This window comes from Macaca mulatta, chromosome X (assembly GCF_049350105.2).
Source record: "Macaca mulatta isolate MMU2019108-1 chromosome X, T2T-MMU8v2.0, whole genome shotgun sequence".
Lineage (NCBI taxonomy): Eukaryota > Metazoa > Chordata > Mammalia > Primates > Cercopithecidae > Macaca > Macaca mulatta.
In genome coordinates this window covers 2,629,067-2,773,245 of record NC_133426.1, presented here as the reverse complement: position 1 = coordinate 2,773,245, position 144,179 = coordinate 2,629,067, and the positions used below count along the sequence as shown (strand labels likewise).

Genomic DNA, 144,179 nt, shown 5'->3' with positions numbered 1-144,179 from the left:
AGTATTCTATGGTGTATATGTGCCACATTTTCTTAATCCAGTCTATCACTGATGGACATTTGGGTTGGTTCCAAGTCTTTGCTACTGTGAATAGTGCCGCAGTAAACATATTTGTGCATGTGTCTTTATAGCAGTAGAATTTATAATCCTTTGGGTATATACCCAGTAATGGGATGGCTGGGTCAAATGGTATTTCTTGTTCTAGATCCTTGAGGAATCACCACACTGTCTTCCACAATAGTTGAACTAGTTTACAGTCCCACCAACAGTGTAAAAGTGTTCCTATTTCTCCACATCCTCTCCAGCACCTGTTGTTTCCTGACTTTTTAATGATTGCCATTCTAACTGGGGTGAAATGGTATCTCATTGTGGTTTTAATTTGCATTTTTCTGATGGCCAGTGATGATGAGCGTTTTTTCATGTGTCTGTTGGCTGCATAAATGTCTTCTTTTGAGAAGGGTCTGTTCATATCCTTTGCTCACTTTTTTATGGGGTTGTTTGAGTTTTTCTTGTACATTTGTTTCAGTTCTTTGTAGATTCTGGATATTAGCCGTTTGTCAGATGGGTAGATTGCAAAAATTCCTCCTATTCTGTAGGTTGCCTGTTCACTCTGATGGTAGTTTCTTTTGCTGTGCAGAAGCTCTTTCGTTTAATTAGATCCCATTTGTCAATTTTGGCTTTTGTTGCCATTGCTTTTGGTGTTTTAGACATGAAGTCCTTGCCCATGCCTATGTCCTGAATGGTATTGCCTAGGTTTTCTTTTAGGGTTTTCATGGTTTTAGGTCTAACATTTAAGTCTTTAATCCATCTTGAATTAATTTTTGTATAAGGTGTAAGGAAGGTATCTGGTTTCAGCTTTCTACATATGGCTGGCCAGTTTTCCCAGAACCATTTATTAAATAGGGAATCCTTTCCCCATTTCTTGTTTAGGTCAGGTTTGTCAAAGATCAGATGGCTGTAGATGTGTGGTATTATTTCTGAGGGTTCTGTTCTGTTCCATTGGTCTGTATCTCTGTTTTGGTACCAGTACCATGCTGTTTTGGTTACTGTAGCCTTATTGTGTAGTTTGAAGTGAGGTAGTGTGATGCCTCCAGCTTTGTTCTTTTGGCTTAGGATTGTCTTACTGTCTTGGCAATGCGGGGTCTTTTTTGGTTCCATATGAACTTTAAAGTACCTTTTTCCAATTCTGTGAAGAAAGTCATTGGTAGCTTGATGGGGATGGCATTGAATCTATAAATTACCTTGGGCAGTATGGCCATTTTCACAATATTGATTCTTCCTATCCATGAGCATGGAATGTTCTTCCATTTGGTTGTGTCCTCTTTTATTTCCTTGAGCAGTTTTTCGTAGTTCTCCTTGAAGAGGTCCTTCACATCCCTTGTAAGTTGGATTCCTAGGTATTTTATTCTCTTTGAAGCAATTGTGAATGGGAGCTCACTCATGATTTGGCTCTCTGTTTGTCTGTTATTGGTGTATAGGAATGCTTGTGATTTTTGCACATTGATTTTGTATCTTGAGACTTTTCTGAAGTTGCTTATCAGCTTAAGGAGATTTTGGGCTGAGACAATGGGGTTTTCTAAATATACAATCATGCCATCTGCAAACGGACAATTTGACTTCCTCTTTTCCTAACTGAGTACCCTTTATTTCTTTCTCATGCCTGATTACCCTGGCCAGAATTTCCAGCACTATGTTGAATAGGAGTGGTGAGAGAGGGCATCCCTGTCTTGTGCCAGTTTTCAAAGGGAATGCTTCCAGTTTTTGCCCATTCAGTATGACACTGGCTGTGGGTTTGTCATAAATCGCTCTTATTATTTTGAGCTACGTCCCATCAATACCTAGTTTATTGAGAGTTTTTAGCATGAAGGGCTGTTGAATTTTGTCGAAGGCCTCTTCTGCATCTATTGAGATAATCATTTGGTTTTTGTCTTTGGTTCTGTTTATATGCTGGATTATGTTTATTGATTTGCATATGTTGAACCAGCCTTGCATCCCAGGGATGAAGCCCACTTGATCATGGTGGATAAGCTTTTTGATGTGCTGCTGGATTCGGTTTGCCAGTATTTTATTGAGGATTTTTGCATCGATATTCATCAGGGGTATTGGCCTAAAATTCTCTTTTTATGTTGTGTCTCTGCCAGGCTTTGGTATCAGGATGATGCTGGCCTCATAAAATGAGTTAGGGAGGATTCCCTCTTTTTCTATTGATTGGAATAGTTTCAGAAGGAATGTTACCAGCTCCTCTTTGTACCTTTGGTAGAATTTGGCTGTGAATCCGTCTGGTCCTGGACTTTTTCTGGTTGGTAGGCTATTAATTATTGCCTCAATTTCAGAGCCTGTTATTGGTCTATTCAGGGATTCAACTTCTTCCTGGTTTCATCTTGTGAGGGTGTATGTGTCCAGGAATTTATCCATTTCTTCTAGATTTTCTAGTTCATTTGCATAGAGGTGTTTATAGTATTCTCTGATGGTAGTTTGTATTTCTGTGGGATTGGTGGTGATATCCCCTTTATTATTTTTTATTGCATCTATTTGATTCTTATTTATTTTCTTCTTTATTAGTTTTGCTAGTGGTCTATCAATTTTGTTGATCTTCTCAAAAAACCAGCTCCTGCATTCATTGATTTTTGAAGGGTTTTTTGTGTCTCCATCTCCTTCAGTTCTGCTCTGATCTTAGTTATTTCTTGCCTTCTGCTAGCTTTTGAATGTGTTTGCTCTTGCTTCTCTAGTTCTTTTAATTGTGATGTTAGGGTGTTGATTTTAGATCTTTCTTCCTTTCTCTTGTGGGCATTTAGTGCTATAAATTTCCCTCTACACACTGCTTTAAATGTGTCCCAGAGATTCTGGTATGTTGTGTCTTTTTTCTCATTTGTTTCAAAGAACATCTTTATTTCTGCCTTCATTTTGTTATGTACCCAGTAGTCAATCAGGAGCAGGTTGTTCAGTTTCCATATAGTTGAGAACGGTTTTGAGTCAGTTTCTTAATCCTGAGTTCTAGTTTGATTGCACCACGGTCTGAGAGACAGTTTGTTATAATTTCTGTTCTTTTACATCTGCTGAGGAGTGCTTTACTTCCAACTATGTGGTCAGTTTTGGAGTAAGTGCGATGTGGTGCTGAGAAGAATGTATATTCTGTTGATTTGGGGTGGAGAGTTCTCTAGATATCTATTAGGTCCACTTGGTGCAGATCTGAGTTCAAGTCCTGGATATCCTTGTTAACTTTTTGTCTCATTGATCTGTGTAATGTTGACAGTGGGGTGTTAAAGTCTCCCATTACTATTGTGTGGGAGTCTTAGTCTCTTTGTAAGTCTCTAAGGACTTGCTTTATGAATCTGGGTGCTCCTGTATTGGGTGCATATATATTTAGGATAGTTAGTTTTTCTTGTTGAGTTGATCCCTTTACTATTATGTAATGGCCTTCTTTGTCTCTTCTGATCTTTGTTGGTTTAAAGTCTGTTTTATCAGAGACTAGGATTGCAACCCCTGCTTTTTTTGTTTGTTTGTTTTCCATTTGCTTGGTAGATCTTCCTCTATCCCTTTATTTTGAGCCTGTGTGTGTCTCTGCATGTGAGATGGGTCTCCTGAATACAGCACACTGATGGGTCTTGACTCTTTATCCAATTTGCCAATCTGTGTCTTTTAATTGGAGCATTTAGCCCATTTACATTTAAGGTTAATATTGTTATGTGTGAATTTGATCCTGTCATTATGATGTTAGCTGGTTATTTTGCTCATTAGTTGATGCAGTTTCTTCCTAGCATTGATAGACTTTACAATTTGGCATGTTTTTGCAATAGCTGGTACTGGTTGTTCCTTTCCATGTTTAGTGCTTCCTTCAGGGTCTCTTGTAGGGCAGGCCTGGTGGTGACAAAATCTCTCGGTATTTGCTTGTCTGTAAAGGATTTCATTTCTCCACTTATGAAGCTTAGTTTGGCTGGATATGAAATTCTGGATTGAAAATTCTTTTCTTTAAGAATGCTGAGTATTGGGCCCCACTCTCTTCTGGCTTGTAGAGTTTCTGCCAAGAGATCCGCTGTTAGTCTGATGGGCTTCCCTTTGTGGGTAACCTGACCTTTCTCTCTGGCTGCTCTTAACATTTTTTCCTTCATTTCAACTTTGGTGAATCTGACAATCATGTGTCTTGGAGTTGCTCTTCTCAAGGAGTATCTTTGTGGCATTCTCTGTATTTCCTGAATTTGAATGTTGGCCACACCTTGCTAGGTTGGGGAAGTTCTGGATAATATCCTGAAGAGTGTTTTCCAATTTGGTTCCATTCTCCCCATCACTTTCATTTACACCAATCAGACGTAGATTTGGTCTTTTCACGTAGTCCCATATTTCTTGGAGACTTTGTTCATCTCTCTTTTTTTTTTTTTTTTTTTTTTTGAGACGGAGTCTTGCTCTGTCTCTCAAGCTGGAGTGCAGTGGCATGATCTCGGCTCACTGCAAGCTCCATTGCCTCCCAGGTTCACACCATTCTCCTGCCTCAGCCTCCCAAGAAGCTGGGACTACAGGCGCCCGCCACCACGCCTGGCTAATTTTTTTGTATTTTTAGTGGAGACGGGGTTTCACCGTGTTTGCCAGGATGGTCTCGATCTCCTGACCTCGTGATCTGCCCGCCTCAGCCTCCCAAAGTGCTGGGATTACAGGCGTGAGCCACCACGCCCGGCCTGTTCATTTCTTTTTATTCTTTTTTCTCTAGACTTCTCTTCTCACTTCATTTCAATCACTTGATCTTCAATCACTGATACCCTTTCTTCCACTGCACTGAAGTTTGTGCATGTGTCACATAGTTCTCGTGCCATGGTTTTCAGCTCCATCGGGTCATTTAAGGTCTTCTCTATGCTGTTTATTCTAGTTAGCCATTCATCTAATCTTTTTTCAAGGTTTTTAGCTTCTTTGCGATGGGTTTGAACATCCTCCTTTAGCTCACAGAAGTTTGTTATTACCAACAGTCTGAAGCCTTCTTCTCTCAACTCGTCAGTCATTCTCCATCCAGCTTTGTCCCATTGCTGGCGAGGAGCTGCGTTCCTTTGGAGGAGAAGAGGTGCTGTGATTTTTAGAATTTTCAGCTTTTCTGCTCTCGTTTCTCCCCACTTTTTTGGTTTTATCTGCTTTTGGTCTTTGATGATGGTGACATACAGATGAGGTTTTGCTGTGGATGTCCTTTCTGTTTGTTAGTTTTCCTTCTAACAGTCAGGACCCCCAGCTGCAGGTCTGTTGGAGTTTGCTGGAGATCCACTCCAGACCCTCTTCACCTGGGTATCACCAGCAGAGGCTGCAGAACAGCAAATATTGCAGAATGGCAATTGTTGCTGCCTGATCGTTCCTCTGGAAGCTTTGTCTCAGAGGGGCACTTGGCCATATGAGGTGTCAGTTGGCCCCTACTGGGAGGTGCCCCCCAGTTAGGCTACTTGGGCGTCAGGGACCCACTTGAGGAGGCAGTCTGTCCATTCTCAGATCTCAAACTCCATGCTGGGAGAACCACTACTCTCTTTAAAGCTGTCAGACAGGGACGTTTAAGTCTGCAGAAGTTTCTGCTGCCTTTTGTTCAGCTATGCCCTGCCCCCAGAGGTGGAGTCTACAGAGGCAGGCAGGCCTCCTTGAGCTGCAGTGGGCTCCACCCAGTTCGAGCTTCCTGGGTGCTTTGTTTACCTCTGCAAGCCTCAGCAATGGCAGGCGCCCCTCCCCCAGCCTCGCTGCTGCCTTGCAGTTCGATCTCAGACTGCTGTGCTAGCAGGGAGCGAGGCTCTGTGGGCGTGGGACCCTCTGAGCCAGGCACAGAATGTAATCTCCTGGTGTGCCGTTTGCTAAGACCATTGGAAAAGCACAGTATTAGGGTGGGAGTGACCCGATTTTCTAGGTGCCGACTGTCACAGCTTCCCTTGGCTAGGAAAGGGAATTCCCTGACCCCTTGCACTTCCCGGGTGAGGCGATGCCTCATCCTGCTTCAGCTCATGCTCCATGGGCTGTACCCACTGTCCTACTCCCACTGTCTGACAAGCCCCAGTGAGATGAACCTGGTACCTTAGTTGGAAATGCAGAAGTCACCTGTCTTCTGCGTCGCTCGTGCTGGGCTGTAGACTGGAGCTGTTCCTGTTTGACCATCTTGAAACCTCACATTGTAGCTTCTTTAATAAATTCCTTTTTCTTTTTGCTTTCCATTTAGTCAAAAAACAATTCTGGGAAAACCAAACATGATCTCATTATGTGTTGGAGTTTCCTGTTCTTCAAAAAGTTTAATTAGTCAAGATTTGTTTGGTCTCACAGTGTCTGGCATTTTTTCCAGGGCAGGCAAGAGGTGGATGAGTTTCTAATTCATCGGATCTGATAATATGAATTGTAGAACTTAGGCATCCCCTATGGTAAAGAAGACATGAAATCATCATCAATTTCACTAATCAAGACCACTTTTCCTTCCTTATTCATCTTCATGGCCATCAATATTTCTTGCTCATGATCCTATAAATCAATGGTGTTGAGAAAATCTGTAAAAATTGCAGTAAGAAGATATGAGTAATTTGTGTGTGCATAGTAGTCCATGGTTTTCTTCTCATTTAATTCCTTGTGAAGAAGATATAGTCACTGTGGAGATGTGTTACAAAGGAGCATGCTCGTGTGTGGTGAGGGCATAGGTCTACTTTCAGGAATCTACTTTTATTTTCTACCCTGTTGTAAAATACCTCTACTGTTTTTTTCCCCAGAAAACAATATAACCGCCAAGCTTAAGGAGAAGTAAGTTATAAATCCTCCCTAACACAAGCCACTCTTTATTCAAATCTAACTATATTTTGAATTAATATTATTTTGGAGTACCAATAATTCTTGATCACCAATTACACACACACACTCTTAAAATCAACCATAGCCCCTAAATCCCCATTGCCAATGCTCTAATATCACCTCACATGTGTTCATTTGTATACTGTTTTTCTCCTTTTTCTAGGTCTGACTTCTACCTGAATTGGTCATATAATTGGCATATGTTGGCCAGCTCCAGACAAATTTATAAACTAAGTAAATTTCTCTCCCCCTCTCCAACCTCTGTTGCCTCTAAATTCAACCACTTTATGCTTTAAAATTCACCCTTGCCTCTCCCCTTCTCACAATGCAGGTCTTTGTTCTGTCACTCATGAGAAAAGTAACCTGAGATGCCAGTTCACAATGAGGTATTAAGGGCTTTGAGGCGTATAGAAAGCCTCCCCCAACACCCAGAGTCCCAAGCCTGTGGAAGAATAAAAACACATGCAATCGTGACACATGTTTTTCATCTAAAGGACTAAAATAATTCAAAGGAGGTCAGCATTTTAAAAATTAATTAGCGCTTTGCCTTTTGGTGAAAACCAAGGATTCGTCTGTTTTGCAGAAAACTGAGGTCATGATTTCTTTTTACTTCTTTCCTTTTCTTTTTCTTTTTCTTTTTTTTTCATTGAAGCAGATGGTTTGCATTAAAAAATGATCTTTGCTAAGGGAATTCCAGTCTTTGGGGAGAGTCCTCAAAATGAAGTTTCAGGAGGTGCCACTCCAATCTCAGCCAATTTGCAGAAAATAACCCTACACAGCAAGACACAAAGGCAGCTCACATTTCTGTCCTGCAAAATACTAGAAGGCAACGAGTCTCAAGGTCACCAAGAGGGGCAGCTTCTGTCTCTAGCCAGATCCTGGTAACTCCCCAGGAACTTACTAGGGAACTTGGACATGCAGTCTCTTTCTGGAGCCAGAATGGCCATCACGGATTCAGCTGATTCCCTCCATTTCCAGAGCCCAGAAAGCCTTCTGAGCTACCAAGAGTGCAAATCTTGGTCAGCCCTGTGCTTCCCCAAAAATGCATACTCTCTGGGAGCAGTTCTCTAGATAGGCCACGCACCCAGTTACCTCATCACTTGCCTCTGATAGTCTATGCCCCTAGTCCCACCCACAATCCCCAAGTCCGTTCTGCTCTGTGCTGTCTCTGCCTCTGAGGCAATTCTTTAGAGGGCATAACATTCCTCGGGTCTCCTCCGCAGTCTTGTTGCATGGTTTATAAACTCCCTAACTCCTGCACATTGTAGGAGAGAAAAAGTAAGATCTTTTCCTCACCCGTCACAAGGTTAATGGCTGAGACCCTGATAAGAAAAGACAGATTAGCCAGATAAAAGAAAGCATACATATTTATTTAGTATAAATTGTATATGATACAGGAGCTTTTAGGATAAAAACCTAAAGACCCAGGGAAAACTATATATAGAGAAATAGTGTCAGGCTGGAGTGCAGTGGTGCAATCTTGGCTCACTGCAACCTCTGCCTCCTGGGATCAAATCATCCCCCCACGTCAGCCTCCCAAGTAGTGGAGACTACAGGAATGCACCACCTCACCCAGCTAATATATATATATATATATATATATATATATATAGTAGAGACAGAGTTTCGCCATGTTGCCCAGGCTGGTCTCGAACTCCTGAACTCAGGCAATCCACCCTGCCTCAGCCTCCCAAAGTGTTGGGATTACAGGCGTGAGCCACCATGACCAGTCAGAAAACTATATTTTTGTGGGAGATCATACAGAGGTGTGATTGAGGGACAACAGGGTGTGATCTAAGGGGAATAAACTGGGGTGGGGGAACTTAGCAAGGGCTGCAGGTTAAGATTCTTCTCTGTGTCTGCGTCTTCAGAAATAAAGATGTTCTTTCTCTCTGGAGATAGAGAGGCCACTTCTTGAATGAAGGTCCTAGGACCTGCTTCAGGGAAAGGTTAGAGAACTCTTCCCAGGTTTCTTGACTTGCTTCAGGGAGCAAAGTGATTAGAGGAGGCGTCCTGATGCCTGTACATCTGCTGAACTCTTGCCGATGAGTGGCACGTGGAAAGGCTACCGTGAGCAAAAGAAGAAGGGAGTAGGGGTTCCGAGCAGGAAGGTGGGGTTTGAGACCAGCCTGGGCAACATGTTTCAGGAGAAAAGGCTGAGGGAAAGTAGGTTTTCTCCTTCTGCTTTTGTTTGTTTTTTTCAAATGCCTAAATGCTGTATTTTGGGGTAGTGTGTGCTGAACCCCATCAGAGTTTCCCCTTCTGCATGCCTAACATGTTGGACACACTGGCCTCCTAGTTCCATGATTAACTTCCCCAGCCATCCTGATTCCATAAGGCACTTCCAGAACCACTATCTGCCTGTCATTACTCGAGACGCACAACACAAGTGGCTCTTTCTGCAATTCCAGCTCTCAGTGATCCCCACGGCACCTGCCATCTGAACTCATGGAAGCGCCAGTCCTTGACTCTCCCACTTCCTCTCTGTGAATACACCCTCTTCAACTTTCGATTTAATTATTTTCTAAGTTGGAAAATTGTGTTTCCTGTTCAACAAGGCTATCTGACCATATGTGGAATTGGCATCTCCTCTGCACCTCTATTATTTATTTTGCTTTATTATTTATTTATTTATTTTTTTTGAGTCAGAATCTCACTCTGTCACCCAGGCTGGATTGAGATGGTGCGATCTTGGCTCACTGCAACCTTGAACTTCTGGGTTCAAGCCATCCTTCCACCTCAGCTAAAAATAATTCTCACACCAAAGTGGCATATTTGGAGATGACATACTCTGATGCCTTTCAGAGTATTTAGGGAGATATAACACACACACACACATACTTTATAAAATTTTATTTAAAAAATTATGCATTCGTACTTGTCATTATATTCACTGATGCAGGAACATAGCTGTTGAGACTTAAATAAGTAACCTAGAAAAGAAGTCATAAAATTTTGTCCCAAGAGCCAAATCTGGTCCACAGCCTGTTTGTGTAAAAAAAGTTTTATTTAAACACAGCCCCACCTATACATTTTTGTATTGTGCATGACCGCTTTTGCAGTACAACGATAGAGTTGTGTAGTTGCAACAGAGACTGAATGGCTCACAAAGCCAAAAACATTTACCATTTGGCCCTTTGCTGAAAGCATTTCCCAATCCCTGAACTAGAAGATTAAATGGAAGAAATATCTGAAACTCAGAGTAACAATACAGAAATAAAAACCATGGAGGAAAAGACAAAAAAACTTGAATGATACATTTGGAGAGCAGTGATGCGCTGATGTGTGTCTTTTGCACACATCAGTGTGCAAAAACATGGCACAGATGCAGGAGAAAGAATGACAAAACAAGTAATAGAATAAAAATTCCCTGAGGTCAAAACACTTAAATAACTATTGTTCCTAGCATATGTTCTCAAATCCTTATCATTGAGAGAAATAATACACAAATAGACGGTGACTAGACCATGTATAAAGACAGAGGTCTAACCTATAAGCTGCAGTAACTCATCCAGGAAGCCAACAGCAAGGCCTGTAGCAACCAGCCCAAAATGTCCAGAACTTGATCAATAACTATGGGCTTCCCTAATTTTTCCCCTACTTCCAACTCAGGACCAAGCAGAGAAGCCCAAATGTGCCCCCTAACCAGTCACAAAGGATGCCTCACTTCTAGTGAGCCACCAACTGCCTCCAATCAGAACACACCTTAGTTTTCCCTTTTTCCCCACTATAAAGATTCCCCCATGGCTCTGCCGGCCTTTGAATGTCGGCCAGATGTGAATGATGATGGCTGATTCCTTTGCTACAGCAAGCTCTGAATAAACACCTTGCTTGTTTTCATGTGGGTGACCTTCATTTATTTCCACACCTTCATCTCTAAATTCATCGTTACCTGACCACTGTTGCCTGCCTCTTCAGTACCTGCTGCACACCAGCCAATGCTAACCAATTTTAGTTCCCCAATATCTGCTATTTTTTGCCTATGAGCCAAGGCACTGGGGCATCTTCCTGCTAGAAATCTCAAGCAGAAACCCCACCTTCCTGCTAGGAACCCCTACTCCCTTCTTCTTTTGCTCAAGGTAGCCTTTCCACTTGTCACTCATCGGCAAGGGCTCAGAAGGTGCACAGGCATCAGGAAGCCTCCTGTGATCACTCCATTCCCACCTTAAGATTACATCTAAGTCGTCTATCCCCATGCAACCTGTACCGGGGTAGCCAATGCCCACTAACTTGTCAGTCCTTTCTTCTAGTAATGAAAGTTGATGAATCCATCTTGCTCTTCACTGGACTGACAATGACAAGTGCAGTGCCAAGAATATCTTGGCTTGTCAGAATGCACCTATAGATGAATTACTGTACAAATGTTCAAGGTTTCTTTTTGTTACCAAAGTGATGGTTCTGCCATGAATCTGTCTAACGTGGAGTTTCACAAAAGGGTTTGCACAAATAGGAGAGGCTACCTGTGATCTGCACACTTTCTGTTTATCCCTGTGCAGAGAGGAGCTTTGCGTATGTCAGTTGGATCTTTACTTCTGGACTAAAAATCCTTGATTTATGGGTTGGGATGATGTAGTCATCTTTGTCCATTTGTTTGTGTCTATTAAGGACAGAGGAGTAAGCTCACTTTGCTTGAAGCCAAAGTCTTTTTTTCTTGTCTTAGTCCATTGAGTCTGCTATAACAAAATACCTAAGATTGGATGGCTTATAAGTAACACATTGATCACGCACAGCTCTGGAGGCTGGAGATCCAAGATCAAGGCGTAGCAGATTCCATGTCTGGTCAGGACTCATTACCTAGTTCATAGACCGTACCTTCTCACTGTGTCCTCCCATGGTGGAAGGGCCGAGGGAGCCCTCTGGGGTCTCTTTTACAAGGGCACTCATCCCATTCATTAGGCTCCATCCTCACGACCTCATCACCTCCCAAAGGCCCCAGCTCGTAACACCATCACCTTGAAGGGAGGATTTCAACACATGCATTTTGTGAAGACACAGACATTCAGTCTGTAACACACACCTCGTGGAAGTTTTTTTCCTTTTACATCTCAAAGAGGAATTGAATAGCTATCTACTGTAAACTGATATACAAAGCATACAAACACACACACACAGTTATTTCATCATTTAAAAAATGGTATCATAGCACATATGTCTGATTGCCTGAAAACTATGTGTACATTGCTGGTTCTTCAGGCTTTTTATAAAATAGCAACAGACAGGACAGAAATGACAGACGCTATTCCCCAGTATTCCAAATACTATGTTTCTCTGTTTTCTTTTCTCACTATGTTTTAGATAAATGTGTTAAAAATGTTTACTATTTAAAGAATAGCTATGTGCAGTGGTGCACCTCTGTAATTCCAGCTACTCCAGAAGCTGAGGCTGGAGGATTGCTTGAGCCCAGGTGTTTGAATCCAGCTTGGGCAACATAGCAAGACCCGGTCTCTGTATAGATAGATAGATAGATTGATAGATAGATAGATAGATAAATGGAAAGATAAATAAATAAATAAAAATACAGACTACATGAAAGGGTAAGAACAAACATAAGCCTTTCCATCTCTTTATATTCCTATAACTTCGGTTACAGCAACATATACCATTTCACTGGGAAAAGGTTTAGTGCATCTATTAACATGTAATTTTAACATAAAAGACATTATATTACAGATACTCTTTGGAACTACTTTGCTACTCAACTCTCTATCATCTTTTCATTTGATAATGTAAATAAATACCTTGTCTTTTTCACAGCTATATAATATGCTGTTGTGTATATTTATTCTAGGTGATTTGTCCAATCTCTCACTGACATATATTCACATTGTTTTTCTTTACTATAACGTTATCAACATTACAAGAAATATAATTGCATCCACAGCTGAAAGTATTTGTTTAGATTACATTCCTAAATGTGCAATGTGCTTAGTCCAAAGTTGCACATACATAATGCTGGACTTAGTGTTGCCTGCAAGAGAACCCAATTTATACTATAGTGAGTGCCTGAAACCGCCTTAATTTTCATGTTCACATCAACATTGGTCATTGGGGAAACAGGATTGAGAGGCTTTGTAGGATTCTTGGACTGGTGATTCTTAGCCCTGCTTGACATTGTACTTTCCCTCCTCCCCATGTGTGTCTCAAATACACAGATACGTGGCTATAAATTAAATGAGCCCTACATTTTACAACTTAAGGTCTTCTACTCATTTTAAAGGTTGACCTTCCTAAGATGTTGAGTTTGAGACTGCCTTTAAAATTTTTTTTGAGCTGTAAAAACTTCTAAATAGACACCCAAAGTCTAGTATTTTATGAGTGGATATATCAGTGACTTCCCGAGGCATGAAAAAGAAGATGTAATTGCATATAATTGTGCCTCTCCATAGGGGAGGAAGACGTCTGGCTTCTCACTGACTTCTGACACACTATTAACTTCCCCTTCTTGAGCAATTACTGTTGAGTCCTATATAGCAGACTTCCCATCGAACGAGGATGTCTAACACATTGTAAATGGCTCCATAGGTAAAGCCATGTTAAAAAAAAAATGTAAGTAAAACAAAATTATTATTTAAACAAAACATAAGCATGAATAAGAAAGAATAATGATTTGTTTTTCCAAGTGTCTCATCCACTGAGATCCTACCTTCTTGGTGGTTAGAATAGCAAGGGGCTCCATACGCAGTCCCTATAAAGAGTGTAAATTGATAAGATTCTTCAGCTTTTTCCCACACAGTGAACCAGTGTTCAACTCACAGCTTTAAAATAAGGTCTATATGAGAAAATTAGAAAAAAAAAAAAAAAAGCAAAATAAATGTCTTTGATTCACAGAGAGGGTAACTGCAGCATGACTTTTTCTCTGAGACCTCCCCTGCCCAGGCCTTGGGAGCTCACCCCTTGCACTGGGTGCCCTGGATGGGAGATATGGAATCAAAAGAGATTATTTTGGAGCTTTAAGATTTGAATACTGCCTTGCTGAGTTTCAGACTTGCATGGGGCCTGTAGCTCCTTTCTTTTGGCAGATTTCTCCCTCTTGAAATGGGAGTATTTACCCAACGCCTATACTCCCACTGTATCTTGGAGGTCACTAACTTGTTTTTGATTTTACAAACTCATAGGCAGAAGGAACTTGCCTTCTTTCATATGAAACTATGGACTGTGGACTTTTGAGTTAATGCTGGAATGAGTTAAGACTTTGGGGAACTATTGGGAATACGTGATTGTATTTTGCAGTGTGAGAAGAACATGATATTTGGAGAGACCAGGGGTGGAATGACATGGTTTGATTCTGTGTCCCCACCCAAATCTCATGTTGAATTGTAACCCTCAATTTTGGAAGTGGGGCCTGGTGGGAGGTAATTGAATCATGGGGATGGTTTCCAACGGTTTAGCATCGTCCTTCTAGTGCTGTTCTCATGATAGAGTACTCATGAAATCTGATTGTTTAAAAGTGTGTGGCATCTCCCTGCCTCTCTCTTCCTCTTACTCCAGTCATGTAAGACACCTGCTTCCCCTTCTGCCATGATTGTAAGTTTTCTGAGGCCTCCCCAGAAGCAAAAGCTGCCATGCATCCTGTACACCCTGCAGAACCATAAGAAAGTTACACCTCTTTTTTCTATAAGTTACTCAGTCTCTGATATTTCTTTATAACAGTGTGAGAACGGACTAATACATTCCCCTTGGATAAAATCTCCAGGGCTAAAGCAGAAATACTTGGTTGTCTTCCCTTTCAGGACAGTATAAATTGGCTGGTTCATTTTGTTTTTCTTAGTTGGGTCCCCAGTCTTTTTATTTTACAGTGCAGTTAGAATAAATTAATTTTCCAAGGTAGAACCTTCCAATGTAAAGTATTGATTCAAGAGTTTAGACAGCAATGTACAAAATGAAAGATTTGATTATGCTGCACTTTAACAATCATTCCTTTTATGTTTCAATTGTCCTCCCTGTAATATTCAAGGACAAAACTACCTTCTGGACAAAGTGACAGAAAATGCCCCTGTCAAATGTGTCTTGCCTGAAGATAGTGCTTTTTGGGTTGTTTCATTCAGAAAGCTGTTTTTCCACAGAAACACTAGTAGGGAAATCATGTAATAGATTAGCATATTTGTGATCCTATGGACCATTTAATATGTACCAAAATGTCTTCTTTAATTTTTCCTTTTTTAAGAATATGGAATATTTCTTTATATTTTTTTAATTTCCCACTTTCATTTTAAGTTCAGGGGTACCTGTGCAGGATGTGCAGGTTTGTTACACAAGTAAACATGTGCCATGGTGGTTTGCTGCACAGATCATCCCATCACCCAGGTATTAGGCCCAGCATCTATTAGCTGTTCTTCCGGATCCTCTCCCTCCTCCCATCTCCCACCCTCTGACAGGCCCCAGTATGTACTGTTCCCCCCTCCATGTGTCAGTGTGTTCTCATCATTTACCTCCCACTTATAGGTGAGAACATGCAGTATTTGGTTTTCTGTTCCTGTATTAGTTTGCTAAGGATAATGGACTCTAGCTACATCCATGTCCCTGCAAAGGACATGATTGCATTCCTCTTAATGACTGCATAGTATTCCATGGTGTATATGGACCACATTTTCTTTATCCAATCTGTCATCGATGGGCATTTAGGTTGATTTTATGTCTTTGTTATTGTGAACAGTGCTGCAATGAACAAAAGAGAGCATGTGTCTTTATAATAGAATGATTTCTATTCCTTTGGGTATATACTCATAAGAAGAAAGAGCAGAGAGGAATTATTTTTTCATTTTTCTTATAGAGGTGAAATTCACAAAAGAAAAACTGAACATGTTAAGGAGAACAATTCAGTGACGTTTCGCACATTCACAGTGATATGCAACCATTACCTCTACCTAGTTCCAGAGCATTTTCATCACCACAAAAGAAATCCCATACCCATTAAGGAGACATTTCCATTCTCTCCTCCCCCAGCCCCTGACAACTACTAAGCTGAGTTTTATCTCTATGGATTTCCCTGTTCTATACATTTAATATAAATAGAGCCATACAATATGTGACCTTTTGTGTCTGGCATCTTTCACTAGGCCTCATGACTTCAAGATGTGTCCATGTTATAGTAGTGTGTAGCAGAGCTTCATTCATTTTTATGACTGAATGGTATTCAGCCAAACAGAACGTGGGCTGGATGGCCCACGTTCTGTTTATCCATGGAACCATTGATGGAATTTGGGGTGGTTTCCACCTTTCATGTCTTGGGCACAGAACTGCTTTCAACATGCACACACCAAGTTTTTGCTTCAGTGCTTGTTTTCAGTTCTCCTTAATATATACCTAGGAAATGGAGTGATTGGGTCATATGGTTTAACATGGTTTTAAAGACAAATTTTGGCGAGGCATAGTGGCTCATACTTGTAATCCCAGCACTTTGAGAGGCCTAGGTGGGAGGATTGCTTGAGCCCAGGAGTTTGAGACCAGCCTGGCCAACATGGTGAAACCCTGTCTCTACAAAAAATTCAAACGTTAGCCAGGTATGATGACGCAAGCCTGTGGTCCCAGCTACTCGGGAGGCTGAGGTGGTAGCATTGCTTGAGCCCAAGAGGTTGAGGCTGCAGTGAGCCAGGATCACACCATTGCATTCCAGCCTGGATGACAGAGTGAGATCTTGTCTCAAAAGAGAAAATGTTTGTTCTTCTAAGGTTTCTTGACTTGCTGAAGTCATCCTCAGACTGAATACTTCACAGATTGTGCTAAGAAATGTTGTTGCTCATACCAATAGCACTAAATGAGGATGTTGATAATCCTTTGAAAGAAGAGAGAAAAACACAACCATATTTGCAAAGGTAGACTCTCAAATTCATTGACTCTTTTGCTTAATCCCTCTTCACTAGTGCCACTTCCTCCATTTTGCAACACACCCAACTTAAATTCCATGGTCCAACACCTGAAGAATTCTCCACAATGTTTAATTATTTGCCCCATTGTCTATGCAAACATTTACCTGGAAAACTACCATAAAGATGGTAGCTCACTCAAAGGAGTGTGCCCAAATGCCAGAGATCCCCTTTCTACCCAGGGAGCTCATGTCCGCTAACAGTGCTGGTGCCATGGCACAGTTGGGTCCCTAATTGCAACCAGGTCTCCAAAGTGCCTTGTCATCCTACTCGTTGCCATTGACAAAATCAGTGTTTAACTCTCTGCTATCTTCTAACATTAGACCCTTCCACTGCCAATCCCACCAACCTCCCATCTCCCCAACACACAAACACACTCTTAATAGGTAACTGTAGGAGGGGAAAAAATAAAACCTTTGTTTTTTTTATTTCGTTACTGTGAACAGCAAATTAAACTGACAAAAGACAAGTTTACAGAAGAAATGGTTTATTTTGTATGCACGTGGAGAGACCCATGGAAAAGAAGTGAGAACCCCAAAGAGGTGCTTGGGCCTAGGGGATTACATACCATCTTAACACAGGGTGATAAAGTTTAGAGAAGGAACTAGAGAAAGGCAAATGGAATTTAAGCTTCTAGGATGGGGGTAAGTTTGTAGAAGGTGACTAGAAAATGCCTGGTAAGTATAGATTATTATATAGACTCAAGTCATCTCAGGTAATCTCTATCTCTGGAATCATCCACGAGAGGACACCTTTATAAATGAAATTTTTCTTTACAAATGAATTTTCTTTTCAAATGGAAAACATATGCCCTGCTTTTAAGCAGAAAGTGGGAGGGTAGAGAGCTTGTTCTGTGCCTGCTTTTATTCAGTAGTCTTTAGTTCAAAGTAATGCTTGCACCAAAATGTCATATTTTGGAGTGGCATATTCTGATCCCCTTCATAATCTTACCACATACTTCCTGGAAATGGAAAAGCCATCCATAGGGAATTCACTCCATTTCTCAACCTCAGCCCTACCAAACTTTTTGAGTATCTTTCCCTCCTCTGGTCACAGAAGATTACAGAAGGTGTGTCCTTGCACTTTTGCATGTTATAGTGAGCTAAGTAGTATTCTCCACTGATAATTCATAGTCTGTGCCCATCTGGAACTTCACAATGTGTCCTTATCTGGAAGTAGAATCTTTGCAAGTTAAGTAGGCCCTAAATTTAATGACTGGCACTCTTATAAGAAGAGGAGAGGAGGATTGAGTGTGGTGGCTCATGCCTGTAATCCAAGCACTTTGGGAGATGACGTAGCTGGATAGCTTGAGCCCAGGAGTTTAAGACCAGCTTGGGCAACATGGTGAAGCATTGTCTGTACAAAAAAACACAGAATACAAAAATTAGCCAGTCTCATAATCTGGTCTCGAAAAAATAAATAAACAGAAGAGGAGATGACACAGAGAGATATAAAGAAAAAGACCATGTGAAGATAGAGATGGAGATTGGAGTGATGCATCTACAAGTCAAAGAACGTCAAGAATGGCTGGCAACCACCAGAAGCAGGAGTGTCATAAACAGTGTTTCCTAGAGCATCCAGAAGGAACCCTTCCTACTGATCTCTTGATTTCAGATGCTTCTGGCCTCCAGAAGTCTGAGAGAATAAATCTCCATTAGTTTAAGCCACGCAGTGTGTGGTAATTGTGATGGCAGCCCTCCAGAAAACCAATGCACACGCCTTGCTGGGGTGATGTCATTCACATGCACCTTCTCCATCCTGGGTCCTGCTGTCTCTTTGGGTAGACCATGTCTTACTAATTATTCTATTTCTTGCAGCTTTAACCGCTTACTATTCATGTAGCCTTCCCTCAGCAACGCCACAAACTGGTGTTTGTCATCATAGAAATAAAACAAAACAAACAATAACAACAACAAACTTTTTTTTTCTACCTCAAGTAAAAGAGAGAATTTCTACTGATGAGAAGTAAAACACAATGGGCTAGTGCAAAGTAGATGTAGAAGCTTATTTTTTCTATTTGTATAAATTTTGGGATATAAGTGCAGTTACATGGATACATTGCATAGTGGTAAAGTCTAGGCTTTTACTGTATCTATCACCTGAATAGTATACATTGTTGCCATTAAATAATTTCTCATCCCTCACCCCCTCAGCCTCCTGCCCTTCTGAGTCTCCAATGTCTATTTTTCCACACTGGATGTCCATGGGGACACATTATTTATCTCCCACTTATTAGTGAGAGCATGCAGTATTTGATTTTCTGTTTCTGAGTTGTTTCACTTGAGATAATGGCCTCCAGTTCTAGCCATGTTGCTGCAAAATACATGATTTTATTTGTATGATTGTATAGTATTCCATTGTGTATATATACCACATTTTATTTTTCCAGTCATCCATCGATGGACACTGAGGTTGATTTCATATCTTTGCTATTGTGAATGGTGCTGTGATAAACACACTTGTGCAGGGATCTTTTTGATATAATGATATCTTTTCCTTTGGGCAAACACCCAGTAGTGAGGTTGCTGGATCATGTGATAATAGAGCTTTATGTACGATTTTGGTTCCCTGTTCCAAGGTGAAACATTGATACCTGTAAGACAGCCATGAAAACACAATAGTTCACAAAGGTAAAAATATGTGGAAAGTATTTCCCTCTCCCCTTCTAGATATGGCCAAATGGGAGGTCACAGAAATCCCTTTTGCCTTTTCAGTTTTTAATTTTGTTTTGTTTTGTTTTTGAGAAGGGGTTTCGCTCTCGTTACCCAGACTGGAGTGCAATGGTGCAATCTTGGCTCACTGCGACCTCCGTCTCCCGGGTTCAAGTGATTCTCCTGCCTCAGCCTCCTGAGTAGTTGAGATTACAGGCACTCGCCACCACGCCCGGTTAATTTTTTTGTATTTTTAATAGAGACGGGGTTTCACCATGTTGGCCAAGCTGGTCTCAAACTCCTGACCTCAGGTGATCCGCCCACCTCAGCCTCCCAAAGTGCTGGGATTACGGGTGTGAGCCACCACATCCAGGCAGTTTTTAATTCTTGAATGATACTCTCTGAAATTTTACACAAGATAGCTGTATTTATTTGCCAATCTATTTTAAGCAGGATGTTTTGACTTCCAGATCTGAAATATATGAAATTCATTTCCCATTCATCTCTCTCTTCATCTTTCTTCTCCAAATAGCTGTTAAATGTGTATCTTGTTTTAAATTCTTCTAGTCGCATCTACTGATTTTGAAAAAGGTACTTAAGCTTTTTTTCATGTTCCACAAGTTTTATACTGTTTTCAGCAGAACACCACTGAGAAGAATGGAAAATTTAAATAAATTTCAATCAAAGTGGAGTCTTTGGATACCAATAAGAATTTCATCAGCATAATCTCTCACCTGGCCAACAAATGTTTCATATTATATATTTTCCTTTACTGGGTCTCATTTTTAATTTTATTTTGTGAAGCACCAACATAATCTTAGCGTTTTAATGTCAAATGTCTTCAATTAGACTTCAAAGCTGGTTCCATTCAATCAAACCTGCTAATCACACCAAACGTCTGTTCCCTTCCTGATTTATTCAGTCTCTAACTCCACGAAACACTCACACAAACTTCACCCTTCCCAGAAAAAAACTATTTCTTTTAACTCTTTTCAGGAAAATAACAAAATAAAATAAAAACCTACACCCTAATACCACAGGTTTTCATCAAAACTTTAGTTCTTCAACTTTTATTTTATACCCTTCTACATCCACTTTGGAAGATTGAAGAAAAAGAAATGAATCAAATTTGCACCGTTCTCCATGCTTTGTTTCTGTTTTTTCAAGTGTTAACCTTATGGCTTTGAAGCCACTATTTCTGGTGGGAAAATAGAAGTAAAAAACAAGCAATAAAAAGCATAATAAAGCAGAAAAGTGTCTCTTGCAGAATAAAACATTGTTTGTGGTATGTGTGTGACTGTGTGTGTATATGTTTGTGCCTGTGTGACTGTGTGTGTGTGTGAGTCTATGTGTGTGTGTTTACCAGGATCCCAAGGTCTGTAACCCCCGTGAGAGATGAAAACAAAATTTCACCCACATCCTAATCCAGATGACAGTCTCCGAAGTTGCATTGGAAAGAGTAAAAAGTCCACTGTGTTCTTGCAAACTCACAGACTTATCTGTTCTTTTTTTATACCACAGTGACAAAAATGTTGAATTATGTTTCAATACGGTAAGGCTCCATCGGAGAAGGGAGCGGTGAATTATGGAGTACGTTTTTGGAAAATAAAATGGAGCTTTCAGAATGGAGCAGTAAGGGATGAAGACAGGTGCTCTTACTCTACCTACAGTCACTTCAGTCAATGCTGGCAACTATAGAGACTCACGAGGTCGTGACTCCCCTTGTTCATGCTTCATGAAAGTTTTTACAATTTGTGAACGCTCATCCTTAAAAAGAAGAAAAGACAGTTTCAAAAATTATAAGGGAAAAAGAGACATTCCTCCTACCTCACCACCCCACAGAAACCTGAAAAGGCATAGCAACAAAACTAAAATCCTGAGATAGCAAGTTTTTTCTTACTTGGAAATCCCATTAGAGCTTACACCATGAAAAGTCCTAACATGCATATTCCCATATGGTTGGGAGAAAACAGCCTCACCCCTCACAAGGTGGAAACCACTAGTGCTAAGGACAGAAACATAAGTCCTGGGAAAAGGGACCTGTGACAATTTGTGCCAGAGAAGAAAAGAGATTTCTTCTTAGAGCTTGTCCACAGGCTCTTAGAATTCTAGATATCCTTGCAAGGTGTGGTGGCTCATGCCTGTAGTCCCAGCACTTCGGAAGGCTGAGGCAGGAGGATCACTTAAGGCCAGGAGTTCAAGAACAGCCTGGGCAACATAGCAAGGTCTTATCTATACAAAAATACAAAAATTAGCTGGGCATAGTGGCATATGCCTGTAGTCCCAGCTACCTGGGAGGCTGAGGTGGGAGGATCGCTTGAGCCCAGGAGGTTGAAGCTCCAGTGAGCTGTGATTATCCAGCCTGGGTGACAGAGTGAGACCCTGTCTTAAGAAGAAGAAGGATGAAGAGGAGGAGGGAGAGGAGGCGGAGGAGAGAGAAGAGGAGGACGAGGAGGACAAGGAGGAGGAGGAGGAAGGGGAGGAGGAGGAGAAGGGAGATGAAGAAGGAGAAGGAGGAGGAGGAGGAGAGAGGAGGAGGAGGAGGAGAGGGAGGAAAAGGAGAGGGAGGAGAAGAGAAGAAGAAATGTGAACATTCCCATGCGTGGTGACCAAAAGCAGAAGAATCCTTGTTGTTGTTGTTTTTCTTTTTTTTTTCTTTTGTGGAAGACCAAATGTAATTCAGGAGACAGCAGAGGGAAAAGGCACAGAAGTGAAGTGAAGATGCGGGCAATTTCTGCTTAGAGCTGCTTTCCACTGTCCCCTCTTCAGAGACTCAACACCCTCTGCTCCCTTCCTCCCCCATGAATGCTCATGACACCTGGGGCTGGGGTTGAGAGTCCTTGTTTTCCTTCCCTCCTGCTGGCCTCAGACTATCACAGATGCTGGGAAACTTTGATCTGCTGAATCCTGTTCCTCCTAGGAAGCCACACTGGGGTCTGCATAAACACCCCTATGACCTCCGAAGCTCCTGTCCCACTGAGCTGTCCATGAGGCGTCCAGGGAGTCAGTGGGTCAGCTCCTTTGTGTGCGTGGCATGGAGGAGGGGGAACCAGAGGTCCCCTTCAATCCCTTTTAGCTCTTGGTGAGCTTTGTACACGCAACTAGAAACCAAGTTGATGCTAGGCAGGTTAACAAAGGAAAACATATAGATTTTGTTAATTTTTCATGGACCATGGGGATCTTCCTGAGCCTGATGTCCAAAGAGGTGACCAAACCAAGATGCTTTTATACTTTTTAAACAAACAAAGACAAATTTGAGAAGAAATGAAAAACAAAGGGGATCTGGCTAGGGGCAGTGAACTTCTGGGAAAGTCACAAGGAGATATATAGGAGGGGTTAAGCCAGTGGGAATTGCATTTGTTGAGGTCCACTGCAGGTCCCAAAGCCCAGTCTCTGGTGATGAGAACTATTTTCTCACCCTGGTATGGGGAGGAGTCCCCTCCCAGTGGAATCTTTATGGCTTGCTGCCTGCAGGAAGAAATAGGTCGGCTAGCACTTTCTGAAACTACAATTTCTCTAGTGTTTTCAACTCAAAATATGCAAGATACCAAACCGGCTTATTTTGGGAAGACACATCCTTCACTCCTTCAACAGCCCAAATAGGTAATCACATCCTAGGGTATATATGAGCCACCCTGGTGACGTCTAGAAATCTCAACGGCTAGAAGAAATGAGAACGCTTTGCAAACTTTAATGGAAAAGGAGAGGTGGGCGGGAGAGAGGAAGAGAGGGAGAGACAGAGAGAGAATAAGAAAAATGAGAGACAGAGAGAAGAGAGAGGGAAAAGAGGAGAAAGAGAAAGAGAGAGGAAGAGAAGAGAGAAGAAAAAGAGGAGAAAGAGAAGAAGATAAAAGGAGAAGAAAGGAGGAAGAGGAAGAGATGGGGAAGAAAAGGAGAAGGAGAAAGATAGGGCAAAGAAAGAGTAAGAAAGTCAGAAAGGAGAGAGAAAGTGGACAGAAAGACAAGAGAATATGAGAAACATGGAGACAGAGAAAGAAGAGAGAGGACAGGAAGGAGAGAGAGAGAGAGAGAGAGAGACCAGGGAGAAAAGAGAAGCAGAGAGAAAGAAGAAAGAAAGTAAGGAGAGACAATGGAGGAAGACAGGTAGAGAAAAGAGAGAGAAAAAGGAAGGGGGGGGAAGGAAAATGGGGGAAAGTGTATGAGAGAGAGGGAAAGAGAGAGAGAGAGAAAGAAAAGGAGAGAGAGAGAGAGCACGCAAAAACACCTGGGGCAGCTATACTAAAAAAGCCAACAGGCCCAGGACGAGAGAGAAAACAAATCCCTGTGTTCTATCAGATACAGGTTTTTTTCTCTCTTCCCAAAAACGTCATTATTTTTCTCACCCCTGACTCAAAGGAATGTCAATGAAAAGAGTCAAACTCTGTAAAATATTTGAAGAGATTTATTTTGAACAAACATTGGTACAGGAAAGGGGTCCAGGAAACAGACCCCAACAGAGAGAGTTCTTGAATCTGGCACAAGAAAGAATTCAGGGCAAGTCTATAGAGTAAAGTGAAAGCAAGTTTATCAGGAAAGTAAAGGAACAAAAGAATGGCTATTCCATAGACAGAGCAGCCCTGAGGGCTGCTGGATGCCCATTTTTATGGTTATTTCTTGATGATATGCTAAACAAGGGGTGGATTATTCCTGCCTCTTCTTTTTCGACCATATGGGGTAACTACCTGACGTTGCCGTGGCATTTGTAAAATGTCATGGGGCTGGTGGGAGTGTGGCAGTGAGGACGATCAGACATCACTCTACTCGCCATCTTGAGTATCTCAGTCCCATTCTCACCCAAGGCACTGTAGAAATTAGAAACTCTCCTCCCCAAGGCGAGTCCTAGAAACAAGACCCCCTTTTCCCCAAAGCCAAGCATAAAACCTAAAAATATAACTCTAATTCCCTCCACCTGCCTTTCCATGTAAAAACTGGCCATAAAGAAATGATCTGAGGGCCAGGAACAGTGACTTATGCCTGTAATTCCTGCACTTTGGGAGGCCAAGGCAGGAGGATCCCTTGAGTCCAGAAGTTCGAGACCAACATGGGCCACTATCTTTTTCTCCCCTGTAAGGGACAAACTTTCCGTTCCTCCCCAGTGCAAGACACACTTCCTGTGTCTCCCCTGTGAAGGACACACTTCCTGTCATTCTCCTAAGAGAGACACACTTCCTATTCCTCCCCTGTGCAGGACACACTTCCTGTGTCCCCCTGTGAAGGACACATTTTCTGTTCCTCCCCTGTGCAGAATACACATTCTGTTTCTCTTCTGTAAAAAACAGATTTCCTCTTTCTCCCCTGTGTGGCACACACTTCCTGTTTCTTTTCTGTACAGGACACACTTCTTGTGACTCCCGTGTGCAGGAGAAACTTCCTGTTTATCCTCCATGCAAGGCACACTTCCTGTTCCTCCTCTGTGGAACATACGCTTTCTGTTCCTTCCCTCTGCAGACCAGACTTCTTGTTACTCTCCTGAGACAGACACACTTCCTGTACCTCCCCTGTGCAAGACACACTTCCTGTGTCTTTCCCGTGAAGGACTCACTTCCTGTTGCTCTCCTGAGAGAGACACACTTCTTGGTCCTGCCCTGTGCAGGACACACTTCCTGTATCTCCCCTGTGAAGGATACACTTTCTGTTCCTCCCCTGTGCAGGACACACTTCCTGTGTCTCCCATGTGAAGGACACACTTCCTTGTCACCCCTGTGCAGGACACACTTCCTGTTACTCTCATGAGACTCACTCTTCCTGTTTCTCCCCTGTGTAGTATGCACTTTTTGTGTCTCTCCTGTGCATGACAAACTTCCTGTTCCTCCCCTGTGCAGGATACATCCCCTGCATTTTCTTTTTGTAGGACACACTTCTTATTCCTACCAGTGAAGCACACACTTTCTGTTCCTCTCCTGTACAGGACACACTTTCTGTTTATCCTTTGTGCAGGACACACTTCCTGTACCTCTCGTATTTAGGAAACACTTCCTGTGCCTCCCCTGCTTTGGACATATTTCCTGTGTCGCCCTTGTGCAGGACACACTTCCTATTTCTCCTCTGTGTAGCATGCACTTTCTGTTCCTCTCTTGTGCGGGATACACTTCTTGTTTCTCCCTGTACAGGACACACTTCCTGTTCCTCCTCTTTGTGAGACACACTTCCTGTGTCTCTTCTTTGCAGGACACACTTCCTGTTCCTACCCTGTGCAGCACACACTTTCTATTCTAGTCCTGTGCAGGACACACTTCCTGTGACTCTCCTGAGACAGACACACTTCCTTTTCCACCCTTGCTTTTCTTTTTCTTTCTTTTTTTTCTTTGTCCTTTCTTTCTTTCCTTCTATTTTTTCTTTTTTCCTTTCTTTCTTCCTTTCTTTCTTTCTCTCCTTTCTTTGTCTTTTTCCCTCCTTCCTTCCTCCTCCTCCTCCTCCTTCTTCTTCTTTTCTTTCTTCTTTCTTCTTCTTTCTTCTTTCTTTCTTTCTTGTCTCTCCTTTCTTTGTTTGTTTGTTTTGCTTGTGTCTTTCTTTCCTTTCTTTGTTTCTTTCCTTTCTTTCTTCCTTTTTTTTTTTTTTTCTGTAGAGACAGGGTCTCACTATATTGCCCTGGCTGATCTTGAACTCCTGGACTCAAGCAATCCTCCTGCCTTGGCCTCTCAAAGTCCTGGGACTATAGGTGTGAGCCACCGTGCCTGGTCCATCCTTGTTATCGATCTTTGTAGCCACAGATAATTATTTCAAAACAATTACGTAATACTTCTCTTACAAAAAATCTTTGTCTTCCTTCCCCCACCAAATATGCAGATAGTTTCCTGTGGTATGCACATTTCCATTGCAATGCTACATTCTCAAATAAATATCTTTTCTTTTACAGAGGCTTTCTCTGTTATTTAGGGTGACATCAGTTTATTTCAGCACACTTAAATATTAAAACTTTAGACATTTTTTCAATTGATGGCCTGATTCAAATCAGCATAACCTGTTTGTCAGGAAATCCTGGTTAACAGCTCTAAACATTGATAAAGGTGGTGTTCAAAGTTATTAATAAAGCTAAGAAAATATCCAAGAATGATAGACTTTTGTACACTTTGGAAAAAGAGAAGTCTGCAGAAAAAATAAGTTTTAAGACATTTTTGTTCCCTATTTGACATGTGTGTCTCAATATTGATTCAATTGCATAACAAAGTTTAATTCTTAACTAATAAAAGTGGAGGGAATTATAGTGGGATTTATCAACATACTTACTAGTTATAAAAATTGTGCTGGGATTTTTTTCTGTCTTTACAGCATTTAGATGAGGAGAGGCTCAAAGAAACTGACAATGTCTCTTGGTTGGAAGTGATTTTAAAAAACCACATCCACCATGATGATATGATTCAATGCATTTGGAAGTTACGATTCATACTGGATAATTAATCCACTCGCAATGAATATGAACAATGTCATATGTTTTTATAGGATGAGTTTAATGAGCTGGAAAAGAAATGACTTTGAGGCCACAGTACAATTCAATCAATCTAATTAGAAAAGTTTTGGAACAAGTTAACTTTTATTTCTAGTCTATGGAGACTAGCAGGATGACTTGCACGGATTTCCTGGCTAAATTTTTGGCAGTGCAGGGGATCTGGACAGCAGGGATGACGGAATCCAAGAGCACATTAGTTAACAGTCTTTACTAATGAAAAGCCCAGTCTGTGTTGAGAATCCAAAATGGTAATCATGTGTGCATTTTAGCACTGTCGTTTTCTACCCTCACTCTCAGTGATGCCTGGAGGTTACCCTCATGTCTTTAGATAGTTTCTTATTGCCATTTTTATTTTTCCCACCCACCCTTCGTCTCCTATTGCCTATGGAAGCATTTGGTGACCATGGTCTTGTTCAACACTAGACACCAGAAGTGGGGCATTGCAAAACAGGTGATGTAGTTGTTTTTTGTTGACCTTCACATCCACATTTCCATTATCATCACACAGCAACTCACCTTGATTGTCTGCATATTATAAGGACCACCTCCAAGCTAACAACTTTCTCTGCTTGATTTTAATCTGTCTTCACCATCTGTAATTGTTTTTGGCATACTATGGCTATTTCAATTAAGTGGATGCTCCTTTTTTCTATCCTATACAAATATTTTTCTTCTGCATTTTTTCTTTTTGTTTTTTTGTTTTCTTGAGAGTCTCCCTCTGTCACCCAGGCTGGAGTGCAGTGGTGCAATCTTGGCTCACTGCAGCATCAACTTCTCAAGCTCAGAAGATCCTCCCACCTCAGCCTCATGACTATCCGGGACCACAGGTGTGTGCCACCATGCCTAGCTAATTTTTTTGCATTTTTTGTAGAGACAGTGTTTCACCATGTTGCCCAGGCTGGTCTCAAACTCCTGGGCTCAAGCGATCTTCTCGCCTTGGCCTCCCAAAGTGCTGGGATTACTGGCACGAGCCACTGTGCCAGGCCTGCATTTTTTCATTCTAGCCCTTGCTTTTATTGAAGTGTCCACCCTACTCCTGGTGTGTTTTTATGAATGTATGTGTGTGTGTGTGTGTGTGTGTGTGTGTGTTGTACTTCCTGCATAAATGTCTCTCTGAATTCCTCCTCCCTTCCTGTCTTTGGTACCTCATTCTCCCCCAAGAAACTAGAATTTCTCCATAGAAGTTAGATTTTTCCCCATAGAAACTAGAATTTCTTGTTTTCAAGGTGGATCATAGAATCCAGAACCTCTTTTCTTCATGACCAGCCATAAGACCTAAAAATATTACTATAGCTCCCCCTGCCTTTCTGGGTAAAAACTGTCTCATCTCCGTGTTTCTTTTAAACCCAAATGAACTCAGTAGAAGTTGACTCAAGTACATGGTTACTGTAATATTAATTTGGTAAAATTATGCCTAAGCATTTTCATAGAAACACAATTGATTACAGCAGCAATTATCCAACTTTCACTCTCTTTAATTATAGTTAGATGTTGCATTTCCATCTTTGTGTATTTGCATGCAAGGAGGTTATATGGATTCCAAATATAAGTGCAGGCTAGGAAGAGGTGTCACCAGTCATCGATTCTGAGAAAGGTCCCTACAGAGCCTGCCTGAAAAGCATTTCAACAAAAAGGATGCTGTATCTGGAATTCCAGTGTGAATTCATGCATGTAACACAATCCAGGGAAAGAGAGGCCCAGTGAGTCCCTCAGAGCTTCTCGGTGGTATCTCAATACTTTCTGCTTTATGTTAAGTAGAGTTTCACAAGACCCACAATATTTTATGGTTTTACTTTGATTTTCCCAGTAAGAAAATTGCAATAAAATTCACATTAAGATGTCAAAGGGAAAGGAAAGAATTATTTACCAGTATTCTACCAAGTGAAAAACCAAAACTTCTCTAATGTATCCAGGTAACCCAGGAGACTATTCCATTTCTAAATGAGGTCCTCTCTCCTTTGATTTCTCTAACTACTAACTGTCTACATGAGGCATTTCTCGAACATTCTTTTGGTCTTCTTCTTCACTTGCCCATCAAATATGCAATAAAACAGAAGACCAGTGATAATAAAACATGAATTGTTTATAGGAATGGCCTTTCCCTTATTCCTCAAAGAGATGATCGCTCATAAGAACATTTACTTATTTGTTTGTTTGTTTGTTTGTTTGTTTAGACAGGGGCTCACTCTGTCACCCAGGCTGGAGTGCAGTGGTGCAATCTCAGCTCACTGCAACTTCCGCTTCCAGAGTTCAAGAGATTCTCTTGCCTCAGCCTCTCGAGTAGCTGGGATTGCAGGTGCATGCCACCATGCCCGGCTAATTTTTGTACTTTTAGTAGAGACAGGGTTTTGCTATGTTGGCTAGGTCTTGAACTCCTGACCTCAAGTTATCTGCCCGCCTCGACCCTCCCAAAGTGCTGGGATTACAGGCGTGAGCCACCGTGCTAAGCCTGCTCATAAGAACATTTTGTGTGTAGGAAATCTCAACTTCGTGGTGGCTTCAACCTGTCTAATGGTACCTGGATACAAATAAATGAAGCCTAAGGTCAAAGTCAAGATCAAGGTATTCTGATGGTCAATGGCAGACCTGGAGTTTCCAAAAACAAATGTAGAGTCAACAGCAAAGGGCTCAAAAGCAATGAAGCTCACATGCATACCCTGCCTGAATTTGGATTCTCTGAGCTGTATTGTAAAATGAGGATGTGAACACTTTATTCGCAAAGATGTTAACAACTAAATTAGGTAAGGTATATACCATGTCTGACACATAGTAATTACTTAAACATCATTTTGACTAAAAAATAATGGTTTTTTTCCAAAAGAAGTAATTCAGAATGTTATTTTTTAAAGTTAACTCTGCTGCATGCTTTCAATTATATGACATTCTGGAAAAAAAAAAAACTATGGAGACATTAAAAAGATCAGTTGTTGATACAGGCTGGGGGAGGATGGATATAAATAGGTGAAGCACAGAGGATTTTAGGAAAAGTGAAACTATGCTGTGTGATAGTATCGTGTGGGATGCATGACATTATGGATTTGTCAGAACCCTCAGAACGCACAACACCAACCGTGAACTTAAACTATGGACTTTGGGTCATGAAGATGTGTCAATGTAGGCCCATGGATTGTAGCAAATGCACCACTGTAGTGGGGGATGTTGACAGTGGAGGAGGCTGTGCATGTCTGGGGGCACAGAGTATGTGGATAGTCTCTGTATTTTCCACTCGATTTTGCTGTAAACCTAAAACTGCTCTAAAAATAAAGGTCTATTAAAAATAATAATGTGGCAGCTGGGTGTGGTGGCTCATGCCTGTAATCCCAGCACTTTAGGAGGCCGAGGTGGGCAGATCACCTGAGGTCAGGAGTTCAAGACTGGCCTGGCCAACATGGCAAAACCCTGTCTCTACTAAAAATACAAAAAATTAGCCAGGTGTGTTGGTGCACACCTGTAGTTCCAGCTACTAGGGAAGCTGAGGCACTAGAATCGCCTGAACCCAGGAGGCAGAGGTTGCAGTGAACCGAGATCGCACCATTCCACTCTAGCCTGGGTGACAGAGTGGGACTCCATCTCAAAATAATACTACTAATAATAATATGGCGGAAGGATTGCTTGAGGCTCATAGTTCAAGACCAGCCTTGGCAAAATGATGAGACCCTATCTCTATATAAAATAGAAAAATTTCCTAGGCAAGGTGATGTGCATCTGTATTCCCAGCTACTCAGGAGGCTGAGGTAGATGGACTGATTGAGCCCAGGAGGTTGAGATTTCAGTGAGCCATGACCACAACACTACACTCCATTCTGGGCAACAAAGCAAGATCTCACCTTGAAAAATAAATTACTGCTACTACTACTAATAATAAACAACTGTATGATCTATGGAAACTTTGATGTATATTAAAAATTCTTGACCAGGTATGGTGGCTCAGGCCTATAATCCTAGCACTTTAGGAGGCTGAGGCAGACAGATTGCTTGAGCCCAGAAGTTCAAGACCAGCCTTGGCAACATGGCAAAACCCCATCTCTACCCAAAAAAAACTACGAAAAATATTAGTGGGTTGTGATGATGGCATGTGTCTGGAGTCCCATCTACTTGGGAGGCTGAGGTGGGAGGATCACTTGAACCTGGGAGGTGGAGGTTGCAGTGATCCAAGATTACATCACTGCCCTTCAGCCTGGGTGACAGAGCCAGACCCTATCTCAAGAAAAAAAAAAAAAAAAATCTGTGTCATATGTCATATGGCAAACACTAGGGATTAACATCATTAATTTTAGATTCTTTGTTGACTCACTCAACAAATTCTTTTTTTTTTTTTTTTTTTTTTTTTTTTTTTTTTTTTTTTGAGACGGAGTCTCGCTCTGTCACCCAGGCTGGAGTGCAGTGGCGGGATCTCGGCTCACTGCAAGCTCCGCCTCCCAGGTTCACGCCATTCTCCTGCCTCAGCCTCCCGAGTAGCTGGGACTATAGGCGCCCGCCACCTCGCCCGGCTAGTTTTTTTTTTTGTATTTTTTAGTAGAGACGGGGTTTCACCGTGTTAGCCAGGATGGTCTCGATCTCCTGACCTCGTGATCCGCCCGTCTCGGCCTCCCAAAGTGCTGGGATTACAGGCGTGAGCCACTGCGCCCAGCCTCACTCAACAAATTCTTGATGTCTACTGTGTGATAAGCCAACTCTAAGTGTAAAGAATACAAGAACAAAAAAAACCTGTCAACATTTTCATCTGAAAAACAAAACTGTAAATTAAGTCAACACTTTATTTTAAAAAATCACTTAATTTTTGGAGTAAATTTGTGTAAAGTGAGCTGTGTCAGAGGTTCAATCCTGGCTCACTCAAAGTGATGTCTGTGTGAAACAAAGCCTTTCTGTTTATGAATGGGTGCACTGAATGCAAATGATGTTGCGAAGAACGATGCCCATCGTGTAACAGGATATCTCAGAGGTGCAGGGAGGTGGGAAGATCACATCTTGACTGAGCTTTAAAGCTGAGATTAAAATCAGGTTGGGGGTGCGCCCAAGATGGCCAAATAGGACCAGCTGCAGCCTCCAGCGCCCAGCATGAGTGACACAGAAGATGGGTGATTTCTGCATTTTCAACTGAGGTACCAGGTTCATCTCACTGGGGAGTGTCAGACAGTTGGTGCTGGTCCACGGGAGCAGCCCGACCAGCAAGAGCTGAAGCAGGGTGAGGCAATGCCTCACCTGGGAAGTGCAAGGGGGAAGGGAATTCCTTTTCCTAGCCAGAGGAAATTGAGACACACAACACCTGGAAAATCGGGTAACTCCCACCCTAATACTGCGCTTTACCAAGGGTCTTAGCAAACGGTACACCAGGAGATTATATCCCACACAGGTCCCAGAGGATCCCACACCCACAGAGCCTCCCTCATTGCTAGCACAGCAGTCTGAGATCTAACTGCAAGGCAGCAGTGAGGCTGAGGGAGGGGCGGCTGCCATTGCTGAGGCTTAAGTAGATAAACAAAGCCGTGGGGAAGCTCCAATTGGGTGGAGCCCACCGCAGCTCAAGGAGGCCTGCCTGCCTCTGTAGACTCCTCCTCTGGGGACAGGGCATAGCTAAACAAAAAGCAGCAGAAACCTCTGCAGATGCAAATGTCCCTGTCTGACAGCTTTGAAGAGAGCAGTGGATCTCCCAGCATGGAGGCTGAGATCTGAGAACGGACAGACTGCCTGCTCAAGTGGGTCCTTCTATGCAAATAAACTAGAAAACCTAGAAGAAATGGATAATGTCCTGGACACTTACACTCTCCCAAGACTAAACCAGGAGGAAGTTGAATCCCTGAATAGACCAATAGGAGGCTCTGAAATTGAGGCAATAATTAATAGCCTACCAACCAAAAAAAGTCCAGGACCAGATGGATTCACAGCTGAATTCTACCAGAGTAACAAGGAGGAGTTGGTACCATTCCTTCTGAAATTATTCCAATCAATAGAAAAAGAGGGAATCCTCCCTAACTCATTTTACGAGGCCAGCATCATCCTGATACCAAAGCCTGACAGAGATACAACAAAAAAAGAGAATTTTAGACCAATATCCCTGATGAACATCGATGCAAAAATCCTCAATAAAATACTGGCAAACCGAATCCAGCAGCACATCAAAAAGCTTATCCACCATGATCAAGTGGGCTTCATCCCTGGGATGCAAGGCTGGTTCAACATATGCAAATCAATAAACATAATCCAGCATATAAACAGAATCAAAGACAAAAACCACATGATTATCTCAATAGATGTAGAAAAGGCCTTTGACAAAATTCAACAGACCTTCATGCTAAAAACTCTCAATAAATTCGGTATTGATGGAACGTATCTCAAAATAATAAGTGATTTATGACAAACCCACAGCCAATATCATACTGAATGGGCAAAAACTGGAAGCATTCCCTTTGAAAACTGGCACAAGACAGGGATGCCCTCTCTCATCACTCCTATTCAACATAGTGTTGGAAGCTCTGGCCAGGGCAATCAGGCAAGAGAAAGAAATAAAGGGTATTCAGTTAGGAAAAGAAGAAGTCAAATTGTCCCTGTTTGCAGATGACATGATTGTATATTTAGAAAACCCCATTGTCTCAGCCCAAAATCTCCTTAAGCTGATAAGCAACTTCAGAAAAGTATCAGGATATAAAATCAATGTGCAAAAATCACAAGCATTCTTATACACCAGTAACAGACAAACAGCCAAATCATGAACGAACTCCCATTCACAATTGTTTCAAAGAGAATAAAATATCTAAGAATCCAACTTACAAGGGATGTAAAGGACCTCTTCAAGGAGAACTACAAACCACTGCTCAGTGAAATAAAAGAGGACACAAACAAATGGAAGAACATACCATGCTCATGGATAGGAAGAATCAATATCGTGAAAATGGCCATACTGCCCAAGGTAATTTATAGATTCAATGCCATCCCCATTAAGCTACCAATGACTTTCTTCACAGAATTGGAAAAAAGTACTTTAAAGCTCATATGGAACCAAAAAAGACCCCGCATTGCCAAGACAATCCTAAGCCAAAAGAACAAAGCTGGAGGCATCACGCTACCTGACTTCAAACTATACTACAAGGCTACAGTAACCAAAACAGCATGGTACTGGTACCAAAACAGAGATATAGACCAATGGAACAGAACAGAGCCCTCAGAAATAACACCACACGTCTACAGCCATCTGATCTTTGACAAACCTGACAAAAACAAGAAATGAGGAAAGGATTCCCTATTTAATAAATGGTGCTGGGAAAGAAAGCTGAAACTGGATCCTTTCCTTACTCCTTATACAAAAATTAATTCAAGATGGATTAGAGACTTAAATGTTAGACCTAAAACCATAAAAACCCTAAAAGAAAACCTAGGCAATACCATTCAGGACATAGGCATGGGCAAGGACTTCATGTCTAAAACACCAAAAGCAATGGCAACAAAAGCCAAAATTGACAAATGGGATCTAATTAAATGAAAGAGCTTCTGCACAGCAAAAGAAACTACCATCAGAGTGAACAGGCAACCTACAGAATGGGAGAAAATTTTTGCAATCTACTCATCTGACAAACGGCTAATATCCAGATAAAGAACTCAATTAAATTGACAAGAAAAAAACAAACAACCCCATCAAGAAGTGGGCAAAGGTTGTGAACAGACACTTCTCAAAAGAAGACATTCATACAGCCAACAGACACATGAAAAAATGCTCATCATCACTCACCATCAGAGAAATGCAAATCAAAACAACAATGAGATACCATCTCACACCAGTTAGATTTGCAATCATTAAAAAATCAGGAAACAATAGGTGCTGGAGAGGATGTGGAGAAATAGGAACACTTTTACACTGTTGGTGGGACTGTAAACTAGTTCAACCATTGTGGAAAACAGTGTGGCGATTCCTCAAGGATCTAGAACTAGGAATACCATTTGACCCAGCCATCCCATTACTGGGGATATACCCAAAGGATTGTAAGTCATGCTGCTATAAAGACACATGCACATGTATGTTTATTGCGGCAATATTCACAATAGCAAAGACTTGAAATCAACCCAAATGTCCATCAGTGACAGACTGGATTAAGAAAATGTGGCACATATACACCATGGAATACTATGCAGCCATAAAAAAGGATGATTTGTGTCCTTTGTAGGGACATGGTGTATACCAAGTACTTGCAAATCCAAGTACTTGAAAACCATCATTCTCAGCAAACTATCACAAGAGCAGAAAACCAAATACCACATGTTCTCACTCATAGGTGGAAATTGAACAATGAGATCACTTGGACACAGGAAGGGGAACATCACACACCGGGTCCTATTGTAGGGAGTTGGGGGGAAGGGAGGGATAGCATTAGGAGATATACCTAATGTAAATGACGAGTTAATGGGTGCAGCACACCAACATGGCACATGTATACATATGTAACAAACCTACACATTGTGCACATGTACCCTAGAACTTAAAGTACAAAAAAAAAAAAAAAAAAAAAGCTGAGGTTAAAATGCAGGTCTAACTGGCTTGCAAGTCCTGTTCTTTGTGCTGTGTCAGACATCATTAAACTGTTCTTTTCTCAAGGTTGGGTCAAGGTTGGACAGAGGCAAGCAGGAGCTTTAATCCTCTCTCCCCATCCCTGCATGCTCTTGTGAGTCAAAAAGAACTGTGCAGAGTCCACAGGCAAGGGCTGCCTTGAATAGGACTGAAGTCACACAGAGCATTGATGCAACCAGCGGACTTGCAACGGTGGCTGTCACCTGCTCTCCCGCCTCGTCCCATTCCACAGCGTTGACAGCTTTCACGTTCTTTCTTTACGGTTGAGTGCTAACCTGCAGGTGTCTCTTGCATTAGGAGCTGGGGCAGTGACTCCTAGTGCTAAACAGAGCACCTTGCTGCTGAAAACAAGGAGGTCTCAGTGTGAAGAACAAGGGAATGAAAATCAAGGGGCCCTCTCTTGTATCTGAGAAGGGCTTTGGCTAGCACTGTTTCAGAGGCATATGGAGAATTTAGGTTCAATAAATTATGTTCTTTATCCTGCTGTCCAGACCATTTATTCTTTCTGTTTATTTCTATCTATATATCTATGTATCTATTTATCTATCATCTATCATCTATGTATGTATGTATGAATTAATGTATCTATATATCTATCTATGCATCTATCTGTATTAGTCTGTTTTCAGGCTGCTGATAAAGACATACCCGAGACTGGGTAATTTGTATGGAAAAAGGGGCTTATTGGACTTACAGTTCCACGTGGCTGAGGAAACCTCACAATCACGGCAGAAGGGGAGGAGGAGCAAGTCACTTCTTACATGAATGGCAGCAGGCAAAGAGAGGGAGTTTTTGCAGGAAAACTCCTCTTTTTAAAACCATCAGAACATTCACTATCATGAGAACAGTGCAGGAAAGACCTGCCCTCATAATTCAGTCACCTCCCACTAGGTTCCTCCCACAACACATGGCAATTGTGAGAGTTACAATTCAAGATGAGATTTGGGTGGGGACACAGCTAAACTATATCACTATCCAGCTAGCTCCCTAACTACTTAGCTACCTACCTATCCACCCATCCATCCATCAATTTCATCTATGTATTTCATCTATCCATTCATCTCTCTAAACATTCACCCATATATTCTGTCTTTTTATCTATCATTTATCTATGTACCTAGCTACCACCTATCTATCCATCCATGTATTCTTTCTTTCCTTTCTTTCTCTTCTTTCTCTCTTCTTTCTTTCTTTCTTCCTTTCTTTCTTTCTTCTTTCTTTCCTTTCTCTTTCTACCTAGCTACCTACCTAGTTTATCTATCTAATCTATTATATTTATCTCATCTATTAATTATCCATTTCATTTATCACCTATCTCTGTCTAATTATCTATCTTATCTATCTAGTCTGTCACTTATTCCTCTATCTATCTACATCTATCACCTGTCTATCTATCTCTACTTGTCTATCTAATTAGGTATCTCACCTATTTGTCATCTCTATCTATCTTATCTATCCTATCTATCTATCTATCTATCTATCTATCATCTATCTATCTATATCTAATTTATCTTCTCTCTCTCTGTTTCTCTCCTCTCTCTCTTTCTCTTTCTCTTTTTTCTCTCTCTCTCCCTGTCTGTCTGTAAAGTTTCACCACTTTTCTAAGCTACCACGTGGAGTTGACCATGTGAAACCAAGTATCCGCTACATTTTCACCAGAAGGCATTGTGTAGGTTGCATTTGTAATGAATTCCTCTCTCTCTCACTCCAGGAAGTGATCGGAGCCATTTGGCATTTAATTCAGCTAAACTGTGATTCCATTTGGACTTAATCAACATTTCCATGTAACTCTGCAAAAACAACAAGTGGGTCTACATTTCATCCACAGTGTCAGAAAATCTGGGATATGCATTAACTAGAGGCGATGATTAACTTAACATTTGCATGGCATAAATAAAACTTGCCATAGGTCATTTTGTGTGTGTTTATGTGTGTGTATTCCAACTATAGTTGCATCATCAATTTTTCAAATGACTTTCTCATGCATTTGGGGAGGGTCATTGATTCCATATGGTTATGTAATAGCCATCTGTTCAAAATTTTTTCAACATTTAAGCAATTTCCCTTAATATTTTAACTCTACAACTGAAGATCAGAGAGCTAGAGAATTTTGATTCTGATTTGATTCCATTGTTTCAAAAGCACCCATTGGACTTACGCTATTTTAAGTAGAAGTATGTTTTTTCATGTGAGTGGAATTTCCACATGCTTTGAAAAAATAAGCGGTGATTCACGAGTTTCCCCATAATATGCTTCCCCACAATTGAAACTGGGTGTATACCAAGTACTTGCAAATCCAGGAAGACATGATAACCAATAGTCTTCATTTAAGTTTACCAATAACCAGAATCAGTATAGGTAGACATATTTCTTTGTACACCAAATCCTGCATAACATGAGTAAAAGCATGAGTCCCTATGCTCACATTAAATGCATGTAAATAAATCAGATTAACAGAGCACATGAAACAGAGAGTTTCAAAGAACAATTTCAAAATCCCTTTCCACTAAGGTTACGTTATATTTTCAGCTATTCACTTACTGCTCATATCAATGTTTCACTCCAAATCTTAGAATTTGTTCCTTTACAAAAAAAGTGCTTCACTTTCTTTTATCTCGGAACCAGCAAGTTTTGTTTTTTAATGAAAGGAAATCTTGAAAATTACTCTCTGTTCATTTTCCTAGTCTTTTCCACCCAGCTATTTTTTCCATTGACGTAGATGTGGACATGGAACTCTCCTCCTTCAAAAATTATATTTCGTGTGCTGCTCCTGAAGCATTAAAGGTGTCTGGTGAGCTGGCAGGAGGTAGTAAGGTTTTAAAAACTTTTAAGTTTTTCCCTTAATTCATCCAAGTCTCAGATCACACCCATGATACTTAATTCCCTGCTACTTATTGTAAAGAGTCATTAAGCAAATCTGGGGAACTTTTATTTTGCTAAAATACAAGGGTATTTCAGGAATGATAATTATTCCTTCCTTTTCAGCTCTTAAAAACACACAGAAATCCAGTTTACATCACTGGATGCTGGGCAAATATGTCCCATGGAAGCTGTAATAGGTTGAATGGAGACATTTAAAATATGAGTTCACATCTTAACCACAGAACCTGGGAATAGGACCTTATCTGGAAATAGGATCTTTGCAGATGGAATCAAGTTAAGGATCTCAAAATGGGATCATCTTGGATTATCTGGGTGGGCCCTAAATCCAATGACCAGTGTCTTTCTAAGAGGTGTCCTCTTGGCGTCATATGCAAAGCAGACACCTTGTTCTTGGTGAACACAACACACTTTTTTTTCTCCATCTTTGGGCTTCTTCTTGGGAGTATAACTTTTATAACCAAGCATCAAAGTGTCCCACTGGGGGTCAGGCATGGTGGTTCATAACTGTAATCCTACCACTTTGAGATTCCAATGTGGGAGGATCACTTGAGGCCAGAAATTCAAGACCAGACTGGACAACATAGCAAGACTCCATCTCTATTTTTTTAAAAAAGTGCTCCACTGGGAAAATTCTCCTCTTTCACTTGCTACCACCGTCTCCCTCTCAATGTCACCACTACTGCCGAAGCAATGCTGTCAGACCTTTGCCATTCTCAGAGACAGACACAGAGGAGAAGGGCCATGTGGAGATGGGGGCGGAGACTGGAATGATGCGGCCACAAGCCCAGAGATGCCAGGAATCCCCAGGAGCTGGAAGAGGCAGGAAGGATCCTCCCCTAGAGCCTCCGGAAGGAACTGAATACAAATGTAGTGGACTAAACAGTGGCCCCCAGAAAAATCTGTCCATATCCTAAAGCCTAGAACCTGGAATGAGACCTTATTTGGAAACAGGGCCTTTGCAGATGTAATTAGTTAAGGATCTTGACATGAAATCATACTGGATTACAGTGATTCCTAAATACAATGACAGGTGTCCCTATAAGAGACAGAAGAGCAATGACCGATTCAATGCAGAAAAAAATAAATAAAATAAGAGACAGAAAAGGAAACACAGACACAGACACAGAGGAGCAGGCCATGTGGAGACGGAGGCAGAGACTGGAGTGGTGCAGCCACAAGCCCAGGGACGCCCGGAGCCCCCAGGACCTAGGAGAGGCAGGACAGAGCCTCCCCTAGAGCCTCTGGAGAATCATGGCCCTGAGATGTTTTGATCTCAGGCTCGGGTCTTCCGAACGGGGGGAGAATAAAGTCTTGTTATTTTTAGCCACCCAACATATGTTAATTTGTTAGGGGCCTCAGGAATTCCTCCAGAAGCTTTCCTGGAAGCTGCCAATTTTATCGTTTTAGCAATACCCGTTTCCTTGGTCCCATAAGGCAGGAACCATTCAGGGCAAAGAGAACAGCTGGGGTGCAGCCTGCCTTCTTCCAAGTGCACTTCTGCAGGTCACGGGCTTCATCTCTGTCTGGATCCTGCCTGTCCAAGATGGTCACTGGCATCAAACTCTGTCTTGATTTCATGGCATAATAAAATTGTCCCATGCAATTCCTCCCCTCTGCTTTACAGCTTGCCTCCCTTGTCCTCTTCTGTTCTGGGGAAAGCTATAAAATTACACACTGAAAAGAACAGACTTGGCACCCCAGTCTCCTAATTCCACATGTCAGAGAGGCTGCATGTAAAAAAATAAACAGACCGGGTAGATTGTCTTCCCTTTATCGGAAAGTAGGAAAAGTAAACACTTGTAGAGAAAGGGGTTTCTGTTTAGAAGGAGGAAACATCACTTTTTTTTAGCATAAGAGTTTTGCAAAATGAGCATAGTTGTCGTGAATGTATAAATCTGAATCATAATGAAAACACTGGCTTTTGACTCGGGAGCAAATCGAACTTTGAAATCATGAATGCTGGTGTGTTCTCTCTTTTACTCTTGGGTCTCTACTCTTGAGGGACTTGGAACTTTCTGCAAATTCTTCTCCAAATATTTGGGAGGGGCTCCCAGATGATCCCTCTTGGGGTTATATGCAAAGCAGACACCTTATTTTTGGTAAACACAACACACGTTTTTTTCCTCCATCTTTGGGCTTCTTGGGAATATAACTTTTATAGCCAAGCACCAAAGTGCCCAACTGTGGGTCAGGCATGGTGGCTCATACCTGTAATCCCACCACTTTGAGAGGCCAATGTGGGAGGATCACTTGAGGCCAGAAGTTCAAGACCAGACTGAACAGCATAGCAAGACCCCATTTCTATTTAAAAAAAAAAAAAAAAAGTGCTCCACTGGGAAAATTCTCCTTTTTCACTTCCTATCACCATCTCCCTCTCAATGTCACCACTACTGCTGAAGCAATGCTGTCATCTCTTTGCCACTCTCGGCAGCATGGGATATAAGCATGCCTCTCTCTCGCGCTCGCTGTTTCTGTCTGAGAAAACCCCAGAAACCTAGCTCACGCCCAAAGCCTCACATAGATTGCAATGAAAGATCTCTTTCCTCTCTTCTTATACCTTCTTATTACTTCCTAAAAGGACTACAGATGTTGATCCAAACATTTACTAATAGTATAACCCCATTCATGGACTATCTTTACTATGTAGTTTTTTGTTTTGTTTTGTTTTTTGGTTTTTGAGATGGAGTCTCACTCTGTTGCCCAAGCTGGAGTACAATGGTACGATCTCGGCTCACTGCAACCTCTGCCTCCCAGGTTCAAGCCATTCTCATGCCTCAGCCTCCCAAGTAGCTGGAATTACAGGCGTGTGCCACCACGCCCGGCTAATTTTTGAATTTTTAGTAGAGACAGGGTTTCCCCATGTTGGCCAGGCTGGTCTCGAACTCCTTATCTCAAGTGATCCTCCTGCCTTGGTCTTCCAAAGTGCTGGTATTACAGGCATGAGCCACTGTGCCTAGCCTGGAAGTTACAGTTATTAACAAGACAAAATAATATATAGGTCAGAGGTACGAAAATCAAGATAGAACTCTTTTAGCATCCTCAGGTAGGCATGTATTCAACTTCTGGTCAAGTGTAGATGTCTATTTTTAAAAAATATTTGGTTGGAGAGGACACAGAGAAGGTAAAGGGGTTGGTGAATGCAAATGGGAAGAAAGAATGCTTAATGCAGTTTGAGAAAAGTAGAAGCAAGCCCTGCGATCTAGTCAACAGTTTTCTAAGAGCATCATTAAAAGATGGCATCAGAATCCTTACTCTCTGTCTCCACAGATGTTCACAGCTGAGGAGAGAGGAAGCTGCACTGTCTTATTACAATGGAGTGATTTCTTCTATCAAAAGCAATCAGCAGTGGGATCTGTAGAGACCTGTCCAAGCTCCCTTCCAACCGTATATTTCCATGAACGTGCCCCAGGTTATGAAATCAGTTCCAGGACCAGAGTTCACAGTCCCTCCGAGCCCATTTAGACACGCATTACAGAAAACGACAGTGGTCCTCAACTCTGTATTTGAAAAATAATATGGTCCTAATTATACTAACTCCCTTTGCATGCCAGAAGTCTTATCCATCTCACCTTAAGGTCATGGTTTGGGAAAGGACAGCCTCACACGTGGAAGCCATTTCTCTACAATTTACTAGGTGATCACAGGCTTCGTTTCATCAAACCGTTTTTCTACAGTAGCCTCATAACATTCCCAGAGATACCAAGGTGAGGAGTGGCCATTTGCTGCTATGTTCTTTCCTTGGTTGGTTCCATTATAGCCCTTCAAGGATAGAGCAAATGGGAGTGATGGCCCACACCTGTAATCTCAGCGTTTCGGGAGGCCGAGGTGGGTGGATCACTTGAAGCCAGAAGTTTGAGACTAGCCTGGCCAACATGGCAAAACCACATCTCTACGAAAAATACAAAAATTACCTGGGCTTGGTGGTGCACACGTGTAATACCAGCTACTTGGGAGGCTGAGGCAGGAGAATTGCTTGAACCTGGGAGGTGGAAGTTGCAGTGAGTCAACATCATGTCACCGCACTCCAGCCTGGGTGACAGAGAGACTGTCCCCACCCACCACCCCCCAAAAAGGGAAAGAAAAAAAGATCAAAGAAGACCTCTCACAATAATCCTACTTTTTTCTCAGAGATGGTGGTCTGGAACAAGAAAACAAGGATGAATAATAGTGAAATCGGTTTATTGGAGGCTGTGGATATCATTTAATCATGAATCATTTAATCTACTTGTCTTGTGGCTTGACCCTAAATAGCTCCTGGACCAGTCCACATCGTTCCAGCTCTCATAATGCCAGGAGCCAGGTGGAAGATTTCATCATCTCTTCCCTGTCTTGATTACAACATCCCACTAACTGGTACCGCCTCAATTCCCAGCCTTCTTCTTCTCTAGTCCAAAACCCTCTTGACACAGTAGGAGATGAGATTATAGACCTGATTGTGCTGTGTTCTGTGTAGACCCATTTCATGGTTTTCCTCTGTTCCTGGAATAAAGAAGAAGCTCCTCATCTTGGACCACGAGGTCTGAATCATCTGTACTTGTTGCTTCTTTCCTGCTACCTCTCCACCCTCAACGCCTGCCATCGTTTACCTCATTCTGTGTCTCCCAGCCACATTCTGTGTCTCCCAGTAGTAAGAACCTGAGGGGTTCTTACTACTCCTCAGGGTTGCACCACCCATTTTGTTACTGAGCAATGGGCTTACTGCTTGACATGTCTATAAGCCAATACCAGGGCACTGCTTTGGGGGGTTTTGCTGTTATTGTTTAAGACAGGGTCTCACTCTGTTGCCTGGGCTGGAGTGCAGTGGCACGATCTTGGCTCACCACAGCTTCTACCTCCCAGGCTCAAGTAATCCTCCCCTCTCAGCCTCCCGAGTAGCTGCGACCACAGGCACACACCACCATGCCTAGTTAATTTTTGTATTTTGGAGTAGAGACAGGGTTTTGCTACGTTTCCCACGCTGGTCTCCAACTCCTGAGTGGAAGCAATCCACCTGCCTCAGCCTCCAAAGTGCTTGGATTACAGGTGTGAGCCACCACACCCTGCTGTAGGGTACCATTTCGGTTTTTGTTTGTTTGTTTTTTTCTTTTTAAGGCTTTACTGTGAGGTCAACTGGCAAGGAGACAGGGGGCAGGGTTCAAATCTGTCTTCCTGATCTGGGGAGTTAGCTCAAATGTTTATGGGTTAAGAAGTATGTGGCTGGGCACAGTGGCTCATGCCTGTAATGATGGCACTTTGGGAGGCCGAGGCAGGAGGATTTCTTGAGGCCAGGAGTTCAAGACCAGCCTGGGCAACATAGCAAAACCTGATTTCTACAAAAAATACAAAAACTAGCCTGGTGCGATGGCGCATGCCCGTGGTCCCAGCTACCCACCCAGGAGGTTGATGTGGGAGGATCAATTAAGCCCAGGAGGTCGAGGCTGCAGTGCACCATGATCATGCCACTATACTCCAGCCTGGGTGAAAGAGCAAGACCCTGTCAAAAAAAGAAAAAAGAAAAAAAGAAAAAGAAAAGCAAAGAAAAAGAAGTGAATGGAAGTGCTGGTGTGGCAAGTTTGAATGGAACAGTGGATTTCAGTGCGAGGTCTTCAGGACGGCAGACCTTTCGCTTCTGAGTGGGTTTCTGCATCCTGCTTCCAGTCATGTCCTACTGTTTTTGGCATCAACAGTTCTGGGTGTGATTGGAGGTCAAAGCTTTCTCCCTTTGCCTGTGCCCAGGCTACACAACGTGCAATGTTGGTTCTGTTACAACTGTGTAACAGCTTAAACAATGGTTAAACAATTAGTTGAACTGGTTCAACCTGATCTCATTATTACAGTTTCTGTACTCCATTCCTCGCTAAACTCTACCAGGAAGGACCCAGTGCTTCATATGACCACCCCTTACCCTACTCACCCATCAGATTTTCCTTCAGACATCACTTTCTTGGGGAATCCTTCCTTCCTTTCCAAACTTGGGGAATTTCCTCTACCGTTCCTCTATATCTACTGCCAAACACTCCTCCAGGTACTAATGAAGTAGGAAGTAGTACTTTGTTATTTCTTTCTCCACTAAAACATAAGAGAAAGATAAATATGGTATCCACATTGCTGGCATGCTCCCTCAGGGGTATTCTGTACTCATTACATGCTTTTTGAATATGTAATGTGTAAATTTGTCAATGTATAAATATTCAATATGTAAATAGGCCAATGTGTGAATATTCAATATGTAAATATTCAATATGAAACATATTGAAATCTACTTCAAAGCTCACGGATTTTTTGAAATTTTCTTTGTTTTTTTCACTGATGTGTAATGGATCTACTTAGTTTGGGGATACATGTAATAATTGAATAGATTCATATAATTTGTAAAAATCAAATGAGTACTTGGGATCTTCATCTCCATAAACATTTGTCTTTTCCTTATACTAGAACCACTTGAATTCTTTTCTTCTAGCAATTTTGAATATGTAATAGATTACTGTAAACTATAGTCACCCTACTGACCTATCTAACATTAGGACTGTTTTCTTTCATGGAACTTTATATTTGTACCGTTGAATCAACAAAACTGATGTTGATTCATGAGATTAAACAACTACATCTGAAGAGATTTCATCAGTTCTCACTTTGCTGGGGACACACTTCATCCCCCTGTAGGTAATAATTGTATCTACACTGATGACATGTGACTCTGAAGTACTCTGGTTTTTTTATTTTTATTTTTTTGTATAAATAGAAATGGAGTCTCACTATGGTGTCCAGGCAGGTCTCGAATTCCTAGGCTCAAGTGATTCTCCCACCTTTGCCACCCAACATGCTGGGATTACAGGCATGAGCCACCAAGCCCAGCTTATTCTGTTTTTGTTTGTTTGTTGTTGTTGTTTTGTTTGTTTTCTCAAGATGGAGTCTTTCTCTGTTGCCCAGGCTGGAATGCAGTGGCACAATCTCGGCTCACTGCAACCTCCACCTCCCAGGTTCAAGTGATTCTCCTGCCTCAGCCTCCCAAGTAGCTGGGATTACAGGCATGTGCCACCAGGCCCGGCTAATTTTTTGTATTTTTAGTAGAGACGGAGTTTCACCATGTTGGCCAAGCTGGCCTCGAACTCCTGACCTTGTGATCCACCTGCCTTGGTCTCCCAAAGTGCTGGGATTACAGGCATGAGCCACTGTGCCCGGCCTGTTTTTTGTTTTGTTTTGTTTTGTTTTGTTTTTAGACAGGGTCTCAGTCTGTTAACCAGCTTGGAGTGCTGTGGCATGATCTCGACTCACTGCAATCTCTACCTCCCAGGCTCAAGCTATTCTCCCACCTCAGCCTCTTGAGTAGCTGGGACAGCACGCAGTACCACCATGCCCAGCTGGTTTTTGTGTTTTTTTGTAGAGACAAGGTTTCCGGACGGGCGCAGTACCTCACACAGGTAATCCCAACACTTTGGGAGGCCGAGGCGGGCAGAGCACTTGAGGCCAGGAGCTCGAGACAGGATTTTGCCGTGATGCCCAGGCTGGTCTCCAACTCCTGGGCTCAAGCGATCCTCCCACCGCGGCCTCCCAAAGTGCTAGGATTACAGGCATGAGCCACCATGCCCAGCCATTGAAAGTGTTCTTTCACTGAAATGCACTGTCTTGTTTATTTTTTTCTTTTCTTTTGAGATAGGGTCTCACTCTGTCGCCCAGGCTGGAGAACAGTGGTGCATTCTTAGCTCACTGCAGCCTCGAACTCCCGGGCTCAAGCCATCTTCCTGCCTCAGCCTCCCGAGTAGCTGGGCCCACAGGCATGAGCCAGGGCACCTTAAAAGAAGTATGCATTGGAGCTTTTGTAGCATCAGAGGAGTAAACAAAAAGCAGCAACAACAAAAGAAACATATTGGGACTGTGTCCCCAGAAGGCCAGATATGACCTGAACTAGTATGAGACATAAATTTACATGTTAAAGAAAATCTCCCAGTGCGGCTGAAGCCGGGATCCCCTAGTGCTTCTGTCTCACCTGCAGACCAACAGTCTCCTGTCATCCAGACTTCCACTCCTTCCTCCGCATTTCTCCTGAGGTATCTCAGTGGCATCTCCAACCCAGGGTTTGCAATGCATAGGTTCTTCCATCAGACCTGCCAGTGGCACCAGGATTCCTCTAGCAACTAAAGCCAAAAAAAAAAAAAATTGGTTTATACCTATGGTCCCAGCTACTCGGGTGACTGAGGCAGGTGGGGGGCACCTGTAGTCTTAGCTATTTGGGAGGCTGAGGTGGGAGGATTGCTTGAGCCCAGGAGGTTAAGGCTGCAATGAGCTATGATGGTGCCACTGCACTCCAGTTTGGGTGACAGAGTGAGAACCTGTCTCTAAAAAATAAAAATAATAATAACAATATATAAGTAAAATAAATTTAACAGAGTTTAACTGAGCAAAGAATGATTCACAAATTGGACAGCCCACTGAACCAGAGTAGGTTCAGAGAGACCCCGGCACTGTCTCATGGTGAGAGAGGATTTATGGACAGAAAAAGAAAAGTGATATGCAGAAAACAGAAGTGAGGTACAGAAACAGCCAAATTCGTTACAGCTCACCATTGGCCTTACTTGGGCATGGTTTGGACAGTTGACTTCCTTTGGACAAAACTTTGTGATTGGCACAGAAGTGCCAGGTTCCAGTCTGTTTACACATCCAGTTAGGTTTCAGTGCACTGCGTACGGAGAAACCTTTAGGCAAACCTTAAAACATGTCACGGGGCAGCTTTAGGCTAACTTTCATTCAGCACATCCTTTGGCGCTCAGCGCAAATAGAGCTCTTGCCTTAAACATGAACAGTCTGAGAAGAGGGCTGCGCCTGTCTAGTCAGACCTGAAATTTCAGCGGGGTTTTGGAAAACTGGTGACACTTGCCCTAAGTTACCGTGAAGGCTCCAGGCTTGGTCTGGGTGATATTACCCATGTTCAGGGTGAACTTCATGATGAAGGACCTCCACTGTTGCACAAGGCCCTGTCATCAGAGAGACCAGAATAAATGCCCCTTTAGCAACTAAAACAGACCCTAAGGTTAAGGAAAGAAAAGTTAGCTACAGGCTGAGTTCACAGAGAGGCTAGCATGGCAACTTCCTAAACCCCTAAAGTTGTAAGAAAAACCACACTCTTGCTAAACTCCCGAAGAAGAGGAGCTACCAGGCAAATTATCAGACCTTCTAACCCTTTTTTTAAAACAAGGTCTCACTCTATAGCCCAAGCTGGAGTGCAGTGGTTTGATTATGGCTCACTGCAGGCTCAACCTCCTGGGCTCAAGCGCTCCTCCCACTTCAGCCTCCTAAGTAGCTGGGTCCACAGGTTCATGCCACCATGCTCAGCTAATTTGTGTGTGTGTATTTTTTGTAGAGATGGAGTTTCACCATGTTGCCCAGGCTGTTCTCAAACTCCTGAGTTCAAGCAAAATGCCTGCATCAGCTTCCCAAAGTGCTGGGATTACAGGCGTGATCCACTGTGCCCAGCCCCTTCTAACTCTTGACAACCCAGACTACTATTCAGACAGAGGAGCAGCTTTACACACACTCTTTTCTGATAAGCAATTGCAGACCTTACTCGTTTCACCAGCTCATAGAGGCTTCACACAAACTGTCTTTGTGTCCTGTAGTTCACCTCTTCATATGAGGAGCCAAATCCCACCTTTTTTTTTTTTTTCTTTTTGGATACAGGGTCCCACCTTGTCACCCAGGCTGGAGTGCAGTGGTGCAGTCCTGGCTTACTGCAGCCTCAATCTCCTGGGCTCAACCAGTTCTCCCACCTCAGCCTCCCAAATAGTTGGGACCACAAGTGTGTGTCACCATGCCCGGCTAATTCTTTTATTTTTATTTTTTGTAGAGATGATGTTTCACCCTGTTGCCCAGGCTGGTCTCAAACTCCTGAGCTCAAGTGATCCACCCGCCTTGGCCTCCCAAAGTGCTAGGATTACGGGCGTAAGCCACCATGCCCCACCTCATTTTAATGCTAAAACATAGCCCCTAAATGAACATGGGACATATATTACGTATATGTTTACCCATTGGGCATGCACTCAGCTCCCCTCATAAATATGCAGAGCTTCTCCTCCAAACCTGCTGAATATGCATGACTCTATTGTGTAATATGATCCCTATGAGGCATGAGACCCAATCTCTCTTTTCCCTCTTCAGAGAGAGAGCACCTTCTGTTTACGCCAGGGACACTCACTCCCCAGTTTGCAAACTGACATCACCAATAAAACTCTCCTTTCTATTACACTATTTGGCCACCCCGGTGGTCTTTTGCACGACAGCTCTAAACTTTGCTTAAGGCTCTTGTAGGAGAGCAGGATAGGTCACCCCAGAAGATATCACTTTGGCATAAGGGTTATTTTGAGCTGAAGACAAATGGGAAGCAAGAGCTGCTAAAAGAAAACAGAATAAAACTCTCATGGGGGTTTGTTATACAGATTAGTTCATCACCCAGGCATTAAGCTTAGAACCTGTGAAAGGATAAAATATCTTGGGGCCCCCAAGTCACTAAGCTAAAGGGAAAAGTCAAGCTGGGAACTGCTTAGGGCCTCTGCCTCCCATTCGAGTCAAAGTCCCCCCTCCTGCTCGCTGAGAGTCGAGTATCTGATCGCCTCCTTTGGAAAGGCTCATCAGAAACTCAGATCAATGCAACTGTTTGTGTCTCACCTATCTGTGACCTGGAAACTCCCTCCCGGCTTCCAGTCTTCCTGCCTTTGCTTCAAGCTGTCCCGCCTTTCTAGACCGAACCAATGTGCTTCTTACGTATACTGATTGATGCCTCATGTCTCCCTGAATGTATAAAACGAAGCTGTGCCCCGAGCACCTTGGGCACATGTCGTCAGGACTTCCTGAGGCTGTGTCACAGGGGCACGTTCTCAATCTTGGCAAAAGAAACTTTCTAAGTTAACTGAGACCTGTCTCAGACTTTCTGGGTTCACATACCCATTCGTCATTTTTCCTGATCCTCTCCCGCCTCCCATGCTCCACCGTCGGAAAGGCCCCAGTGTGTGTTGTTCCCCTCTTTGTGTCCACGTGTTCTCATCATTCAGCTCCCACGTATAAGTGAGAACATGCGGTATTTGGTTTTCTGTTCATGGGCTAGTTTGCTAAGGATAATGGCCTCCAGCTCCATCTGTGTTCCCGCAAAGGACATGATCTCGTTCTTTTTTTACTCAAACAATAAAAGCAAGTCAGCTAAGGGACTGGGGGAAAAAAAAAAAAGCAAAAACCAAAACCTCTCTGCACTCTCCTATTTGCCGGAAAGTAGGCTTAGACTGTTAATTATCAAGACACAGGCCTAGAGCAATCTACATAACAAACCTTTACTCAATTCGCCTTTATCTTCCATTTCCCTCCTGTATTTGTCTTCCCAAAGTCTGCAGCTCCTAGGAGCTTAAAAGGCCTTTTTCCTTTGCCTTTTTCCTTCCAGACAAATGTATTGTTCTTGGCTGATTTCTTCTATGCGCCCCAAGTTCTAACCATGTTTTTGAGTTACTCATCACTGAGTTTCACCCCATGTGGATGTGCACTGCATGTCTTAATAAATTCTCCTTTTCTTTTCTTCTTTCGACAGTTTAATTTCCAGGGCGGTAGCTGGAGAACTGAGGAGGACAGAGGCAAAAGTTGTTACTGTTGTTGTTTTTCCTTGTGCTCTGCTGGCACCCTGTCGAAATTCTTAAACATTTTGGAACAGGGAGCTGTTAAAAGAAAACTTCAGACAAGTGAAATTTGATGGAGTTTAATTGAGCAAAGAAAATATTTGATTGAATCAGGCAGCCTCCAGAAACACATCAGATTCAGACAGACTGCAGGGGTGCCTCATAGTCAGAACAAATTTATAGACAAAAAAAGTAAAGTGGGCCGGGCGCGGTGGCTCACGCCTGTAATCCCAGCACTTTGGGAGGCCGAGGAGGGCGGATCACGAGATCAGGAGATCGAGACCATCCTGGCGAACACAGTGAAACCCGTTTCTACTTAAAAAAAAAAAAAAAAAAAATTAGCCAGGCATGGCGGCGCCTGTGGACTCGAGAGGCCGAGGCAGGAGAATGGCGGGAACCCGGGAGGCGGAGCTTGCAGTGAGCCGAGATCGCGTCACTGCACTTCAGCCTGGGCGACAGAGCGAGACTCCGTCTCAAAAAAAAAAAAAAAAAAAAAAAAACAGTAAAGTGAGGTACAGGAATCCGAAGTGCGGTACAGAAACAGTGAAATGGATTACAGCTTGGCGTTTGCCTGATTTGAACGCAGTTTGAACACTCAGCAGTCTATGAGTGGTTGAAGTATGGCCACTGGGATTGGCCAACACTCAGCTATTGGTACAGTTGCATATTTTTAAGTTAGGTTTTCAATTTTGTTTGCCTAGGGTACCCTTCATCTACAAGGACTCAAATATAGAAGTACAGAGTCCTTCTCGGGCCATATGTAGTTTGCTTTAGCAGACGTAAGCATTTTATTTTTACTTTTACCTGTTTCCCCAAGAGCTAAGCATTTTCATTTTGCACTCGGCCTTGCAAACTATATACCTGGTTCTATCCACAAAGGAAAGATGCCAAGAACTGAGGTTGCTTAAGTCATTATTACTCATATTGATAGCAAGAGTGGGTTTCTGCAAAAGTTTGCTCTTAAATGTGCATATTTCCTAAGTCTATACCATCAATAGCATTTCTCTGGCAAGGACTTACATTTGGCTCTTGGGGTTAAAGTTAGGGAATCTGGATTGCTGATCAAAATTCTGCTTAGAAGAAACAAAACTAGGCTGGGCATGGTGGCTCATGCCTGTAATTCCAGCACTTTGGGAGGCCAAGGTGGGCGGATGGCTTGAGCCCAGGAATTTGAGACCAGCCTGGGCAACACAGTGAGACTCCATCTCTATGAATTATACAAAAATTAGGCGGGAGTGGGGGCTCGTACCTGTGGTCCCAACTATCTGGGAAGCTGACGCAGGAGGGCACTTGAGCCTGAGAGGTCGAGGCTGCAGTGAGTCATGACTGCAGCGCTACACTGCAGCCTGGGTGACAGAGCAAGACCCTGTCTCAGAAAAAACGGAAGGAAGGAAGGAAGGAAGGAAGGAAGGAAGGAAGGAAGGAAGGAAGGAAGAAAGGAAGGAAGGAAGGAAGTCTTTACTGTTTAAAGAATGAATACAGACTGGAGATGTGGGTGGATATTTGGCATTTTCCAAGTGGGTGTTTCACTTGCATGTCATCTAAATGCAATGGAAAATCAAATCAGGCACACTTGAAGAGGCAGGATTTTTCTAAATCAGAATCCAAGCTTTCTATTCTGCGGAATCTGACTGCCATCCTGCCATCTGCAGCTGGAAAATGTCCATTGCTCAATTACCATCACCAAGAGGTGGCCGGGCAACTAACCATAAATCACCCCAAGGTATCCACCCATACAAACTGTGCTTCCATGCAGTGTGTACTTCCTGTGTCCCCCGCTGTTTTTTACAACAGTGCTAAGGAAACCCGCTCCAGCCAGAGGCAGGGCTTCTGAGACCACTGGCAGATCTGAGTAAGGAAAACCCTATAACCCTAACCCTAGGAGTCTTTACTATTTGTGGGTCCATCCGATTTGGGATTTGCTCTTGAATCCCCGTACCACCCAAGTCAAATTTCATAAAAGATTTGGATTGGAAAAAATCATTGCAAGTAGGCTTCTAAATACACTGCTTCCTTAGCTAAATTATAGCCAAGATCTGAGGTGCGGGTGCTGCTTTCAGCCAAGCCTTTTGAGATTATTTATTGTTGGCCCATCTCAACTCTAATTCACATTGCTTTACTCATCCTCAGAACACGGCCTTGAGACAGAAGAAACTATGTATCTTTTCTCCAAATTTAGACCAGTGTCTGGATTATTCTAGGTTCTCCATTTATGTTCACCCTCTGAGGGGTGAATGAGTAGCACAGATCACACATACTAGTTGTAATTAAAATGTATGTGCTTAGAAAAATCCAGATGATAAATGATGCACTTTGATACTTCTGTCTCTCTCTCTCCACCGCTACCCTTCTGTCTGTCTTTCTCTAATTTTTGCTTTCTGTTATTCCTGTCTGAAACTTTAGGCAATGCATTCCATTCCTTCAAAGCTATTAAGGGTTTGAGGAGCTTATGTAAAATACTGACCATCTCAGATGGATAAAGTAGGTGGAGGTGAATTTCTGGATTCAATCAAACAGCATGGGTTGAAAAAGGTGTCTTTCCTTTACAAATTCCTCTTCCAAGAATAAAGTTAAAATGTACGCTATCTTTACAAAAATGCAATCAATGTACACATTTATCGTATTAGGAATCTGGAGCAAGCTGTGCAGGCAGCTGTGTTAGCATGCCACCTAGTGTTTACATTCATCTAATGGTTAAAAACACGCACTGCTCAATCAGGCTTGTGTTCCTCGATGTGAAGGAAAGAATATAAATTATTTAAAGGATAATTCAGAATGAGGAAATAATAGACATTCCTTAAGTAACTATATTTGTAAACTGAATTGTATAATTTATCTTTCTATTTAGGGAAAAAGGTTAATTAAGGGCTTAAGGGGCATATGGAAAATATTGACCACCTCAGATAGACAAGGCAGGTGAAGGTAATTTTCTTGATGCAATGGGTCATGATAGGTTAATCAAGCATTGAGTTTGGAGTGTTTAGACCAATGGCAAAGGTTTGTATCATTTTGATAGATGACGTTCTTTCAATTTTAATCTTAAGGTACTTTCAAAGTAACCACTGGAAAAGGAAATATAATACTTATTAAGAGCTACCTATGGGCCTATGGGCTGTGTGCAAAGTCTTTTAGAGATAGTATCTCCATTAATCTTTGTAAGTCCCATAATAAACTTTTTAGTTGCATTTCACAGATGGAACAATTGAAGTATACATAGATTAGGGAATATGTCCAAAGATATTTAGTTGGTAAGAAGAACAATTCCCATTCACCCCATTGTGTCAAACCCTAGAGAACATTCTTTCCACCTCTGAACACCACTGTGTGGAAAAGAACGTGTTCCCTTGGTGGTACATAGCTTGCTTTTATCTACTACCGTCTCCTTGGCATGTGGTTAAAGAAAATGGAAGGACAGGAGCCAGGGAGGGAGAAGGACCTTGCATGTGGGGTTGACAACCTTGGGTCCAGACCTCATGGTCCTGCTCCCTTTACAGTGTAGACTCACCAAAGCCTCCTCATGTCTCCACACTCTGTGTTCTTCATCTGCAAAAATAAGAGCATTTGAGAAGAAGATTTCAGAAGTTATTTCTCAGGCTAAAATCCTAAGATTCTGTTCTAGGGTATTCTAAATTCAAGGTGAACCTCCTCCTAACAGTGATGAGAAAATGACGATGTTTTAGAGATCTTATAACAAAGAGTGGCAGAGAAATTGCTCAGCCTTTGTAAGGAATTCTTTTGTGGACAAATAAGATCTAATATGGTTGCCCCAGATCACTTAGGAAAAAGATATCCTAGTTTAATAGTTAATATTAAGACAGTTATTTGTCTTTCACTTGACACGTTCATATTACTCCTTAGTAAAGACAAGGCAACAGTATATGTCCATTAAATTAAGACAAACACACATAGTTTTCTAATTTTTTTTATTTCCATAGGTTTTGGGGGAACAGGTGGTGTTTGATTACATGAGTAAGTTCTTCAGTTGTGTTTTGTGAGATTTTGGTGCACCCATCACTGAGCAGTATACACTGCACTCAATTTGTAGTCTTTTATCCATCACCCCCTTCCCACCCTTTCCCCCAGAGTCCCCAGAGTCCATTGTGTATACTTAGGCCTTTGCATCCTCATGGCTTGGCTCCCACTTATGAGTGAGAACATACGATGTTTGGTTTTCCGTTCCTAAGTGACTTCACTTAGTCTCCAGACCCATCCAGGTTGCTGCGAATGCCATTAATTCATTTCTTTTCATGGCCGATTAGTATTTATTTGTACATGTACATACCACAATTTCTTTATCCACCTGTTGATTGATGGGCATTTGGGCTGGTTCCACATTTTTGCAATTGCAAATTGACGAACACACATGATTATGTCACTCCTGGGGTTGCACCTTTGAAAGACACTCCTGGAGGACAGGTGAGTCTCAAAATGGTTCAGGTTAAGGTATTTTCAGAATAGCCCACAAGGGTTCTTGGCTTAGCTTAGGAAAGAATTCAGGGGCAAACCAGAGGTAGAAGAAAACTGCTTTAAGGAAGTGACAGTGTTACAGCTCCGTGACTGCTCCTGCAGAACAGGACTACCCTGCAGGCAGAGAGGAGCAGCTCAGGGCAGTTTTGAAGTCATATTTTTATACCCATTTATTTTTATTTTTCTTTCTTTCCTTGTTGGAGACTGTGCCTCACTCTGTCACCCAGGCCGGAGCACAGTGGCACAATCTTGGCTCACTGCCACCTCTGCCTCCCGGGTTCAAGCGATTCTCCTGCCTCAGCCTCCTGAGTGCCTGAGACTACAAGCATGCTCCACCACACCCAGCTAATTTTTTTGTAATTTTAGTAGAGACAAGGTTTCACCATGTTGGTCAGGCTGGTCTCAAACTCCTGACCTCAAATGATCTGCCCACCTCAGCCTCCCAAAATATATACCCATTTTTAATTGCATGCAGATTAAGGGGTGGATTATGCAGAAATTTCTAGGGGAAGGGTAGTAATCGTTGAGTTATTGCGTCATTGCCATGGAAAGGGGTGGTAACTCCTGGGCATTGCCATGGCAATGGTAAATTGACATGGCACACTGATGGGCGTGTTTGACTGAAAGCTGCTTCAGTCTGCCCTGTTTTAGCTAGCCCTCAATCTGGTCTGGTGTCCAACCCCCACCTCTGGAGTCAAGTCCTGCCTCCTACTTCAACATCATAGGGTTGATGTACATGGAAATTTGGGGTTGGCATGGCTAGGGTCCCAGTCCCAGCCCAGTAACACCTAAGCTGTGTTCTCCTGAGCAAGTTACAGAGCATTTCCAAGTCCCAGGTGCTCTTCTTGGTATATAGGGGTGCAACAGATTAAATTATGACCTCCTCAAAGGTTACATTAAAGTCCTAAACCTTGGTACCTGTGCATGAGACTTTATTTGGAAATAGGATCTTTAAAGATGCCATCAAGAGAAAACAAGGTCATACTAGATGAAGGTGGGTTCTAAATTCTGTATGACTATACTCTCTCTATATAAGGAGAGAAAGATTTAAAGACCCAGGGCGTAGACATTCATGTCATGACAAAGGCAGAGATTGGAGCGATGTGTCCACAAGCCAAGGAATGTCAAGGATTGGCAAGGATAGATTCTACCCAGGGCCTCCGAGGAAGCACCTTGATTTCTGAACTTCTAGCCTCCAGAGTGGTGGAAGAATGAACGTCCGTTTTCTTAAACCACCAAGTTTATGGTGATTTTTATGGCAGCTCTGGGCAATCTCACACAAGTGTTTATACCTAAATCAAGAGGCTGAATTAAGAAGGAAATAAGAGACTTCATCAACGCTCTGGCACATTCTGGGGGAATCAAAGCAGTGCTCCTCCCAGGTTGCTAATGCCTACTTCCCTTTGCTTTCTAGAACTTGGCTGCTCAGGAGAGGCAATGGCTTATCAGCTGTTGCTGAAATTTCCAGACTGCCAGGAGACCAATTGCTATGTCACTCAGTGCTAGCACGTGTGAAAGGAAAATATCCTGGGCCCCCAAAATGACTCAGGAAAACTCAAGCTGGAAACTGCTCAGGGCAAACCTGCCTCCCATTCTAATCAAAGTCACCCCTCTGCTCACTGAGATAGACGTACATCTGATTGCCTCTTTTGGAAAGACTCATCAGAAACTCAAAAGAATGCAACCGTTTGTGTCTCACCATCTGTGACCTGAAGGTCCCCTCCCACTTCAAGTCTTCCAGCCCTTGCTTCAGGTGGTTCCCGACTTTCCAAAGCAAACCAAGGTACTTCTTACATATGTTGATTGATGTCTCATGTCTCCCTAAAATGTATAAAACCAAGCTGTGCCCCGACCACCTTGGGCACTTGTTGTCAGGACTTCCTGAGGCTGTGTCACGGGCACGTCCTTGACCTTGGCAAAAGAAACTTTCTAAGTTAACTGAAAAAACTGTCTCAGACTTTCTGGGTTCACACGCGTTTTGCTGAATTATTGCACCACTCTTGATTCAGTTTCTATGTATTGTTGACAAACATAAACCCTTTTGGTTGGTTAGTGGCCACGTTCAGACTTGTTTCTCTTAATGCACTGTTTCAGTGCCTGCTATGTTGCCTCCTGTTGACACAGGGCCTTATATTTAGAGCAAAGCAGCTGGGCAGATGGCACAGGTGTCTGTAGGTGCCTGTTTTCTGGCACGGAAAGACATGTTTAGAAAATGGAAACGAGGCTTGGTGCAGTGGCTCATGCCTATAATTCCAGCACTTTGGGAGGCTGAGGCAGGAGGATCACTTGGGGACAGAAGTTTGAGATTGGCCTGGGCAACATAGCAAGACCCATTCTCTACAAAAGAATAAAAAGAGCTGGGTGTGGTGGTATGTGTCTGCAGTGCCACCTACTCCAGAGGCTGAACTGGGAGGATTGCTGTGGAGCCCAGGAGTTCAAGGCTGCAGTGAGCTATGATTGCACCAGTGCACTCAGCTGTCAACATGAATGACACGGTAACTATCTACACAGGAAGGTCATGCGCTACCAACTTCTTCAGAGGCAACAAATGGTCATCGATGTCCTTCACCCCAGGAAGGCAACAGTATCTAAGACAGAAATTCAGGAAAAGCTAGCCAAAATGGACAAGACCACACAGAGGATGTCCTGTTTTTGTTTTTGTTTTAAATGGAGTCTTGCTCTGTCACCCAGGCTGAAGTGCAGTGGCGCAATCTTTGCTCACTACAACATCCACTTCCCAGGTTCAAACAATTATCCTGCCTCAGCCTCCCAAGTAGCTGGGATTACAGGCATGTGTCACCATGTCTGGCTAATTTTTGTATTTTTAGTAGAGGCAGGGTTTCATGATGTTGGCCAGGCTGGTCTCGAACTCCTGGCCTCAAGTGATTCACCCATCCCGACCTCCCAAAGTGCTGGGATTACAGGAGTGAGCCCCTGTGCCCAGCCAGGATGTCCTCCTTGTATTCATATTCAGAACTCATTTTGGTGGTAGCAAGATGACTGGTTTTGGCATGATTTACAAATCTTCAGTTTATGCAAAGAAAAATGAACCCAAACATAGACTTGCAAGACACAGTCCATGTGAGAAGAAAAAGACCTCAAGGAAACAGCAAGTGGAATGTAAGAACAGAGCAAAGAAAGTCACGAAGACTGCAAAGGCCAATGATGGTGCTGGCAATAGGCAAGGTGGAGACTGGGCGAAAAACAGAAGAAGTAGCAATTCTGCAGTGACATTATCAGCAGTCATTGTGTGGATATTTTACGAGAGAATTAATAAATTATAGACTTTCGGGAAATAAAACAAATTTCAATCAACATTTATCCACAGGAATCCAAAAAAAAGCAGCAAGTGGAATCACCAGTGGGCCTTTAATAATCTGGAACGGTAGATTAATTTATTGGCTCTTAAATGCACTCCTTGCAAACTTGAAAGCACCAAAGATAGTGGTCTCTGGTAGCCTGATTGTAATTATCTCTTCTCATTAGGAGCCTGGGACTGAGAGAGTTCCTCTTCCTTGTCACACAGACAAAATGGGAACACCCCACAGCAAGGCTTCAGCCACATCCTGCCCTGATTCAGTTCTGAGAGTTGGTAAGTCACAGGCATGATGGTTTCCCGGTGTTCCTTCAGGGCGTCGGCCACCTTTTTAATCACAAAATCATGGAGGGGCTCTGTGGCAGGTGTCAGGGGTGTGGACTCCGAGGGGTCCCTGGAGAGATCGAAGAGCAGAGGGGGGTTGTGGTAGGTAACCTGTTCTCCGAAACATCTGCATAACGAGGTGACATAGCAGCCACCAGCTTCTGGTGGCTGGAACACCGGGGTCACATAGTGAGCCTTCCAAACCGCCCCACCTGGAGGAGAAAAGAGAGACTCGTCAAATGATGTGCATTTCAGCCACATCAAAGGAAGTCCTAGCGTTCTATAGCAGGGGCCCCCAATCCCCAGGCCACGAACTGGTACCTGTTCGTGTCCTGTTAAGAACCTGGTCACACACACAGGAGGTGAGTGGTGGGGCGAGAGAGTGAAGCTTCATCTCTGTATTTACAGCCACTCCCTGTTGTTGGCATTACTGCCTGAGCTCCGCCTCCTGTCAGATCAGTGGCTGCATTAGATTCCCATAAGAGCACGAACCCTATCGTGAACTGCCCGTGCGAGGGATCTAGGTTGTGTGCTCCTTATGAGAATCTAATGCCTGATGATCTGTCACTGTCTCCCATCACCCCAAATGGGGCCATTAAGTTGCAGGAAGGCAAGCTCAGGCTCCCACTGATTCTACATGATGATGAGTTGTAGAATTATTTTATTATATGATACAATGTAATAATAATAGAAATAAAGTGCACAATAAATGTAATGTGCTCGAATCATCCCAAAACCATCCCCACACCCCAGTCTGCAGAAAAATTGTCTTCTACAAAACTGGTCCCTGATGCCAAAAAAGTTGGGGACCCCTGTTCTAAACACTGTAGAATGACTATAGTTAATAATAACACGTTACATAGTTACAAACAGCTAGAAGGAGGATATTCAATGTTCCCAACACAAAGAAATTATGCATGTTTGAGATGATGGATGTGCCAATTATTCTAATCTGATCACTATGCATTGCCCATCTCAAAATATCACTAGATACCCCCAATTTTCATGTGCAATGTGTGCATATTATTACGTGTGTGTCACTTTTTTAAAATTTTTAAAACTTCCAATTTCTGGGTCATAAACTCATTTTCTTCTAACACTTTTAATCTTACATTTTATCTTTAGTCTGTCTAGAATTGATTTTTATAAATGAAAGTTTAGCCATGACCGGCCAAGCGTGGTGGCTCACACCTGTAATCTCAGCACTCTGGGAGGCCGAGGCAGGCAGATCACAAGGTCAGGAGATCGAGACCATCCTGGCTAACATGGTGAAACCCTGTCTCTACTAAAAATACAAAAAATTAGCGCGGGTGTGGTGGCGGCGCCAGTAGTCCCAGCTACTCGAGAGGCTGAGGCAGGAGAATGGCGTGAACCCGGGAGGCAGAGCTTGCAGTGAGCCGAGATCGCGCCACTGCACTCCAGCCTGGGCGACAGAGTGAGACTCCGTCTCAAAAAAAAAAAAAAGAAAGAAAGAAAGTTTAGCCATGACAACTTATGCCTACAAAATAACCTGCCCATAGAAGATACGCAATAAGTATTTTTTTATCTCCAAAAAAAAAAAAAAAAAAAAAAAAGAAAGAAAGAAAGTAAGCACATCAGAGGCATGCGCCCACGGTGCTGGCTTCTCTTGTCTTCTTCCATCTTCTCAAGGCTGGTCCTTGGGTTTCTTTTTGCCCACAGGTCAATGCTAAATATTATGCAATCCTTACAACAAAATGAGAACATTAGAATCCCCTGGTAAAATGATATACACATTTCCCAGCAGACATCAGTCCTGTTTCTAAAAATGTATATATATATTTTGGCTTTGTGTTTGTTTGAGATGGAGTCTCACTCTGTCTTCCAGGCTGGAGTGCAGTGGCGTGATCTCAGCTCACTGAAACCTCTGCCTCCTGGGTTCAAGCGAGTCTCCTGCCTCAGCCTCCCGAGTAGCTGGGACTACAGGCGTGTACCACCGCATCCGGCTAATTTTTGCATTTTTTAGTAGAGACAGGGTTTCGCCATGTTTGCCAGGCTGGTCTCAAATTCCTGACTTCAACTGATCTGCCCGCCTCAGCCTCCCAAAGTTCTGGGATTACAGGCGTGAGCCACCACGCCCAGCTAAAAATGTATGTTTCTTAAAAGTGTCTCCCTGACTTTATAGGCAAATCTTATGTTCATACATCTGTTTTCTTTATTAAGGTGTAATTGATAAGTAAAAATTGCATAGATTTTCCAGGCACAATGTGATGTTTTAATGTATGTGCATCTGCTGAGATAATTAAGTGAAACCAGTTAGCATCTCCATTACCCCCACCTGCCTTTCTGCAAAAGAGCAATTCTGAGAAACTTCTCCAAAAACATGTGTTCAGTGACAGCCCTGGAATGAAAGGACCGGTCCAGGGAGGAAAGGAAGAATGTGTTCAGGATACACCTGAGGGACCCTGCTCCTGGCAGGGAACAGGAAGCAACGGGTTAAGCACTCACTGTCATCCTTGGGGATCCACCGCACGGCGTGCAGCTGGGAGCCACAGTAGTGGAACAGAAACTCATGTTCCGAGTGCCTGGCGTTACCCTGCAGCAAGGGCATGAGGTCTCGACCGTCAATGACCCTGCAGAGACACAGACAGTGCAGACAAGGAGAAGGGAGAGAAGGGACGTTTGGTCCCAAGCTACCTGAAGAGTACTTGGTGAAGACTGCGTCATGCCTGAGGGCCAGACGACAGGTACTAAGTCTTTAGGAAAACTCACGCATGCTCTCTGGGAGATTACACTCCAGTGGATAAGGGAAGAAAGCTAAGCTTTGATCCTGAAATGATGAGGCCGAGGAATGTGACAATGCATGCCCCAAAGGCGAAAAGATCGGATCGCCTTGGCTGTGACACAGAGGCTCTCCGCAGCTCAGCAATTGGTGGCAATTTCATAAATCTGAACTTCATTTGCAATCATATTGCTACCCTTTGAAAAAATTTTATGGAATCATTAAAAGTCACATACTTCTAATTTTATATGAGAAATGGAGTAAATGAACGCACAAACAGAAAACCAAGCACCATGTTCTCACTTATAAGTGGGAGCTAAACACTGGGTACACATGAACATAAAGACGGGAACATGAGACACTGGAGGGCTCCAAAACGCAGGAGGCAGGGAGGAGGGAAGGGTTGAAAAACTACCTGCTGGGTACTATGTTCACTACTTGGGTGACGAATTTGATAGAAACCTCAGCATCACACAATGTATCCAAATAACAAACCTGCACATGGGCCCCTGAATCTAAACTAAAATGAATTTTAAAAATTTATATTAGAGAATAGATCTCATGCCTTATATTAGAAAGCAATAATAATAAAAGCTGCTTTGTAATGGGACACATAATAATACATCCCAGATAAGGATTTTTCTCTTTTTCTTTTTTGAGATGGAGTTTCACTCTTGTTGCCCAGGCTGGGGGCAGTGGCGTGATCTCTGCTCACCACAACCTCTGCTTCCCGGGTTCAAGGGATTCTCCTGTCTCAGCCTTCCGAGTAGCTGGGATTACAGGCATGTACCACCACACCCAGCTAATTTTGTATTTTTAGTAGAGATGGGGTTTCTCCATGTCGGTCAGTCTGGTCTTGAACTCCTGACCTCGGGGGATCCACCCGCCTCAGCCTCCCAAAGTGCTGGGATTACAAGCATGAGCCACTGTTCCCAGTTAGGAATTTTTTTTTTTTTTTTTGTCTTGGAGACGGAGTTTTGCTCTTGTTGCCCAGGCTGGAGTGCAATGGCACGATCTCGGCTCAATACAACCTCCACCTCCCAGGTTCAAGCAATTCTCCTGCCTCAGCCTCCTGAGTAGCTGTGATTACAGGCTTGTGCCACCACGTCTGGCTAATTTTGTGTTTTCAGTAGAGAAGCAGTTTCACCATGTTGGTCAGGCCGGTCTCAAACTCCTGACCTCAGGTGACCCATCTGCCTTGGCCTCCCAAAGTGCTGGGAATACAGGTGTGAGCCACCGCGCCCCGCCTAAAAAGGATCTGAGAAGAAATAAAACTATATTTACTATCAGATACAATGATTTCCTATGTTAATTATCACCGAAAAACCTGCCAGAAATAATGAGTAAGATTAGCAAGATCACACAGTACAACATCAACTTTTAAAAATGACTATATATTTGCAATGAATGGCTGGGAATGACATTATTTTAAAAGTATCATGTACTATAACATGAGAAAGCACGAAGTATTTAGGGATAGCATTTTTATGTGAAAAATTTGTATGAGAAAAGCCACAAAGCACCTAATAAGAGAAATAAATGGAGAAATGAACTATATTTATTGATTGCAAAATTCAGTGTTTTAAGACATCAATTTTCTGCAAATTGATCTATAGATTTAAAGCAATCAATTTCAGAAAGGTTTATGATGAAATGAGGAAACTTATTCTAAAATTTACATGGGAACATAAAGATCCTAGAGTGGTTTAAAATTTTTTGAAGAAGAAAATAGTTTGAAGACTCACTACATAACTCCCAGATTTACTATAAAGCTAGAGTAATTGAGACAGTGTAGTGTTGAAATAAGCGTTTCTTTTTTTTTTTTTTTTTTTTTTTTTGAGACGGAGTCTCGCTCTGTCCCCCAGGCTGGAGTGCAGTGGCCGGATCTCAGCTCACTGCAAGCTCCGCCTCCCGGGTTCACGCCATTCTCCTGCCTCAGCCTCCCGAGTAGCTGGGACTACAGGCGCCCGCCACCGCTCCCGGCTAATTTTTGTATTTTTTTAGTAGAGACGGGGTTTCACGTGTTAGCCACGATGGTCTCGATCTCCTGACCTCGTGATCCACCCGTCTCGGCCTCCCAAAGTGCTGGGATTACAGGCTTTAGCCACCGCGCCCGGCCGAAATAAGGGTTTCAATGGATCGATGAAATAGGATAGTCCAGGAATTGACCGATACGTATACTGCTTTTCAACAAATGCTCAAAATAGTTCAGTAGAGATAGGACTGTCTTTCAATAAATGACAGTAGAAAAGTTGGATATCCTAATGCAAGGAAAATAAATCTCAGCCTATACCTCAAACCACATTAAAAAATTCACTCAATGTGGATCATAAGCCTAAATGTAAACCTGAAACTATAAAACTTCTAAGTGAAAACATAGGAGAAAATCACTGTGATCTTTTGATAAGAAAAAAATTTGTTTAAGTTTTATCACAAAAATCACAAGTTATAAAAGAAACAAAGATAAATTAGCCATTATCAAAATATAAAACTTCTGCTTTTCAAATGGCAATGTCAAGAAAATAAACATGTGACCTCAGTCCATTAGTGGGGAAAAAGAATAAAAGAAAACAATTAAAATATTAAATATTAATTTTAAAAAGTTTAGAGCAATAGAACAAATACTTAATGCATGCAGGGCTTAAAACCTAGGTGACAGGTTGATGGGTGTAGCAAATCACCATGGAACATGTATACCTATGTAACAAACCTGCACGTTCAGCACGTGTATCCCAGAACTTAAAGTAAAATTTTTTAAAAAAATGTTTAAAAGAAAAGAAAAAGACAAGCCATGGAGTGGAAGAAAATAATCATCCCTTTGTATCCACAGGTTTTTTTTTTTTTTTGAGACAGAGTCTCACTCTATCGCCCAGGCTGAAGTGCAGTGGCGCGATCTCGACTCATGGCAACCTCCCGGTCCTGAGTTCAAGCGATTCTCCTGCCTCGGCCTCCCACGTAGCTGGAATTACATATGCCCGCCACCACACCCAGCTAACTTTTGTATTTTCAGTAGAGATGGGGTTTCACCATGTTGGCCAGGCTGGTCTAGAACTCCTGAGCTCAAGTGATCCACCTGCATCGGCCTCCCAAGGTGCTGAGATTATAGGCGTCAGCCACCGCGCCCGGCCCAGAGGTTCTGCATCTGCGAATTCAACCAACTGCAGATCAAAAATATTTCATACGATTTTCTCCTATTTTTTCATCTAGAAGTTTTATAGCTTCAGGTTTACATTTAGGCTTATGGTCCGTATTGAGTTAATTTTCTAATGTGGTGTCAGATATAGGTTGAGATTTATTTTTCTTGCATTTTGATGTCCAATTGTTCTAGTGTCATGTATTGAAAGACAGTCCTACCTCTACCGAATTATTTTGGGCATTTGTTGAAATGCAATATATATATTGATCAATTTCTGGACTTCCCTCTTCTGTTGATCCACTGAAACCCTCATATCAACACGGCACCATCTTGATTACTCTAGCTTTACAGTAAATTTTGGAATTATGTAGTGAGTCTTCAAACGATTTTCTTCTTCAAAACATTTTAGTCTATTCTAGATTCTTTATTCTAGAAAATCCTATGAAATACTTTTGATCTGCAGCGGATTGAATTTGCAGATGCAGAACCTCTGAGTTCAGACGGATGACTATTTGGTTCTACTTCACGGCTTGTCTTTTTCTTTTCTTTTCAACTTTCTTTTAAGTTCGTATTTAATATTTTAATTTTTTCTTTCTTTTCCTTTTTTCTCCACTAATGGACTGAGGTCACATGTTTATTTACTGGATATTGACATTTGAAAAGCAGAAATTTTAAATTTTGATAATGACTAATCTATCATTTTTTTCTTTTATAGCTTGTGACTTTTTTGATAAATCTAAAAACAATTATTTTCTTATCTGAATATTACAGCAATTTTCTCCCATGTTTTTATCTAGAAGTGTTATAATTTTGGGTTTACATTTAGGCTTACGGTCCTTTTAGGGACGGTCTTGTCTGTACTGAATATGTACAGGCTTTTTCTTGTCATTATTCCCTAAAGGATTCAATATAACAACTATTTTATGTGGCATTTACGTACATTGTATTAGGTATTATGAGTAATCTAGAGATGATTTAATATATACAAGAGGATGTGTGTAGGTGATATGCAAATATTACAGTATTTTATATCAGGGACACGAGCATCTGGGTATTTTGGTATCCATGTGGGGTCTTAAGACCAACCCCCCACGGATACCAAGGGACAGCTGTATTGGTAAACCACATACCTGATAAGTCATTTTTCCCCAACACTTTGATAAACCATTGCATCCTCAGATTCCCATGTTTCTACACATTAGTGGTTTCCTCTGTTTTATCTTTACTTTTCTTTTTTGTTTATTCTACTCTCTTGTTCAGGATCTCTGGTTATAAATCTGTCCATCTCTATTTTTGGTTGTAATTTGCTTTATCTGTTTTCTGTGGTGAGGTGGTGAAACAAATTGTGTTAATTCTAAAAATAAATTACTATTTGGCTTTTAGAGTATTAGCATCCTTCATTTCTGTACAGGTGAGAGCCGCTTTTGAGTTCTTCTTGTTGATTTCATTGTGTTGGGGATTGAAGGAGATGGGAGACAGGTATCCATAGGCCCTCATGCTGCTGGTGTCATAGACAGTGAGCCTGATACCGTGAATTTGCTTTTTGTTCCCTTCTACATAGTAGAGCTATTCTCTATTAGCAAGGATGTATTTAACTGGTCAACGCACATGCCAAAGAAGTCATGAATTCAAATAAAGAGGCTTGGGAGAACCAAGCATAGGAATAACCAAAAAATCAACCTGATGAGTAGTACCCCGCACGCCAACCTGTACGTGAAACTGAGGTTAGGTCTCCCACCACAGTGCCTTAGACATCTTCGCGATTTTCTTCCACTTCGCATTTAACTACAAAGATGGTGCATCCTCTGAGGACTTAGCCTGTGGCTAGTGGAGTCATGGTTGCAGGCAGGAAAGGACAGCTGTACTATACATCTTATCAAGGACACCAAACTCATAACCCTAAACCTCTGATCAAATAAGCGTCTAATCTCATGGCGCAGAATGCACTGGAGTGATAAGTGACTCCAATCAACTCGTTCTTCTTTTTAACATGAGGACAACGGCTGGAACTTGGCAGCAGTTGCCTTCCACCCTCATGCAACGTAGCAATATTGTGCCAGGACATTTCCCTTCTCCCTAACAGGCTGCTGGGCTATGTGGAGTGACAGACTTCTTAAAACAACTATTTCTAAATGGTAGAACATGGAAACTGGGCTTCTCCATAGTTTTTCGGATAGGTTCTTTTTGCAACAACTTCACAGTGGTTTTTTAAATATTTTTTCTGGGCTGGAAACGATGGCTCACACCTGTAACTCCCAACACTTTAGGAGGCTGGGGAGGGAGGATCACTGGGGTCAGTAGTTCAAGACCAGTCTGGCCAACATGGTGAAAACCCATCTCTATAAGAAATACAAAAATTATCCAGGTGTGGTGATGTGTGCCTGTAGTCCCAACTACTTGAGAGGCTGAGGCATGAGAATTACTTGAACCCGGGAGGCAGAGGTTACAGTGAGCTGAGATCGTGCCACTGCACTCCAGCCTGGGCAACAGAGCAAAACTGTCTCAAAAATAAAATCAATAAAAATAAAATATAAAGTATACTTTCTTTCCTGTGTTAGCATCATCAATGCCTAACTTCTTTTCAGACAGAAAATAAAAACGTCTTTATCTAAAGTTCAGTCCCGAAAATTATAAAATAAATTCCAGCCTTAGTGTGTTGACACTATCTACTAACATCAAACATATATTTTTAAATATTAGAAAGGCAAACTTGGGGGTGTGTCTTAATTAGTTCTTGATAGTTTGTTTTTCAGTAAGTTAACCATGACTTCTAAAATATTTTTCTTTTCTGTATTAGTGCCAACAGAACCTAACATTTTTTTGGAGAGGGAGGGGAGAAAATATAAAAATTTATAACAAAAATTTTGAAAACCATGAAATATAGTCTTAATTTCTTTGTCTTATTTTTTTAAGCTGCTTTTCATCCTGGTCAATATTTGTTTGACTTTATATGAATAACTAAGTAACAGCAAAACACACAGGTTTTTATCTATCATCAAATACACAGGTTTTATCTATCAATCCAAAATAATTGCCCTTCACTGGCTAAAACCAAGTGTAAGCTTCCTTCGTTGGATGGGGGCAACTTTCTTGTTCTTACGAGCTTTGACACATCTGATGGATCTGCTTTTTTCTTGATATAATAAAAACTACTAGAGACTTCTAGCAAAATGGAGTGACTTGTAGTTTCACCAAAGTATTCACATCTTCTAGAATCATTGCAGTAATTCACCTTTGTTTTCTATTGAAGTGTGAAGTCAAATGCAGAAGGAATGGGAATGAAGATGTAATATTTTTAGAGCTTATTCTGACAAAATCAAAATAAAAATCAAATTCTTTCCCTTTTTTTTGTGAGACAGGGTCTCATTCTGTTGCCCAGGCTGCAGTGCAGTGGCAGGATCATAGCTCACTGCAGCCTCGACCTTCCCAGACTCAAGCAATCCTCCCACTTCAGCCTCCTAGTAGCTGGGACTACAGGTGTGCACCACTATGCCTGGCTAATTTTTGTATTTTTTGTAGGAATTTCACCATGTTGCCCAGGCTGGTCTCAAACTCCCGGGCTCAAGCAATCCACCTGCCTCAGCCTCCCAAAGTGCTGGCATTACAGGTGTAAGCCACTGTGCCTGGCCTAAAAATCAAATAATTTCTGTAAAGGCAAATCCTCATCAGCATCCACAGACCAATATTCCATGAGACTGAGATTCTCCTCAGCACTTTATAAGTCCAAAATATAGCCTATACCAATATCCCAAACTCAGCGCATTTCACTCATATCTTGGAAGATTATTGATTATGATTGGCTCAGTAACTTAAAAAATTGGCATTAGTACTAATACTATTACATAATTTTTTGGAAATGTATTATTTAGCTCAAATTGATAAATACTTTTTTTTCAAAGTAGAAGGAATCTTTATTCTGTTATTATTTTACATAAATTCTCAACAAATTCCCTTACTGGCTAAAGCAAGTAAGAAAAGGGGGAGTGGGTGCCAATTGTGGTGGTTCATGCCTGTAAACCCCCAGCACTTCAGGAGACTGCGGCAGGGGGATCGCTAGAGACCAGGAGCTGGAGACCAACCTGGGCAACATAGCAAGATCCCATTCCTACAAAATGACAAAACTGGTTAGGTGTGGTGGTGCATGCCTGTGGTCCCAGCTGCTCAGAAGTCTGAGGTGGGAGGATTGCTTGAGCCCAGGAGGTAGAGAGTGCAGTGAAATAGGACTGCACCACTGCATTCCAGTCTGGGCAACAGAGCAAGAACTCACTTTTTAAAAACTATGTACATAAATGAGGGATCTTTTTGTTTACAATTAACATTGAGATTTATCCTATTTTTCTTCAGAAATAGATTAGCTTTGTTACATGAAGAAAGAAATATTACAAGAACTCTGTGGGCTTGGAGGAGAGACATAGTTGTGGTTCTAACCTATCTGGATTCCCTTGCAGAGCTGTGATCAATGAACTGTCAATCAATCAGCAGCAAACCTGCCTAGGTTGGTTGCTGCCGGGGAATGCAGCAATGTAGTATGAACGATTTCCTCTTGATGAAATTCAAAGTATTCATGATAGAGTTCAAAGCACCCTCAAACATCCTACCTTCTTCACAGTCTTCCAGATCTTTCACACCAGAGACTAGGATTATTTTTCCCTTTCTTATAGAGATGAGTGAGTTTTACCTACCATGTCTTCATCTCCAAAGCTTCCTGTCTCCATCTTTCTCTCAATTGAAAATGTTAAAATATCTAAGATGGGCCACATTAGATTAGTATCTAAGACTGGTCTCTGACAATATGGGGGTTCCTCAGAAAACCAAAACTAGAGCTACCATGTGATCCAGAAATCCAACTACTTGGTATATACCCAAAAGAAAAGAAATCAACAGATCAGAGGAATGCCTGCACTTCCATGTTTATCACAGCGCTCTTCACGATAGCCAAGCTATGGTTCAACCTAACTGCCTATCGGCAGACAAATTCCTTTTTAAAAAAATGTTATATACGCACAAGGGAATACTATTCACCCCTAAAAAAAGAAGGAATGCCTGTCATTTGCAGCAACATGAATGGAACTGGTGGCCATTATTTTAAGTGAAATAAGCCAAGCCCAGAGAAAGGCAGACATCACATCTTCTCACTCAATGTGGGAGCTGAAAAAAAAATGGTGAAACTTAGGAAGATAGAAAGTAGAATAGTGATGACCAGAGGTCAGGAAGGGGAGAGACGAGAGGAAGATGAAGGGGAAAACAAGAAAATAAATACATTTATTACCACTGAACTGTATACTGAGAAATGGTAAAGATGGTAAATTATATATGTATATTTTACCTCAATAGAAAAAAAGAAAAGACTGGTCTCTGGCGTATGAAGAATGCTGAATAGACACAGTCATATAGGAAGGTAAAACTGTGTAGGTATTAGGGAAAACGTGGGTCTGCCAGGATAGAGTCACTCTCATCTTCTGAGAGGGAAGAAGGGTGAAAATAAGCTGTTGTTAACAGTTTATATGACATCACCTGTCCTGAGGGAGACTTCCTCCTGACACTGAGGCGACAGTTGGTAAAATATCCATTAAACTTGTAGGCTCCTTAATCAACCGTCCAGCTGGTACCTTTCCAGGCCATCGAACAATTCCTGGGACGCGGATTCCACCTTCCCAGCCCCCCATGCCTTTTCCACCTATAAGACAATGCAATTACATTCAATTATTGTGCCTAGTTAAAATAGTCACAGTATTGAATATATTTAAAAGGTAAACTAGTATCAAAAGAGATCACATTTGTATAGTGTCTATTCTATGTAGAGTCCTAGTGGAGTAAGTAGTGCACGTCTACAGAATTATATTTTCCTGTGCTGCTGGTAGGTTTTTGATTAAATAACTAAACATATGTAATATTGGACACTCACATTCTATTTGCATGGCTATTTTCTCTACTTAAAGTGTTCTTATCTCAAATACACACCTACTTCATCTCCAACCTCCCTCATATCTTTGCTCAAAGTAATTTCCTATATTTTTTTAAATTAGTATTTTTCTTGTATCCAGCCCCCAAGATTATGGAACTCACAGTAACCTCAATGAGGCGTGCCTGAACATTTTATTTGAAATGGCAGTCCCACCCCAGAATTCTTTATTCTCGTGTTTTTTCATATTTACTGCCGCCTTCTAATACATCATTAAATTAAATTTTTTAATTAAAGTTTGTAATTTAGTTTTAATTTTTTTAATTAAAATTTTTTGTCGTGGTTGTTTTTTGTTTTGAGATGGAGTCTTGCTCTGTTGCCAGGCTGGAGTGCAGTGGCGTGATCTCGGCTCACTGCAACCTTCGCCTCCTGGGTTCAAGCGATTCTCCTGCCTCAGCCTCTTAAATAGCTGGGACTACAGGTGCCCGCCACCATGCCCAGCTAATTTTTGTATTTTTAGTAGAGGCGGGGTTTCACCATGTTGGCCAGATGGTCTCGATCTCTTGATCTCGTGATCTGCCTGCCTCGGCCTCCCAAAGTGCTGGGATTACAGGCATGAGCCAAAAATTTTTAAAAACAGTTATCATAAGCAAACAGAGAATATCTAACATGCACATGCATGTTTACAGCAATGCAATTCTCAATTGCAAAGATATGGAACCAGACTAAGTACCCATCAACCAACAGGTGGATAAAGAAAATGTGGTGTACATACACCATGGAATTCTACTCAGCTATAAAAAGAAATGAAATAATGTCTTTTGCAGTAACTTGGATGGAGCTGGAGGCCATTCTTCTAAGTGAAGTAACTCAGGAATGGAAAACCAAACAGCCTATGTTTTCACTTATAAGTGGGAGCTAAGCTACAAGAATGCAAAGACATAAGAATCATATAATGGGCTCTGGGACTTTGGGGAATGATTGGGAGGGGGTTGAGGAAAAAAAACTACACGTTGGGTACAGAGTAGATGCTCAGGTGATAGGTGCACTAAAATCTCAGAAATCACCACTAAGGAACTTATCTATGTAACCAAAAACCACCTGTATCCCCAAAACTACCGAATTTTTTAAAAATAGAATGTCTATAATAACAATTTCCACCAAGGATTTGTTTTGGGTCCTAAATACACACTTCAGTGCTACACGCTCTAAAGAGTACACATTCATCACCCTCTGCAAGATGGAGGCAGAGCCTTTACCTCGTTCATACAGAAATTATAATTTCCTACCGAACCCAAGACTGTGGAATCTGTAGTTGCATGAATAACCACGTATTTTCCTATAGAAAATACTTTAAAATCTCTCTCAAGACATATGATAAAATATACTTGACATTTTCCAGATAATTATCTTTGTTTTTCTTTTTCTTTTTTTAATCCTCATTTCACAGATGAAGATAACATTCTTCTAACATCAGGTTACACATTATAGACCTGGCCAATGTAGTAGCTTATGGACCTATTTTGTGGACTAAATCTTACAGCAGGACATAAAGTCAGTATATGTGAATTTAATCATGAACATCAAGACAGGCTTCGCTACTTTCTATGCTATACTATATCCTTGGAAGACAGCGTCAGACTTGCTTTTTTTTTTTTTTTTTTTTTGAGACGGAGTCTCGCTCTGTCGGCCAGGCTGGAGTGCAGTGGCCGGATCTCAGCTCACTGCAAGCTCCACCTCCCAGGTTTACACCATTCTCCTGCCTCAGCCTCCCGAGTAGCTGGGACTACAGATGCCCGCCACCTCGCCCAGCTAGTTTTTTGTATTTTTTAGTAGAGACGGGGTTTCACCGTGTTAGCCAGAATGGTCTCGATCTCCTGACCTCATGATCCACCCGCCTCGGCCTCCCAGAGTGCTGGGATTACAGGTGTGAGCCACCGCGCCCAGCCCAGACTTCTTAATGATGAAGGATCCCTGGTTTCTGACCTCTATTCTCTAGGAACCACATTCCCCCTCATTTAATCTCTCAATAGTCTCACAAACTAAATGAATGTGTGGATATTTCTTTAAAGACCCCATAAAAGCATCTGCTTGTGCTAACTCCTCATAATTTGATAGGGTTGTCAGAAAGGCATATTTCTAGATGCTCCCTCTACATACATGGCTTCCCTCCACAGAAATGTTAACAAATATAAGACCAATTTTCTTGACCTTGGTCCGATACTTCATTTTACTAAGAGTCAAATTAAACAAACTTGCTCAGGTTTTCAGGCCTCATTCTTTGGCGTCATGCGCTTTAATTATAAGAACCATAAAAAAAGCTTATTCACCACCAGATCACTTGCGTGAGTTCCTCTCCTCACCTTTATATATTCCATTCCATCCACCAAGTTGGGCATGCCCTCGCCTAGCTTCCAAATGCCCTCCATGGTCTGATGTAAAGTAGACAATGGTGTTGTTCCTTAGGCCAAAATCATCGATAGCATCAAGAATCTTGCCTAAAATAATATACAAGAGACAAGTAAAAATAATGACATTATGAGGTATTTCACCCCTAAGTCTAATGGGCATGAGCTATCTAAAGGAAAACAAGGATGGTGTGACCCTTACTATGTCAAAAGCCACAAAAGAAAAGAAATGTGCATTAACAGTTTAAATTGACAAACAACTGAAAGAAAAAAAACTGAGAGGCCGGGTGTGGTGGCTCACGCCTATAATCCCAGCACTTTGGGAGGCTGAAGCGGGTGGATCACAAGGTCAGGAGTCCAAGACCAGCCTGGCCAAGATGATGAAACCCTGTCTCTACTAAAAATACAAAAATTAGCTGGGCATGGTGGCAGAGGCCTGTAATCCCAGCTACTCGGGTGGCTGAGGCAGAGAATTGCTTACACCTGGGAGGCGGAGGTTGCAGTGAGCTGAGATCGTGCCACTGCACTCCAGCCTGGGCAACAGAGTGAGACTCCATCTCAAAAAAAAAAAAACAAAAAAACTGAGAGCCCAAAATTTTTAAGAAATAAAAGATGACCTGCTTCAAGAAGAAATTACTATGGCAATACAAATCAACATCAGTTGCTACTAATAACATTTAAAAGGGCAAATTCTCCTTGATAATTTCCTTCATGTAGAATGAAAACATTAAACAGAGAAATACAGTTTTTCCCATTGGATATGAAAAGAAGGACTGTGGTGGTATTCTGATGTTGCACAGAATGGCAGCCATGGTTTATGCACCCTCTCTGCTCACGGAAGGCAGACATTGTTACAGAATTTGAGGAGACAGAGGCAAGAATAAGACACTCCCACTGTTGGGTTCACATAATTTATTTGACATATTCTTGCAGATGATTTAGGTAGGTAATTCTTTATCTAACCATTTTCCCTTCCCTTCTTATTTGATATTTTAAATAGAGAATAGGATGACTAGGTGGGGAGAATTAGACTCAATGGGCAAGTGAAAAGAGGAAGAATGTATTCAAAATAAACCACAATTTCAATCATTTTTATAGGAAAATAGCCAAATTCCTAGAGTTCCCAAACCCAGTCTGTATTATGCATAATTATGAAAAAACCTATTAGTCTCAAATGTGTCTAATTCTGTGTGTTCTGCTGTTGGTTATCTCAGAAAACATTACATTAACATTCCTAAGGTACTATACCTTAGAAATTTTCTTCTAGAGCCAAGGCACACAGGTAAGGGCAAGTTAAGAAGTAATTTATACTTTAAAATACTTTTAAAATTTTACCACAGCACTTTTAGCAAAAAATCGCACTGAAAATTGATTCAAGAGAAAATGATCAATGGATGCTAAACCTGACATTGAATGTTTGATAAGAACCAAGATATCGGCTTCATCTCAAAGTATCTCCCATAAAATCGTTAATAATTTCAAATTATTAATGACAAAATAAGTAACTTTATAGTGGGGAAAACTGGAAGACACCATTTAATCCATTGATGAAGAATTTTATAACCATTGTTGGGGCTAATTGACTTCCTTATCTACTGGATTGAGAACACACCATCACTTCTATTTCCATTGAAGGAAATGTCAAACCAACCCAATTCAAGGGACATTCTACATGATACCTGGTCTTTATTCTCAAAAAATGTCAAGGTCTTTGAACTCAAGAAAGAATAGAGATTGCTCAGTCTTTGTCCAGATCAGAGGAGTTTAAACAGATACGACAAGAAAATCCGTGGACCAGAACAGAAAGAGGGTGGAGAAAGTAGGGGTTTTGTTGGTTGGTTTTTGTTTGTCCATTGGTCTTGCTTGCTGTGTATAAAGTTTCTTGTGAGCACAGCTGGAGAAGTTTGGCTGGGATTTGTGAATTAAATCGTAGGAATCCATCCATGTTAATTTCCCGATTTTGATGATTTGCAGTGATGATGTAGGAGAATGTCTTTGTTTTATAAAATACACACTAAAGTTTCTAAATTTAATGAACATCATATCTGCATCTTACTCCCAAATATTCAGAAGCATAAGAAACATGTGGAGGTGGAAGAGAGAAAGAGAGAGAGAGGAAGAAAGAGGATGATCAGGAGAAAGGAAGAGGGAGAGAGAAGATATATTTGATAAATTGCTAACAGTTGGGAAAGATGGGTGAAGGGGACATGGGAGTTGTTTTTACTCTTCTTGCTATTTTTCAGTAAATAGTGAAAAGTAGCAAGAAAAAACAACAAGGCTAACATTTTTCTGATTATAAAAATACAGCATAGCTTGGGAAATACAAAAAATAAAGAAAATTATAAGGAGGAAAATAAAGACCACCAATTTCCTGCCCCCATTGCCATTTGACTATTTAAAAAAAATGGTTACATACTGTATTAGTCTGTTTTCACGATGCTAATAAAGACATACCTGAGACTGCGTAACTTATAAAGAAAAAGAGGTTTAATGGAATCACAGTTCTACGTGGCTAGGGAGGCCTTACCATCATGATGGAAGGTGAAAGGCATATCTTACATGGTGGCAGACAAGAGAGAATGAGAGCCAAGCAAAAGGAGTTTCCCCTTATAAAACCATCAGATCTCATGAGGCTTATTCACTACCATGAGAACAATATGGGGGAAACCGCCCCCATGATTCAATTATCTCCCACCAGATCCCTCTGCAACATGTGGGAATTATGGGAGCTACAATTCAAGATGAGATTTGGGTGGGGACACAGCCAAACCATATCACATACTCTTGTAGATGCATCTCTATATATATTTGGGTTGATATTGCATGCACAGTTTTCAACTTGCTTTTTTCATCCAATATTATTTCTTGGAAAATCTACGTGTTAAAAAATTACTCAAGGCTGGGCATCGTGGCTCACATCTGTAATCCCAGCAATTTGGGAGGGCAAGGAAGGAGGATCCCTTGAGCTCAGGTGTTTGAGACCTCCCTTGTCAACACAGTGAGACCCTGTCTCAATTAAAAAAAAAAAAACTAAAAAACTTATTTGTACAATTTAATGGTTGGAAAAGTGTCCATTGTGTGTGTGTGTGTATATATATATGTATATATACATATGTGTGTGTGTGTGTGTGTGTGTATAGTTTTTTTTGAGATGGAGTTTTGCATTTGTTACCCAGGCTGGAGTGCAATGGCATGATCTCAGCTCACTGCAACCTCCGCCTCCCAGGTTCAAGCCTTTCTCCTGCCTCAGCCTCCTGAGTAGCTGGGATTACAGGCATGCGCCACCACACCCAGCTAATTTTGTATTTTTAGTAGAGACAAGATTTCTCCATGTTGGTCAGGCTGGTCTAGAACTCCCGATCTCAGTTGATCTGCCTGTCTCAGCCTCCGAAAGTGCTGGGATTACAGGTGTGAGCCACTGCACCCGGCCTAAACAATTTATGATGCTTTATTTTTAAGTACCATAAATTATTTAACCATTGTACTGTTGTTCACTATTCTGGTTAATTTTCATACTTTGCCATAATTTCAAATGCCATAATGAACAACTTTCAGCATTAATAATAGTTCATTTTTTCAATTCCTCATCAGTATCTAATGTTTGATAGGTGATTATGGTACATTATGAATGATCATGGGTTTCCTTCTGTGTCCACTCTAATATTTGTACTCTTAATCTGTAAAAAATGTTTAAATTTTGCTGATATTTTTGGAAGGAATTATGTGTTTCCATTATTGATTTATAAGAACTCTTTATTTGTTAAGCAGTTAAAACAATGTCATGTTGTTGCTAATATTTCCTCAGTTTGCATAGGGCCTTTAGTCATGCTACTTATCAGATAACCTTTTGCTATTACTAACACTATACCTCATCCAGATGTAAATTTACTGTTTAACTATAGCTTCTTCCAATTTTTGTTTTGTTTCACTCAATGTCCTCAGTGTGTATGGAAAAGCATGCTAAATCGAATTGGTAATGGTTTTTCCTAAACTAACTCTGTGAATTTCCTTAGGCTGCTGAAGCAAATTAGTACAAATGAGGTGGCTTAAAACAACGAACATTTATTCTTTCACAGCTCTGGGGGCCAGATGTTCAAAATTAAGTTATTGGCAGGGTCACTCTCTCTCTCTCTCTGAAGTTTCTAGGGGAGGATCTTTCCTTACTTCTTCCTCGCTTTGGACAGCTGGCATCAGTCCTTAGCCTTCCTTGGCTTGCAGCAGCCTCATCCTAATTCACCATATCGGATTAGGACCCACCCCCAATGACCTCATCTTAACTTGATTCCACCTGCAACGACCCTATTTCCAAATAAGATCCCATTCTCACATACCTTGGGTTATGACTTGAACGTATCTTTTTGGGGGGATGTAACTCAACTCATAATACAAACTTTCCCCAACACCTTTCAGCCCTGCCACCTTGATTTAAAAACTTCATTGTACCGAATGTAATGTCCTTCTCTTTCCCAGACCTGCTCCAAGGCTATTATTTTCTGCTTCATTGATCTAAAAGTCAAATCTTGTATTTCTGTGTTTTAATTTTTGTAGTTTGCTTTTTGATAGCATTTCTTATGATCACAGAAGTGTTTCTTGATGTTTTCTACCAAAGACTTTCTCATCAGATGTTTCTGGAAAGTTTATTTCCTATCAGTTTATTCGGTGTGTATTTCATCATCACCTATATAATGACCAGTCCCCAGAGGATAGTAATTAATGCTCTAATCAGAGCTACCTTAGCCTTCAATATTAACTTCAAAATAACTAATACATTTATGCAATCCACTCTTCCCTTCCATGTATTCAAGTTTTCTTTCATGAGTCAGTTTCAAGATACTCATTTACTGCTTGAAAAATTATTTCTAAATATTTCAGCTATTGACATTGGAGCTATAATGAATGGTAGCTGGTGATCCATCGTATCTTGAAATGCATTATTTTTAACAAAAAGAAAAGGTCTTAATTTTGGTGCATATGCCCAACAGAGAAACATTGTAGACTTCATGTATAACTAATGTATTTTTATATGTAGCTAATATATTTATGTATAGCTAATATATATATGTAACTGATTATACTATTGGACTAATACTATACTAACATATACTATACAGAAACAAATGTATTTATTATATTGTATGTCAATCTTTAGAAGATATATACTACATAACGTAGTATATATGTATTTATGTATATAATAAAAATGTTTCATAAGTTACATTGTTAAAATATATATAAAATATAGATAATATTAACAGCATGATAAATAACATGTATATAGTTAGGCAATACTAGAAAGCATGCAAGAATTTTCCTGGCTACTATCTAATTAATGCATATGTTATAAGTCTCTCAAAATATTAAGAATAGAAAGATTCAAAGTGTCAGCCAACATTATGCTTAAAAGTAAAAATTGGAACTATTTCATTAATACCAGAAAAATAAGAATATTTTTGTCATTATGTAACCTATTTTTCTACATAACCTGACTGATGCAATTAACATTAAAGTTAAATACATACTTTAACACATAAAATACAAACTTAACATTAAATGTAGTGAACATAACTATGTTGGAAACCCCAGAAAGTTTAATGAAACCTCTGTAGTACTGATATATATATGTACATAATATATAATATGCATAGCATAATTGCGATATATATAAGATAGAACCATATACTATATTAAAATCTAATAATTGTATATTAATGATATGTTTATATTATATGAATACAATATATTATAACAATGTATATAAGTAATATAACTATAATATAAATTGTATGTAATATAATTTTATTATAATACCATATGTCATCTATGTGCTAATATGTGTTCTATTAAACTCTAGGGTTTTTAACATAGGCAATTCTGTTCTTTGCAAATAATACTAAATTACTTTGAGTTGTTTGTATTCTTAATATTATTCAATTATATTCAATTATTCTATTTATATCTTAAAATTTAGAGAGATTACATAGTGGCCATGGAAATGATTATTTCTGAGACAGGATTTTGCTCTATCACCCAGGCTAGAGTGCAGTGGTGCAATCGTGGCTCACTGCAGCCTCAAACTCCTGGGCTCAAGTGATCCTCCCACCTCAGTCTCCCAAGTAGCAGGGAATACAACCATGGAAATGATTCATACCTTTCTAACATCAACTGAAATAAATAAATAAATATAGAAATTATATGCTACAGAAATACATAATATATATGCATTATGTATGATAAAACTTTCAAATTATTAATATTAATATGTATAACAAATAATATAAATATATAATATAAAGAGTTAAGTTATATTTTATATATGTATCTCATATATTGCATATAAATTATGTATATATATGGCATAGAAATACATGTTTACAGCCTCCTTTGCAGTTCTGCCCTGTCTGGGGGAGCTGCCCAAGCTGTGTTGCTGTCCACAGTCATGCCTGCCCTGGGATTCCACCACTCACAATTGTCTGTACAACAGGCTCAGCCAGAACCCTCATCCTTGTCTCATCTCCTGCTGATAAGGCCATTTCTCCTACTCATTGTTCCACATTTTACTTTCTTATCTGCATTCTTGAGAAACCTGCTCTTCAGATCCAAGTTGATGGACTTTCTCCCATGCAGAAATGCATGACTCATTTGGCATCAGAGATTTTCCCCCTGTGTGGGGCAAGGGTGGTATCTCCATTGAAAGCCTCTCACTGGGCTCGAAGGAAGCAGGAAGCCAGGTTGGGGAAAGTTTTTGGAGTTTTTCTGACTCCTGTGAAATGACAGTCTGTAGGAATCTAATGGGGCTACAGGAGGCTTCAGAGAAGAATGTAGCTCTCCTTCTTCATCTTTCAACCTGACTTCTTTGCCCTGCATAAGAGGCAGCTGAGCTAGGGAGTAAGAGTTCTGGAGCCCAACCCTGGCTTATCTCCAAGAGCAGCCACCAAAGGCCATGTACTTTTGTCTCCTTCTCTGTGAATGGAGATAAATTTGATGATGAAGATGGACTCGTCTGTGAGGATGTTGCAGGGATTCATCCAGAATACACTGGTAACAGTGCATGGCCCATGGGAAGTATCACTTTTAAAAGTGTTTATTACACCAGCTGGAAAGGCTACTATTAGGTTGATGCAAAAGTAATCGAGGTCTTTGTCATTGAAAGTAATGACAAAGACCTCGATTACTTTTGCACCAACCTAATAAGTCAAAGAAATGTAAAAAAAGGAACAGATGCTGGTGAGGCTGCAGAGAAGATGCAACACTTATATACTATTGTTGGGAATATAAATTGGCTCAGCCACTGTGGAAAGCAGTTTGGAGATTTCTCAAATAACTTAAAATAGAACTACCCTCTGACCCAGTAATCCCATTACTGGGTATCTACCCAAAGGAAAATAAATCATTCTACCAAATAGACACAGGCACTTGCATGCTTATCACACTATTCACAATAACAAAGACATGGAATCAATCCACATGGATAAAGAAAATGTGGTACAGATGCACCATGGAATACTATGCAGCCATGAAAAAGAACAAAATCACATCGTTTGCAGCAACATGGATACAGCTGGAGGCCATTGTCCTAAGCAAATTAACACAGAAAAAGAAAACCAAATACCACATGTTCTCACTTATAAGTGAGAGTTAAACATTGGGTACTCATGGACATAAAGATGGGAACAATAAACACTGGGGACTCCAAAAGGGGAGAAGGAAGGTGGGGGACAAGGGCTGAAAATCTATCTATTGGGTGCCATGCTCACTCCCTGGGTGACAGGATCTATTGTACCTCAAACCTCAGCATCACGCAATATACCCAGGTAACAAACCTGCATGTGTGCTCCCTGAATCTAAACTAAAAGTGGAAATTATTAAAAAATGAAAATAAGTGTTTATTCTATCAGCAGACTCCATTATTCCAGTGCACTGCTGTGGAAAACCCATGATAATTTTTTTTTTTTTTTTTTTTTGAGACGGAGTCTCACTCCATTGCCCAGGCTGGAGTGCAGTGGCGCGATCTCAGCCACTGCAAGCTCTGCCTCCGGGGTTCACGCCATTCTCCTGCCTCAGCCTCCTGAGTAGCTGGGACTGCAGGCGCCTGTCACCATGGATGTGTTTGTATTTTTAGTTGAGACGGGGTTTCACAGTTAGCCAGGATGGTTTTGATTGCCTGACCTCGTTATCTGCCTGCCTTGGCTTCCCAAAGTGCTGGGATTACAGGCGTGAGCCACCGCGCCCGGCCACCCATGATAATTATAAAAGGCAGGAATGTGATATCTCTACCAGGAATGGCCACAAATAAACTTTTCTAATAAGAAAAGCAACAATTCCGGCTGGGCGCGGTGGCTCATGCCTGTAATCCCAGTACTTTGGGAGGCCGAGGAGGGTGGATCACGAGGTCAGGAGATCGAGACCATCCTGGCTAACACGGTGAAACCCCATCTCTACTAAAAATACAAAAAAAAAAATTAGCCGGGTGCGGTGGCGGGCGCCTGTAGTCCCAGCTACTCGGGAGGCTGAGGCAGGAGAATGGCGTGAACCCGGGAGGCGGAGCTTGCAGTGAGTCGAGACCACCGCACTCCAGCCTGGGCGACAGAGCGAGACTCTGTCTCAAAAAAAAAAAAAAAAAAAAAGCAATAATTCCTAGAACTTGGGGTATTGTTACAGCTTCTGGGATAAATAATTTCAGGGTAAATACATGTTTGTTTGAGAATTGCTAAAATCATATATTAAAGCAAATGTTTATTCTTCCTAAAGGCTTGATCCTGGCTGTGTGGACAAAACATTCAAAAACTCTGGGCACCAGCATCATGTACATCTCAGTTGCGCTTTTTCAAAATATAATTTTCAGATATCACAGCTTGTCCACCCAGATTCAACATACCCATCCATTTGTGTAATACTATCTGAATGTCACTAGAAAAATCCCGTTGAAATTAAAGTCATACCCAAAGTGCCTTGTTCGAACACTATGACACATCATCAGTTTTATTAAATTAGATACTTTGGGAACTTTGTTAATTTACATTTTTAAAGCAAATAGTAATTTCTTTTGGTTATCACAGCCTGAGTTTGAATGACCTATTTCATTGATTTTCAAAGATCAAATCAAAAATAGGATTGCTCACACTTTTTGAGATTGAGTGCAATATTAAGAATGTAAACTGTAAGGACTTGCTGCGTTGCCTAGTGCTGGTGGAGGCAGAAAGTAAGAGGGGTATGCATAGCTATCTATCTATCTATGCATCTATCTATGTATCTATCTATCTATCATGTATCTATTTATCTACCTATCATCTACATATCTGTCAATCTATCCTATCATCTATCTATCTTATCTATCAATCAGCTATCTTATCTGTCATCTATCATCTGTCGTATGTATCATGTATTTATCTATATATCTATCCATCTATCATCTATGTATCTGTTTATTCATCTACCTATTCATGTATTCATCTATAATCTATCAATCTATATCTGTCTCTCTATCATCTATCATCTGTTTATCTACGTATCTATCAATCATCTGTTGATCATCTATCATCTATCATCTATCTATCTATCATCCATCCATCATCTATCTACCTATCATCTATCAACTATCTATCAATCCATCATCTATCTATCCATCTATCATCTATTTACCTATCATCTATCTCTGTCAATCATCTGTTTCTAAACATATGTACACAAACACTACAGACACAAACACACTTATACCTACATAAACATCCATTCATGTGTATGTATTTGGTTTGAATATTATTTATATTTTTAAATACTTTATATTTTTTATGTGTTTAAGACTATGCAAATTGGCTTTGCTTTTTCCAGGTTTAATTTTCCAAAGTGTCTTTTTATTTAGTGACATATATTTCACAATATCTGTATCTGGAAAATATTATACTTTAAATTTGTGTCCTGCCCATATGTGAGTTTCACTCGTGGTTTTCTTTCATTAATGTTGGAAAATTGAAGCCATTTTGCTAATCAATATATTTACCATGTAAGTCTTAGGAAATCCCATTTACATTGTTCTCTCTACAGGATGAGTTCATGAGGGTACTGGATTCTGACTTACCAGTTAATTCCCAACCCCCAACTAAGATCTTGGTGCTCAACAGACCTGAAATAAAGGTTGGCTATGTCACTAAAGAGTCTAAAAATACGATTTCTCCTTCTGTCAAAAAGATACGTGGGCTGGGTGTAGTGACTCATGCCTGTCATCCCAACACTTTGAGAGGCTGAGGCAGGCATATTACCTGAGCTTGGGAGTTCAAGAGCAGCCTGGGCAACATGGAAAAACCTTGCATCTACAAAACATACAAAAATTACTTGGGCACAGTAGCATGTGTCTATAGCCTTAGCTACTCAGGAGGCTGAGGCAGGAGAATCGCTTTACCCCAGAAGGCAGAGATTTCAGTGAGCTGAGATCACATCATTGCACTTAAGTCTGAGGGACAGAGTGAGATCTTGTCTCAAAAAAAAAAAAAAAAGACATGTGCACTCTATGTTCATCACAGCACTATTCACAAGAGCAAAGACATAAATCAACCTAGGTACCCATCAGTGGTGGACTGGATAAAGAAAATGTGGTACATATACACCATGGAATACTACACAGCCATAAAAAAGAACAAGACCATGTCCTTTGCAGCAACATAGATGCAGGTGGTGGACATTATCCTATGCAAATTAATGCAGAAATATAAAACCAAACACTGCATGTTCTCACTTATAAGTGGGAGCTACTGTCACCCAGACTGGAGTGCATGGAGTGCAGTGGTGTGATCATGGCTCACTACAGCCTCAATTTATGGGCTCAAGCAATCTTTCTGCTTTAGTCTCCTGAGTAGCTGCGACTACAGGCGCATGCCACCACACCCAGCTAATTTTTGTATTTTTGTAGAGACAGGGTCTCACTATGTTGTCCAGGCTGGTCTCAAACTCCTAGGCTCAAGTGATCCTCCCATCTCAGCCTCCCAAAGTGCCGGGATTACAGATATGAGCCACTGTGCTCAGCTGGATTTTTGTTAAATAGATTTTAGCTGATCTTGTCACAAAAAAGTAGCAGTGTGAGATGATAGATATACTTGCTTACTGTATTACTATTACTTAATATTACTATATTATGTTACTTAACGATTACTATTTGCTTCACTATAGTAATCATTTTACTATCTATATGTATCTTTTAACATTATGTTGTGAATCTTAAAGATACACAATAAAATTTATTTTTAAAAACAAAACAAAATAAGCAGGAGCATAACATCAAGTATACGTGGACACACAGATCAGAGCAATAGATACTGGGGACCACTAGAGGGGTGAAGGAAAGAGTGGGGGAAGGATTGAAAACTAACTATTGGGTGCTACGCTTAGTGTCTGGGTGAAGGGTTTGATGAGATCCTAAACCTCAGCATCACGTAATACACCCAGGTAACAAACCTGCACATGTACTCCCTGAATCTAAAACAAGAGTTGAAATTTTTGAAAAGAAGATTTGATGTGTTATCTGGCCAGCACTGGAGATGCAGTCAAGTAGACAAAGACCCCAGTTGATAAGTGGACGGCATACAAAGAAAGGAGAGGAAATGCATATAGTTTTTTTGCTGACTTTCTCAATTGCTTGCAACTATTACCTCATTTATGTCTCAGACCACCCTGTCCCATAGGCATAATTCTCTTCACTCTACAGGTTGACCAAGAGCAGTTTTCAGGTGTCCTGTCCTATTAGTTTCTGTCCACTTAGGTCCTGTGTCTTACCCATCATGGAGTCCATCTCTTCCACATTATCCCCATACAAGCCATGCTTGCTGGTGCCAATGAAATCGTCCGTGGTGGGGAGAGGTATGTGCACATGAAGAAAGGAGAAAAAAAGAAGGAAAGGTTCCTTACGGTGCCTGAGAAGACATCAATGAAACTACTTGTGAGTTTTCAACATCCATGAATGTGAAAAATACTGTTTTGGCTTCTCATAGACGTGACCTGCTTCCTTCTTCTCCATGCTGCAGAAGATAGAGTGTGTCCACCCAAGGGCCCTATCCTGCATGGAATGGATTCCATGATCCTGCAGCACCTCAACTGCTCCCTAACCCCTTTGGTGATGCTACTGAAATCATCTCTATAAACTTCATAAAATCAATCAGAGAGGAAGGGAGGGGGAGAAACAAAAATGAACTAAGCTTGCAGCATACTCAGCTTTGATCCTGAGGTCAGCTTGCTCTCTGATCTATGTCTTCCTACTTGTTTGGTACCTATTTGTCCTAGAATCACAAAGACCCACAGGATGGTAACATAACATTATGAAATGTTAAGTTTTCCATTTGCGGTAATCTTTCAGGTTGTGCATACCAGGGAAACTACTGATGTCTGCTTCTCTGAAGGACCCTGTGAGAAGCTGACTTACTAAAGCATGCCATTTCCACATTCTGGTGATTTCATTCCCTCTTACCCCAACCCATCAATGACCCCAACAACCTCCATGATTCCCCTAAAAAATCCAGCCCAGAACTCCTTGGAAAGATGGATTTGAGGACAGGCACAATGGCTCACGCCTGTAAACACACCACTTTGGGAGGCTGAAGGAGGCAGATCACCTAAGGTTAGGAGTTCGAGACCAGCCTGTCCAACAGGGTGAAATCCTGTCTCTATTAAAAATACAAAAATTAGCCAGGCATGATGGTGGGCTCTTATAATCCCAGCACTGGGGAGGCTGAGGTGGGAGAATTGCTAAAGCAAGGAGGCAGAAGTTGCAGTGAGCTGAGATTGCACCACTGCACTCCAGCCTGGGCAACAGAGTGAGAATCTGTGAAAGAAAGAAAGAAAGAAAGAAAGAAAGAAAGAAAGAAAGAAAGAAAGAAAGAAAGAAAGAAAGAAAGAAAGAAAGAAAGAAAGAAAGGAAGGAAGGAAGGAAGGAAGGAAGGAAGGAAGGAAGGAAGGAAGGAAGGAAGGAAGGAGAGAGAGAGAGAGAGAGAGATGGATTTGAGGTCTCCTCTCATGTTTGCACTAATTGCCCTGCAATTATTAAACCTTTCTCTACCGTAAACCCTGCTGCCTCAGTGTATTGGTATGTTACTGTGTGGCAGGCATATGAACCTGGTAGTCCTGTGACACCATCACAGTTCCTTTGATTCTCAGATGCCAGGACAACTGTAGAACATACTGCAAGCCAACACAGATCTCCCATATCATGAGAGTGTGAAAAGTCAAATCCAGCTCTGTTTGGGGGATGTTCTCACTGCTCATGAAGCCTCAAACTAGAGTCACACCCTGAGACACATCAAGAGATGGTGGTATGGAAGTCATTTCTTACCAAGATCAAGAGTTTCACGAGCCATAAGCCAGTACAAACAGGAATGCCTTGGCAAGCCATTTGCACCCTGTAGTTTCTCACATGAGGATACACGGAATTAGGCTGACCCACTTTTAACTTTGATAATCCACCTGCATGAATGATAAGTCCTCAGCTACCCAGGGAAGCACAAAGCACAAATGCCATTCATTGGGAAATTTCTGCTCTGATGAGATATCAAAATATAAATAAATAAAAATAAATGAATTTTAAAAACAAGACTTATGTCATGGTGTCTTGAACAGTGACCCCTCAAAATTCATGTTCACTTCAAACCTCAGAATGGGACCTTATTTGGAAATGGGGCCTCTAGATATTTAATTAGTTAAGATGTGATCATTCTGGATTAGGATGAGTCCCAAGTCCAATAACGCTGTCCCTATAGGAGAAGAGGAGACACAAGCACAGAAGAAAAGTCCATGTGGAAATGGAGTAATGTGACCACCAGCCAAGGGGCACCTGGAGCCACCAGGAGCTAGAGGAGGCAGAAGGGATCCTCCCCTAGAGCCTGCAGAAGAAACCGAATACAATTGTAGTAGATTGAATAGCAGCCCCCAGAAATATATACATCCATATATTTTAAAGCCCAGAACCTGGAATGAGACTTTATTTGGATATCAAGACCTTTGCAGAGGTAATTAGTTAAGGATCTGAAGATGAGCTCATCCCGGAATTAGGATGGGCACTAAATCCAATGACCATTGTCATTATAAGAGACAGAAGATGAGACACAAATACAGAGGGGAAGACCATATGCAGATGAAGCAGAGACTGGGGTGATGCGGCCACAAGCCCAGGGATGCCTGAAGCCACCAGGAGTGGGGAAGGGCAGGAAGAATCCTCCCCTAAAGCCTACAGAGGAAGTACAGCTCTGAACATTAAAGATTTAAAATTAAATAGTTTTCACCCCAAACTAAGCTGCCAAAATAAAGAGTCATGGTCCAAGTGATCAGCTGAATAATGCCCCATTCCAAAGATATCCACATCCTAATTCTCAAAACCTGTGAATATGTGATTTTACATGGTAAAAGGTCTTTGCAGATGGAATGAATTAAGGATCGTAAGATGAAGTGATTATCCTGGGTTATCTGGGTGGGTCCAGTGGAATCAGAAATGTCCTTTTGTAAAAGAGACACAGAGTGTCTGAGTCAGAAAACAAAACCCTACAAGCTAAGGAATGCAGGCAGCTTCAAGAAACTAGAAAAAAGAGAAAACAGATTCTCCCCTAGACCCCCTAGAAGTAACTAGCCCCACCAACATCTGATTTTAGCCCACAAGGTTAATTTTGGATTTCTGACCTCAAGAACAGCAGGATAATAAATTTGTGTTGCATTAGGCCACTATATTTGTGGTAATTTTTTTTTATTTTTCGAGACAGGGCCCTCACTCCGTTGCCCAGACTGGAGTGCAGTGGTGCAATCATGGCTCACTGCAGCCTCAACCTCCCAGGCTCAACTAATCCTCCCACCTCAGTCTCCTGAGTATCTGTGACTACAGATGCATGCCATCATATCCAGCTAATTTTTTGTATTTTTTGTAGAGATATGGTCTCCATATGTTGCCTTGGCTGGTCTCAAGCTCCAGAACTTAAGTGATCCACTTACCTTAGCCTCCCGAAGTGCTGGAATTACAGGCACTAGCCACTGTACTCAGCCCTATAGCCATTTGTTATAGCAACTGTAGGAGATTCATACACTGAGAATCAGATAAAAATAGTTTCTAGCATTCATGAACCTAAGCCATTAGCTTATTGTCACAACGTCCAAATCTTTATATTTCCTCTTCACCATTGTTTTTTCCATTCAATATTGTGTTATTGTGGATCATATGTAACTTTTGAAACTCGACAGAGGTTTTGGTGAACAATGTACATCTCAACAATAGGATCTGTTCTTCAAGTACTAATGTAAAGTCCTAAGGAGAACTGTGTGGGAATGTTTGAAGACTCGAACTGGCAGACAGAAGAGAATGGGATTGCTTATCTTATACTCTCAGAGTGGTTGGTGCTAATTTGCTCATATTGATGCTCTTTCTGTAAAAATTCATAGAACTCTGCACATTTGGAAAGGTACCAGGGAACAGAAGGATTTGCTCTAAGTGACACCAAGCATTCAGTTCCATCTACAGAGCAAATACGGCTTCATTACTCCCAGATAACACTTTTTTTTAAGACAGACTCTCCCTCTGTTGCCCAGGCTGGGGTGCAATGGCATGATCTCAGCTCACTGCAACCTCCGCCTCCTGGGTTCAAGTGATTCTCCTGCCTCAGCCTCCCAGCTAATTTTTGTATTTTTAGTAGAGATGGTGTTTCACCATGTTGGTCAGGCTGGTCTCAGATGATCCACCTGCCTTGGCCTCCCAGAGTGCTGGGATTACAGGCATGAGCCATCATGCCCAGCCCCAGACTACATATTTATCACCTTCACTTGGGCTACAGAGTAAGGACAAAGCTATGTACCAGAGTACACAAGACACCTTACATCCTGAGAATCCAGATCCTAGAATGGCTATTGGTAAAGATTAAACCTCAATCAATATGGAAAAAGCAAATGAAAAATGTGCTCACAGACTTTTTTTTAAAGAAAGAAGGTCCAACAACAAGAGGATAGATACCCTTGAAAATTTCCAGCCATTGTGTTCTGGGATGCATAAAGTTTTTATAACAATCACCTTTGACCATTTACCTCATCCAGTTCATGAAATAGCCCTTCCATATCACATGCTCAAAGAGAAGCCTTCCAATTTTATTTTTCCCAAGTAGGTTTTTTTGTTTTTTAACAATAGGGACATAATGCAATGGACAACTTACTTTTTTCATCTGATTCCCTGATATGTATATATATATTTATCTATATCTATATCCATCTATATCTATATGTATCAGGGAACCAGACAAAAAATATTATAAAATATATTATATATATACATGATAGCATATGTATACATATATACATACATATTGTATGTGCATGTATACATATATACATACATATTGTATGTGCATGTATACATATATACATACATATTGTATGTGCATGTATACATATATACATACATATTGTAAGTGCATGTATACATATATACATACATATTGTAAGTGCATGTATACATATATAGTGTATGTATATATTTCCTGTTGTAAATTAACATGATGACAAGATGCATTGTAAATTAACGTAAACAATTTGTGAGTTTGAGTTACTAGAGTCTGCCTCCATGGTCTGACCACATATAAATTTCAGAGCCAATAGAGAGACCATGATTTTAATAACAGGAGCCCAAACAAGGTACCACCTCTCTAGGTACAAACTGATGAGTCCAACTGGTCTTCAATACACTTCATATTTTTATCTAACCCTATTACATCATTTAGCAATATTCCATTTCCTAACTCAATATTTTTAATACCATCATCCCCTATTATTTTTATTAATGCATTGTAGATGTGCATAGTTTAAGGGTACACATTACAATTTAATACATTCATATAATTTGTAAGGAATTATTACAAATGATTTATTGTTTTAAATCAGTGTTAATTGGGGTGTCCATCACCTTAAATATTTGTCTTTTCTTTATTCTAGAGTCATTTGGCTTATTCTCTTTTAGCTATTTGGATGTGTACAATAGATTATTAAAAACTACAATCACCCTGCAAATCTATCTAGGTCCTTTTAAAAAAGAGATAATTATGATTATTACATGAATTTTTAATTAGTACGCTTACCTTTCTAAAAAGGAAATCGCCTCCTTTACCATAATGGATCCAGCTCGTTCGGCCTTCATGGGCTGCTCCGTAATCTCGTGCCCCCGCATGAGGAGGCAGTCCCAGTATAAAGGGGACGTGTAGCTGGAGAACCAAGCATAACCCAAGAGGAAAATAAACAGAATCATGGAGAAGATTAGGAGCAAGGGAACGGAGACCCAGCCACTCAGCTTTCCAAAGGTTAGGGTGAGGACAGCAATGGCAACCAGCTGCACGCAGAGCCAGAGTTGACTCTCAAAGGTTAACTCCGCGTTACGAGAGGGGTCCGGCCAGCAGCTGTCAACGAGAGTGAACGGCATGCCATAGTAGTAGTCAAACCCATAATTATATGGATGGTGGCAGTGGTCACTTCGGGAGTCGCAGTTCAAGCCTTGGTGCCATTTGCCTAAAACCAAACACACAAACACATCTACACATCAATATGTCAACATACGCCAGCACATTGCAAAGAACATGTGAGCATTCTTCACAGCAAACAATCAGCTAATGCACAAAAATAAAGTAGCAGAGATATTTTCCTTGGTTTAAAAAATCCGAGTTCCACTTAGCCACATTTTTGTTGTTGTTGTTGTTCTTTAGTTTACAGAGAAAGTTTGTATTCAGATCTGGTTGTGAGCAACAGGACAGGATAAAAAATAAGGGAGAAAAGTAGAATTGTGAGTTTCTTTCAAGGATGGGAACTACAAATTTTCTCATTCACTGAGACGACAAAGTCATAGCCACAAAGAGATACATCACAGAGGCAAGGCAGGTTGCAGACGATGGAAGAATAGATACATCACAGAGGCAAGGCAGGTTGCAGATGATGGAAGAATAGATGTATACATAGATATAGCTAGATGGATACAGATGATAGGTAGGTAGATAGATAAATAGATAATACATAGACAGAAAGATAGGAAGATAGATGAATAGATGTATATGTAGATATAGCTAGCTAAATAAATAGGGATGATAGATAGAAAGATAGATGATAGCTAATATGTAGACAGAAAGATAGGCAGATAGATGATAGAGATAGAGTGAGTGGTTAGATAGATAGATAGATAGATAGATAGATAGATAGATAGATAGAAGAGAGGAGAGGAGAGGACAGATTCAAATAAGTGATGGAGGATAGATGGAGCATGTATAGATGTGTGTGTAGGTGGATGGATGGATCGATAGATGACTGGGTAATTAGATAGATGCATAAATAGATCTGTGTTGTGGGTGGATGAATAGACAGATGGGATATGATAGATGAAAATAAATTATGGAGTGTACATCTATGTATACACATGTGTATGTATATATCAATAGAGAGATAGATGTGATAAATATGATAGATACAAATAAATGATGGATGGATAGATGGGGCATGTATGTATGTGTAGGTGGATGGATGGATAGATAGGTGGGTGGCTGAGTAGGTGAGTAGATAGATAGGTGGATGGATATATATGGGCGGATAGACAGATGGATAGATAGACAGATAGATAGATAGATAGATAGATAGATAGATAGATAGACAGACAGAGACAGACAGACAGATAGATAGATAGATAGATAGATAGATAGATAGATAGATAGATAGATAGGATGGATAGATGAATGAATAGATGATAGGTAGGTAGATAGATAGATAGATAGATAGATAGATAGATAGATAGATAGATAGATAAACAGACAGGGATAGAGATATAAGGGTGGATGGGTAGATGGATAGAGAGATGTCTAAATAGATAGATGAATGGATGGCTAGATAAATAGATAGATACAGATGATAGATGGATAGACAGATAGATACATGATAGATGAATGGGTGGATGAATAGATTATAGATGATAAATAGATAGATGATGGGTAGATAGATATATAGATGATAGATAAATGATAGATGATGGATTGATCAATAGACAGACAAAGAGGTAGATAGACAGGTAGATGGATGGACAGATAGATGCATAGAGATATATGGATTGATAGATGGATGGAGAAACAGAGAGAGATGACCAATGGTAGCTATAGATAAATCATGGAGGATGGACCCAGCATGGATGGATGAATAGCTGGCTGGCTGGAAATCCTAGGAGCTCTCATTAAAACTGATTGAAGTAAGGGACTTATTCAGTAAAATGTACCACACCTTGAATGATCACCAAAGGGTGCGTGTGAGTCCTGCTAGCATGTGGATGCCCAGCAAACCCCCAGAGGCTGTGATAATGTGTATCTACTAGGAATATTAACAGTTTCCTCTATGTGGTGAGGGCCCAATCAAGAATGCCTGTGCTTCCATCAACCTCTGAGTGTCTATGGGGGTAGGTAGAGGAGAGGCAATGCTACTGGCTTAGGCTTCCTGTCCTGCAACCCCACAGAGATTGCCTTCTCTTATCAACAGCAGATGTGTTACAAAAATTGAAGGGATTTAAAATAGCACGTGATTCTCACGTCAGCTGAAACCCAGGCTTCCCAAACAGGAATGGTAGCTGGAGTTACAACTACTGGGTGGCTGAAGACTTCTATCATCCCTAGCAGTGAGAAGAAAACCTGTGTGGTCCAGTCTTAGTGAAATGAAGAGGCAGGTGACAGGATACACGGTGAGAGACTATGCGGGCAGGCAGAGCCAGAAAAATTTTATGTTCTTGTAATATGTTCATTTTAAAACATCTCCTATCACTGAGCTGTGTGAAGAAACAGACTGGGTGTGGTGGCTCACACCTATAATCCCAGCACTTTGGGAGGCCAAGGCAGGCAGATCACTGGAGGCCAGGAGTTCAAGACCAGCCTGGCCAGCATGATGAAACCTCATCTCTACAAAAAATACAAAAATTAGCCAGTCGTGGTGGCACGCGCCTGTAGTCCCAGCTACTCGGGAGGCTGAGGCATGAGAATCCCTTGAACCCAGGAGGTGGAGCTTGCAGTGAGCTGAGATCGTGCCACTGCGCTCCAGCCTGAGCGACACAGCAAGAGTCTGTCTTAAAAATAATAATAATAATAAAAGAACTCCTGGCACAAGCAATCCTCCCACCTCAGCCTCCAGAGTAGCTGGGACCATAGGCACATGCCGCCATGCCCAGCTAATTTTATATTTTTAGAGACAAGGTCTTTCTATGTTGCCCAGGCTGGTCTGAAACTCCTGGCTTTCAGTGATCCTCCCACCTTGGCCTCCCAAAGTGCTGGGATTATAAGAATGGGCCACTGAGCCTTTACATAAGACATTGTAAAATAAAGTGTTTCCGAGAAAGTCATAAATCAAGGGTAGAACAAAGGACATTATTACCTTATGATCAATGACTAACACCAATCCTTGTGTCTTACCTATAAGCCCCGTGCTGTATCCTTGCTTCTTTAGCAAGGCTGCAAATGTTGTCTCATTAAGAGGGAGGCCTGCGGGAACTGCAAGATTATGGACGACACGTCTATTACCACTAGAAACCATACCTAGAAGTAGCGTGGAAAAAAGTACAATGAGTAGGTGTTGCTATGGAGGGAATATTTTTGTCACTCCAAAATTTGCACATTGAAACCCTCACCTGCAAGGTAATGTTTAGGAGGTAGGGCTTTTAGGAGGGGATGAAGTCAGGAGGATGGAGCCTCAAGAATGAATCAGTATCCTTACAAAAGGGACCCCAGAGAGCTCCCTCATCCCTTCCACCATGTGAGGACACAGCAAGAGGGCACTGTCTATGAACCAGGAAGCAGGTCCCCAGCAGACACTGAAGCTGGCATGCCTTGATCTTGGCCAGCCTCCAGAATTCCTGACCTCAACTGATCTGCCCTCCTCAGCTTCCCAAGGTGCTGAGATTACAGGTGTGAGCCACTGTGCCCCAGCCCACTTCCCTCACCTTTAAAAATAGAACCATATGATTGGATGTGGTGACTCACACCTGTAATCCCAGCACTATGGAAAGCCGAGGCAGGAGGATTACCTGAGGTCAGGAGTTTGAGACCAGCCTGACCAATATGGTGAAACCCAGTCTGTACTAAAAATACAAGATTAGCTGGGCATGGTGGTACATGCCTGTAATCCCAGCTACTTGGGAGGCTGAGGCAGGAGAATCTCTTGAACCCAGGGCCAGAGGTTGCAGTGAGCCAAGATTGTGCCACTGCTCTCCAGACTGGGCAACAAGAGTGAAACTCCCTCTCAAAAAAAAAAAAAAAAATAGAACCATGCAACCCAACAATTTCACTCTTGGGGAATATCAAAAGAATTGAGGTTCCTGAGGAACTCAAAAGGATTGAAAACTGGTATTCAAAGAAAAACTTGCACATGTATGTTCATAGCTATATTCCTCACAATCACTAAAGGGTAGAAACATCTTGTTGTCCATCAATTGATGAATGGATGGAGAAACTGTAGTGAACCCATGCGAGGGAATAGTATGCAAAATAAAAATAAAGCTCTGGCCCAGGCTACCATAAGACATTATGCTCAGTGACAGAAGCCAGTCACAGACTGTCACATACTGTATGATTCCTTTTATGTGAAATGTCCAGGACAGACATGTTCGTAGAGATGGAAAGTGGATTTTTGGTAACCAGGGGCTGGGAGAAGGGAGAATGGGGAGTGATTGCTTCATGGTGACAAGATCTCCTTTGTGGGTGATGGAAATGTTCTAGAATTTGATAGAGGTGATGGTTGTACCGTATTGGAAAAGAGCTACAAGCTACTGAATTGCACACTTTAAAACAGCTAATTTTGGCCAGGCGCGGTGGCTCATGCCTAAAATCCCAGCACTTTGGGAGGCTGAGGTGGGCGGATCACTTGAGTGCAGGAATTCAAGACCAGCCTGGTTAACATGGTGAGACGCGTCTCTATGAAAAATACAAAAATTAGCCGGGCATGCTGGTGGGTGTCTGCAAGCTCAGCTACTCAGGAGGCTGAGGAGGGAGAATCGCTTGAGCCCGGGAGTTTGAGGCTGCAATGAACTGAGATTGTGACACTGCACTTCAGCCTGGGCAACAAAGGGAGACCCTATCTCAAAAGTAAAAAACAAAACAAACAAAAAAAGTCACCAGGTTGGGTGCAGTTGCTCATGTCTGTAATCCCAGGACTTTTGAAGGCCAAAGAGGGAGGATGGCTTGAGTTCAGGAGTTCAAGACCAGCCTGGGGAACACAGCAAGACCCTAAGTAATTTAAAGATTAGCCAGGCATAGTGGTGCACACTTGTGGTCCCAGTTACTTAGGAAGCTGAGGTGGGAGGATCACCTGAGCCTGGAAGGTTGAGGTTGCAGTGAGCCATGATTATACCACTGCACTCCATCCTGGGCAACAGAGCAAGACCCTGTCTCAAAATAATAGTAATAAATTAAAAAGTAACGAGAACATGACAATTAGAGATTAGGATAATTTCCTTCTTCTCGTTTCATTTTTGTTTTATCTAAAATTGATATATGGCCAGGCGTGGTGGCTCACATCTGTAATCCCAGTACTCTGGGAGGCCGAGGTGGGTGGATCACCTAAGGTCAGGAGTTCGAGACCAGCCTGGCCAATATGGCAAAACCCCATCTCTACTAAAAATACAAAAATTAGACGGGCCTCGTGCCACGTGCCTGTAATCCCAGCTACTCAGAAGGCTGAGGCAGGAGAATCGCTTGAACTCAGGAGGCAGAGGTTGCAGTGAGCCGAGATTGCACCACCGCACTCCAGCCTGGGTAACAGAACGAGACTCCACTTCAATAATAATAATAATAATAATAATAAATAAAATAAAGTTGATATAAATTGAGCAAAGGGATAATACTACTGTCTCCATGGGTAAAATGTTGTGATGAAAGTTGTCCAAAAATCAGATAGCTATTTCTTGGTTTATGACTTTGTGGGTTTTTGGTTGTTGCTGTTTGTTTGTTTTGAGACAGAGTCTCACTCTGTCACTCAGGCTGGAATGCGGTGGCACAATCTCGGGTCACTGCAACCTCTGCCTCCCGGGTTCAAGCGATTCTCCTGCCTCAGCCTCCTGAGTAGCTGGGACTACAGGTGCATGCCACCACACCTGGCTAATTTTTGTATTTTTAGTAGAGACGAGGTTTCACCGTGTTGGCCAGGCTGGGCTCAAACTCCTGACCTCAAGTGATCCACCCTCCCGAAGTGCTGGGATTACGGGCGTGAGCCACCGTGCCCAGCCATGACTTTGTGGTTTGAAAGAAAAAAAATATATTTTTTGGTGACAGACTGAATGTGTAAACACATGTGGTATTAATTATTTCATTCCAAGAGAGCTTATCTTTGTTGACCCGGGAAACTCAAACGTACACCTTATGGCTTGGAATTCAGGTAAAAAGCTGTCATTGCATCAAAAGACACTCAGTCACACAGGGTGATCTTGCATCTCTTAGAAGTGCACTGATTTTGGGGTGGACGGTGGTAGCTGTGTATGCCAGTGCATCTATGCACATGTGTGCTTTTTCTTTTCTTTCCTTTGTATCTTTTTTTTTTTTTTTTTTTTTCTTTCTAAGACATGCTCTATCAACAAGGCTAGAGTGCAATGCTGTGATCACACTCACTGCAGCCTCAAACTTCTGGGCTCAAGCGATCCTCCCACTTCAGCCTCCCAAGTAGCTGGGACCACAGGCGCATACCACCATGCTCAACTTATTAAAACATTTTTTTGTGGAGATGGGGTCTTGCTCTGTTTCCCAGGCTAGTTTGAAACTCCTAGGCTCAAGCAATCCTCCCACCTTGGCCTCCCGAGTTCTGGGATTACAGGCATGAGCCATCATGCCCAGCCCTTTTTTACTTGTTAACGTAGTCAAGCCACATTTTTATTTCCTCTCATCCTAACATGAGGGCAGAGTCCAGCAGAGCCCGCCAGTTTGCACACCTGATCGGATGGGGTATCTTCCCGTCAAGAACGCGGACCGGCTTGGGCTGCAGAGGGAGGCGGCCGAGATGTGTTGAGTCAGTCGCACGCCTTCCCTGGCAAGGCGGTCGATGTGAGGTGTCCTGAAGCAGGAGAGGCAAGGTGTATTGGAGAGAAGGAAAAGGTGGGGGGCAGGGGAAGCAGAGAAGAAGAGTGAGAGAAAGACAGAGAAAGACAAACAGAAAGGCACAGGTGGAAAGAGAGAGGAGAAACAGACAGGGAGAGAGGGAGAGACCCAGAAAGCGAGGCAGAGAGAGAGAGACAGAAAGAAAGGATAAGAGAGAGAGAGATGAGAAAGAGAGCAACAGAGAAGGACAGAAAGAGACAGATGAAAGAGAGAGATGAAAAGAGAGAGAGAGAAAGAGACAAAGGGTAAGACACACGGAGAGAAACAGAAAGAGATGGAAAGAGAGAGACAGACAGAGGGAGAGAGAAAGAGACAGACAGAAAGAGGGAGAAAGAGAAAGACAGAGAGGGACAAACAGAGAGAAGATGAGAGAGAAAGAGAGAGAAATAGAAAGAGAGAGATGGAAAGAGACATACAGAGTTTCAGAGAGAGACAGAGAGAGAGACAGAAAGAAATGGAAAGAAAGAGATAAACAGAGGGAGGGAGACAGAGAAACAGAAAGAGAGGTGGAAAAAGAGACAGACAGACGGAGGGAGATAGAAAGACAGAGAGAGACGAACATAAAGAGAGATATGAAGAGAGAGAAAGAGACAGAGAGATACAGAAAGAGAAATGGAAAGAGAAGAAGATAGAGAGAAAGAGAGAGACAGAGAGTGATGGAAAGACAGAGAGAGGGAGAGAGAAGGAAAGACAGAAAGAGAGAAAGAAATGGATAGGATGAGATAGAGATGGAGACAGAGACAGACAATCAGAGGGAGACATAGAAAGACAGACAAGCAGACAGAGAAAGGGGGGAGACAGAGAAACGGAAAGAGAGAAGATAGAGAGAAAGAGAGAGACAGAGAGAGATGGAAAGAGACAGAGCGAGGGAGAGAGAAGGAAAGACAGAAAGAGAGAAAGAAATGGATAGAATGAGATAGAGATGGAGACAGAGACAGACAATCAGAGGGAGACATAGAAAGACAGACAAGCAGACAGAGAAAGGGGGGAGACAGAGACAGACATAGACAGAGATGGAGAGACAGAAAGAGATGGAAACAGAAGGACAGAGAGAGGGAGAGAGACAGAAAGAGATAGGAAGAAATGGATAGAATGAGAGAGACGAGGAGAGAGGGAGACAGAGACAATCAGAGAGATAGAAAGAGAGACAAGCAGACAGAGAGGGGTGACACAGACAGGCATAGAAAGAGATGGAGAAACAGAAAGAGGAGAGAGAGACAGACAGAGACAGAGAGACAGACAGGGAGATCTGAAGATAAACAACATCTCTGTTTGTTATGATTTCCAGGTGCCCAGAGGTAACTGCACACGGAGTTCATTTTTCCTTTTTGCCCGTGTCAAGGTGAAGTATAACTGAGATTCCAGGCAGCTGTTGTTCTGCGGGGATCGTATACCTGGGTGCCGCTATATGGTGTCCATTCGCTGTACTACAGCCTTACAAAATAAAATGCTTAAGGGATGGGGTCTGAATCATCGAGGCTAATTGCTTACAGACCTTACTTATGCCTGACTACTTACAGACCACCCACCCACCGGTTTGATAGATACATTTCCCTGCAGTCTATGTAGGTTGCAAAACTGTCATATGATTAAATAACCAAAAGAAGGAAATCCCATCATTTTTGACAACACAGATGAACTGGAAGGGTATTAGATTAAATGAATAAAGCCAAGCACAGAGAGACAAACATCGCATGATCTCACTTATGTGTGGAATCTAAAATAGCAAACTCAGAAGTAGACAGTAGAATGGAGGGTATCGGGCTGGGGTGAGGGTCGAGAACAGGTAGGTTAAAGGACACAGTGTTTCACGGAGCCAAACATGAATGAATCCTCTATTTGATTTATTCCTCACATAGAGGAATAAATTTAAGAGATCTGTTTGCAGATTGTGGTGACTATAGTTAATAAGAATGTATTCTATTCTTGAAATGCCATAATTTTAACCATTCTCACCACATATAAATCATAAGTATGTGTGGTTGTGCATGTTAATTAGCTTGATTTAGCTATTCCACAATGGATCCATGGATCGAAACATCATGATGTACACCAGAAATACACACAACTGTAATTTGTCAATTACAAAATAATTTCACAAGAGACTTCTGGAGGCCGGAGAGACTTCTGAAAAAAGAGTCCGTCTCCTCTTGGATGAAAAGAAAATATAATGAGTTCTGCATTTATTCATGAGAGAAATTATGACAGGTAACTGGTGCAAGAAGAATTTCCAGCTTTACCAAGGTGCGTATCTAACTTTTTTTTCAGATATGGAAGTCACCTACCGACTTTTTTTTTTTTTTTTTTTTTTTTTTTTTTGAGACGGAGTCTCGCTCTGTCGCCCAGGCTGGAGTGCAGTGGCCGGATCTCAGCTCACTGCAAGCTCCGCCTCCCCAGTTCATGCCATTCTCCTGCCTCAGCCTCCCGAGTAGCTGGGACTACAGGTGCCCGCCACCTCGCCCGGCTAGGTTTTTGGTTTTTTTTTTAGTAGAGACGGGGTTTCACCGTGTTAGCCAGGATGGTCTCGATCTCCTGACCTCCTGATCCACCCATCTCGGCCTCCCAAAGTGCTGGGATTACAGGCGTGAGCCACCGCGCCCGGCCCACCTACCAACTTTTAAAACATTATTTATTTTGCAAAGAAAAAAATTGTAAACTGCATTCCTGGAGCACATGTGCCTGGTTTTAGATTTCGCATTATAATCTCACTTCTCAAATTGCTAGTATTTTCAGCAAAACACCGATACCCCACGCTAACATACTCTCTGTAAATATCTGCTATTTATGGACACCATGTTTCTGTGCTTTTGGGTGAGTCCTCCCTTCTTTTCTCATAAGTAATGGTTGATTTTTGGCGACTACTTTTTCATGACTCTTAGCTCTGTTGTCGAAAACTGTGATGACTACCTTCAGCATCTATTAGTCACACAATGCAATGATCTTAAAAGTGTATGATGTATGTCTTATAATGATGTACTCCTAAGCTCAGTATAAGAACGGCTAATACAGATGGCTTCTATAATCCACCACAAAGCTCTGAGTTTGTTTCATATCTGTTTTTCTTCTTTCAGAATGCCCATTGTTAAAAATACAAGCTCATCACCTTAAAGAATCTGTTGGCTCCCCAAATTAGGAAAACAGAATGAATTCTACTGAATAGACATATTCACATTTATATATTTATGAATATATGTAATTGAATATATAAATATATATTCATAAATATGTATAAATTTATGAATTTATGAAGAAGGAAATCCCATAATTTTCAACAACACAGATGAATTCATAAATATGTATAAGGTTATGAATATATTTATATATTATGAATATGAATATATATTTATAATATATTTTATATATTAATATATATTTACAATACATACTATATATTATTAATATATTTACAATATATACTATATATTAATATATATTAATAATATATACTATATATTATTTATATATATTAATATATACTATATATTATTTATATATTAATAATATATACTATATATTATTTATATATATTAATAATATATACTATATATTATTTATATATTAATAATATATACTATATATAGTATATATTATTTATATATTAATAATATATACTTTTATATATTATGAATATGTATGAATATATATTTGTTTTATATAAATATTTACATAAATTTATAAATATATAAATATTTATTATTTTATATAAATAAATATTTTACACATATTTATTTAAATATACTTCTATAAAATATACAAATATGTGTTTATATTTACTTAAATACATTTATATATAAATGTGTATAAATTTATTTAAATACATTTGTATGAAAATGAATATATATTCATAAACATACAAATATGTATCTATTCATGTATATATGAATAACATATTCATATATATTTGTAATATATTATATACTCATATATTATAAATCTATTCATAAATGTTTATATATTGAATATACATTCATATATTCATAAAAGATTGATATATAATATAATAAATGTATGATATATATTTTATGTTATAGAATATATTCATATATGAAATATATCACATATATTTATAATTATATTTATGTGTTTATGTCTACAATGTACATGTATATACAATCATCATGCTTCATAATAGACTGCATGATAGAGGGTAGTTGTGTGTTAGGTACTATTCTAAGTTCTTCACACATATAAACTCAGGGGTATAAAGTCTTCTCTGCATTAGACAAATAAGAAAACTAAGACACAGAGAGGTTCAGCGACTTCTCCAAGACTTCAGAGCTAGTAAATGCAGAGCCAGGACTCGGGTCCGGACAGCCATGCTTTTACTATGACTATCCCGGTTAATGCTAGAGACGCTGGATGAGCTGATTACCCTGATCTGATCACTATACATTGTATGTATCCCAATCTCACTGTGTACCCCGTGAAGATGGACAATTATTATTTCTTAAGTTTAAAAACTGAATGAGATTCAAATTAAAAGTATTAAAAATGTAATTGTAAAACTATTAAATAATCTAAATAATTTAAAACTATCAAATTTGGTTTTGCATATAGATGCAGTCGTATAATTTATCAGCCTGCGGAACCTGAATGACTGATGAATGTATGACTCGCCATGAAACCGCCTTACCTGATGGTGTCATTGCCATAGCAGCCCAGATCTCCAATACCCAGGTCATCAACCATGATCAGGACAATATTAGGCTTGTCGTCATGCACCCTGTGTGCCTGGCACGTGTTCAAGAATGTGCACACCAAAGACATGAAGACCAAGGGGCTCCTGGAAAGCAAGCGGGGATTTTATTGGTATCAGGCTTCTCTGGGTGGATTCAGGATCCACCTCCCAACACAACACAACAGGGGTCTTTGGCGATCACGTGGATCTCCCAGACGTCTACCTAAGCTCAAGAGTGTCTCTCTCCAAGCACCAAGCACTGCTGCTGAATGGTAGCAGAAGTGCCCAAAGGAATGCTCTCTTGGCTTCTCACTTTGCATAAACTAAGGCTAAAACAACAGATGTTAACGTGGATGCAGTGAAAAGGGAACCCTTTTACACTGCTAATGGGGATGTACTACCGCTGTGGAAAACAGTATGGAGATTCCTTAAAGAACTAAAAGTAGATCTACCATTTGATCCAGCAATCCCACTCCTGGGTATCTACCCAGAGGAAAAGAAGGCATTATATATAAAAGACACTCGAAGCTGGGTGTGGTGGCTCACACCTGTAATCTCAGCACTTTGGGAGGCCGAGGCGGGTGGATCACCTGAGGTCAGGAGTTTGAGACCAGCCTGGTCAACATGGTGAAACTCTGTCTCTACTGAAAGTACTAAAATTAGCCAGGGGAGGTTTCAGTGAGCCAAGGTTGCACCACTGCCCTCCAGCCTGGGTGACAGACCGAGGCTCCATCTCAGAAAAAAGAAAAATCAAAAACAAAAAAACCCCACAAAAAACAACAACAACAACAAAAACAAAGACACTTGCACATACATGTTTATAGCAGCACAATTTGCAGTTGCAAAAATGTGGAACCAACCCAAATACCCATCAATCAATGAGTGGATAAAGAAAATGTGATGTATAGAGATACATATCTATAGATTTTATGCAAAGTGAGAAGCCAAGAGAGCATTCCTTTGGGCACTTCTGCTGCCATTCAGCAGCAGTACTTGGTGCTTGGAGAGAGACACTCTTGATCTATAGATATCTATATATACCACATTTTCTTTATCTATATAGATCTATAGATATCTATCCATATCACATTTTCACATACATATACATACACACACACCATGGAATACTACTCAGCCATAAAAAGGAATAAAATAATATCATTTGCAGCAACCTAGATGGAGTTGGAGACAATTATTCTAAGTAAAGTAACTCAGGAATGGAAAACTAAATGTTGTATGTTCTCACTCGTAAGTGGCAACTAAGCTATGAGGATACAAAGACATAAGAATGACGCAATGGACTTTGGGGACTCAGGGAAAGGGTGGGAGGGGAGTGAGGGATAAAAGACCACACATTGGGTACAGTGTACACTGCTCGGGGGATGGGTGCATCAAAATCTCACAAATCACCACTAAATAACTTATCCATGTAATCCAACATCACCTGCTCCCCAAAAACTATTGAAATTTTTTTAAAGGCTAAAGTAGATGCCCTTCCAGGAGGGAAGTCTGAAAACATGTACTCAGAGGCAAATCATTGCAGAAGATGGAGACGATAAGACTCCTGAGGTTAACTCCCTCTTCCAGGCTCTTAACCTCATTTAAGGGACTTAAATGAGTCTCTAAGGTTAAGGGATTTAACCTTAACTTAATTCTAAAATTAGTTTTTATTCCAATGTAAGAGCATGTGGGTGTATGTGTTCCTTACAGTACTATTCACAATGGCCAAACACCTCAGTGTCCATCACTGGATGAATGGATAAAGAAAATGCGGTGCACATACACCATGGAATACTATTCAGCCTTAAAAAAAGAATGAAATTCTGTCATATATGACAACGTAGATGAACCTGGAGGTCATTATGCTAAGGAAAATAAGCTTGGCACAGAAACACCAATACCACATGATCTCACTTGTCTGTGGAATCTCAAAAAGTTGATCTCATAGAAGGAAAGGGTAGAATGATGCCCGCTAGGAGCTGGGGGACCAGTGGGGGGCTTGGGGAGATGTTGGTCGAAGGATAAAAAATTTCAATTTAACAGGAGAAATAAGTTCAAAGAATCTATTATACTTGTGTTGACTATAGTTAATAAGAATGTATTTTAGAGTTGAAAATTACTGATAAAATCTACTCAAAGTATTCTCATCACAAATAGGTAAGTGGATGAGGTACCTTGTATTAGCATAATTGAGCCATTCCAAAATACAGGCATATTTCAAAACATCAAGTTGTACACCGTAAATCTACACAATGTTTATATGTCAGTTTTTTTGACTCAAGGGACAATAAAAAAAGAAAAAGAAATTTAAAAAAGAAAAAAAGAAAAATGAATTTAAATAAAGAAACAAAAAATAAAAATAAAATATTCATAAATATCATTACTCCAAATTTTTAAAAAGTCAGGCTGCAGTGGCTCACACCTGTAATCCCAGCTTTTTGGGAGGCTGAGGCAAGAGAATCAGTTAGTCACCAGCTTGGGCAACATAGTGAGACCCCATCCCTACAAAATATATAAAAATGAGCTGGGTGTGGTGGTGCATGCCTATAGTCCCAGCTATTCTGGAGGCTGAGGTGGGAGGATTGCTTGAGCTCAGGAGTTCAAGGCTGCAGTGAAGTGAGATCGTGCCACTGTACTCCAGCCTGGGCTACAGAACGAGACCCTCAAAAGAAAAAAAAGTGTGGGGATAGCAGCTTTTGTTGGAGAAAAGAAAACAAGCAAAAAATATATAGGTAAATAAAATAAGGAATTACCAAGTAAAGGAAAAGTGGAAGTTGGGGGAAGAACTGAAATGAAGAAAAGAAAGAAATGTGGAATCTGAGGATCACTTGAGTCCACTTCATGGTTTTGCTCAGTCCCAGCTGAGGTCATATTTTCTTAAGGAAACACATGACGCTCTTCTCAGCATATCCCTACTCAGTTATCAGGTAATGAATATTGGACATGTGGATTATTGATTCAATCCCTATCTCATCTCTATATAATGTTTCAAAACCCACTTCAAATATCTCCTCTGAGAGGAAAAATACAAACAGGAGTTCATCCCTATTGGCTCTCAGAGTCCTTTGTAAATACTCTGAAACAATGATAGCCACAGAAGTTTACAATTTTTTTTTTTTTTTGCTTTATGCGAACATCTCCTTGAAGATTGAGAACGTCTTGCAGGCAAAAGCTACATGCTCAGGACTGTGGGCCAAATTCCCAAAGTTACAGAAATGCTTTTCATCTGTGCAAAGTTAGTTGAATTGTTTTATCACCCCCTGTTTTTACAATGCTTTAAAATCATATATACGGTTGGGCACAATGGTGACTCACACCTGTAATCCCAGCACTTTGGGAGGCTGAGGCGGGAGGATTCCTTGAGCCCAGGAGTTCAAGACCAACTTGGGCAACATAATGATAACCTGTCTCTACAAAAAATAAAAATAAAAAATTAGCTGGGCATGGCGATAAGCACCTGAGGTCCCAGCTACTCTGGAGACTGAGTCTGGAGGATCACTTGAGCCCGGGAGTTGAAGGTTTCAGTGAGCTATGACTGCACCACTGTAGTCTACCCTGGGTGACAGCAAAACCCTGTGAAACCCCGTCTCTAAAATAAATAAAAATAAACATAAACTCATATGTATCTGTTGGAAATTTACAGTTTGTATTTATATCAATTGCCTAACTCTCTCCTACCTTTTTTTAAAAGTCACACACTTACTAAGTTGAGAGAATGAACTTAGTCATCTTATGGCCAGTCATATAAAGACAGCATGTTGACTCATAGTAGGTTACAAGAAAAGAAAAAGAAAAAAGAAGAAAAAGACAGATGATATTAAATGCCTCCATCCGTAAGGCTGAATTCACAAATACACAGAATTATACATTAGATTCAATGTGCTCACAATGTATTATGCAGCTTTACCTACCTGGGCCTCATTGTGCAGCTCGGAGAACCTTCTTGCTGTCTTTGGCAGAAGACACAGACAGGATTAAAAAGACTAAAAAAAAAAAAAAAAACAAGTATCATTCATGTGTCAGTTAAATTAGTTCCCAGCATGAAATTCTCACTAGAGACATGGGAGCCGTATCCATAATTCCAACATTTTAAAATTGATTTTCCGAGGTCACTACTACACGAATCCTGAACTCTCAATGAGTTCATTATTTTGACCTTTTTTTTTTTTTTTTTTTTTTAGATGGAGTCTCGTCTCGTCCTGTCACCTAGGCTGGAGTGCAGTGGTGCGATCTCGGCTCACTGCAACCTCTGCCTCCCTGGTTCAAGCCATTCTCCTGCCTCAGCCTCCTGAGTAACTGGGATTACAGGCGTGCACCACCACGCCCAGCTAATTTTTGTATTTTTAGTAGAGATGGAGTTTCACTGTGTTGGCCAGGCTGGTCTCGAACTCCTGACCTCAAGTGCTCTGCTCATCTTTTGGCCCATTTTTAAAAGAACTCCTGCTGCCCCAAGTCCCGGGGCTCTTGGCTGAATTGTCTCGGTGGAAAAACCTACCCTGAAACATGCTGGCACAAGAGAATTGTCTCAGTGTCCTGCCAAGCCTACAAGTTTAGACTCAGAAAGCCTCTGTGTCCTGAATAAGGAAAGGGGCAATTAATCAAAATGAGCTGCCTCTTTTTTCACTGCATTAATGCAAATGCAGAAACCACTGAATGACTAATGGTTGTATTTAATTGGCAGTGGCGGGGGCGGGGGGGGGTGGGTGTTTAGGACTAAGGGATATGACAGCCAAATGCATTACAGTGAAAGAAAAGCCCGTCTGTAGTCTGCAAGTTACTACCCATATTTGTACCTTAAAATAACACTAAGGACAAAATACAAACTCATTCCTCCTTAAATTCATTTTGCTTCAAAGCATGGATACTCTGGTCACATACTACACACACTACATACACACACACACACACACACACACACGCACACTCACACACACGATCTTGGTTAAGAAAGAAAAAGAAGGAGAGGGAGGGAGGGAAGAAAGAAGAAAGGGTATGAGAGTAACAGAAAGGAGAGAAACTTACCCACACTAAAATTGGCTTGGAATCAATTTCTCAATGCCTAAGCTGATCCATTGAGTTTCAGAGTACAATAGGTCAAAGGATCTTTCGACTCTGCCCTTTTCAACGAGAGGTTATAAAACAAAAAAAGGCTGAGAAAATGTGTCCAAACAAACCTCCCCCATCTCACCTATCAGCCGTCTTGTCTCTCTAATGTCTGGGAACAGAACAAACAGGCTGTTCTGCAAAGGCTTGGCCTCTTCTGGCAGCTGCCTCGAATCATTGCCAAAGCGTTAGCCGCTCCATCTCACCTCCCTCTGCCATGGGAGGGCTGGTCCATGCTAGGCTCACCCAGATGGTTCATCTTAATTATGTGCAAATGAGGCAATCTGCACCCCACATTTGCAACTCCTACTACACATCCAGGAAAAGAAAAGAAAAACAACAGCACACCGACAACAAAACATCACATTCAGCGACACACCTACAGCCTTTCTTGCTAACGCTGAATGTTCTTATATGTGATGACCACCAAAGCCATTCATCGCACCAGAATTAAGACTGGTTGTTTTGAGCCAGAGCAATCCTGTTTGATGTCCCTTGCATTGCAGTGACCTCATGGTCTATAGCAGTGCCTCAGGGACATCTGTGCTCCCAATTAAAAGTGGTGGGTGGGTGGGTGGGAGGGAAATGGAAGGTCTTCCCTCTCTTTATATCTTCATAATATTCAACAAGGTGAAGTGTGGGAAATAATTTGGAAGATGGTAGGTGTACTGTTCATCCACACCCTGCCCCAAATGGATGGCTATTATATTAAACAACACAGATGCAAAGCCAGATAGTAACTCTCCCAGCATTTTAAATAAAGAGTTGAAAATATCAGAGGGCATACATAACCCTCTCCCGACAAAACACCATTTTGCGAGATGGAACACTCCATTAAACATGCTATTGTATGATTCCATAAACTCTAGAAACCGGGTGGGTTTTTTTGTTTTTTGTGTTTGTTTGTTTGTTTTGAGACTGGGTCTCTCTCTGTTACCCAGGCTGGAGTAAAATGATGGTGATCACAGCTCACTGCCGCCTCAACTTCCCAGGCTCAAGTGATCCTCCTGCCTCAGCCTCCCGAATAGCTGGGACTACAGGCACCCACCAGTCCATGGATAATTTTTATATTTTTACATAGTCTCACTATGTTGCCCAGGCTGGTCTCAAACTCCTGGGCTCAAGCAATCCTCCCATCTTGACCTCCCAAAGTGCTGGGATTACAGGCGTGAGCCACTGCATCCAGCCTGGAAACCAGATCTTGCATCAGACCAGAGATGCTGATTTCTTCAGGTAAATGTACCTGGAGAGGAATTTTGAACTGGAATGGTCTGAAAACACCAAAAGTACACATGTTAAGAAGATGTGAACTTATTCCCTAGAATGAAAATTTACGTATAAAGGGCTGTGCTTTTTTTTTTTTTTTTTTTTTTGAGATAGTCTCACTCTCTTGCCCAGGCTGGAGTGCAGCAGCACAATCTCAGCTCACTAAAATCTCTGCCTCCTGGTCTTAAACGATTCTCCTGTCTCAGCCTCCTGAGGAGCTGGAATTACAGGTGCCTGCCACCATGTCTGGCTATTTTTTTTCTTCCTGATTTTATTTTATTTTATTAATTTATTTTTATTATACTTTAAGTTCTAGGGTACATGTGCACAGCATGCAGGCTCGTTACATAGGTATACATGTGCCATGCTGGCCTGCTGTATCCATCAGCCCGTCATTTACATTAGGTATATCTCCCAGTGCTATCCCTTCCCCGCCCCCCACCCAATGACAGGCCCAGTGTGTGATTTTCCCCAGCCTGTGTCCAAGTGTTCTCATTGTTCAATCCCCACCTATGAGTGAGAACATGTGGCATTTTGTTTTCTATCCTTGTGATAGTTTGCTCAGAATGATGGTTTCCAACTTCATCCATGTCCCTGCAAAGGACATGAACTCATCCTTTTTTATGGCTGCATAGTATTCCATGGTGTATATGTGCCACATTTTCTTAATCCAGTCTATCATTGATGGACTTTTGGGTTGGTTCCAAGTCTTTGCTATTGTGAATAGTGCTGCAATAAACATATGTGTGCATGTGTCTTTATAGTAGCATGATTTATAATGCTTTGGGTATGGGTATATGCCCAGTAATGGGATCGCTGGGTCAAATAGTATTGCTAGCTCTAGATCCTTGAGGAATCGCCACACTGTCTTCCACAATGGTTGAACTAGTTTATAGTCCCACCAACAGTGTAAAAGCGTTCCTATTTCTCCACATCCTCTAGGACATGTTGTTTCCTGACTTTTTAGTGATTGCCATTCTAACTGGCGTGAGATGCTATCTCACTGTGGTTTTGATTTACATTTCTCTGATGACCAGTGATGATGAGCATTTTTTCATATGTCTATTGGCTGCATAAATGTCTTCTTTTGAGAAGTGTGTGTGCATATCCTTTGCCCACTTTTCGATGGGGCTGTTTGGTTTTTTCTTGTAAATTTGTTTAAGTTCTTTGTAGATTCTGGATATTAGCCCTTTGTCAGATGGTTAGATTGCAAAGATTTCCTCCCATTCTGTAGGTTGCCTGTTCACTCTGATGGTAGTTTCTTTTGCTGTGCAGGAGCTCTTTCGTTTAATTAGATCCCATTTGTCTATTTTGGCTTTTGTTACCATTGCTTTTGGTGTTTTAGTCATGAAGTCCTTGCACATGTCTATGTCCTGAATGGTATTGCCTAGGTTTTCTTCTACGGTTTTTATGGTTTTAGGTCTAACATTTAAGTCTTTAATCCATCTTGAATTAATTTTTGTATAAGGTGTAAGGAAGGGATCCAGTTTCAGCTTTTTACACATGACTAGCCAGTTTTCCCAGCACCGTTCATTAAATAGGGAATCCTTTCCCCATTTCTTGTTTTTGTCAGGTTTGTCAAAGATCAGATGGTTGTAGATGTGTGGTGTTATTTCTGGGGCCTCTGTTCTGTTCCATTGGTCTATATCTCTGTTTGGGTACGAGTACCATGCTGTTTTGGTTACCATAGCCTTGTAGTATAGTTTGAAGTCAGGTAGCATGATGCCTCCAGCTTTGTTCTTTTGGCTTAGGATTGTCTTTGCAATTTGGGCTCTTTTTTGGTTCCATGTGAACTTTAAAGTAGTTTTTTCCAATTCTGTGAAGAAAGTCATTGGTAGCTGGATGGCGATGACATAGAATCTATAAATTGCCTTGAGCAGTATGGCCATTTTGACAATATTGATTCTTCATATCCAGTGAGCATGGAATGTTCTTCCATTTGTTTGTGCCCTCTTTTATTTCATTGAGCAGTGGTTTGTAGTTCTCCTTGGAGAGGTCCTTCACATCCCTTGCAAGTTGGATTCCTAGGTATTTTATTCTCTTTGCAGCAGTTGTGAATGGGAGTTCATTCATGATTTGGCTCTCTGTTTGTCTGTTATTGGTGTATAAAAATGCTTGTGATTTTTGCACATTGATTTTGTATCCTGAGACTTTTCTGAAGTTGCTTATCAGCTTAAGGAGATTTGGGGCTAAGACGATGGGTTTTCTAAATATCCAATCATGTCATCTGCAAACAGGGACAATTTGACTTCCTCTTTTCCTAATTGAATACCCTGTATTTCTTTCTCTTGCCTGATTGCCCTGGCCAGAACTTCCAACATTATGTTGAATAGGAGTGGTGAGAGAGGGCATCCCTGTCTTGTGCCAGTTTTCAAAGGGAATGCTTCCAGTTTTTGCCCATTCAGTATGATATTGGCTGTGGGTTTGTCATAAATCGCTCTTATTATTTTGAGATACATCCCATCAATACCTAGTTTATTGAGAGTTTTTAGCATGAAGGGCTGTTGAATTTTGTTGAAGGCCTTTTCTGCATCTATTGAGATAATCATTTGGTTTTTGTCTTTGCTTCTGTTTATATGCTGGATTATGTTTATTGATTTGCATATGTTGAACCAGTCTTGCATCCCAGGGATGAAGCCCACTTGATCATGGTGGATAAGCTTTTTGATGTGCTGCTGGATTCTGTTTGCCAGTATTTTATTGAGGATTTTTGCATTGATGTTCATCAGGGATATTGGCCTGAAATTCTCTTTTGTTGTTGTGTTTCTGCCAGGCTTTGGTATCAGGATGATGCTGGCCTCATAAAATGAGTTAGGGAGGATTCCCTCTTTTTCTATTGATTGGAATAGTTTCAGAAGGAATGGTACCCCTCCTCTTTGTACCTCTGGTAGAATTCGGCTGTGAATCCGTCTGGTCCTGGACTTTTTCTGGTTAGTAGGCTATTAATTATTGCCTCAATTTCAGAGCCTGTTATTGGTCTATTCAGAGATTCAATTTCTTCCTGGTTTTGTCTTGGGAGGGTGTATGTGTCCAGGAATCTATCCATTTCTTCTTCTAGATTTTCTAGTTTATTTGCTTAGAGGTGTTTATAGTATTCTCTGATGGTAGTTTGTATTTCTGTGGGCTTGGTGGTGATATTCCCTTTATCATTTTTTATTGCATCTATTTGATTCTTCTCTCTTTTCTTCTTTATTAGTGTTGCTAGCAGTCTATCAATTTTGTTGATCTTTTCAAAAAAACAGCTCCTGGATTCATTGATTTTTTTGAACGGTTTTTTGTGTCTCTATCTCCTTCAGTTCTGCCCTGATCTTAGTTATTTCTTGCCTTCTGCTAGCTTTTGAATTTGCTTGCTCATGCTTCTCTAGTTCTTTTCATTGTGATGTTAGGGTGTCAATTTTAGATCTTTCCTGCTTTCTCTTGTGGGCATTTAGTGCTATAAATTTCCCTCTACACACTGCTTTAAACGTGTCCCAGAGATTCTGGTATGTTGTGTCTTTGTTCTCATTGGTTTCAAAGAACATCTTTATTTCTGCCTTCATTTCGTTATTTACCCAGCAGTCATTCAGGAGCAGGTTGTTCAGTTTCCATGTAGTTGTGCAGTTTTGAGTGAGCTTCTTAATCCTGAGTTGTAATTTGATTGCACTGTTTTCTGAGAGACAGTTTGTTGTGATTTCTGTTCTTTTACATTTCCTGAGGAGTGCTTTACTTCCAACTATGTGGTCAATTTTGGAATAAGTGCGATGTGGTGCTGAGAAGAATTTGGGGTGAAGAGTTCTGTAGATGTCTATTAGGTCTACTTGGTTCAGAGCTGTGTTCAAGTCCTGGATATCCTTGTTAACCTTCTGTCTCATTGATCTGTATAATGTTGACAGTGGAGTGTTAAAGTCTCCCATTATTATTGTGTGGGAGTCTAAGTCTCTTTGTAGGTCTCTAAGGACTTGCTTTATGAATCTGGGTGCTCATGTATTGGGTGCATATATATTTAGGATAGTTAGCTCCTCTTGTTGAATTGATCCCTTTACCATTATGTAATGGCCTTCTTTGTCTCCTTTGCTCTTTGTTGGTTTAAAGTCTGTTTTATCAGAGACTAGGATTGTAACCCCTGCTCTTTTTTTGCTTTCCGTTTGCTTGATAGATCTTCCTCCATCCCTTTATTTTGAGCCATTTGTGTCTCTGCACATTAGATGGGTCTCCTGAATACAGCACACTGATGGGTCTTGACTCTTTATCGAATTTGCCAATCTGTGTCTTTTAATTGGGGCATTTAGCCTATTTACATTTAAGGTTAATGTTGTTATGTGTGAATTTGATCCTGTCATTATGATATTAGCTGGTTATTTTGCTTGTTAGTTGATGCAGTGTCTTCCTAGCATTGATGGTCTTTACAATTTGGCATGCTTTTGCAGGGGCTGATACCAGTTATTCCTTTCCATGTTTAGTGCTTCCTTCAGGAGCTCTTGTAAGGCAGGCCTGGTGGTGACAACATCTCTCAGCATTTGCTTGTCTGTAAAGGATTTTATTTCTCCTTCATTTATGAAGTTTAGTTTGGCTGGATATGAAATTCTAGATTGAAAATTCTTTTCTTTAAGAATGTTGAATATTGGCCCCCACTCTCTTCTGACTTTAGAGTTTCTGCAGAGAGATCTGCTGTTAGTCTGATGGGCTTCCCATTGTGGGTAACCCGACCTTTCTCTCTGGCTGCCCTTAACATTTTTTCCTTCATTTCAACCTTGGTGAATCTGACAATTAAGTGTCTTGGGGTTGCTATTCTTGAGGAGTATCTTTGTGGCGTTCTCTGTATTTCCTGAATTTGAATGTTGGCCTGCCTTGCTAGGTTGGGGAAGTTCTCCTGGATAATATCCTGAAGTGTTTTCCAACTTGTTTCCATTCTCCCTGTCACTTTCAGGTATACCAGTCAAATGTAGATTTGGTCTTTTCACATAGCCCCATATTTCTTGGAGGCTTTGTTCATTTCTTTTTACTCTTTTTTCTCTAAACTTCTCCTCTTGCTTTATTTCGTTATTTGATCTTCAATCACTGATGCCCTTTCTTCCACTTGATGGAATCAGCTACTGAAGCTTGTGCATGCATCACGTAGTTCTCGTGCCATGGTTTTCAGCTCCATCTGGTCATTTAAGGTCTTCTCTACACTGTTTATTCTAGTTAGCCATTCATCCAATCTTTTTTCAAGGTTTTTAGCTTCCTTGTGATGGGTTCGAACATCCTCCTTTAGCTCAGAGAAGTTTGTTATTACCAACCTTCTGAAGCCTACTTCTGTCAGCTCGTCAAAGTCATTCTCCATCCAGCTTTGTTCCATTGCTGGTGAGGAGCTGCAATCCTTTGGAGGTGAAGAGGCACTCTGGTTTTTAGAATTTTCAGCTTTTCTGCTCTGGTTTCTCCCCATCTTTGTGATTTAATCTACCTTTGGTCTTTGATGTTGGTGACCTACAGATGGAGTTTTGGTGTGGATGTTCTTTTTGTTGATGTTGATGCTATTCCTTTCTGTTTGTTAGTTTTCCTTCTGACAGTCAGGTCCCTCAGCTGCAGGTCTGTTGGAGTTTGCCGGAGGTCCACTCCACTCCAGACTCTGTTTGCCTAGGTATCACTAGTGGAGACTGCAAAACAGCAAATATTGCAGAACAGAAAATATTGCTATCCGATCTTTCCTCTGGAAGCTTTGTCCCAGAGGGGCACCTAGTTGTATGAGGTGTCAGTTGGCCCCTACTGAGAGGTGTCTCCCAGTTAGGCTACATAGGGGTCAGGGACCCACTTGAGGAGGCAGTCTGTCCGTTCTCAGAGCTCAAACACCATCCTGGGAGAACCACTGCTCTCTTCGGAGCTGTCAGACAGGGACGTTTAAGTCTGCAGAAGTTTCTGCTGCCTTTTGTTCAGCTATGCCCTGCCCCCAGAGGTGGAATCTACAGAGGCAATAGGCCTTGCTGAACTGCAGTGGGCTCTGCCCAGTTTAAGCTTCCCTGGCCACTTGTTTACCTACTCAAGCCTCAGCAATGGTGGATGCCCCTCCCCCAGCCAGGCTACTGCCTTACAATTCAATCTCAGACTGCTGTGCTAGCAGTGAGCAAGGCTCCGTGGGCGTGGGACCTGCCAAGCCAGGTGCGAGGTATAATCTCCTGGTGTGCCGATTGCTAAGACCATTGGAAAAGCTCAGTATTTAGGCAAGAGTGTCCCAATTTTCCAGGAACAGTCTGTCACGGCTTCCCTTGCCTAGGAAAGGGAAATACCCCCACCCCTTGTGCTTCCCAGGTGAGGCAATGTCCTGCCCTGTTTTGGCTTGCCCTCTGTGGGCTGCACCCACTGTCCAACCAGTCCCAATTAGATGAACCAGGTACCTCAGTTGGAAATGCAGAAATCACTAGTTTTCCGCATTGATTACTCTGGGAGCTGCAGACTGGAGCTGTTTCTATTTGGCCATCTTGGAATGGAATCCCAATTTTTGTATTTTTAGTAGAGATGGGGTTTCACCATGTTGGTCAGGCTGGTTTCAAACTCCTGGTCTCAGGTGATCCACCCACCCCGGCCTCCCAGAGTGCTGGGATTACAAGCATGAACTACCGCACCTGGCTGCATTTTCAACCCAAACAATAAAATACAAAGAATAAAAGTGTCTGTAATTCAGATTCCCATGGCAGCTCCATGACCGTCAGTTTGCAGTCCCATTGGTGAATTAGTTAAGTGACTCAAGTGATTCTGCTTTCTACAGATTCCTCTCCTTCCAGCTTCCAGGACTCTCTTGATTCATTCTGTTTCTCTGTGGAATGAGTGTTCACTTTGAGGACTTCTTTCAGAATCTCTACTTATAATCACAGAAAGGTTTTCCACCTTCATGCAACTGCTCATGGTAAAATCTTGGTTTCTAAAGAATTTACTAATCTCTTTTTGTCTTTTTCTTTTTCTTTTAGAAACAGGGTCTCATTCTATCACCCAAGCTGGAGTGCAGTGGTATGATAAGAGCTCGCTGTAGCCTCAGCCTCCTAAGCTCAAAAGATCCTCCAGTCTCAGCCTCTGGAGTGGCTGGAACTACAGGCATGCACCACTGTACCTGGGTAATTCTATTTTCTATTTTTTTGTAGAGATGAGGTCTCTATATTGCCCAGGCTAGTTTTGAACTCCTGGCCTCAAAGAATCCTCCTGCCTTGGCCTCACGAAGCACTGTGATTATAGGTGGGAGCCATCATGCCCAGCCTAGATGTACTGATCTTGATATGTTCTGCCTTTTCTGACTCCCTTTTATGTTGACAAAAACAGCAAGTAGCATGCCTGTGGTCCCAGCTACTCAGGAGACTGAGGTGAGGGATTGCTTGGGCCTAGAAGTTCTGGGCTATGGTGCGCTATGCGGATCAGGTGGCTGCACTAAGTTCAGCACCAACATGGTGACCTCCCAGGAGCAGAAGACCATCAGGCTGCCTAAGGCCAGGTGAACCACCCTAAGTCACAAATGCAGCAGGTCAAAACTCCCGTGCTAATCAGTGGTGGAATCATGCATCTGAATAGTCTCTGTACTTCAGCCTGGGCAACACAGCAAGACCCTATCTCCAAAAAAAAAAAAAAAAACAAAACAAAACAGTAACATAGCCACACTTAGCTAAATTCTAAACTATGGTTCATGCTACCTAATCAGTCGTGTCTATTTAATGCAATAATGCCATTGCACACAACAGTCATAAGAGCAGGAAAAGAAAACACTAGAACACACAATGAAAAGGAACAAACCTTTGACCAAACCAGATGTTGTTTCTTGAGTCATGTAAGTCAAAGGCAGTCCTGTTAAAGGTCATGATTTGCAATGTTCTGGTGTCCATTGAGTGGTTGTCAGGGTAGGGTGCATGTGTCTGATTTTACCCAAATTGTTCAGAAATGGCACTTGCCTGCCATCTCTGAAAGATACAGATGAATCTTAATATAGTCCTTGTACATAGCTTTTCTATGTTTTTTTTTCCAGTAGGACAAGAAATACATGGAAGACTTCATTGTCATGCTGGGTATAGTGACCCAGTGAAGATAAAGGTCCCCTAAGTAAATTGATAGCATGCGTATTTTATCAAAGTTTGCATTTCTTTCGAAGTGTAGCATCTGGCCAGGAAATATAATGTTCCCTCTTCTAGGAAATAGAGTGAAATTGTAATGAATGCAATACTTATCATTGACATGTCTATATCCCTGAAACTCTTGGAGTTCACTTTTCTCATGGGTGAAATCAAGATTGGTGAGTTATCTGTGCATAGCCTTTGATGTAAAGATAACGACACTCTCTAGCCACATTCCCTAGAAAATTTCAGCTGCCCCCTAGTAAGACGTTATGACTGTTACTCTTCAGAATTATGGGATGAAGAGGGCTCCATAAACCATCTCACTGAAATAGAATCAGAACCACCCACTCTTCTATGAGCTGAAGGGAGCTTTTAAGCAGATCACAGATGACTAAGTGTCCTGGTAATGTCAGAGTTTCTGGGGGGAAAAAAAAAAAACCCCTAATAAAGAACAAAAGTGCTCCCTGCATTTCTGATGCAGGAGATAATTCTTGCTGAAGCAAAGCAAAACAAACAAATTTTTTTGCTTCTCATTCATATAAATTTTGCTTAACAATATTCAGCTCCAAAGAAGATATGACACATGTCATTTTGCAATAAGCAATCTGCTAGGGTGTTTTTAATGAAAAAATATCCAGGGATCTATCAAATGATGGGCAACCGACTCTTTTACCCCAAAACCAAAGTTCATCTGTTCATGGAAAATTTATAAAATGCCAGCTGAGCATCTGACTTCCAGGGTAGACTCTGGAGTCACAACGAATGGAATCAGAATAGCTCCTCTCTCAGCAAAGAGGATCAGTGTCAGTCGTGGCTATTAAAAAGTGCAATAAAGTGTTACAGGCAACAAGCTGAATGTATCCTGGGTTGAAACAGACACAGGTTAGAAAGTGAAAGGAATTCTACCTAGGGTGATCAGAGGAGAATCACAGAAAAAGGTCAATGTTTTCCCGTTTTCTAATAAAGTAGTCAGCCTGTCTACAAGAAAATTGAGTGAAGCAGATTTTGTTTAAGATTTGGGTTAAAGTCAGCACTGCCTCCATCTATTTCAGGTTGGGTGGAGAGGGTCATTCTCTTTAACAAGATGTTGTTTTGATACGATCCAGTGTGTTCAATTCTTTTAAATGTCTAGACTCGACATTGAAATTAAGAATGATGCTTCCTCCGGGAGTGGTGGGCCACGCCTGGAATCCCACCACTTTGGGAGTTGAGGCAAGCAGATGGCTTGAGCCCAGGAGTTCGAGACCAGCCTGGCCAACAGGGTGAAACCCCGTCTCTACTAAAAATACAAAAATTAGCTGAGTGTGGTGGCACATGACTGTAATCCCAACTACTCGGGAGGCTGAGACAGGAGAATCACTTGAACCCGGGAGGCAGAGATTGCAGTGAGCCGAGATGACGCCACTGTGCTCCAGCCTGGGCGACAGAGGGAAACTTCATTTCCAAAAAAAAAAAAAAAAAGGAATGATGGTGCGACCCGGCGCAGTGGCTCACGCCTGTAATCTCAACACCTTGGGAGGTTGAGGCAGTCAGATTGATTGAGCCTGGGAGTTTGAGACCAGACTGGGCAACATAGTGAGACCCTGTCTCTACAAAAAATATTATACAAAAATTAGCCAGGTATGGAGGCACACACCTGTGGTCCCAGTTACTCAGGAGACTGAGGTGGGATGATCACTTCAGCTCAGGGGTTTGAGGCTGCAATGAGCTGTAATTCCGCCACTGTCTTACAGCCTGGGAAACAGCCAAATCCCATCTCAAAAAAAAATTTTTTTAATTAAAAATTTAAGACAAAAAGAATGATGCTGCGTTTTTTTTTCCAAACCATATATCCAAGTAGGTTATTAGGGAGGTAATTGAGGGAGCATTGATCAGGGAAAGAGGAAGAGAGGCAGGGAAAGGCAGGAAGCCAGTAGAGGTTGTACTTATGAAGCAGCTTGCCACCGGGCTATTGAAGCTGAGTCCTGTGCAGAAACACGGAGATTCAATGACAGACCCTCAGAATTATCCAACCCAGGGACGATGAAGATGAGATATTTATCCTAGAATTCCTTTTCATCCTTCTGTCCCAGCACCTTTATTTGGTCTTCCATGTAGGGGCTGAGAGCAGAGTCAATAGGACAATTTTGCCATGTGCCATGATGGCTAGGACCATGGAGCCATAAGCTGCGTGCAGGCAGCATTCGCCATAGATACGTATTTCTGTGTTAACTTGGAGGTTTTCTTGATCATTCTTTATATTTCCTCTCTGGATGACTTGACCAAGAGGGATGAGGGGAAGCAGAAACTAGGCAATCTTGTCCAGCAATAGTTTGAAATAGGCATAGTTTACTCCCAAAAGTAGGAATTGGGGACAAAGATTATATATATATATATATATATATATATATATATATATATATAGAGAGAGAGAGAGAGAGAGAGAGAGAGAGAGATGGAGTTTTGCTCTTGTTGCCCAGGTTGGAGTGCAATGGCGTGATCTCGGCTCACTGCAACCTCCGCCTCCCAGGTTCAAGTGATACTCTTGCCTCAGCCTTCCGAGTAGCTGGGATTATAGGCATGTGCCACCATGCTCGGCTAATTTTGTATTTTTAGTAAAGACGGGGTTTCTCCATGTTGGTCAGGCTGGTCTTGAACTCTCAACCTCAGGTGATCCATCCACCTCCGCCTCCCAAAGTGCTGAGATTACAGGCATGAGCCACTGCGCCCAGCCAAAGATTGGATTTTAAGTGCAGTTTTGGCTGGGTGCGTTTGGCTCACGCCTGTAATCCCAACACTTTTGGGAGGCTGAAGCGGGCAGATCACCTGAGGTCAAGAGTTCAAGACCAGCCCGACCAACATGGTGAAACCCCGTCTCTACTAAATACAAAAAAAATTAGCCAGGCGTAGTGGCACATGCCTGTAATCCCAGATACTCGGGAGGCTGAGGCAGGAGAATCGCTTAAACCTGGGAGGCAGAGATTGCAGTGACCCGAGATTGTGTCATTGCACTCCAGCCTGGGCATCGATGGCAAAACTCTGTCCAAAAAAAAAAAGAGAAAGAGCAGTTTCATGCATTGATCCTAAAGGTTGGGTTTATCTCCAACTTATCTAAACTGTCAGGAATGCTTTAGCGATTTGAATTCCATAGAGAAAAGAAGACAGCTTTGAAAGACTTCATGGGTTTTAAGAGGACACTTAGTCGGGTGCGGGGGCTCACACCTGTCATTCCAGTACTGTGGGAGGCCAAGGTAAGAGGATGGCTTGAAACCAGGAGTTTGAAACCAGTCTGGACCACATAGTGAGACTCTCCCCCTATTTCAAGTAATGATAATAACAATAATAATACTAGAGGAAGCTGATTGTAAGCTGCAAATTTTTTAATAAAGAAAAAGGTCATTGTGGAGTCACATTCCTGAGGAAAGGCATTTTTGTAAGAAGCTTGTGAGGAGACGCCCTGAGAACCGGGGGTGATGTCCCTTCAGGAAGAAAAGAACAGATCGTCAATGCCAGGACCTTGGAGGTGGTCATAGAGAATTTGGGTTTTATCTGACAGTGAAGGAGAGCTGTCTCATGATTTATGACCAAGGCCCATCCACTCTGGCTCGTGTTCCAATATCAATACACTTGACCAAGTACAGCACACACTGTAAAGTGAGTGTGCAGCTGGGACCAGGAACAGGCATTCTTTCTTGAGAAACCACAGTGTGTCTCTGAAAAAAAGTCCAGTAGGTAGGCTGGGTGCAGTGGCTCACGCCTGTAATCCCAGCACTTTGGAAGGCCCAGCACTTTGAGTCGAGGAGTTCGAGACGAGCCTGGCCAAAATGGCGAAACCCCATCTCTACTAAAAAAAAAAAAAATTAGGCCGGGCATGGTGGCTCATGCCTGTAATCCCAGCACTTTGGGATTGGGAGGCCCAGGCGGGCAGATCACCTGAGGTCAGGAGTTCGAGACCAGCCTGGCCAACATGGTGAAACCCCGTCTCTACTAAAAATACAAAACGTAGCCAGGCGTGGTGGCGGGCACGTGTAATCCCAGCTACTTGGGAGGCTGAGGCAGGAAAATCGCTTGAACCTGGGAGGTGGAGGTTGCAGTGAGCCAAGATCATGCCACTGCACTCCAGCCTATATGACAAGAACGAAACTCCATCTCAAAAAAAAAAAAAAAAAAAAAAAAAAAAAAAAATCACCCAGGTGGGGTGGCATGCGCCTGTGGTCCGGAAGGCTGAGGCAGGAGAATGGCTTGAACTCGGGAGGTGGAGGTTGCAGTGAGCCGAGATCACACCACTGCACCCCAGCCTGGGCAACAAGAGTGAAATTCCGTCTCAAAAAAATAAATAAAATAAAATAAAATAAAATAAAAATAAATTGCAAGCAGTGACAAGCTGAGGGCTAAGGATGTTACAGGGTAATAGCTTGATAGTTTTGCAAATCTGCCCACATTTAAAAATTAATTTGTAATTAGCCAGGTGTGGTGGCACATGCCTACAATCCCAGCTACTCGGGAGGCTGAGGCACAAGAACTGCTTGAATTCGGGAGGCAGAGGTTGCAGTGAGCTGAGATCACGCCACTGCACTTCACCCTGGGCAACAGAACGAGACTGTTTAAAAAAAAAAGGTTGTGGACAGAGCATTCACACCTGCTGAACATTTATTTTGACCAAGAAATGATCTCTCAATGTACAACTGCAAATCAAGGAAGTTCAAATTATCAGAGGACATGTCAGAAATTCTCCCTAAATAAAATGTGTGAAAAAGTGTATTTCAAAATGTGGTCCATCTCACCTACAGTGTCCTCCCCTGGCACTTCATATGCAGCTCATTATGAATGCTGGGAGCTTTCTCATGATGTCAGGCTAGTTTCTGGGCATAGTTTCCAGGAAACCAATTTCCTGCAACTGCCTCACCCATGCCAGAACTTGCTAACAGAACTTGCTAATTTGCAGCCTGTTCACTTCTTCTTGTTTCACATCTGCTAATTCTGGGGTAGCGACCTCACCCAGTCTTTCTCAGCAATAATAATTAAGAAAATAATTTCCTTGCCAGACAAGTTAGACAAGCAGGATGAACTTCAGAGACACAGGTTCTTTAAAACATTCCTAGATGACCTCAGCGTGCGATAACAATAATTCTGAAATATTTTTAGTGTGTGATAGGTGAAAAAGGATTGCAGGCGTGTGCATAGAAAGAGGTAGCTGCAATCAGGGAGATAGGTTTCACACTGTTTTGTTTTGACCTCTTTGAATGTATCTTTTTTTTTTTTTTTTTTTTTTGAGACAGGGTCTCACTGTCACCCATGCTAGAGTGCAGTGGTGTGATCATAGCTCATTGCAGCCTCAATTCCTGGACTCAAGTGATCCTCCTGCCTCGGCCTCCCAACATGTTGTGATTACAGATATGACTGACCGTGCCAGGCTGAATGTATCATGTTTGTAGTAGAATATAATTTGAGCTGTTTCTTTTTCATCAGTGATTTCAAAAACTGTAAAAGAACCTCTGTTGGTAATAGAAGAAAATTACACCCATGCTTAAGATAGGATATTTAGGGCTACACTTAAAGAATCAAAGCTTTTTGGTCAAAGTGGACTAGCAAAGCCAAAATATGAAGGACATGCAGAAAAAATAAATGAAGTATTGCAAATGTTTGAATTTGACAAAACATAGGTGAAAGTACTACACTGCTGAAGACTAAATGAATGCTTAAATACAGCGAGGCATAGACCCTGTCATAGGATATAGGTTATGCAGAGTTATGCATTTGTTTTTTCTTAGCAGAAGCTTGGTGTCATAACAAGTGCAGTTGACAAGGCAGTTCCATTTTACAATGATGCCACTGGAATAGAGAATCTCAGAGGTGACTCAACAATAAGTGATTAAAATAAAATTAGTTAAAAATAATGTGATGAGTGACAATAGAATACAAGATTTTCGGGTTTTTTTTTTTTGTTGTTGTTGTTGTTGTTTTGAGACAGCATCTTGCTTGATTGCCCAGGCTGGAGTGCAGTGGTATAATCTCGGCTCACTGCAACCTCTGGCTCCTGAGCTCAAGCAGTCCTCCCACCTCAGCCTCCCAAGTAGCTGTGATTACAGGTGTGCACCACGACACCCAGCTAATTTTTTAATTTTTTGTAGAGACGAGATCTCTCTATGCTGCCCAGGCTGGTCTTGTACTCCTTGGCTCAAGCTATCCTTGGCCTTGGCCTCTCAAAGTGCTAGGATTACAGGAGTGAGCCACCACGTCTGGCCAATTTTTTAACCTCAATCAAGCAATAAAGGAAAGTGTACACCATCTCCAACTTTGCCACTTTTTTCCTGAGAGATAAAAATGAACACACTAATAACTTTGGAAGGCAAAAATCTCTTCTTTGTGATCAGTGCTTAGAGGGAAACATTCATGACCATCTCCTAGGCTGTCCCAACTCCCTGCTCAGTAAAAGTCACAAGGAAGGGTGACATGAGGAAATGGCTTCAAAAGACCACACCTGTTCCATTGGCCTTGAAGTTAGATAATCTATTTCTGCCTTTGCCAAAAATGTAACTCTATCTTTGGACAAGCTCCTTCCTGTCTCTTAGTCTCTGTTGCCACATATGCAAGACGCAAGGAATGCTTTTCCCATCTAACCGGTGTAGGTGCCTGTGTGAAAAGAAATAGAATGTGGAGCAGAGTGGATGCTACACTTTAAAGATCAGTTTCTCTCTCCATCTCCTTGGGAACTGCATCTTCCTTACAGTTAAAACCCTGTAAATGCTACATACGTTTTTCTCACTTTTAGGGTTGAAGGGTGTGGAAGTTGCAGTGAGCTGAGATTGTGCCACTGCACTCCAGCCTGGGCCACACAGTGAGACCCTGTCTCAAAAAAAAAAGAAAAAAGAAATATATATATGTTTGCACCTACCATATATACACTATATATAGCCGACATATGCAAAATACATGTGCACCATATGTCTATACACCTCTGCACACTATATATGTACATTTCGCATCTCCTATATACATAAATCTATACCATATATACATATCATATATACATATACTCACACCATATATATACACATACCACATATATACACACCCTATATTTATATACACACACACACCATAACCATCCATACCATCCATATATACTCATATAGTATATATGGGATGTGCATGTGTATGTGTTTCTGTGTATACATAATATACACTGCATATAAAATATTGGCCCACCATATACGTCTATACATAATACATATACCACATAAATATATATTCCCTCTATAGATACATACCCACCATGTACACATATATCCAACATATATGTACATGACATATGTATACACACATATATACACACACCAATTACACCAGATAGATATATATGCACCATTTATACACCATAAATATACTCCATATATAATACACACCATATACATACACACATTATATATATATATATACACTCCATATATAATATATACTCTCTGTATATTATGTATAATACACAGTTATATGTATAATACTGTATTTGAAGAGGTTTATCTAAGGAACATTACTCAAGAGGCTTCTTCCATAAATACAATGATTCAACTAATGAGATTCTGCTCACTAACCTGATGCTATAATGGGATAAGACTTTTGGGGGCTTTGGAACGAGGTAACAATATTTTGCATGTGACAAGGGTATAAAGATTTGTGACCAGATATCAGAGTCTGGCACTTGTAGGGGTATGTCTACAAATTACTGATAGGCAGCAATGGATAACTATTTTTGTTAGGCAACCATAAACAACTAATCCAATGAGCAGACACACATTTGTAAAATAATAATAATAATGATTATTTTAATAAAAAGAATAATGAAAATATATGGCAGGAATTTAACTGTTATTTCTGGGTGATGGGATTATAGAGTCTTGTGATTTTCTTCTTACTATTTTTTCTGTATTCTTATTTATTTTATTTTATTTTTTGGAGACAAGGTATTGCTCTGTCATCCAAGCTGGAGTGCAATGGCATAATCACGGCTCACTGCATCTTTGACCTCTTGTTCTAAAGTTGGGACTACAGGCACATGCCACCACACTCAACTAATTTTTTATATTTTTTTTGTAGAGATGGGGTTTCGCCATGTTGCCCAGGCTGGCCTTGAATACTGGACTGAAGCAATCCACCTGCCTCAGCCTCCCAAAGTGCTGGGACCACAGACACGAGCCATTGCACCTGGCACTATTTTTCCATATCTTTGCATTTTCCGTTTTTCAAATTTAAACCCTAAAAAGTAGGATGAACAAAGTTTGTCCAGAAATCCTTTTACAAATGTTTACCTCATTTTGTCCACTAGCAACGAGGGGTCAGTTTGAGCTCTTGGTGCGATCAGAGTTCCTACCTCTCACTTACATGCAAACCTGGGCATGTCTCATTGCTTATTAGCCTCCTGTACTCTGATGTGCACAATTCAACATAAATGACCACTAAAGTTTAATTTTGTTCCATAGCATTGCCAGGGTGGCATGACTGCCTGCTCCTGGCCCATCTGGCCCCTTGATGGAATTCCCCATGGCCAAGGTGAGAGAATAGGAAAGAAGAAACCAGCTAGGCAGACAGTTAGGGTGGGTCCTCAGTTGAATCCTTTCAAACAAAAGAACAGCCTGCAGGAACTGCAGATAAGGGAACTTGCACGGGGGGTTGCCTAAGACATGCCCACAGCTGCACAGATAAGAGAGGGTGCACAGGCGACTTGCCCAGACATGACCACAATGGAAAATTCTGTGCTCTGAGACATGGGCAGTGAGCGGAATAAAACAATATAGAGTAACTCAAGCTAAGGGTCTGTGTATGCTCTAGGAGGATGTTATGAAGTTACCAGGAATTTGCACCATGTGCAAATAAGATGCCCAGCCCTCATAGGTTTCTTATAAAAGCCTCTGCATTCAACTGTGAAACAGAAACCCTGTTCCGGGCCCCCTCTCCGTGGTGGACAGCGTTCTTCTTTTGCTTATTAAACTTTGGCTCCAACCTCAACCTTTGTGTCCATGCTCTTTAATTCTCTTGGTTGTGAGACAAAAAACTCCAGGTGATACCTTACAATGAGAGACTGCTACATTGTGGTGCATTGGCAAGAGAATAAAAAGGGGCTTAGAGCCCAAAGACTTACAGCCAATTTAAATGTCCTAGGACAGATGGGAATGAAGGCGGACAGACATTCATTAACCTTTAAAATTCTTTAAGCAATACAAAAGCCAAAAAGCCAAAGCCAAAAGTGAGGTTACAAAATTAACTTCTCTTTGCCTTCTATGCATCAAGCTACTGTGTTCTTGGTTGCAGTTACAGACTAGTAGCTACTAGCTACACAAAATATAAGCATGGCTAAAACCTTTTACACTAAGGAATTTAGAGACATTTAAAACCTTTTAAGCTAAGGAATTTAGAGAATTTTGTTGTGTCGTAATGCTTTTTACAGACTTTTTAGTAATTTGTCCTAAGTTGGCTGAAAAAAAATTATATACATATAATATATGTATATTATATATAGTGTATACATGTATATATATAATGTGTGTGTGTGTGTGTGTGTATACACATAAATCATACCTTGGAGTATTATACCAAGGAGGATTTGTCATGAAGTACCTTTATCCTCTCAGTAATTTTCTTTTAATTCTATGGGGAGCAGGAAATTTGTTATGGTTTGGATGGATGTAAAGGGTAATAACCCAGGAGGCAAAAACTGCTTGTTTTACCTGCTGTTTAGTATCCATCCTTGATTTGAAGGGTCTGAACTAATTCTCTCTCTCAAAATCGGCTGCTACAATCTCACGCTCCCATCTCTTCCATGATAGTCCCTGGGTCTAGAGTGAGGGTGCTTGTATAGTTTTAGCAGCAGGGCATTGGCAATGAAAAATAGTTTTGGCCCAATGGGATGCCAGATGAGGGATATTTACAGGCTTTGTCAAATTATCTCTGATCATCAGAATACCATGATTCCGGTTTTCTCAGAAGCAAAACAACAAGGGATAAATAACATTCATAATTTTGACAATCAAGAGAATTTGTGTGTCACAACAGAAAAAAAGAACTTTTCTATTAGGGTGCCAACTAAAAGCATCATGAATAAAATTATAACCTGTTTCATCTTTAGAGAATTATTGTAGCCAAGAAATAATTCATGATTCCATCTGCATTTAAAAACGAAGGTCACAGCCAAGCACTGTGGCTCACACCTGTAATTCCAGCACTTTGGGAGGCTGAGGCAGGCAAATCGCTTGAGACCAGGAGTTTGAGACCAGCCTGGGCAACATAGCAAAACCCCATCTCCACTAAAAATACAAAAATTAACAGGGCACGGTGGCATGCACCTGTAGTCCCAGCTACTTGGGAGGCTGAAATAGGAAGATCGCTTTAACCCAGGAGGTAGAAGTTGCAGTGAGATGAGATCGCGCCACTGCACTGCAGCCCGGGAAAGAGGGAAACACCCTGTCTCAAATGAATAAATAAGTAAATAATAAAAGCAAAGGTCAGGGCTGGAATCTAGTAACAGGTGTGTTATAGTTGAAACAACTTTTCTGTCTCTCTAGCCCTCCTTTTCTACTGAAGAAAAATATAGGAAGACCAATACATCTGCAAAGTAAGTTTTAGGCTTATTATACTTGAGTATTTGCATGAAGCACAGCAAGAATTGATTGGTCATATGGGCTCTTCTCAGGCTGGCTTTGCTGGAACTTTACCTAAAAATACATTATTTTAGTCAAAGCCTTGGTCAAATAACCAGTGTCTACAATTGTGTCCTATTTCAAAAGAAAACAGTCCTGCTAAAGTCATGAAAACCACTATAAATTGCCATAAAATAGGAATAGTCAGAAATAATTTCCAAACTGTGGAGAACTCGGGTAGAGAGAAAGGTAAATTTTGCTCACAATAAGATATGCTATCCAATCACTCTAAACTGTAAATATCTCGAAAGAAAAAAAAAGTCCTTAAAGCTTCTTTAACCAGAGCAACAGCCTTCCAAACAAGATGTTGTTTGTTTACCTTGGAACTGCAATTCATATGCAAAGAGCTATTTATCGGGCACTGTAAAAACCAGCAGATCCTCACATAATTACAGAGTCAGTCTGAAGAGGAAAAAGAGGCTCCCTCCTTGTATATTATCTTTGCATTCCCCAGGTAGCAGGTCCTATATGAACCATTTATGTTTCATCATGGAACTCTTTTGGACATCATTATTTCCATTAGCTTCAGTTAACATCCCATAGCAAGGGTGTAATTGCCTCTGCTGACGAAAAAGGTCAAACTCTATAAACTATTCTAAGAGATTTATTCTGCGCCAAATATGAGTGACTACTGGCCCTCAGGAGACCCTGAGAACATGTGCCCAGGGTTGCTGAGTTAGATTGGCTTTATGCATTTTAGGGAGACATAAGACACCCCTCAACACATGTAAGATGGACATTGGTTCAGCCAAGAAAGGTGACACTCTTCAAAGTGGGGGCTTCTAGGTCATAGATAGATGCATAGATTTTCTCATTGGAAATTGGTTGAAAGAGTTCAGTTATTGTTACAGTAGGTAGCTACTCAGGCATAAGCAGGGCAGGAAAGGCTCTCCGCAACCCCACCAGGAATGTCAGGCGAGCATCAGGTGGTTATTAAACCGTCTCTCTAAAATAATAATTGGTCACAGTCAGCACCAGGGAAAGGCCGTCTCCTAATAAATAGAAAACACCTGAAACTGGTGGTCAGCAGCTTCCCAATACGATCTCAGCAGGTGAGTGAGTGGGCTCAAGCATGCGCACTAAGAGGCAAAACGGCGGAGTTTAACTGGTCTACAACCTTCTTTTTTTTTTTTTTTTTTTTTTTTTTTTTTTTGAGACGGAGTCTCGCTCTGTCGCCCAGGCTGGAGTGCAGTGGCCGGATCTCAGCTCACTGCAAGCTCTGCCTCCCGGGTTTAGCCATTCTCCTGCCTCAGCCTCCCGAGTAGTCACAACCTTCTAGGAACACGCGACTGGTAAGGGAAGAACGCCTCAAGTGAGCACGCGTACAACTCCAGTAAACACACTGCGCATGCTCCCCTCCCGAGCGCCGGCAGGCCTCTGTGCATGCGGAAAGCCCACACCAAGGGAAGACTCAGGGGAGAAGGGACACAAGACTACAGTCTAAAGGTCAGTGCATAAAACCTCAAGTCTAAACGCCAAACCATGCACTTGATCTCTTAGGTCAGCTACTTGGCCATCTTCCAAGTGTTCTTTCCTTCTTTTTTTTTTTTTTTTTGAGACAGAGTTTCACTCTTGTTGCCCAGGCTGGCGTGCAATGGCGTGATCTCGGCTCACTGCAACCTCTGCCTCCTGGGTTCAAGCGATTCTCCTGCCTCAGCCTCCCCAGTAGCTGGGATTACAGGCACCCGCCACCATGTCCAGCAAATTTTTTTGTATTTTTAGTAGAGACAGGGTTTCACCATATTGGACAGGCTGGTCTCGAACTCCTGACCTCAGATGATCCGCCCACCCTGGCCTCCCAAAGTTCTGGGATTACAGGCGTGAGCCACCATGCCTGGCCTCAATTGTTCTTAAACTTCTCCAGTCTGAGGCAAATGAAGAAAACTGGCATGGGGCCCCTTAATGTTGGGGGACCAGTTGGGGCTCCCTGTGGCCCACTCAACCTTTGATCATGTTGTAAAGACTTTTTGCTTTAATTCCATCAATTTTCCTTTTCTTTGTTTCATTTCTTAATAATTATCTAAACATTCCAGCCTGGCCAACATTGTGAAACCCCGTCTCTACTAAAAATACAAAAAAATTAGCCGGGTATGGTGGCACTCACCTGTAATCCCAGCTACTCGGGAGGTTGAGGCAGAAGAATTGCTCGAACCAGGGAGGCGGAGGTTGCAGCTGAGATCTTGAGATCTTGCCACTGCACATCAGCCTGGGCAACAAGAATGAAACTCCATCTCCAAAAAATAATTAATAATAATAATAAAATTATTATCTGAAGATTTCCACCCTCTGGCATGAGCCCTTTGACTCACTTTTCCCTTCCCTGTTTTTGTTTGTTAATTTATTAATTTTACTTGTTAATTGGTGAAAGGAAACCAAAATCCCCAAGCCAAGGGGAAAAGGCAAGCTGGGAACTGCATCAGAAAAACTGCCTCCCATTTTTTCCTAAATAAGACAGCTATGAAGACAAAAACAAACAAACAAAACAAAACAAAACAAAAAAACTACATACCGCTTTCACAATTTGCCCACAAAGAAAATTTTTGTGCACCTCAAGATCTTTACCCTAAAACTGTTCTGTTCAATTTCACCTTGGCTTATCTTCAGAGATGTGCGACAAAGGAGAGACAGAAGTGAAAGTCAGCCCTCTCTGCTCACCTGAGACAAATGCATATGTGATAGCTTCCCCTGCCCTATTGTTTACGCAAACATGCAGATTCACTGAACAGGCATCAGTCACTATTCCTCTACCCACCACCGCCACCCCCCAATCCCCATCACATGTAAATTGTGTATTCTGATCAAAGACGGAAAAGAATGCAACTTTTTTGTGTCTTGTCCATCCATGAGTTGGAATCCCCCACTTTGAGTTATCTCACCTTTTTGGACTGAAACAATGTACATCTTACATGTATTGATCGATGTCTCATGTCTCCCTAAAATGTAGAAAACCAAGCTGTACTCTGACCACACTGGGCACATGTTCTCAGGATCTCCTGAAGTCTGTGTCATGGGCGGCCATGGCCACTCATATTTGGCTCAGAATAAATCTCTTAAATAATTTTACAGTTTGTCTCTTTTTGTTAACACCCTAGTCTTTTAGTAGCATCTGTAAGACCCATGAGGGAAAGCTACAACAGCAAATTTGATAAGTTTTGTCAAACCATTGTTTGATTCTGCAAGAGTAATGTCACCTGGGGTGCTCTTGTAGAAAGGGAAACTTGAACCACAACATTTGTAGAAATGAAGCTTTCCAAATGTGTGAACCTCACAGTTCTTCAACTAACATCGTTAATACACCGAGAATCTATTGTGAACCCAAAATGTCTGAGACAGGTCTCAGTCCATTTAGAAAGTTTATTTTGCCAAGGTTGAGAACATGCACCCGTGACACAGCCTCAGGAAGTCCTGACGACGTGTGCCCAAGGTGCTCAGGGCACAGCTTGCTTTTTTACATTTTAGGGAGACATGAGACATCAGTCATTATGTGTAAGACATACATGGGTTCAGTTCAGTAATTCAGGACAACTTGAAGTGGGGGCTTTCAGATTAGAAGTAGATACGAGACAAAAGGTTACATTCTTTTGAGTCCTTGATCAGCTTTCCACTGAATACACAATTTAGGCTGGCTCAATGAATCTGCACTTTTACATAAGCAATGGCACAGAGGAAGTTATCAGATAAGCATTTGTCTCAGGGGAGCCTTGGAAGGATGACTTTGAGTTGCGTCTGTCCTTTGTCCACAAGGAATTTCCTTAAGCACAAATTGTGAGGGGAGTATGTAGCTTCTTATCTTTGTAGCTATCTCATTTAAGAATCAAATGGGAGGCAGGCTTGCCTGACACAGTTCCCAGCTTGACTTTTCTCTTGGCTTAGTGATTTTGGGGTCCTGAGATTTATTTTCCTTTCACAGAATGACCTGAATGATATAGTTTGGCTGTGTCCCCGCCCAAAGCTCATCTTGAATTGTATCTCCCATAATTCCCATTGTTGTGGGAGGGACCTGGTGGGAGATAATTGAATTATGGTGGCGATTTCCTCCATATTGTTCTTGTGGTAGTGAATAAGTCTCATGAGATCTGATGGTTTTATAAGGAGAAACTCCTTTTGCTTGGCTCTCTTTCTTTGCCTACTGCCATCCATGTAAGATGTGACTTGTTCCTCCTTGCCTTCCTCCATGATTGTGAGGCTTCCCCAGCCACGTGGAACTGTAAGTCCAATTACCCCTCTTTCTTTTGTAAATTGCCCAGTCTCAGGTATGTCTTTATCAGCAGCATGAAAACGGACTAATACATTGGGTAATGGGCATATTCAGCTGGTGAATATCCCGGTCATCATAAAGCCAATCCCACATGGCTTGCATATGAAGCACATCAGCTGTTTTATCAGGGGTGCTCCACTTGGCATTTTATAGGGAAGGCTGGACAGTCCCCTTCTCAGGATAAACAGACCTTGTGGTGGTGTTTACCCAGTCCACCAGGCTGGCCATTTCCTCCGGAAAAACTTCCTGGGCATCTGGGTCCTATACACTCATCAGCAAGTGTTTAATAGTGAGGGAGCTGCAGGCCCTGCACCAACCCAAACATGCTCTTTCTTTCTGTGGCATTTAAAAATTAAACATATTGGCTGGGCAGAGTGGATCACGCCTGTAATCCCAGCACTTTGGGAGGCCAAGGTGGGCAGATCACCTAAGGTCAGGAGTTCAAGAGCAGTCTGGCCAACATGGTGAAACTCCATCTCTACCAAAAAATAGAAAAATTAGCCGGGCATGGTGGCATGTGCCTGTAATCCCAGCTTCTCAGGAGGCTGAGGTGGGAGAATCACTTGAACCCCAGAGGTGGAGGTTGCGATGAGCTGAGATCATGCCACTGCACTCCAGCCTGGGTGACAGAATGAGATTCTTTCTCAAAAAAAAAAAAAAAAATTTAAACATACTGTTCTTAGTCATTCTTACAACCCATTTTTAGAAAAGGGAACTCAGGAAGCTGACGATACCAATCTAGAAGACAAACCAATTCCTTTTCAAGCTTGTCCTGCCCACAGCCTCTGCGCGGCACGTGGCTCAGGACAGCTTTGATTGTGGCCCAACACAAATTTGTAAACTTTCTGAAAACATTATGAGATTTTCTTGCCTTTTTTTTTCTCATCAGCTATCATTAGTGTTTGTGTATTTTATGCATGGCCCGAGACAATTTTTCTTCCAATGTGGCCCAGGGAAGCCGAAAGATTGAACAGCCCTGTAAATACCCTCTGAGTTTAATAGTTACTTGGTTTTGCCCTTCCTCCACATGTCTATCTTCTTGGTAATCACAGGTCTCAGAAGTAACTTTTGGTTGGCCTGGCTTAATTTTTCCTTTTGTAGGAAGCTTTGATCTGAGACAGACACACATCTGAGCTTGGTGCGGCCTTCACGCCCAAGCCAGCACTCTTTTACTTTCATTTTAGTAACTACAGAGGCAGTAAGCAAGCGATTGAATAGTTCACTTTTTCCTTATTAATTTGCATTTCCTATATATCCAGTGAACTAAATTCCCTGGGAGTATGAGTAGGATCCATCTCTAAATTTGTCGGGTGGCTTTGACCTTTAGTGACTGAAGACAAGCCAGCTGCATCTCCTTACTGATAGAGGAACTAGAAAGAAATTATTCAGGCAGATAGTGAGGCTAAAATAGTCCTTGGCAGAATTTCCCTTTTAAAAAAGGAGCCCTCAAATCATTTCTTTTTAACAAAGAGCAGCCTGGAAAATGGAGCTGCAGGCATAGATAAGCAAGCTGGAAGCTCGCGTAGGTAAATGCTGGCAGCTGTGCCAATGGAAAAGCGCTACCTGGAAGCCAGGTATGTTCAACATGGAGGCTCCCTCTTCCCTTTTCTTTGTCACCACGTGTACAGTTAAAAACCAGAGGCCAGGCACAGTGGCTCACACCTGTAATCTCAGCACTTTGGGAGGCCAAGGTGGGAGGATCATCTGAGGTTAGAAGTTTGAGACTAGCCTGCCCAACATGGTGAAACCCCATCTCTACTTAAAAAAAATACAAAAATTAACCAGGCGTGGTGGCACACGCCTGTAATTCCAGCTATTCAGGAGGCTGAGGCAGGAGAATCTCTTGAACCCGGGAGGCAGAGGTTGCATTAGGCAGAGATCACACTACTGCACCCCAGCCTGGGCAACATGAGTGAAACTGCGTCTCAAAAAAACAAAACAAAACGAAACAAAAAACCAAACAAACAAAAAAGGCAACATGGCACTAGCCAGGTAAATAATCCATCTGCATAATAAAAGATTAGGCACCAAGGTGGACAGATTACCTGAGGTTAGGAGTTTGAGACCAGCCTGACCAACGTGGAGAAACCCCATCTCTACTAAAAATACGAAATTAGCCAGGTGTGGTGGCAGGCACCTGTAATCCCAGCTACTCAGGAGGCTGAGGCAGGAGAATCGCTTGAACCTGGGAGGCGGTGAGCCGAGATGGCGCCATTGCACTCCAGCCTGGGCAACAAGAGCAAAATTCTATCTCAAAAAAAAAAAAAAAAGATTAGGCCAGCTTTTCATGCCCTATTCAAATGACACACCTAGTCCTAACCAGTTTTACGTGCCCTATGCAAATGGTACACCTGGTTCAACCAATGTTTTGCGTCCTGTGTAAATCATAGCCACCTCCTCAAGCTCATCTATAAAACTTGCTGCGTTTCAGCACCGAAGCAGCAACCCAGTTCTCCAGGACCCCGCTCTGCTGCAGAGCGCTCTTCTCTTTCTTTTGCCTATTAAATTTCTGCTCTCAACTCATTCTGTGTGTCCACGTCCTCGTTTTCTGTGGCCATGAGACAATGAATCTCGGGTATTTACCCCAGACAATGATGCCGCTTCAGTACCATGTGTGACCACGTGGCCACCCAAAAATCAAAGGTTTCTCATTTCCCACCTCTTTATTTTTCTTTCTCCAATGAGTTTCGTCTGTATAATTTTCCATTTATTTTAAAGTGACCTTTAAATAGCCTGTAAATATTACATATTCTTTGGCAAAAACCACATCTTTATGTTTTTATAAACCTCACCAAAAATACATCTTACTCTCCTACTATCCCAACTCCCAGTAACCCTAATTTCCAGTGCAAAACCTGGGATTACCTAATTTAATCTAACATTGATACAGGACCGCTGGGCTCCCGGCTAAACTGCAGCCTCAAGTCTGGAAGCTCAGCCCTATGTGAAAGCAGCTGGCCTCGTTTTTCTGCCCAAATGATGGCCTTTCTGGCCTTCCCTGCCCCTATCCGGTGCCCATAAAGACCAGACCAGCTGGCAGGAAAAAAAAGAAAGAAAGAAAAAGAAAAAAGCAACACAAGCAGCTGACTGGCAGGGATACAAGCTGCTGAGTGGTGAGCAGAGAAGTAACTGAGCATTGGAGACTACAGATAAACACGACTAACTTCAGACGATGTGGTTTTGGAGGGCAGCCCAGCCAGAGAAGGCTAGGCTTCAGAGAAACATCACCTTCACACACCACCCCCTTTCCAGCTCCTCTTCCACCGAGAGCCACTTCCACTGCTCAGTAAAGTCCTCCACATTCATCATCTTTCAAACAGTTTGTGTGACCTGATGATTCTTGAATACCAAACAAGAACTCGGTGTCAAAAAGGACAGGTGCAGAAGGCTGTCACCTTGACCCTTCACTGAGCTGTTAACACAAAGCTGTCCATAAACTGCAGGCTGAGTAACATGAGTCACTCCAGTTCCTGCCCACGAAGGGGGTCAAGGTCAAGGGAACAGTCCCGTCTAACATGACTCTAAGATTTTAAACCACTGGACAGGATTTTGAAATTAAATTTATCAAATTAGTATTACTAAAGATTACTAAAGGAATGTGAATTAAAAGCATCTGAGCTAGCTTCTGGTTGTCTGATAAGCACTTACTTTTCTTTAAGCTGTTTGATTACAGCTCTTTCATGTAATTTGGTACTGAAATATTACTTCCTCACCACATATAGAAACTTACAGACAATGCCAGGTATGGTGCCACACGCCTGTAATCCTAGCACTTTAGGAGGCCAAGGCAGGTGGATCGCTTGAGCTCAGGACTGAGACCAGCCTGCCAACATGGAAAAATCCCATCTCTACAAAAAAAAAAAAAAAAAAAAATAGAAAAAATTAGCTGGACGAGATAGTATGCACCTGTGGTTCCAGCTACTTGGGGGACTGAGGTGAGGCAGGAGGATCACTTGAGCCCAGTGCTCAAGGCAACAGTGAACCAAGATCACACCACTGCATTCCAGCCTGGGTGACAGAGTGAGACCTTGTCTCAAAAATAAACAAATCAATCAAACAAACAAACAATAAATAAACATATAGACAGACACACAGATAGAGGCACATCCTATACAATTTTTCATTTGCCTGTTTTCAAAAATTCTCTCTCTTCCTTTAGACTATTAATTTTTTAAAAATTACAGGAGCCAGCAAAAGTTGAAGGAGAGAATTACCATCCCAGGCCTTTTCCTTTTCAAAAGAGGGAACGCTCTGAGGTGAGCAGGATGCAGCAGAAGTTGAACCCCTAAGATGTCAATCTGAAGAATTTCAAGAAGAGATGATGGAATTCAAAAATTAAAAACTTCTTGCAGTTTCACTAAGAGTACATCAGTATTTTAAGAAAATCTTGTTCTAACCAATTATCTCCTTTTGCATTACTGTATTTTTATTATTGAAGTCCAATACCTAGAATGATTATAATTTCCTTTTAATTATACAAAACTTAATTACATACAAATTTTTTTGAATTCCTTTTTTACAGACTGTATTATGACATGCACAGACCATATACAACCTGCTTGAACTTTCTGTTCTGTCCTAAACATCTCTCTTAAACAACCAGTTATTTTATGTGAAAAGAAAAATTAAACATACAAGATTCTTTCTCATACAAAATTATTTTTCTTTTAACATTTCTTACCAAAAATACCTCCTTGTAACTTTTTTTTTTTTTTTTTTTTTTTTTTTGAGCAGAGTAGTCTCGCTCTGCCACCCAACCTGGAGTACAGTGGCACAATCTCGGCTCGCTGCAACCTCTGCCTCCCGGGTTCAAGCAATTCTTCTGCCTCAGCCTCCTGAGTAGCTGGGATTACAGGCACATGCCACCATGCTTGACTAATTTTTGTATTTTTAGTAAAGATGGGGTGTCACTGCGTTGGTCAGGCTGGTCTCAAACTCCTGACCTCATCATCCGCCTGCCTCAGCCTCCCAAAGTGCTGGGATTACAGATGTGACCCACTGCACCCAGCCTACTTTCTTTATATCTCTTATTTCTTGGTTCCTTTTACTGTATTTCATAAATAACCCTTAAATAAACCTGGAATCTGGCCAGGTGCAGTGGCTCACACCTGTTATCCCAGCACTTTGGGAGGCTTAGGTGAGTGGATCACCTGAGATTAGGAGTTCGAAACCAGCCTGGCCATCATGGCGAGACTCCTATCTCTACTAAAAATACAAAAATTAGCCAGGCGTGGTGGTGGACACCTGTAATCCCAGCTACTAGGGAGGCTGAGGCAGGAGAATCGCTTGAACCTGGGAGGCGGAGGATGCAGTGAGCTGAGATTGCACCACTGCACTCCAGCCTGGGAGACTGAGCGAGGCTCCATCTCAAAAAATATAAATAAATAAACATGGAATTAGATGAAAATAACTTAAATTTTAATAAGAACATATTTTTTAGAAAAGTTTTTCTATAATTTTTTAACATTGAAAATGACCCAGATATTTAATGAATATCTATTATTTAACTTTAGATTCTAAATTATGTTTATTTACAAGCATTTGTTTCATTACATTTACCTGATTAATTTTGTAAAATCTTTTACCTAGATCATCTGTGAAAACTGTGATAGTCATCGTTTAAAGTTATTTCCCTGTTAACCATTTTTATAGTCTATGAATTTTGTGTTTACCTAAGCAAAAATTTTAAAGTTAGATATATAGATATTTTACTGATAACTTAGGATTTAGCTATTTTTATTACACTAATCACATTAAACATCTTATTTATCAAAAAGTACACAAACAGAGATTATTCTGTTTCATGCTGAGTTGCTGGGTTTATAGTTTTATAAGCCATATGCCAAATTTTGACACCTTATAATATCTGTCGAAGGTAAATATGAAACTGCTTGATCAGTAAATGGAAACAAACATGTATGCTGACAATTTTTTAAATGTTTCTAATACTATTGTACCACTAATTTTAAAGCCAGCTTATTTATTAAAGATTTATGTAAGTCACGTGAACTTGAAAAGCGTTTTGGCTTAGTATTTAATTTATGAATACTCTTTAACTTGAAGCCAGTTTGACACTTCATGGCTAAAGCACATTAAAAAAATGTATGTACACATATTTGCACATACATAAAGAAATCAAACACGCATACACACTCATACAAAGATCCTATAGCTTTTGCTTCGGAACTCTAGCCAAGAGATATCAACACAGACTCACCAGTTTACACAAACAAAAAGGTTGGATCCCAACAGTGACTTCTATCTCAACAGCAATGGAAAAGTAACAGAAAGGCCAGGAGTGGTGGTTCGCGCCTGTAATCCCACCACTTTGGGAGGCCCAGGCAGGCGGATCACTTGAGGTCAGGAGTTCGAGACCAGCCTGGTCAACATGGTGAGAGCCTGTCTCCACTAAAAATACAAAAATTAGGTAGACGTGGTGGTGCACATCTGTAATCCCAGTTACTTGGGAGGCTGAGGCAGGAGAATTGCTTGAACCTGGAAGGGAGAGACTGCAGTAGATCGCGCCATTGCACTCTAGCCTGGGTGACAGAGCAAGACTCTGTCTCAAAAAAAAAAAAGAAAGAGAAAGAAAGAAAAGAAAAAGAAGTAAACAGAAGATTTAAAGTAGGCAGAAAAGAAAATAGCAAAATAGAGGACTTAGAAACTGAATGGTTGCAGGTTGAACTTTGGGCTGGAATTTTCTCTGATGTAATGTGTGCAGCGGTTTAAAGTGTGAACAAGCACAGACATAATATGTAACAGGGAAGCTTTTTGTTTCACCGGGCATGCCCTCAAGCTTTTCCCACTTACACAAATACTTACAAGTAGAGGAACCATAAAACCAAAAGGGGTGCCCAAATGGGGGTCGTTCTCTCTGCCTTTCCTCATTCTTACGTGCTATGTCTCCCACTTTTTTAAAAAACGAGGAACTCATCTGTGGCCTAGGTTTTAGTAGGGTGGATTGAAGTGTGCTGGCTGTGGAAGGGGCTACACTGTATGTCACCACTGAGTCATTCTACCCTTTTACCTGTCTCCGTTTCTCTCTCCAGAGGTCTAGACCTCCAAGAGGGCTCAACATGGCAAGTGATGAGCTCCTACACCTGTCTCCTGGGTGAGCCTCTTAGAATTAATTTTGTTGTGCGGTTCCCTGTAGGGTCACTGCACATCATGGTGGGAGCCAATCCCCCAGACACTCCCACTCAACCCTTACCACCCAGGGGTGTGTTTTGGTTAGGAGAAGCAAAACCCCCTTTCTTTTACAAGCTGAGGAGCTCAGCCTCTCATTTATCTATGAAAGCGGCAGTTCAGTTCCTCACGCAAATGCACACACAGGCCAATCGAGATTAATTTGAGGGGAAAAAGGCAGTGGAGAAGACCCTTTATAATGCACCACCAAACCTAAATTAGGATCCTATACGACAACTTCCTAGGAGAAAAAAAAGAGGAAGAAGAAAGAAAAACAGCTCAGAATGAATCAAGGACCATCAACCAAATGGAAGGTCCAGAGCTCCGGAGGACTCACCGGTTCCACTGGAGGAGAAACCTGAAGCCAGGGAGGGCTTCCAATGGCCCCGCTGGTACCTTAGCTCCGGGTTCAGGCAACTGCATCAAGGATTCTGAGTCTTTTCTGAGGCCCCACGTGTAGGGCACCAATTATTGTCCACGAAAAGAGTCAAACTCTGTAAAATATTTGAAGAGTTATTCATTTAACCAACGGCTCACAACACAGCCCCAAGGAGGTCCTGAGAACAAGTGCCCAAGGTGGTTGGGTGACAGCTTGGATTTATACAATTTATGGGGACAGGAGACATTAATCAATACATGTCAGATGTACATTGGCTTAGTCCAGAAAGGTGGGATTCCATTCAAAGTGGGGGGCTTCCAGGTCATAGGTGGATTCCAAGGATTTCTGATTAAAGACCTATAATCAATAGAAAGGTAATGCCTGGGTGAGGATAAGGCGTTGTGGAGACCAAAGTTTTTATTATGCACATGTAGCCCACAGGCAGCAGGCTTCAGAGAAACTAGATAGTAAATGTTTCTTATTAGACTTAAAATGGTGCCGAACTCTTGCTTAACCTTTCCTGGATCAGAAAAAAATAATAATTTTACAGTGGAGATCTCCAATAGACACCACTTAATCCAGGTGATCAAATTTAGCATCACCAGGACAGGACATAAAGACATCATGCACTCCGTAACATGACACACTGAAAACTTACATCAATTCTGATGATTTTTTTTTTGCCAAAAATGCATAACCTCAGTCTAATCATGAGAAAACACTGGACAAAACCAAACTGAAGTCAGGGCACAGTGGCTCATGCCTGTAATCTCAGCACTTTGGGAGGCCGAGGTGGGTGGATCACCTGACGTCAGGAGTTTGAGACCAGTCTGGCCAACAAGGTTAAACCCTTTCTCTCATAAAAATACAAACATTAGCCAGGTGCAGTAGGGGGTACCTCTACTACCAGCTATTGCGGAGGCTGAGGCACGGGAATTGCTTGAACCTGGGAGGCAGAGGTTGCAGTGAGCCAAGATCAGGCCACTGCACTCCAGCCTGGGGGATAGAGGGAGACTCTGTCTCAAAACAAACAAACAAAAACTGAAGAACAATCTATAAAACAATTAACCATTACTTAGATTGGATAGTGGAACAGAATATCAAATGCATCCATTTATTTTCAACATTTTGTTTGTTTGTTTTTAATTAAGCTGCCTCCTGCACTACTGTATGTCTGGATTTTATGTTTATTTTTCCATTCAGAAAGCCTATCTTTTTAAAAAGGAATTTTAATCCATCCATGTTTATTATGACCACTGTTATATTTGGATTGAGTCCTGCAGTTTTGTTTCATATTATTTTCCCTTTTTTACATATATCAGACTTTCTACTTCAGTGTAATTCTTTCCCACCCACCTCTGATTGCATGAGTCAGGTTTTCTTCAATTCACACATTTCCCATTAAGGCTCTGAAACTTGTACAAATCTTTTCTAGTTTTCTGGTGGTAACTACCTTTAAACTGTCAGCACACATATTTAAGCTTATATTTTCTATCAAATATAAAGTCATTACTTATGTCTTCTTCCCAGATGAAACAAAAACATGAACATATGCTCATTCTCTCTTTCTGCTCTGCTCTTTCAATTACCTCCCATGTGAAATGTTAATTCCAGATTATTTTCACAACTATGCACTAACACATTCAGACTTTGTTTTATACATTTATGTATTCAGCACTGCTTCTTGTGTGCTCTCTTCTATTTTAGTAGTAGTAGTAGTAGTAGTAGTAGCAGTAGTAGTAGTAGTAGCAGTAGTAGTAGTAGTAGCAGCAGCAGTAGTAGTAGTAGCAGTAGTAGCAGTAGTAGTAGTAGCAGCAGTAGTAGTAGTAGCAGTAGTAGTAGTAGTAGCAGTAGTAGTAGTAGTAGTAGCAGCAGTAGTAGTAGTAGTAGCAGTAGTAGTAGTAGTAGTAGTAGTAGTAGTAGTAGTATTTTGAGACAGGGTCTTGCTCTGTCACCCAGGCTGGAGTGCAGTAGTGTAATCACAGCTCACTGCAGCTTCAGTCTCCTGGGCTCAAGTGATCCTCCCACCTCAGCCTCCTGAGTAGCTGGGACTTCAGGCATGCGCCACTGCACTCAGCAATTTTAAACAAATTTTTAGTAGAGATGAGATTGCACTATGTTGTCCAAGCTGGTCTTGAACTCCTGAACCCAAGAGATCCTCCCACCTCAGCCTCCCAAAATGCTGTGGTTACAGGCGTGAGCCACTGTGTTTGGCTACTCTCGCCTTTCTTGGATTACATTCCATTTTGCTGGAGTCAATCAACCAACTTTTTCCTCAGAGGTCTTTGAGGGATAACATTTTTGAGCATTTGCAAATTTGAAACACTCTGTAAAGATGAAAAATGGCACATTCATTTCTTCAGTCTCTTCATACCTGAGGTGATGTGGTTTGGCTGTGTCCCCACCCAAAGCTCATCTTCAGCTGTAGCTCCCATAATTGCCACGTGTTGCAGGAGGAAACCAGTGAAAGAAAATTGAATCGTGGGAGTGGTTTCCCCCATACTGTTCTCATGGTAGTGAGTAAGCCTCATGAGATCTGATGGTTTTATAAGAGGTTTCCCCTTTCACTTGGCTCTTTTTTCTCTCTTGCCTGCCACCATGTGAGACGTGCCTTTTGCCTTCCACCATGACTGTGAGGCCTCCCCAGTGATGTGGAACTGTGAGTCCATTAAACCTCTTTCCTTTATAAATTACCCAGTCTTAGGTATGTCTTTATCAGCAGCATGAGACTAGTACCTGAGGAATATGTTCTTTCTGGCAAACATGCAGGGCAGCAAACACAAAGGCACTCTGGGGCTGTTTCTTACATCTCCCTCCTACCACCTTAACAATTCTCCAAAATATTGCCACGAGTTTTGGAAAATATAATAATGAAAGAAGGGTTTGCTCCCATCACCGTGTTGCGAGCTCTCTGGCAAAACCACAAATCCCAGAAAATCCCTTCTTAGACACCTTCCAGAACTCATGTCTTTAAGGTTCATGGTAGGAGGCTTCCCGTGGGGGAACGTCCCTGATGAAGACTCTGTCTGTCCTTCACTCTCTCTCAATTCCCCCAGTGCTCTGAATATGTGGCTTTTCATGTCCCAGCATGGGATGATGGACAGATCAGGGCAGATGGTTTGAGTAAGACTCCTATTTCACCTACCTCATGTTTCTTATGCATTCATTTAACACCTTTTATTTTGTCAGCATTTTATTTTTATTTTTAATTGACAAATAATATGTATATATATGTATATGTATGTGTGTGTGTATATATGGTGTACCATGGAATGCTTTGATATATGTTCACAATGTGGAATGATTACATCAGGCAAGTTAATAAATTTATCCCCTCCCAGGAGCAATAAGTTTAATGATCTACTGCACAGAATGGTGACCATATAAGTAATAATGCATGATATATTTTAATGACCACTTCTTCCTAATCTAAGTTCTGGGTTAAGAAAATTCAACCTCAGTGTTTCTTGTAATAAAATAAAATTACTATCATCTTAAAATGCCGTTCCAGCCTCTTGTGTTTTAGCATGTTTATCTATTTAATCTTTGCAACAACTCTATGCAGAGTTTGCTATTGTAGTCATTTTAAAGTTGAGACATTGCACTACAGAGAAGTTAAGTGACACTTATTTTTCCCTAGCCAATAAATAGAAAGAACTTGAAAAGCAGACATTCAGTTTTAGAGTCTGCATGTTTCACCACCATTTTTTGTTTCTCTAAAAATGCTGAATTGTGGAGGACAGATTGGCTACTTTGACTCAAATCCCCTGGATTAACATAAAACAAACCGAGTCTTTTCCTCATGGCCATTTCCTTCCAATGGCTCAAGAAAACCTCAATGACAAGTCTCTAGCATGAACACCTGTGGCATGCTTGAACGCATTGACCGAGTAGTTGAGAAATATTTGTCTAGCGCCTCCTAGTGGCACATTAGTGAAGTGGAGGCATAATTAATTGGTTCCTTCAGGTCAAAGTCTGCAGTGTGGCTACAATGTAAAAAGGAATAAGAAATAGCAGAATCGGGGCGGGTGCGGTGGCTCACGACTGTAATCCCAGCACTTTGGGAGGCCGAGGTGGGTGGATCACCTGAGGTCAAGAGTTCGAGACCAGCCTGGCCAACATAGCAAAACCCCGTCTCTACTAAAAATACAAAAAATTAGTGGGGTGTGGTGGCGGGCACCAGTAATCCCAGCTACACGGGAGGCTGAGGCAGGAGAATCGCTTAAACCTGGGAGGCAGAGGTTGCAGTGAGCCGAGATCGCACCACTACAGAATTGAATAAAGAGAAAATGATGGATTTTCGGGTGATGTAGGGACCTGCTAGCTGCTCCCTCTTTCTCTCTCTCTACACACACACACACACAAACATACACACACACGCACACACAATTTGAGAACAGCATTAAAGACAAGCAATACAGAGGAGCTCTGAGTGAAATAAGTAATCTTCAAACTTAAAAAATTGCAGAAGATGTTGTTATTGCATTTGTTTGTTAGGTTGTTTTTTGGGGTTTTGCTTTGTTTTTGAGAAAAGATCTCCCACTGCACCCCAGCCTGGGCAACAGAGCAAGATTCCATTTCCGGTGGCGGGCGCCTGTAGTCCCAGCTACTCGGGAGGCTGAGGCAGGAGAATGGCGTAAACCCGGGAAGCGGAGCTTGCAGTGAGCTGAGATCCAGCCACTGCACTCCAGCCTGGGCGACAGAGCGAGACTCCGTCTCAAAAAAAATAAATAAATAAAAATAAAAAAATAAAAAAAATAAAAAATTAATTATGGTAAAATAACACATAACAAAATGTACCATTTTAAATCATGTTTAAGTGCACAGGTTAGTGATATTAAGAACATTCATTGTTGCTGACGCAGTGGCTCATGCCTGTAATCCCAGCACTTTGGGAGGCTAATGCAGGTGGATGGCTTGAGGTCAGGAGTTTGAGACCAGCCTCCTCAACATGATGAAATCCTGTCTCTACTAAAAATACAAAATTTAGCTGGGTGTCGTGGTGTGTGCCTATAATTCCAGCTACTCGGGAGGCTGAGACAGGAGAATTACTTGAACCCAGGAGGCAGAGATTGCCGTCAGCTGAGATCACACTACTGCACTCCAGCCTGGATGACAGAGTGAGACTCTATCTCAAAATATAAAGTATAATAAAATAAAATAAAGAACATTCATTGTTGGCCACATGTGGTGGCTCACACCTATAATCCCAGCACTTTGGGAGGCCAAGGCAGGAAGATTGCTTGAGCCCAGGAATGGTGAGAAGAAGAAACAGAAGCAGACAGAGGACCAAATTGAGGACCAGTTAAAACATGGAAGCCGCTTTCCATAAGACATGCCCACCAGCATACCATATCAGTTTACCATTGCCATGGCAATACATGGGAGTTACTGCCCCCTTCTATGGCAATGACTTGAGCACTCAGAAGTTGCCACCCTTTTCCTAGAAATTTCTGCATAAACTGCCCATTAATCTGCATGTGATTAAAAGTGGGTATAAATATGACTGCAGCAGTGCCCTGAGCTCCTGCTCTCTGCAGGAGCAGTCACAGAACTGTGACGCTACCTTCTCCATAAAGCTGTTTCTTCCACCACTGGCTTACTCTTGAATTCTTTCCTGTGGGAAGCCAAGAACCCTCCCAGGATAAGCCCCAATTTGAGGCTCACCTGCTCTGCATCCATCTGTGATCTTTTCTTTGTCTTTCGTAGTCTGCAGTCACAGATGCTTCAAATTTTGGATTTATGTTTGTTTATCCTGCTTAGAACTACTTCCTATGTGTATTGCCAAATGCCTTCCTTCAATTAAATAATTGTTTTAGTCATGTTTATTTTTTCTTAAATGTTGACTCTTCACCATTTTTCTTATTTTGTGTTTAAGGAATCGTAATTAACTGCAATTGATGATGCTTACAACAACAACATTTGTAATTATAATATTTATTGACTGCTTATTCTACACAAGGTAATTTCACATTAATTAATGTATGTAATCCTCATAGCTACTCTGTGAAGTAGACACTGGTTTTCTCATTTTACACATGAAGAAACCAAATCACAGAGATGATATAGCTACCAGGAAGCAAAGTCAAGAACTTCAGCCCAGTATTTTTTCTCATAACCAGATGTGTATTGGACAGGAAGAGAAAAGAAGGAAAGAGAGAAAATCAAGAAGTCAATCTGACTATAATAGTACTACTTCAAATTTTATGTGACCCTCTGCTTCATGAAAAAATTAAGTACTTATCATGATTTATTAGAAAGCTAGCATGCCTGGGTATAGAATCTGCAAGCAGAAGTTTCTAACTTATGACATTGGACCTGATGCTTCCATGAATTCTAGGAACAAAAAGCTCTACAAGATTCTGCTGAAGTCACCTTGATCTGCTCTTTCCCTTGGGC

General features: G+C 41.4%; 1 protein-coding gene across 3 annotated transcripts; it reads right to left on the bottom strand.

The window, feature by feature from the left end:
- Positions 1-57,631: 57,631 nt before the first annotated feature.
- ARSF (arylsulfatase F) lies at positions 57,632-137,897 on the bottom strand. 3 transcript variants are annotated; one of them, XM_015126895.3, is made up of 11 exons: positions 137,739-137,897; positions 104,783-104,854; positions 100,827-100,976; positions 96,028-96,149; positions 92,525-92,647; positions 89,186-89,609; positions 83,871-84,007; positions 72,063-72,197; positions 69,312-69,474; positions 60,388-60,512; positions 57,632-58,133 (listed from the first exon to the last, which is right to left on the bottom strand). In XM_015126895.3, the coding sequence occupies exons 1-11, from the start codon at positions 137,822-137,824 to the stop codon at positions 57,751-57,753; spliced, it is 1,920 nt and encodes a 639-aa protein (XP_014982381.3). In that variant the 5' UTR covers positions 137,825-137,897; the 3' UTR covers positions 57,632-57,750. The 3 variants fall into 3 exon arrangements, with proteins under 3 accessions (XP_014982381.3, XP_028698032.2, XP_028698033.2); XM_028842199.2 differs by lacking the exon at positions 137,739-137,897 and adding an exon at positions 136,434-136,897; XM_028842200.2 differs by lacking the exon at positions 137,739-137,897 and adding an exon at positions 105,894-106,103.
- Positions 137,898-144,179: the final 6,282 nt, after the last annotated feature.

Coding starts and splice junctions, on each gene's coding strand:
- ARSF (XM_015126895.3), bottom strand. CDS start 137,824: ATGCAGTTGCCTGAACCCGGAGCTAAGGTACCAGCGGGGCCATTGGAA. Junction 72,198..83,870: donor AGAGATGGACTCCATGATGG/GTAAGACACAGG, acceptor ATATTATTTTAG/GCAAGATTCTTGATGCTATC. Junction 58,134..60,387: donor GTGGATCCCCAAGGATGACA/GTGAGTGCTTAA, acceptor TTTCTCCTCCAG/GTGGGGCGGTTTGGAAGGCT.